The sequence below is a fragment of the Eschscholzia californica genome, unplaced genomic scaffold, assembly GCF_041429995.1.
Source record: "Eschscholzia californica isolate CP2 unplaced genomic scaffold, dmEscCali1.0.p SCAF_1, whole genome shotgun sequence".
NCBI classification, from domain to species: domain Eukaryota; kingdom Viridiplantae; phylum Streptophyta; class Magnoliopsida; order Ranunculales; family Papaveraceae; genus Eschscholzia; species Eschscholzia californica.
Genome location: NW_028238198.1, coordinates 82,113,458 through 82,240,611, shown reverse-complemented (window position 1 = coordinate 82,240,611; position 127,154 = coordinate 82,113,458). Strand labels below are relative to the sequence as shown.

The 127,154-nt window shown below is 35.4% G+C and overlaps 14 protein-coding genes and 1 long non-coding RNA gene across 27 annotated transcripts; 9 read left to right on the top strand and 6 right to left on the bottom strand.

Moving 5' to 3' along the window:
• The first annotated feature begins 9,349 nt into the window (after nt 1–9,349).
• On the top strand, nt 9,350–11,656 carry LOC147569959 (uncharacterized). Of its 4 annotated transcripts, none has more exons than XM_086656521.1 (5): nt 9,350–9,747; nt 9,846–9,995; nt 10,117–10,174; nt 10,746–11,008; nt 11,108–11,656. In XM_086656521.1, exons 1-5 carry the CDS (start codon nt 9,410–9,412, stop codon nt 11,175–11,177), a joined length of 879 nt encoding a protein of 292 aa, XP_086512647.1. In that variant the 5' UTR covers nt 9,350–9,409; the 3' UTR covers nt 11,178–11,656. The 4 variants fall into 4 exon arrangements, with proteins under 4 accessions (XP_086512647.1, XP_086512645.1, XP_086512648.1 ...); XM_086656519.1 differs by having other exon boundaries at nt 9,828–9,995; XM_086656522.1 differs by having other exon boundaries at nt 9,363–9,747; nt 9,942–9,995.
• A 757-nt stretch (nt 11,657–12,413) lies between these two features.
• Nucleotides 12,414–14,947, top strand: LOC147569958 (serine/threonine-protein kinase-like protein ACR4). 3 transcript variants are annotated; one of them, XM_086656517.1, is made up of 8 exons: nt 12,414–12,807; nt 12,916–13,112; nt 13,207–13,442; nt 13,569–13,695; nt 13,774–13,845; nt 13,928–14,114; nt 14,218–14,350; nt 14,448–14,947. In XM_086656517.1, exons 2-8 carry the CDS (start codon nt 12,962–12,964, stop codon nt 14,697–14,699), a joined length of 1,158 nt encoding a protein of 385 aa, XP_086512643.1. In that variant the 5' UTR covers nt 12,414–12,807; nt 12,916–12,961; the 3' UTR covers nt 14,700–14,947. The 3 variants fall into 3 exon arrangements, with proteins under 3 accessions (XP_086512643.1, XP_086512644.1, XP_086512642.1); XM_086656518.1 differs by having other exon boundaries at nt 12,779–12,824; XM_086656516.1 differs by having other exon boundaries at nt 12,786–13,112.
• A 2,214-nt stretch (nt 14,948–17,161) lies between these two features.
• ALY3 (DNA binding protein) lies at nt 17,162–26,168 on the top strand. 4 transcript variants are annotated; one of them, XM_086656509.1, is made up of 20 exons: nt 17,162–17,443; nt 18,409–18,523; nt 18,725–18,823; nt 19,100–19,162; nt 19,840–19,917; nt 20,006–20,198; nt 20,468–20,709; nt 20,806–21,130; nt 21,387–21,455; nt 22,039–22,325; nt 22,455–22,511; nt 22,704–23,015; nt 23,095–23,273; nt 23,440–23,722; nt 23,823–24,053; nt 24,179–24,340; nt 24,427–24,570; nt 24,650–24,865; nt 25,266–25,568; nt 25,787–26,168. In XM_086656509.1, exons 2-20 carry the CDS (start codon nt 18,419–18,421, stop codon nt 25,949–25,951), a joined length of 3,513 nt encoding a protein of 1,170 aa, XP_086512635.1. In that variant the 5' UTR covers nt 17,162–17,443; nt 18,409–18,418; the 3' UTR covers nt 25,952–26,168. The 4 variants fall into 4 exon arrangements, with proteins under 4 accessions (XP_086512635.1, XP_086512638.1, XP_086512637.1 ...); XM_086656512.1 differs by having other exon boundaries at nt 17,250–17,443; nt 24,427–24,537; XM_086656511.1 differs by having other exon boundaries at nt 17,304–17,443; nt 23,823–24,047.
• A 529-nt stretch (nt 26,169–26,697) lies between these two features.
• Nucleotides 26,698–33,228, bottom strand: LOC147569956 (sucrose nonfermenting 4-like protein). Of its 2 annotated transcripts, XM_086656515.1 has the most exons (15): nt 32,494–32,972; nt 31,905–32,228; nt 31,672–31,783; nt 31,399–31,486; nt 30,394–30,579; nt 30,000–30,134; nt 29,853–29,912; nt 29,366–29,455; nt 29,114–29,248; nt 28,589–28,733; nt 28,328–28,501; nt 27,897–27,960; nt 27,736–27,805; nt 27,477–27,594; nt 26,698–27,103 (listed from the first exon to the last, which is right to left on the bottom strand). In XM_086656515.1, exons 3-15 carry the CDS (start codon nt 31,779–31,781, stop codon nt 27,012–27,014), a joined length of 1,467 nt encoding a protein of 488 aa, XP_086512641.1. In that variant the 5' UTR covers nt 31,782–31,783; nt 31,905–32,228; nt 32,494–32,972; the 3' UTR covers nt 26,698–27,011. The 2 variants fall into 2 exon arrangements, with proteins under 2 accessions (XP_086512641.1, XP_086512640.1); XM_086656514.1 differs by having other exon boundaries at nt 31,672–32,228; nt 32,494–33,228.
• A 4,791-nt stretch (nt 33,229–38,019) lies between these two features.
• On the top strand, nt 38,020–47,214 carry LOC147569955 (cysteine-tryptophan domain-containing zinc finger protein 3-like). 2 transcript variants are annotated; one of them, XM_086656507.1, is made up of 12 exons: nt 38,020–38,607; nt 39,813–39,885; nt 39,982–40,115; nt 40,250–40,618; nt 40,724–42,030; nt 42,365–42,666; nt 42,759–44,728; nt 44,820–44,980; nt 45,226–45,386; nt 45,711–45,862; nt 45,987–46,756; nt 46,851–47,214. In XM_086656507.1, exons 1-11 carry the CDS (start codon nt 38,446–38,448, stop codon nt 46,179–46,181), a joined length of 4,986 nt encoding a protein of 1,661 aa, XP_086512633.1. In that variant the 5' UTR covers nt 38,020–38,445; the 3' UTR covers nt 46,182–46,756; nt 46,851–47,214. The 2 variants fall into 2 exon arrangements, with proteins under 2 accessions (XP_086512633.1, XP_086512634.1); XM_086656508.1 differs by having other exon boundaries at nt 45,226–45,610; nt 45,662–45,862.
• Nucleotides 47,215–59,013: 11,799 nt separating this feature from the next.
• On the top strand, nt 59,014–67,621 carry LOC147569954 (aquaporin NIP3-1-like). Of its 2 annotated transcripts, XM_086656505.1 has the most exons (5): nt 59,014–59,127; nt 62,675–62,946; nt 65,209–65,628; nt 65,828–65,889; nt 67,111–67,621. In XM_086656505.1, the coding sequence occupies exons 2-5, from the start codon at nt 62,728–62,730 to the stop codon at nt 67,304–67,306; spliced, it is 897 nt and encodes a 298-aa protein (XP_086512631.1). In that variant the 5' UTR covers nt 59,014–59,127; nt 62,675–62,727; the 3' UTR covers nt 67,307–67,621. The 2 variants fall into 2 exon arrangements, with proteins under 2 accessions (XP_086512631.1, XP_086512630.1); XM_086656504.1 differs by lacking the exon at nt 59,014–59,127 and having other exon boundaries at nt 62,066–62,946.
• A 595-nt stretch (nt 67,622–68,216) lies between these two features.
• LOC147569953 (putative NAC domain-containing protein 94) lies at nt 68,217–69,166 on the bottom strand. Its single transcript, XM_086663629.1, has 3 exons — nt 69,016–69,166; nt 68,637–68,902; nt 68,217–68,525 (listed from the first exon to the last, which is right to left on the bottom strand). The coding sequence occupies exons 1-3, from the start codon at nt 69,164–69,166 to the stop codon at nt 68,217–68,219; spliced, it is 726 nt and encodes a 241-aa protein (XP_086519755.1).
• A 6,189-nt stretch (nt 69,167–75,355) lies between these two features.
• On the bottom strand, nt 75,356–75,892 carry LOC147569952 (uncharacterized). Its single transcript, XM_086663623.1, has one exon. The coding sequence runs from the start codon at nt 75,890–75,892 to the stop codon at nt 75,356–75,358; it is 537 nt and encodes a 178-aa protein (XP_086519749.1).
• A 483-nt stretch (nt 75,893–76,375) lies between these two features.
• LOC147569951 (uncharacterized) lies at nt 76,376–79,736 on the bottom strand. Its single transcript, XM_086656503.1, has 4 exons — nt 79,224–79,736; nt 78,480–78,582; nt 76,886–77,047; nt 76,376–76,775 (listed from the first exon to the last, which is right to left on the bottom strand). The coding sequence occupies exons 1-4, from the start codon at nt 79,490–79,492 to the stop codon at nt 76,608–76,610; spliced, it is 702 nt and encodes a 233-aa protein (XP_086512629.1). The 5' UTR covers nt 79,493–79,736; the 3' UTR covers nt 76,376–76,607.
• Nucleotides 79,737–81,741: 2,005 nt separating this feature from the next.
• On the top strand, nt 81,742–85,801 carry UCH2 (Peptidase C12, ubiquitin carboxyl-terminal hydrolase 1). The gene is made up of 6 exons (XM_086656502.1): nt 81,742–81,988; nt 82,607–82,656; nt 83,555–83,601; nt 84,461–84,507; nt 84,599–84,701; nt 84,787–85,801. The coding sequence occupies exons 2-6, from the start codon at nt 82,626–82,628 to the stop codon at nt 85,564–85,566; spliced, it is 1,008 nt and encodes a 335-aa protein (XP_086512628.1). The 5' UTR covers nt 81,742–81,988; nt 82,607–82,625; the 3' UTR covers nt 85,567–85,801.
• Nucleotides 85,802–88,557: 2,756 nt separating this feature from the next.
• LOC147569949 (uncharacterized) lies at nt 88,558–89,163 on the bottom strand. The gene has a single exon (XM_086663612.1). The coding sequence runs from the start codon at nt 89,161–89,163 to the stop codon at nt 88,558–88,560; it is 606 nt and encodes a 201-aa protein (XP_086519738.1).
• Nucleotides 89,164–91,548: 2,385 nt separating this feature from the next.
• Nucleotides 91,549–94,087, top strand: LOC147569948 (putative indole-3-acetic acid-amido synthetase GH3.1). Its single transcript, XM_086656501.1, has 3 exons — nt 91,549–91,933; nt 92,227–92,328; nt 92,448–94,087. Exons 1-3 carry the CDS (start codon nt 91,641–91,643, stop codon nt 93,838–93,840), a joined length of 1,788 nt encoding a protein of 595 aa, XP_086512627.1. The 5' UTR covers nt 91,549–91,640; the 3' UTR covers nt 93,841–94,087.
• Nucleotides 94,088–95,634: 1,547 nt separating this feature from the next.
• LOC147569947 (zinc finger (C2H2 type) family protein) lies at nt 95,635–102,031 on the top strand. Of its 2 annotated transcripts, XR_015231368.1 has the most exons (3): nt 95,635–95,861; nt 96,103–98,283; nt 101,515–102,031. XR_015231368.1 is itself a non-coding variant. In XM_086656506.1 (2 exons), exon 2 carries the CDS (start codon nt 96,180–96,182, stop codon nt 96,495–96,497), a length of 318 nt encoding a protein of 105 aa, XP_086512632.1. In that variant the 5' UTR covers nt 95,774–95,861; nt 96,103–96,179; the 3' UTR covers nt 96,498–96,754. The 2 variants fall into 2 exon arrangements, 1 of the variants encoding a protein (XP_086512632.1); XM_086656506.1 differs by lacking the exon at nt 101,515–102,031 and having other exon boundaries at nt 95,774–95,861; nt 96,103–96,754.
• Nucleotides 102,032–105,989: 3,958 nt separating this feature from the next.
• Nucleotides 105,990–108,054, bottom strand: LOC147569946 (uncharacterized). Its single transcript, XR_015238895.1, has 3 exons — nt 107,739–108,054; nt 106,722–106,926; nt 105,990–106,191 (listed from the first exon to the last, which is right to left on the bottom strand). It is a non-coding gene; the product is annotated as an uncharacterized LOC147569946 (long non-coding RNA).
• A 3,701-nt stretch (nt 108,055–111,755) lies between these two features.
• On the top strand, nt 111,756–116,231 carry LOC147569945 (transglutaminase family protein). The gene is made up of 9 exons (XM_086656443.1): nt 111,756–112,656; nt 112,754–112,868; nt 113,492–113,578; nt 113,719–114,082; nt 114,259–114,371; nt 114,484–114,648; nt 114,775–114,914; nt 115,767–115,859; nt 115,966–116,231. Exons 1-9 carry the CDS (start codon nt 112,430–112,432, stop codon nt 116,126–116,128), a joined length of 1,467 nt encoding a protein of 488 aa, XP_086512569.1. The 5' UTR covers nt 111,756–112,429; the 3' UTR covers nt 116,129–116,231.
• The last annotated feature ends 10,923 nt before the right edge of the window (nt 116,232–127,154 follow it).

The following is a 127,154-nucleotide window of genomic DNA, read 5'->3' as shown; positions in this document are numbered from 1 at the left end:
ATTGATTGTATTGATTTCCTGAGCTATTACATAAGTCTTTATAAGGAGTTACATAGGAGATAAGTTTTATCTATTGGGCAATGTGGTACTAAATATTCTAACACTCATATATTCTAACAGTAGTCATGGTTAGTGATGGTTATTTAAATCTAAAATGATGATAAGAAAGAAGATTATACCCGAGAAAAGGTCATACGACAATTGATTAATAGATAGAACACTTGAAAAGTTATTTTGAAAATATAAAACTTCTTCAATTTACCGACAACCACATGATAAACCAATTGTAATTTAGTTACCCCCAATTTAAACTTCTTTTACTAATTAACGCTAAACTTCTATTAATTAACAGTAAAAGTGGTGGCACTGAAAGAAGTATCTATTAAAAATATAAGTATATTTTAGGGTTTTTTGGGCTTACCCCCTCGTCACTAATTGGTAATTGAGTTTACCCTCCTCAATAATGGGTAATTGAACTTACCCCCTTGGACTTACTATTAATGACAAAAACACAAAGGCTATGTTTGGCGTACATGAAATAATTGCCACTAACAAGAACGACTATTCTTCAATATGATTCATATTAGGGATTCTACCTCATTTTATTGTTTGATTTGGTCAGGAATATGATTAGTAAAGATTGATTTTGTTTATATAGTATTTACTTTCTGATTTTATGTTCACATACCAAACATATCCTTAGTAGTTTTGACAAAAAATCTAAATTCAAGGGGGTAAGCTCAATTACCAATTACTGAAGGGGGTAAACTCAATTACCTATTAATTTTGAGGGGGTAAGCTCAAAAAACCCTATATTTTATATCACCACTAGTATTAACTTCGGTCGACATGAGAAAATGGAAAAGTCAATCTTCAAACTGGAGATCAAATATGAACTTGGTTGCAATAGAGTTTTGATTTTCGCTTATTGAGTTGACTTATAAAACATAGTTTGAAATACCAAGTTAACTCTCTTACATCACAATTTATTTGGCTTTAAAATTCTGACAACATTTTTAGTTTTGGATGAATTTAAAAATTTTGAGAGTAGTAAAATGTTTTGTATTTGGTTGGCAAAAATATTCTAGGTAATGTAAAATATCAAAGCTTAACAATTTTTGAAGTTTAGATCCTAAATTAACTGGAAATTTTATTTGAATGAATTATCTTTAAAGACGTCACAACTAATTTATTGTTGTTAAAACTAACTTAACATCGTTAAAGTTACCAACATTGTTTGATTTAAGCTCGTTACCGTAAGTTAAATAACCCACTAAAAAGATTTAGCAGTAGATTGAATAGAGAATTTGTGAAGATTGGGAAAAATATTCGCTCGTTTAATCGAATAGATTATTCAAAGAGAAAAAAGAATTTGCAACCAACCAATGGAGTTAAATGGATTAATTTCACGGTGTTAATTTAACTGCAACCTTGTTAAGTAAGATTTGACGATGTTAAGATAATGCTAACATAGTTCGAAGATAATTCAGTCAAAGAAAGAGAGCAGTTAGTTTGTAACACAAGTGCAAAAATGAATAATGTGCAACTAATTTTCAACACATGGAATGTATTTGTGATCCAAACTCATTTGTAATTATTTGGTTTAGAAATTCATTTTTGAAACAACCTGAGAAGAAAAAATAAAGAGAAATTTGGTCAAAAACTCCTACAATTTTTTTTTTGGTGAAAAAAAAAATACAATTTTTTATAAAAATAAAAGAGAGTATAAGGGTTATCATTTCTCAGAGAGTTGAGATCGAGCATCGGTGAGGTTGGTGAACAAAGATCACCAACCTCTTGTGAGAATAGTCCCACATGAGAGAAGGACTAGCTAGCAACAAAAAATATAATGTCCAAGTCCTCTCCACTCATTGCCAATTGATTTTGAGTAAGATGACTACAAACTTAACACGGTATCAGAACTAGGGACACACGTGATTAAAAGCCACACGTGCTCCACGTCACCCAGAAAAACACGTGTTTCGCTAACCACGCCACACGTGAAGAGGGCGTGTGACAATAGTCTTACATGAGATAAGGACTATCTAACAACCAAGAATATAATGTTTAGGTCATCTCCACTCATTCCCAATTAGTTTTAAGTTAGATGACCACAAACTTAACACCTCTCACTCGAGAGCACCTAGAACTATCATCATAATATATCGTAGTGTCTCATCTCAAAAACATATTGGTTCATCCTAGTTATTTAAGGATTAACACATTGACTAATTATAAGCCTATGCCAACCACGTAGTCAAGCAACATGACGAGGAAGTAGTTTTCTAGCTCAAAGAAGTATTAAGGTCCTTTCTCACCAAATACTATAGCTATTTTTCTTTTCTCAAAGTAGTAATATATTCATGATAAGTCTGCCGACGAGATACAAAATTGCATGTTAAATAATTGAGAAAAATAAAGTTAATATTCTATATTTCTTACTAAGACTTCTAAATTAGCGCTATACAAAACACAGTAAGAAGTGTTTGCTCGAGAAAATCAATTGAGTGGGAAAACATCAGTGCCACGGAATGTACGATTGTTCCTATAATTTTAAAATGTCCACCAAATTGCAAAAGGCTAACACTTAACAAAAAAAACGAAAAAAACGAATGCATAGAGTTGGACTTAGTTTCCAACCCCTAGAATGGGATGATTTGAATAGAAGTCAAATAGTGGAAAACATTTGAAAATAATTTTATTTTTCATGTAACTATAAAATGACAACATCAAATTGGTGGTTCGAAATTCTCAGCCGATCTCTTCTCTGTCAACAACCGACAAACGAATTAAATGTATGTTAGACTTTAATATAGGACATCGAAAACTCACAAACAGTCTCCGTTAAATTGAGGCTTTACCTAAAAAATAATAATACTAGGATACATATAAAATGTGTGGAGATATGGGCATTTTTGTCATAAAACAATGGTGAACTCCAAAATTGGTGGTTCCCGGCCACACCTACCACTTTTGTGGGACTGAAAGAATGAAAAAACCACCGTGCACCACCTCAGCTACCGACACTGCCGACACACATGATGTATTGTGGGTCCCGGTCAACTGCATACGTAGGATTTCTTACCAAGAAAAAGAGCTTTGTTCAGTCAAAAATGACGGCAATACGTTTTTCCATGGGTAAAAAAAGTAGTCAAAGTCAATAGTTGGAGCATCAGTCAAAATTTCCCTATCCACTTGATTTAAAAAAGGGTTATTTTTCAAATGGTGCCCAATTTTGTGACCAGCTTCATGCCTAGCCCTCTACTTTGTCAAAAATATTCATATGACATCTTTTTTTAGTTACAGTTAACCTTCCGTTACTCTCTTTCCGCCATCTCATCTCATCTCCTCTCTCTGCCAAGTCACCTAGCTATCACGCCACATCATCATCATCTCTGGCAGGGATCGCCGGCCAGCTAAATTTCCGTCCGGCGACACACATGATGTATTGTGGGTCCCGGTCAACTGCATACGTAGGATTTCTTACCAAGAAAAAGAGCTTTGTTCAGTCAAAAATGACGGCAATACGTTTTTCCATGGGTAAAAAAAGTAGTCAAAGTCAATAGTTGGAGCATCAGTCAAAATTTCCCTATCCACTTGATTTAAAAAAGGGTTATTTTTCAAATGGTGCCCAATTTTGTGACCAGCTTCATGCCTAGCCCTCTACTTTGTCAAAAATATTCATATGACATCTTTTTTTAGTTACAGTTAACCTTCCGTTACTCTCTTTCCGCCATCTCATCTCATCTCCTCTCTCTGCCAAGTCACCTAGCTATCACGCCACATCATCATCATCTCTGGCAGGGATCGCCGGCCAGCTAAATTTCCGTCCGGCGACATTCAAACTTAATTTTTTTTCTTCTTCTTCCACTCTCTCTCTCTCCCCTGTTTTCTCCCTCTTCTTCTTCTTCCTCTCTCTCTCTCTCTCTCTTCTTCTTCTTCCTCCCCTCTCTTCTCACTCTCTCTGCCCTTCGCCGGTCGTTGGTCTGGGATAACCAGACCGAGATCTGGTCTGGTTATCCCAGACCGACGGCCGACGAAGGGTTCCCCCCTTCGCCGACCATTTTAGAGAAAGAGTGAGAAGAGAGGGGAAGAGAGAGAAAGAGAGAGGAAGAAGAAGAAGAAGAAGAAAGAGATAGGAAGAAGAGAGAAAAAACAAGAGAGAGAGAGAAAGAGGAAGAAGAAGAGAAAAAACAAAAATTTTGATTTGAAGGTCGCCGACCGGAAAATTTGCCGCCTGGCGACCTTTCCCGGTGAAGATGATTAGGTGGCGAGAAGATGAGGTGGCAGAGAGAGGTGATGAGATGGAGGAGAGAGAGATGTTGACTGATTAACGGTGTTATAACGGTAACTGAAAAAGTGGGTCATATGAGTACTTTTGACAAAATAGGGGGCTAGGCAGGACACTGGTCACAAAGTTGGTGGTTATTTGGAAAATAACCCTTTAAAAAATTAAAATGTTGGAAAATTATTTGAAATGTGTGTAATTGTCAATAGAGTTTCATCCAAAAGAATGTTTAGGTGAAACCACTACCCTCCACTGCAGAATATTAAATTATTTGAAAATTATTTAATATTTGCAGTTAAGGCAAATAGAAATCATTTTTCTTTTGTCTACACTTTTTTTTTCTTCAAATCTATTCCAACACCTTTCAAAATGGATATAATAAGTTGAGAGGGCTGGGTATTGCTTGTAGCAGGCGCCTATATCAGTAACTAAGGGAGTTGTGTAGTACTAGATGTTTTGTTCAAAAGATGAAGATGCGTCCCTTCGCTATTTTTGTATAATCTCACAAGCCCAGGCTCGGCCCAGGCCCAGGACTAGGCCCGCCCTGTTCTTGTTCTTTCAGAATTCAGAGGAATCACCAAAGGAGAAAGGAGATACGGTGCAAAAAGGGTTTCCTTCCTGCTATCCAATTTTTTTTTCAGCTTCATCTCAAAATTTTCATATATAATGAATGGTTTAGTCATAGTCAATTGACCAAGTCAAGTGGAGTTGTATGTGGGATTTGTAAAAATGTGTGCTCACACATACCTTTTCAAAGTTATTGTTCTGGCGAGAACGAAAAAAAAGAGTTTAAGCCCCTTTGCCACGTGCCCGCAGTGCTTGAACCGGTTCTTTCTGTCTCGCCAACAATGAAGTAAATAGTAAATCTTATAGTAATTGACTTAGAGAGTTTTTACTAAACACAAAGAGTTAAAAAGGCAAACCACACAAAAATTATTGTATAGAAGGGTAATCAAGTCTATGCCTTCTTTTCTACTTTCTAAATAACTTCTACCTTTTAGCCTAAATACCTCACTAAGAAAAAGCAGTCCGAAATTTTATGTATCTTGTTGTGAACTGATTCGTGCTTACGACGATTCTGAACTACTAAATCATAAATTACGATAAGTCGCATAGGATTTCTATCCGGAGTCTAATTATTTTTATTCTCTAGCATTACTCATCCTAATTACCTCTTAAACTATGACAATTTTTTTACTTTTACATTTCCGCGACCATTACATTGTTTTTGAGCTAGTATACGTACATATCAAAATACATTCACGATTTGATTCCAAATAACAATAATATGTTAAGATAGGTAAATTTAACAAAGCCTAATGGTAGTTTCAACTGTTTCAAATTCGAAGCGGGCTTATCTGCCAAAAAAAAAAACAACATAAACCAGAGGAGAGCGAAGAAATAGACCACAATCCACATAGAGAAGACACGAAGTAAAACATCATCCGCTTTGGCTCACGTGATAGATTCGAAATACCAGGCTTATATTTTAAAGATGTTGACATATATAGGGAAGGGAATTAGTTGTTACATTTTTTCTGACTAATAGATGGTTGTCAACATCTTCAGATAGATGATCTAGGGGAGAGATGAGTCTAACTAAAAGAGAAAAAGTGAAGATTACCACTATTCCATGATATATGTATATCATGGAACCGACCAGGGTACTATATAATGTGATGCCAAGATCATCTTCAATCTTTACGTATCTCAACACCACCTACTATATATAAAGTAAAGCGAATTTCCCCACTCTTTCTTTTTCTTTCTTAGGGACATCCTTATCTTTTACATCATCTTCGTGTTTTTTTGTACTGATTGAATCACACTATCGAGCCATGCTCTTTGAAATAACCAAAGATCTAAATGTACAAATTTTTAGATGGGATGGTACTGTCTACTAACCTATTTACATCTACTACCGTGTTGTTAATTTAACTTATTCCAATAAAGATTTCAAGACGATAAAATGAATAATTTCAATAATCCAGTGGTCAATAACTCTTCAATTTGTGTCACGTGATTCTGAACATGACAATCTTGCCAGTTTGGTCGGTACATATAGTCTCTAAAGATAACGACCATATATTTAGTGAAAACCTAGAGTAGATTAGGTTGATGTTTGATTTCGAGCTCATAAAACGAAAAATATTTATCTTATTTATGGTGTGATGAATTGAGGGTAAACCAAAACAATTTTTGGTGAAGTTATAATTCATCTTTACAAATTGTTAAAGTTCACTAATTTGAACATTTGAAGACTGAAGTGGATTAGTGGACACTTCCTTCTTTAGACACTAACATAATAGTCCAAGTATCTGCAAACAGTCCCAAATATCAATGAAAGCGTACAAAATTGGCCCTTGGTGTTTGATATGGGCCAATTAAATGGAAGTGGCTCCTAACATGCACGTGTCAAGTCTCAAACCCTTTGATGCTATTGGTGATCAACTACAAGTACATGCGTGTATTAAACTCCAGAAAGAAAGAAAAGATGAAATCAATTATTCGAATCCCAATATTCGGATTAGGTCACAACCATTTTGTACCCTAAAGTGGATGGAGATTGTCAGATTGATAAGATCTTCGACTCCCATACAATCTTTTATTTACTCTACTCTTATAAAAGTCTCTCTTTCCTCAATATTCTCTGACTAGTGATATACTTATTTTAGGAGCTAATCAAGATTTTAGCAGAGATAACCTAATGACTTGTTTCAATTGAATGCACATTCTCATCCAAAAACAAAACTTCTCTGCACATAAGTTATCTCTTAAAAATTTGGGTGACCTAGTTGGAATGCGATCGGCTAACTCGTTGGGCCTAATATCATTTTAGTGAAAAAAAGAAACCACCAAATTGGTTGAAAACTTCAAGTTAATTCACAACATCATGCTCAAAAGCTTGTCTCTTAATGTTAGTTTAGCTTAAAATCATAAAAGAAAAAATACTGACAACATAAAAGAACAAAATATATCCTCCACTTCAGTGTAGTGGTCGAGCACCCTCTCTTAAATCTATGAAGACATGAATCAAATTTTGGTGGAACCAATCTACCTCGAGATATTATTCAAAACAAATTATGTACTTGGTATCAGATCTTCATCGTGCCGCCGCAGGAGCTATACAAAGTGTTTTAATATTATAAAACAGTATCAATGTTGATTTGGGAAATCTAGCCAAAATTTTGAAAGGGCTCAATTTCATACCACTTCTTTTTATTTCTTTGTGATATTCCACCAATATCACCAAAGTCTATAAATGCCTCCAAAAGGAATAACTAAAACTCAAACTCACTTCATCCAAACTTTCTCATGTTCTAACAACTACTATACTAAAAAATTTCTTTTCCAATTTCTCATCATATATCTACTTGATCAAATTGTATTTGTATCTGCATTTCCCTCCCGTTTTTGTTGCGAATAATGGAGAGAAATAGTTTTATCCCACCGTCCGATTTTGGTGTTGGAAGGTTAGCGTCACAAAATCCGATTGTAATTTTCAGCAAAAGTACGTGTTGCATGTGCCACGCTATCAAGACACTCTTCGTTCAACTAGGGATCAACCCAACAGTTTACGAGCTCGACAGAGATCCACGAGGAAAAGAAATGGAAAAGGTTCTTCTCCGATTAGGGTGTAACCCGGCTATACCTGCCGTTTTTATTGGTGGTCGCTTAATAGGTGGAGCTAGTGAAGTCATGACCCGTCATCTTAATGGGTCTCTATTAATTCGTTTTTAATCTAATGAGTCGATAAAACGAATATACTATGTTATAGTTAGTTCTGATATGATATGAGGAAATAACAAAATTTTTACGATCAAATGCATAGTCGTCAATGTATGAGATATAATAAAGAACATGATGATACAAGGAAGTAAAAGACCTTATCGTTCAACTTGATTCATAACATGAATATATCTATATCATAACCAGTTTTAATACCGTAAAATGAATATACCTGTATTATAACTAGTTTTGATAAGATACACGGAAATAACTAAGTTTTTGTAAGCATATGATTAATTCCATCTTGTATGAAGGAAAGACTTTTTTTTTTTTTTGTAGTTGTAATGAATTAAAATGACGTACAGACTTTGTCGATTGATATTTCCGATCCAAAGTGTCATTTCTTGATCAATGGTTTGGGAATTACAGTAGACCCGTGTATACACTTTCTCTCCTCTCATCTCTTTAGTTTCAACTTATATCTCTCTTCTCTTTCCCAACGACCGTAGAAGAACTCTTTTGGCGATGGCATTCTCTTAATTTGATGCAAAGGGGATAACCCACGTCAAAGACTTCAAAGATAACCTTTGTCGAGTCGAAGGCTTCCCTTGGAAGTTGGAACCCAGAATGAGGGTAAATCATGGAAGGTAAACGTGTTGGCAGAAACTTCAACTGTACTTATACACGATAACTAATTTAGCTTTTCGGTAACAATCTTTAAATAATACTTTACTGGTTAATTGAGAAAGGATCTTTAAACTAGGAGGTCATGCTGGTCATCTGAAATAACCCTTCACAATTCTATCTCAAAAGAAATCCTTTTAGCCCCATATCTCTCAAAGACCCAAGGGAGCTTTAAAATCACCCTTTAACCAATTGGAACTTTGAGACCAATGTTGTAAAGCAATTCCACACTGATGGTGAGACGGGGTGTTGTGCTCCTCTTAAGAGGTTAAGCACCTTTCACTAGTCAGGTTTTCTAAAACCGTGAGGGTCAGGTATGTCAAAACAGACAATATCACTAGCAGCCAAGACTTGCCCGCACCATCCTATAACACGTTATCAACATGATTCGTTCTACTGTGATGAGGTCCTAGGAAGGTGTGTTGTAAAGCAATCCCACATCAGTGGTGAGACGAAGTGTGGTACTCCTCTTAAGAGGTTAAGCACCCTCCCCTAATGACGCCTTTTAAAATCGTGAGGTCCATGTGTGTCAAAGCGAACGGTATCACTAGCCGCCCAAAAGGCTGGTCCTCGTTAGCCTACAACAACCAACCCATTTTCCCTTTTTTTCTACAAAAGGCGCCCCCTGAGTTCCTCACTGCCGACATCTTGGTCCCCCAATTTAGCTTGTGGGAACTTGGAATTTACCGCCTCTTTTTTATTGTGGAAATGAGAAGAACAACTTCATCAAAATCTAGGGTTTCAACACGAATTGCATTATCAATTCGAGATAAATCATGCCCAATTTGTCTCAGATTCATCTATGATCATCACAAACTAGCTGTTCTATCAGATTGTATGCACTCTTATTGCATCGATTGTATTAGAAAATGGAGTAAATTGAAACGAACTTGCCCTCTCTGTAAAACGGAGTTTCATTCATGGTTCTTCAAATTTAGATTTTCAACTGGTAATTTCGAAGAAGAAAGATTACCAAAGCTTACTGAAGCTCAAAATAATCATACCGGAGTTTATAGAAGTGATCGTGTTCATGTTCCAGTTCAAAGGTGAGACCTTTTTAACTTTCTAGGGTTTTTTTTTTCAATCAAACAATTCAAAGTCTAATTCGAATATGCACTTAAATAAGGGTTTTGAATAGAATCAGAAACAACGCTCGTAATAGTAGTAGTAGTAGGCGATCGAGACCATTGCCTTTACGTCGATCATTTGGAGATGCAAGATTTGATTCGTATGATGACAGGCGGAGATATCAGGTGGAAGTTATTGAACGAAGTGTTCATCAGTGGCGAGCTAGGTATACCAGTTCTTCTTTTTCAAATTTGATTAATTGGGGGTTTTACAATTATTTTGTGATATTTTTTACAATTTGATCTTCATTGGTTTCATTGATTTGATTCAAATTTCTATATTTGTAGTATTTATGACCAAAGGTTGCAGGCAATTCCTCTTCCTCCTACGAGTACGCGGGAGCAGGTAACCCTAATTTTTCCATTTTACTACACTCTTCAAGTACATTAGAAGTAGGAAATTGTGCTATTTTTTTTCTCAATTGTCCGAATCTGAATCGTCTGACTCAAATGGACCCAAATAGAGCCCAAATCAGTAATGCAGACACTCGAGTCACAAATTGGACAAAAGACAAACATTCTGAAATTTGACTCGAGTCACATTTCAGAATTCAGATCTGACTTAGAAAAACACAAACGCTACCTACTTATATCAGCTCAAAGTTTAGCACTTCTTCGAGATTTAAGATTTAAATTGTTTTCATCTGTTTTTGTTGATTGAGTTTTGATCATGGAATCTCAATTATTTAAATCTCTTGAAATGTAGTTTGATGCACTGTGTTTTCTTCGTATTTATACATTGTGGAAACCGCTTGCAACGTCATTATTGAGATTGTTTTCTTTATATATAGAAGTACAAGTTTGGCGAAAAATGGAAGTGTTTTTTTACTTACAAGTATTTGTGTTTCCGGAGAACCTAAAGCTTCGTTACTTCCAGATGTGAACCTTCGTCATATTTTTGTTTTTTCTTGGTGCAGATAAAATTAGGAAACAATGATATCAAGGAAAGAAAACAACGACTACTAGAACCATGGATTCGAAGGGAACTTCAAGCTATTCTAGGGGATTCAGATCCATCAGTCATTGTTCATCTAGCTATGTCTCTCTATATTTCAAGCCTTGAACAAAAGATCAAAAACCCTTCTGAGAGACTTGCATCTGCAGAAGAAGAAGATATGCTTCTTCAGCCATTGAGACCATTCCTGCACGACCGAACCAAGATGTTCTGGCATGAACTCAGGTACCATATTTTTTGTTTCATCAGTCCCACTTTCATGATCGTCGACTTGAACATGATTTATTTACATTCTGCTTGATTTTTGTAATGAATCGGTTGCAGGTGCTATGATCAAAGTTCATTGCGAATGGAAGTTTACGACACTGTTGTTGAATATAGAACATCGGATTAACTAAAATAATGAAGATATAATATTAAGGACAGGTGAAGAAGAGAAGAAACCGACCAGGAGCCTGCCACTCTTTCGGACGAATACTGGAAAGTATAGATATTGAGGGGTAGGGAAGGTTGATGATTCCGTTGGCTACTATCCAACAAGAGATGGATAGCGGAAACAGAAACGAGCTTAGGGGCCTCCTACCTTTGCGCATCAAAACCTCTACTGGATATATTGATCAAGGAATGTGTTCTTGCCCAAATTTTGTAATAGATTTTGGGCAATGTTGATCTTTGGTATATTTCTTTCGACCTGAAGACTGATAAATTCTTCAATAACGGACTTCGGATTGTTCGTTATCCTCTTTAAGTAATGAGAGTTAACTTTGAGAACATGGAAGTTACGAATTTAACTGAGGAAGAATTGGTGTTTTGCACTTTGTAAAGATGCAGGTTTTTTATGTTTTTATTAAAGCATTGATACTCTCTTCATAATTACTTTTCCAATTTCAATATATTAATCTTGTCTTTCTTCAAGAAAATGATGTCATGGAGCATCGAAAAGCTTCTACAACTCGGAGTTGTCCAACCGAGCATAATAAAATGACGACCCAACCTTGCTATATCTGTGGTGGGTCAACCAAGGTTGATCCGTACACTGTCCGTGCTGATGCCGTGTGCGCAGGCTGTGACCCTTGCATAAAGAGACAGGCCATAATGGGCCAGCGCTCTAACCTGCAATGGGTGGTCATCGCTACGGCAAGAGACGAACCATATGGGCTAGTCGGTCTAACCTTGCAACGGGTGGTTACGACATGCCCCTTGGGAAACTCTATCCAAGAGAAAGCAACCAAACAAACATAATGTTGGTTTGAATTTCAGAGTGAAAGAAAATACAAGTAATAGTTTAGGAAAGACATCAAAGCAACAGACAATGAATATATCCAAACAAAGTCCTCCCATTTTGGGAAAAACCACATTTTCCAAGGATGAAAAATAGCTGACCTAGTTTTTTCTGATTTCTCTGCAACAACAACATGACAACTTTTCCCTCAACCAATCTCCTTTAGCTTTCAACCCTCTACAACAAAACTACAGACAGACTTCCAAAAAACCAAAAAGAGGGAGAAAAGAAAAAGAAAAAGATTGTTAACTCAATAGAATTTGCTACTCAATTTAACCCCCTCATAAACAGATAAAAGAGCAGTGACAACTTTAATACCCATTTTGTCACAACAGATGAACTGGATTTATTCAGTAAAAGCAAGAAATTATAACCAATAGAGTATCTGTTGAGTTCTGTCATTTTGGCTGTCAAGACCCCCCCATAAAAGGATATACAGACAGAGAAAGAGAGAGAGACTATTCAGAAAGAAAGAAAAAATGAGAACCCACATCTTTCTTTTAAGATCTAATGACAGAGAAGGGCACCAGGGAAAATAATTTTGTTGGGAGGAAAATGTTTTCAGAGACAGATTGGTACTTTTTATATTGATTAGCCTCAATTATAATGTTTCAAATTGGCAAGAAAACATAATCCAAATTACAGTTGGTAACAACTAACACAACTCACATGGGTTTGGGACTATTTGTATGGATAAAGAGAATCTCTATAGAAAGAGAGAAGAAAAAGAGTGTATCATAAGGTTAGAAGACTCTTCTTGTATGTGTGAATATTGAAACCTAAAGACTAGTTTATCTTGAGAGTTTCAGTTCTTGATTCTTTAACAAGTTTTTTTTTTTTTTAAGCATAGGTTCAATGTGTAAGTTGGCTAAAAAAGACATAGAGTTTGTAAGGAGATGGGCGGGTCGTTCGCCTCCATAGTTGGAGGTGCTTCTGGTGGAGTTCTACTCGTGATGATAGCCACTGGATTAATCTGGTTTTATTTACGTCGTAAGATGTTTTCGAATAAGAACTTGGAAACAGCTTCTTCAGACCCATCTACTCAAGGTAAAGTCTATTAATTTAAAACCCATGAGATTTCGAGCTGAAATTTGTACTAGAAGGTGATTTTTTCTCTGTTTTTGTTACTCGAAATTCACAGTTGAGTGGAACATGGGAGACGGATCAACTTCAGTTGCAGGTAACAGAATATCAGGAGTGCCGAGAGCAAGGCAATTCACATTAGAAGAGTTAGAGCAAGCAACAAATCAATTCAATGAAAGCAATCTTATAGGAAGCGGAAGTTTCGGTTTGGTTTATAAAGGTTTACTTCGAGATGGGACTTTCGTAGCGCTTAAGAGGCGTTTAGGTAGTCCTCGACAAGAGTTCGTCCAAGAGGTAAGTGTTTCCTACTATGTAGCTATGATTCTTTATTTAGTTTCGAGAATAATCCAATTTCGGTGTTAGCTAAATGTGTTCAGAATGAATTACGATTTCATATGACACTTTCACGTGGCGAAACAGGTGTGTTACTTATCGGAGATTCAGCATCGGAACATAGTTTCTCTTCTCGGTTATTGTCAAGAAAATGGAAATCAAATGTTAGTGTTTGAATATTTACTGAATAAAAGTGTATGTGGTCATTTATACGGTAAGTGATTAACATTCATATTAGTTGAAAAAATAAAGTATCAAAAGATAAATATTGCAGCTTATTATTTCTTGACAGATAACGGACAAGATCCGACAACAAAACTCGAGTTCAAGCAAAGACTTTCGATTGCTCTGGGAGCAGCTAAAGGTAAAATCGTGTACAAATTACTCAATATGGGATCGACCTTAAGACAAGAAGAGGTGAACTCATGGAAGTATATTACTTGCAGGTTTATGCCATTTGCATTCTATGATACCACCTGCCGTACACAAAAACTTCAAAACGGCTAACGTTTTAGTCGATGAAAATTTCATTCCTAAAGTTTCAGATGCGGGGATTCTTAGACTACTCGAAAGAATTGAAGATGCCGGCCCTTCATCAAGAACTACCTCTGACAATGTTTTCCGAGACCCAGAGTATATTCGATCTTCTACTCTTTGCTTAATGCTCGTACGACTACAGAATAAGTTAGAAACATCTTTCATGTTCGTTAACTAATAGCGTAAGTACTTGTTTTAGGGTGGGAGGATCGAAAGTTATCTCTGAAGCCAACGACATCTATAGCTTTGGTGTATTTCTATTGGAGCTATTGAGTGGACAGGATATTTCAAGGATTAGCTTACTGGAACCTGGCAAGAAATTAACACAATGGGTACTAGTAAAAAAATGCAAACAATGGTGCTTTTCGTATTATGAATCAAGCTACCTAGTCAAACTCTAATTTTTCATATACTTTTGTCTCTGTGAAGGTTGAATCAAGATTGCGGTCGAACGAACTTGTAGATAGTCGGTTAACCAGCAGCTTCACCTATGAGGGAATGAAAGATCTGATTAGACTGACACTTGAATGTCTAAATATAACTGGAAAAGGAAGACTGAAGATGGACATAGTGGTTTCAGCACTAGACAGGATTCGTGAGAAGGAGATGGCTCAGACAACAGCCATGGGTGCAAGCTCTGCTATATTTACTCCTGGGAGTGAATTGTTTACTTCACTCTGAACGATCGTTCGTTTACTCAAAGGATGGTATAAGACTAATGTGGTATAAATCCCAATGGTTGGGATAAGCTTCAAAGGTGATGATCAAAGTAGGATTCATGGAGAAAGGAAAAACTTTTTGGTTTTGATTAATTTAGGGTCAGTTGTGTTCATTCCACAACTTAGAAGCTAGATTTAGTTTCCTTTCTCTTTCAAGAATGAAAACTCTAACTACAAAAAAACAATAATGGAAGTAAACATTCGTACAAACACAACAGATTTACGTGGTTCATTTAGGGAGACATACTGTACAGTAAACAATGGCGCGATGATTTCACTACGGACTACAGATATTTCTCAAGGGTTTTAGTAGTTGTAGCTCACTGAAACCCCAACACTCCTCTAACTCTCACACTCAAAATTATAAATAGTATGTCACCTTTTACATTTATAATAACCCATTATAAGATTAGAACTTAGCAAATTTTGGGAAACAGTTTTTCGAATCACAAAACGGATTAAACATCGAGTCATATCACAAATAGTCGTAGAACAAAATACAGATGGATCATAGAGGCCACAAGGAAAAGGTAAAGGGGACAAATAAAAGTTCAGAAAAAGTAAAGAAACAAGAAGTTGGTCCAGTTAAGGAAGTTTTCCTAGAGCAAATTACTTAAACAAGAGGAACTATATATATTATTATCGACCAATCATATCAACTTATAAGCTCAAATTATGAACACTCAGTGAGGAAATTGAACCTTTATTTAGGGAAACAAGAAAAATTTCCAAAGTACATCTACTCCCCAACGCGGAAGTTCCAGGTCCGATCCCATACAAGTGCAAACCGAGGAGTATTGAATTTGAGTGTAAATAAAATAGTTTATGTGGGCTTTAAGGCAATTTAATTCCGTCGGTTTTAGGCCACTTAATTTCGTTGGGCTTTAGGCCAGTAGTAATTCGACAGTTATCGTGCTTATCACATCGTATCAATGTATTAATGCCTTTGTAATGACATTTGTAATCAATATTCAAATCAAAAAATAATTAGACTTGTAAAAAAAGTTAGTTTGGTAACGTAAAAGTTTTCGACTTCACTTAAGTTAAAATTTGACTTTTCTTCAACATATGCACAGAATTATATTTTACCAAAAAATTTCTTTGTTTATTTCCGCTCCACCACCACAACTAAACTTCCACCACGTTTGTACCACCTCCACCACCATACACCTCCACCACTACCGTACCTCCTCCATTACCGTACCTCCACCACTATTCTACCTCCACCACCACCATACCTTTACCACCATCGTACCTTTACCACCACATCTCAACCACCACCACACCTCAACCACCACCACTGTATCTCAACCACCACCACAACCATTTGTATCTCAACCACCACCATCATCACCATCATTATACATTCATACCTCCACCTTATCTCCGCCACCACCATCATTATACATTCACACCTCCACCTTATCTCCGCCACCACCATCATACCTCCACCAACACCATCATACCTCCACCAACACCATCGTATCCCTACCACCACCATCATACCTCCACGGCTCCACCGCCATCACCACACCTCAATCATCAACCACCACCGCTTTCATCATCATACCTCAAAGGCTCCACCACCACCACCACCACCACTGCCACCACAACTACCACCAATATCCCCACGACCAGTCCACTACCACCTATATCATCACCACCTCTTCTAAAAGAATAATCATGAAAATCATAAAATTTTTTAATTGAAATCAAGTATCTTTACGAGAAAAAGAAAATTACATTACCAAACTAACATTTTGACTGTTTTACTTATAACTGACATTTTTCTCATAATATACTTATGATAATTTTTTACTTTTTTGAAGCAAAAGAACTTCTACTACAAGCAAAAGTACTTATACTTTTGGTTGCCAAACGACACCTTCTTCCTTATTTCTTCTAATCTCCAGCCACCATCTCCGACCATCACCAACCATCACCGACCACCACTACCTTCGACCATCACCATCATTTTTCTGACCTCCTTCCTACCTCTCTCTCTCCCCCTCGCTCTCTCTATTTGTTTCGACGAAGAAAAATATCCTTTCACGAAAACTCCTGGTTTGAGGGACTCCCTCAAATACGCGTAGAACAAAAAGAGAGGGGGGGAGAAAAGAAAGAGGAGAAGGAAGGAGGAGGACGAATAAATGGTGGTGGAAAGAGATCTAGGAGGAAGAAATGGCGGCAGTCGGTTTCGAGAATAAAAAAAATAAAAAGTCGCCGACAATAGCAATTTGCCGGCGTTTATCGACGTGGAAAAAAAGGGAAGTGGAGGGCTTGGGAGAACAAAGAGGAAAACAAAAACCTTTGGCCAAAATTTTGTTAATTGGGAGACCAAATTTAAACTTGATCAAATCATTAGGGCCAAAAGAGTAAGTTGGTCATGCTTTGGGTTCAAATAGAGTTTTTTTTTTGAATTGCAGTTGAAATAGAAATTTACCCATTAAATAGACACATTTTGAGGAATCAATGGTCAGAATTTTTATTACAAAGACACGTGTATTAAGATGGAAGCAGAATCACAAGGGGGGCGTATTTTGACTTCGAAGGTTATTTTCTAGCAATATAAAAGAACTCAATTTCTCCTCTTTAGCCTCATTTATTCAATTTTCTCAAATTTTCGCGGTAATACCCTTCGAAGCCAACTCTTATCCCTCTCTCTCTCTCTCTAAAACGATCGAACATTCAACAACTCTCTAATCGGTAAGTCCATCTTAACCTACTTTGATCTGTGAATTAGGGTTTCGATTTTCATCATATTTGCTATCGATTTCACTACTCTTTGTTTGATTTTTCAGATCTCCGTTACGATGTTTAACACTCTAAAACCCTCATAATTCTTTCTTCAGATTTAAATTTTACCTCGAGTTTTCTCAAAAATTGAATTAATTTCTCTCTGATGTTTGATTTTTCTTGTCATGGTTAGGATTTGATTTCATTTTCTGCATATTGGGGTTTGAATTTGAATAAACGAAGAATCTTTTGTTTTCTCTCAAAAATAATAATCTGAAAGGCTTATTCTTATTCTGTTTTTGGGGGGATTATTGGGTTGTTTGAGGTTCAAAAGGTTATGAAATTCTTATTTCCTATTTGTTCTTTTTCTTTTTCATTTGGTCTGTGGTGTTTTTTTTGTTATAGATTTCAAAATCAGATAATCTTATCTGATTTTGAATCTTGATCCGGATTTAAGTTTAAAATTTTCATTTTATTTCTTCTTTTTAGTTGATGGGTTCGATGATGGTGATAAATTTGCTTGTATTTGTTTGATGCTTAGTTTAGATCATCTGATTTGTTAAATTACACTAGTTATTCAGTTTTTTGAGGTTTCAAATTTCAGCCCATAGGATTTGAATCAGATTTTGTAGAGTTTGGAGGTCTGGGTTGCTGTGATCTAGGATAGTTTTGCTTGCTCCATCTTGATGACTGAAGATTTCAAGTTTTATATACTTAATTAGAAGAAAGATTGAATTTTTTTTTAAATTTTGCTCAAGAACTTAAGTTTTCAGAGATTTCTGCTTTTAAAGTTACTAGGTATTATATTAATGAAGGAAGATCTTTGAGGAAAGTTATGGAATGTTTATGATCTTTGAGGAAACTAATTAACTAAAAACTAAGGAACATGATTTTCTAATTTCTTTAACTACAATTTTTCCTCTTTGTGGTTTCAGATAGTTCTACATGTCATCAACAAGAAAATCTAGAAGTGTGAATAAGCGGTTTCTCAAAGTTAATGAGGAGTCTCCTGATAAAGATGGAGGCACTGGCAACAAAAGTAGGAATCGGGTGAGTTTAGTTTCCGTCTAGAAAATTTAATCACCAGATGCTTCTTGGTCGGCTAAATTTGTATTTTGTACCTTATACCCTCAAGGTTCCAAAAAAAGGATAAGCAAGAGAAAGTTGACTTGTTAAATGGTTTTGATTTATGTGGATCAGATAACATATTTACTATTGTTTATTGTTTACGGGTGGTCGTTGAATGTGCAGAAGAGAAAGTTGTCTGACATGTTAGGGTCTCAATGGAGCAAGGAAGAGCTTGAGCGCTTCTACGAAGCGTACAGGAAATATGGTAAAGACTGGAAAAAGGTTTGTGTACCGACACTTTTTCTTCTTCTTGTGTGCTCGGTAGGTGCATTAGATTTCTGTACAACTAGTAACATTTGTATATGAGGACTTCTGCTAGTCAGTTATAGTCGCTAAATTGTTACTAGAATCATTGGAAAGCTTTCTCTGATGTGATTCCTGTGTCTATTGTCTTGCTAATAATTTTGTTTATTCCATAAGGTACACCATATGCATTGTTTAATTAATACATTGTTCCTGCTTTTATTGTACTGATTTTTTGTTCCTTTGAACTTCTAGGTAGCTGGTGTTGTCCGTCACAGAACTACAGAGATGGTTGAGGCCCTTTACAATATGAACAGGGTAAGTATGATCCTTTACCATTAGCTTAAATAAGAAAACAGGATCCCTTAAATGATTGTATTGAGTTCTAATTATCGGATTTCATCGGTTTCTAGTATCATCACATGACCGTGATTGCCTTATGTTATGTTTGTATTTCGTAGATAGTGTTTTTCTTGTTTATTGCTAAATCAGCTAGTATTTTGAGGCCATTACAGAAGTTATTATTTGTGTATTTACTTTTGTCTCTCTACTTTATCTTGAACTCTTTTTTTTTTTAAGTGTGCCCTTCTCATTTGGTTTGTTAAGACAACTTCATTGTTGTGTCAATTTTTTTCTTTCTGTTAGGATCTTTTTGTTGGTGTTGAGAATTACTGATGCAATTTTCGTGTGGGCTGTGCATTGTGTGATCTTTGTTTACTTCTAATTTTGTTTCACTATTGTTATCTTTGTGATGTTACCCATCGAATTCTACGTTTTCAATAGAATTTTAAAACTTTGAACAAATGAGGTATATACATAGCTTAACCACAAAGAATTTCAGGTAGTAATCTAACTCTTTTTCTTGTTAGGGTTTATAGCAGGATGATGAGTAAATGTTCTTACTAGCTACTGGGCTACTGCTTTGTGTAGGCAGCGGTTTTCCTTATCTGGTTTCTGAGTAATAAAATACTACATTTGTGCTTTCCATCTTTCAGGCATACTTATCTCTTCCGGAGGGTACAGCGTCTGTGGTTGGTTTAATTGCCATGATGACTGACCACTACAATATACTTGTAAGATAGATTTAGCTATTAAAATTGTCTTCAATTCACTTTTAGTTATCGTACTGTTGATCTGAACTCGATGTATTGTAAATGGTAGGAAGGGACTGAGAGTGATCATGAAAGCAATGACGCACCAGGAGTTTCCCGGAAGCCACAAAAGCGTGCTCGAGGAAAGGGTCAAGTTAACAGTTCAAGAGGAATGCATACGATTGTTCCAGATTTGTTGAATTTTCCATCATTATCACCAAACCATGGGTGCTCATCACTATTAAAGAAGAAACGCTCTGGTGGTAAATTCTCATACTTTTTGTTATCGCTTGATGAGGCCTTGGACTATTTATTTTTGTTTTCAAAAATTATTTTTAAATTCCTGTTTGCTCATTTTTTATTAAAATCGAAACAAATTTTGGAAAATTAACTAGGATATCATTTGTATCATCTTACTATTCATTGTGTTGACTTTATTGAAGCCATATAGTTCTCATTAGCATATTTCAGCTAATAACTATAAAGTGAAGAAGCTTAACCTACATGAAAACTTCTTCATGATCTTGCGTAGGTAGTCGACCTCGTGCTGTGGGTAAAAGGACACCTCGATTTCCCGTTTATACGTATGATAAACATGACATGCAACAATTTGTTTCGCCCAATAAACGAGATTCAAAATCAGATTTAGATGCTCATGATGATGAAGTTGCGCATGGAGCAGTTTTAGTATTGGCAGAGGCTTTACAAAGAGGAGGCTCTCCGCAATCTCGTGTTCCCAAAAGAAGCGCAGAGCTCAGAAACAATGACAGGAGGGTAATATTTTAAGCGCTGTTCCTTATTCCCCATTCCAAAACTTGTGATCCTAAATGCTGAATAAATATTTATTGTGTTGTCCTTGCAACTTAGCAGACTGGGTCAGAGATGGAAGGTAGTTTAGAGAGTAGGGAAGCTGAAAATGGAGATTTCGCCAGAGATTCAAGTTATATGATGGACACTGAAGGTTTCGGTACTGTGGAAGTTAAAAAGAAGGGGAAGAAGTTTTACGGCAAGAAACCCAAAATCCAAGATGTTGAGAACAACCATGTTGATGATGTTAGGGAAGCCTGTAGTGCCACTGAAGGCCTAAATCTGAGTTCTGCCAGAGAAAAAGTTGAAGATGAGGTTATGGATTCAAAATTTGGCCGGTCCTCCCCCCGTGGACCAAGGAAGAGAAGCAGGCAACTTTTATTTGAAGGTACGTTTGTTATCAGGTCTCGACAATGTCGACATGGTATTGCTAGTTTAGTTATTGTTATTTAAGAATTTCTCCTCCATTATCCTGTAAGTAATTATTATTCATCACTCATTACCAATATTCATCAATTGACTTTTCCTTTTGTTCTGATAACATGTAATAACGATTTAATTGAATGGAGTAAAACTTCTCACAACCTCAAAGACTTACGTTGTCATTCTGATCTTTTGTCATTTTATTATTCTCTTATCTGCAGATGAAAGCGCTGCTTTAGATGCCCTGTATACTTTGGCAGATGTATCTCTAAGATCTACAGTTGATTCTGGTAAGGAAGTTTTGTTATTATTTCAGATTTGCTTTTAGAATAAAAAATTGCAATCTTTAATAGCTCGAGCTACAAACATGGTCTAGTTCTGTTTATCTTATCTCACTTTTCCTTTCTGATTGAAGTATGCATGTTAGACATTTAAGCAGTTGAACACAACAACAAAACTTAGGGAGTAAGTTATCACAATTCACCCCACTTGCTTACGAACTCCTTTGGAAAAAGAACGAGTGGGGGAGGTAAATATTATCAGGAATGATTACAAGATATGGTATTTACCTTAAATTGAAGATCACCCAGTGGGTTGTGCCCCTTTATACGTGTAAATGAGACGAGAATCAACTCAACAGATAATTTAGCCAGGCTAGTAGTAATAGCTGCTACGTTTTTATTTGAACTGGGCGGTAACAATGCCCTGATTTTCGACTGCAGCGAGTGGGAATACGTTTTGAGTGTGATCTTTCCTCTTGTAGGGATTATGGTTTAGTTGTATGTTAACTTCAGATTCCACGTATTTTTGGAAGTTGTAATACTAGTTCTAGTGGCCATTTCTTTAATCCATATTTGCTCTTCTTTTGTTTAGAGTCATCGGTGCAGTTCAAGGACAGGGAGGGAAAGAGAACTTTTGATGTCGCTGACAAATCTAGTGTACCTGAAACTTCACCTGCGAGTTTTCAAAGGAACAAGCCTAAAATGTCGGGTGTTAAAGAGCAGGCACAATATTCTCTGACTGGACTCGACATGCCTGCTCTTAAAAACCCTAAACTAGGAAAAAGTCTTGACTTTACTTCCCAATCTGAAGCTAGGAAAGTACCTTCTCAGACTATTACAAAAGTTCGAAAACAGAAGCAGAAACCTTTAGCATCAAAAGTAAGAAATTAATGGTAGAAAATTTATCCTTAGTTTTCTTTAATTATTGTTTCCTCATAAGATCATGATACTTCATTGCTTTGAGCAAGTAGTTCATTATGATCTCTAATTTTTGTTTACCTATTGCAGAGTCCAAGAAAGGAAGAACATGCCGAGTCTGTTCCCCGGGAACCTCTGAAGACTGAGGTATCTGGAGTTAATAATGTTCTCTTGGAATTTGATTTATCATTCTAGACTTAATTAGGAATATCATGTTCAATGAAATTTCATGATATAAACAATTAAAAGTCCAAAAATTGGTAATGGTTATGCCACCTTTGTTCTTTTCCTTTATTTATCTATGTTAAATCTGTAACTCCTTTTCAATTCTTCTTTTAGGTCTTTGCAGAAGATGGGAAGAAATCGATGGTTAAAGCTAGACGAGTTGGTTCAGTTGCTTCGCTTCCTAAACAAGGAAGATCATTGAGACCTCCTGAACTGTCATCTTCAAGTACCGATACACTAAGACCAGGGGCTGATGTGGCTTCATCAGCTGTACAAATTCCCTTGATTAACCAGGTCAATTTGCCAACTAAACTTAGAAGTAGACGTAAGATGGATCTACCTAAAGCATTAGTCCACAGGGAATCAAATTCTCCCGAGAATATTAGTAAAACTTCTTCTCTTCATGACAAGACACTTGATGTTAAGGTAAGTCTGGCACATCATCTTGAATTGCAGGAGCTTAATCTTATGAAAATTAACTATATTCGCTTATCTCTATTTATAGGAAAAGCTTTCTCGTTGCCTATCATCTCAAATGTTTCGGAGATGGTGTGCTTATGAGTGGTTCTATAGTGCTATTGACTACCCATGGTTTGCTAAAAAGGAATTTGTTGAGTACTTAAATCATGTGGGTTTGGGCCATGTTCCAAGGTTAACTCGCGTTGAGTGGGGAGTGATAAGGAGGTATACATTATTTTTAAACATCTAATTTTAAGTTGTCTGCCTCTAAAAGTGAAACAAGTGTATCGCGGTGCATCTAATTCTCCAATCATATAAAGTTGCAGTTTTTAAGCGTTCGTTCTCATTTATATGTTCATATTCCTGATTTCGCACTTGCGTACTGATGCAGTTCACTTGGCAAACCACGGAGGTTATCTGAACAATTCCTACGTGAAGAAAAAGAGAAACTCGAGCAATATCGTGAATCAGTTAGAACACATTATACTGAATTACGTGCAGGTACTAGGGAAGGACTTCCAACAGATCTGGCCCGACCTTTATCAGTCGGACAACGTGTTATTGCGTGCCATCCCAGGACAAGGGAATTTCATGATGGAAGCGTATTAACAGTTGATCGTAACAGGTGCAGGATTCAGTTTGACCGGCCTGAATTAGGGGTCGAATTTGTGATGGTAACTTGATCTTGAACTTCTTGACCTGCTCTTTCGTGCATCATATGTTCATAGCATTTAATTGGGTGGCGTTCTGGATTTTATGGTCTTTCTCTCACAGGATATTGACTGCATGCCTCAAAATCCATCGGATAATATGCCTGAAGCCTTGAGAATACAAAATATCACTTCAAATAGATCATGTGAGAATGTTAATGATCCCGAATCGCAGACGCAAGATTTGAAAGCTGGACGACTCATAACTCTAGCCGAGAATCCGGACACTGCAAATAACGCATCCCAGATTTCATTGCCCGTTTATCCTTTGAACACTTCGTTAAAGCAGGTAAAGGTAAGTAGTGTCCATCATTTCTTAGATGCACGTGATTTCTATCTTATTGATGTAATCTCATTACTTCGGACGATGTGTAGTGAATATGTGAAGTGTTTATTAAATGTCTGGAATCTTTTGAATAGGGCGATACTAGCAATGCTGTTTCACAAGCTAGAGCTGCAGGAAATGAGAATTTTAATTCACAAAAAGCGCCATATACTCAACCATGTACTCTTGCACAGATACAAGCAAGGGAAGATGACATACGAGCTCTTTCGGATTTGACTCGTGCTTTGGAAAAAAAGGTATTATATTGTATGACTACTTGAATTTTTTTTGTTTATTCTTCATTGACTAAAACCTGTATATGCTTAACTAATTACGTTTCTAGGAAGCTTTGGTTCTAGAGTTGAAGCACATGAATGATGAAGTATATGAAAATCAAAAGGATGGAGATAACTCTCTTAAGGATTATGACCCTTTTAAAAAGCAATACGCCACGGTACTCATCCAGCTCAAGGAAGCCAATGACCAGGCATGTGGCTTCCCTGTTGTTAATCTTCCCATTACTCTTTTCACTAGGTAACATGTGTATTAACTGTCGTGGATTTCAGGTTTCCTCTGCTTTGTTATATTTGAGGCAACGGAATACTTACCAGGGAAATTCACCACCACCTTGGTCGAAACCTAGGGGCAGTTCAGTTGCTCCCGTTGGGCCGAACTCTATTGACCAATCACTTTTTCACCTACAAGAATTGGGGTCACATGTAGATCAAATCCTTGAAGGCTCAAGATTGAAATCACATACAATGGTAGATGCAGCCGTGCAGGTAACAACTTACCTTGTTCTTCATCTGTCATTGTCATTGATCAAATCCCGTACTAGTTGATTCAAATGTCAAAAAACTGGCGCTTAGTTTGGATTACAATTTTTCCACTGTTCACTATGCTTGTTAAAGATAAATTTTTTATCATATTTGGTTAGACCTTGTCATGGGTTGGAGAATAGATGGTTGAACTGACACTTCACATTTTCACATCATACCGTGGATCTTGTTCATTCATAAACTGTTCAAAATGAAATTGACAGGTTCTCCAAACATAGTTTCTTTGGCTGGGATTACTGTGATTCTTCTTACGAGTTTTAAGTGGACGATCTTTAATGCTATCCAGATGAATATATTCCTCATTTATTGTTTCAACTTTCAACTATTTGAACTTTGTTATCAGGCACTATCTACTTTGAAGGAAGGAGAAGATGCTTTTGTGAGGATCGGTGAGGCTATAGATTCTGCAATGAATTGTCAAAATGGAACTGATTCTGTCATAACAACTGTGAGACCGTTTCCATCTTCAGACCAAGTTAATGGCAATTTGCCCTATCAAGAAGCTGCAAATTACTACACATCCGAACTAACAAAGGCAGTGAGAGCAAATGGCACGAAGCATACAAATACTACCTCTGACAAAACCGAAATCCAAGTCCCAAAAGAACTGATTTCCTCATGTATTGCTACTTTTATCATGATTCAGGTAAACTTATTCTTCCCTTAAGTTCATAAACCGAGATTAGTCATGCTTTATCAACTTTGTACTTGACCGCCACTTTACCCTTTCTCTTGATCCCACCTAAAATCAATTTTCATTTCATGCAGATTCGAGTTTACACTATTTTAATGTTATATAGCATTTTTTTCGGATAATAATAACTAGTATGTAACTTTGGGTGTTTATTTTCTTGAAATATACAGACGTGTACAGAAAGACAGTATCCACCGGCAGAGGTAGCTCAGATTCTAGACTCGGCTGTTACGAGTTTGCAACCTTGCTCCTCTCAAAACCTTCCTATTTACAGAGAGATACAGATGTGCATGGGTCTACTCAAGAACCAAATTTTGGCGCTTATACCAACATGAAGATTTTTGTTTGACCTAATTCAGGCGGATCTTATCTGTTGTTCTGTAAATACCCAATACTACCAGTAAGTCAACTGAATCCTATTTTTGGTTCTTAATGTTTTCATCACTTCTCATCTTTGTCATTTGTTTTTACCTTGTTGTTTATCCTAAGCCCATTGTTTGGCAGGGATGTGAGAAAACGTGTATTACCGATAATTAATAACATATTCCAAAATTACCATCTGCATTTACTTTTTAGGTTTTCGATATTCAAATTTATTTCAGTTCCCCCTCGTGGTTGAGAGAACGTGCTGCAGTCTTTATTTCAGCATGTTATGGTGAATAAAAGACATTAAGATTGAAATCATTTATGGCCTGCTTTTTCTTCTTGAGATTGTACCAAACACATCATGAATTCTTCTCACTCATGTTTGCGGTTCTAGTGGTTCGTGTTGTCTCCGCATGAGACAGACAAGAGCTGTGGTGGGTTGGCAGATGGCCGTTCAGTAACCAAGGCGTGTACATATAACTATATAAGAGCTGGTGGGCTGGCAGATGGCCGGTCACTGACTGACGTCGAAAGTGTAGCCATTGAAGGATCAAAAACAATGTTGTGCTCATTTGCACGCGTGACCCAGCCCTACTTTCATGTTACTATATGCCAGGGAATTATTCATATAAACCATCTCAACAAATCAAAATGATTGTATTTAGGGTTATAATAGCTTAGGGAAAAGGTCAGAGAAGACTGAAGAGTAAAAGTAAAAAAGAACAAAAAATTGAATAATCTCTCAATTTACAGACCTCCTCATTTCTTTGACCCTTTCTGATCTTAAAGAGAGTAGTAGGATCTTGAAGTTTGAGGTTCATCATCCAATCAATAACTCAAAAAAAACAACATATGAGATCATTCAATAACCATAAAATGCAGAGTGAGATATGTGAAAGTGGAACAGAACGGGCATCGGGCGGGGCAGACGATCTTAGTGCACCCAAAACTCTGTGGGGTTGTTGGATTCCTCCACGGGCTACCACGGAAGCCTTGTTCCAACAAATTGTTATCTAAAATTTTTCCAAGCTACCCGAGCAAGAACCTGACGACATCTGTTAAAGAAACAATTCCTTCAACGCGTTTACTTCCAGCCTCTACAATGACGAGACGCCTCACCCCTACAAATGGAAAATAGAAGGGAATTTGTTAATTTCAAGTAGAATTCACTCTTAAAACAATATTTTAACGAAATATGGTTCCGTAACGGCCATGAATACTATCAATGTGGCAAAAAAACGATCTTTATAATTGTTTTTCATAAAAATAATGTATTCCAAAGAATGTTGGAGAAGGGAAAAATATTGGGCTTCATAACGAGGATCCGCTTCATAAGTTCAGTTATTACTTTTCTAACGGTTAGACACTTTTCTTCAGTTATATGCTTATAAAGAAAATGGGTATAAGCTTACCTGGATTAGGTTATTACTTTTGTAACGGTTAAGACACTTTTCTTCAGTTATATGCTAATAAAGAAAACAGGTAAAAGCTTACCTGGATTAGCTAACCGTTCCATCACTTTGAGCAGCGAATCTGTGCGCAAACACATGTGACATCTCTGTCCATCAAAGAAGGCAGCAGGAGGATTTGCATCTTGCCCCAATTGCAACGCCTGCAAAAGAGAAAACTAAGATTGAGTTTCCGAAAATGATGGTAAACTCAAGAAAGTATAAATTTTTATATCGATATCGTCACAAGAATTCTAAAGATAAAGGTCAATATTATAGTGGGGTGAGTTTTGTATTGTGATTACCCTTTGAATACTCATTTCATCCAGACGTATCTGAGCATAAACTCTGTCTTTAGCTAAAGCTGTGATATCGCTGTCAAACAGAGCAAGAAAATAACACCCATCATTCAACATGGGAAGTAATAGATGACTGGTTTCAAAAATGTTGGAAAGAAGAAAGATACCTCCGCGAGTATATATCCAGTAATGAGTCATTATCATCCACAATTGGTATTGAACTAACTTGAGCTGTGAAAAACAAAGTAAATTGTTATGTTGCACAAAACGCAAATTTGTTAGAGAAATTCCGCTTAGTGGTCGATAATAGGTACTAGTAGAATGGCACAAGCTAGTCAACATATGTTAACTTTAGACAAAAAGAAGCTGACTTCATCACTTCTATTAGCAGTATTATGCTAAACAAATCAACTTCAGTGCCCATAGTTGTTCAAAAATCTCACATCACTGGTTACAGTAAGAACGATAATTAGGAATTTGAAGGATAGATTTGATTTTACAAAAATGTTAGGATCAAATTATGTTCGTAAAATATCATATTTCAACTCTGATAAATTTAACAAGTTAAGCCTGTAGTACATGGAAACATGAAATATACCTTGAAGTAACAAAGATAAAGCAGAACTAAGGGATGCATTTGGTCTCAACATTGCTAATGGTCGTCCATTTGGTTCCCCTATTTGCGGAAGCCATGTACCCAAAGGAATTGAACAAATTGGTTGTTGCAGAATGGGCAAGAGATTAGGAGAATGTCTAAAATGCCTGCAAATACCTGAAATTTACAAGTGGATTTTCCAGTCAGAAACTGTGCTCCTAAATCTTAATTCTTATATTACTAGATAAAGAAGAGAAAACTCACACTGCAATATTCCTGACAGAGAAGCAAGATGTAGCAGCTGTTGAAAAGAACCATCCTGTGTCGAAGAATGGATAATTGGTATTGTAGTCACCTTGCTTCGCAAAAGCTTTAAAGCAACCTCTTTTAGAGAATCATATGGTCCAGCCTACAGATAATAGCCACTAGGTAAAAAAGAAAAACTTCCAAAGCATACACCTTTGGAAAGGTTTAATTCAGTCCTTGACTATTACAAAGTTAAATCTGCATATGCATACATGAGACACCTGCTATGTGCTCGCCCCTTGTCAGAGTTAGAACCTATTATCCTAATTATAGGCATTGTATTTCTTGGCATATTATTTCTAATAATAAGATTATTTCGAGAAAATTACATGCTCTATAAAAAAAACAAGCTTAGTATTGAGTTCCTCTTATTTGAGTATTAGTTTCTTAGTTACGCTCAAATACTAAGGTATTGACAACGTAATTTTGGTTACTGTAGTTGCATGAGATGAGTAGTTGAGAGGCCTCATACGAAACACATACATGGATTAACTGCATTGGTGTAGTTCTTCCACGTCCATCAATTTGCATGCTAGGATGCAATTTTGCCTCTTTCCAAGCAGATATGGTGTGTGTTTCGAGCTCTTCCTCTGTCAGATTTGAGCCATGAGTTCCTAGCTGCAATTAGAAGGGTTAGAGAGCGTTCAGTCAGTTCTGTTCTTAGCTGATGAAAGAATATAACTTCAATCAATAGACATGTTTAACATATGCTATTAGTAACTCTTTGCCACTTGCCTCTCTCAAAATTAAGATGAAGTCTGTCGCACTAAGGACTCCAACGAACTGGCCCTTGCAGAAGTCCCACAGAGGAGCCACTGCAATTCCCTGAAAAAAGTGTGGTTCAGATGTATCCATGTAATCTAAGAACTTGAAATTATACTGATTTAATATTTTATTCTATCTTTGCTAAATAAATAATTGAAGAAACCTGCGTCCCGAGTAATAATATTGAAGCCATGCTTACTTCAAGAACATAAAAAATTCTCCAAATCATCTTGCAAGCATTTCTTATGTATATTAAATAATATTTTAGGTGAAATATGATAAGTATAGTGTGTCACCGTCATCATTCATTCATTTGTTTTGTAGTCCTCTTTGTTTCAAAGTTTCTTTATGTATGTGGCAAGGCAATCCCAGAGACAGCAATTACTATTTAACGTCCAAAATATGAATTTAGCAGAATTTGTAGTCTTACCATTTCAAAAGAATTTACGAAAAATACCTGTTCATAGAGAATATGAAATGCTTGCTTCACAGGTAAATTGACATCCAGTGCGAGAACCTGCAGTAAGTATATAGGAGTAAGAATTTGGACTTGCCTATGGAAGTGATTAAATTTGAAAGGACGATGAGGGTCAAGTATCCAAACCTTGCCTGACTCAGGAAGCAACTCATAAGCGGTATGTGTAGACAAGAATACCGAAATTCGGTGATGAGAGACGTTTAAATCATCTTCTGAAATCCTTGGCACAGTCTCCAGCAGAGTACCAGAAGACACACTTACCTGTTTCAGAACCAGAAATGAGTATTCGGCGTCCATCCTATACCTCACTAAACATAGACTTCATAGATGAATACCATATAACGAACAAATGAACAATGTTAAGCTATAGACTTAAGTCGTTAACTACTTTTTCCATTTTTGTACATCAAATGTTAATCATAGAAATGTTAAGGAGTCCTCGTACAGGAAGTATCACGCAATCAAGAGTAGTAAAGAAATGGAGCAACAAAATCGTGTTTAGAATCGAAGCGAGACTTACCACACGCTGAAACGCAACATTATCAACTTCCATGTTCGATCTAGATCCAGGTGTCTGTGGACTCAAAATTGCAGGAACTGGATCAGGTCCCCTGGCTAACAAGACAGTGTTAACAACACCGTAGGTTCCGGTAACAAAAGGTTGAGATTCATCATACTTCCAATCTCCATCGACGTAAAATTTGTACTGCATTAAAAGTTGCAAGTAGATCAGCGGCATATTCCTCTACATATGCATATTATATAATTATTATATATGTATACAGTGGCAGACCCATGTATAGACCAGCCTGGGCCATGGCCTATTCAGGAAATGACCATGGCCCCAGGCTGGAATTTAGAGATTAGTAAGAAGGGATGGAAACTTATTCAGGAAACGAGCTTGGCCCAGCTGGTTTAGAATCTAGTTTGCGCGTGCGAGGTACCAAGTTCAAAACTTCCCTCGCGCATAAACCAGCCTTTTTATTTTAACTTTCGCAACTGAGCTTCCAAATAAGTTTAAGAAACCTCAACATGGTACATGACATTACCTGTTGTTGAGTTGGTCATAATTTAGTTTTTTTTTTAATTGGTCATACTTTAGTTGAGCACACATGAGGTTAGTAGTTCAAATCACATCCTCAGCTTCCTATGTTTTTGAATTTTGAATTTTTCTTTTCTTTTTGATCCAAACAAGACTATAACACTAGCTGTTTTGTTTCCGTTTTTCTCAATTTAGCCAAGAGAATTACTAATGATACGATTTTCTATGTTCCAAACAAGACTCTCAATACACCCAAAATAACTATGAACCTTAAAAACTAGTCCTTTTCAAACAACTAGCTCCATGAATCCAACTTTCATTTCCTAAAGTTTTAACTTTAGGTTGGCCGTGTCTGATAAAAAGTCTTGGTTCCGCCCCTGAATATATATACATATCCATACATGTACAGATTGTAGTATTCGTAGTGGGTTTCTAATCTACTGCAAACAAAGCTCAACAGAAGATAAAATCTCAGATATTAACCTGATGATATCCGGGTGTTAAGCTGCAAATTGCCTGAAATACCGTTGGGCAACCCTCTACCGGGGACATTGGCAAATGCTCCGACCACCTATAAAGCACCCATATAGCATACCCATCTTAGAATATGAAAATGGCTACTAATAACTGAACAAAAGGAACTCCAGTTATGAAGGGAACTAATCGATAGATTCAAACAAGTCTTAAGTTTAAACCAAGAATATAAAACCCTCATTCCGAGTAAGTAACAAGTTAAAGCGATTATTGATGTCTCACCTTGTGAAAGAACCAGTAAGAAAAACCCTTCTACCTCCATAAGGCCAAACAAAGCGTGTCGGAACAAGAACTGGACCTGCAACTCCACTAGTTTCTGGCGCAGAATCCATACCTGAAGAGAACATTTTCTCCAATACTTTCACTAAATCCTTAAAACCCAAACTTTGATTAATCCTTCTTTCTTCTATTTATACATCGAACAATCACTCCGCTCAAATTATGAAAATAGTCACCTCTTCCATCAAATTGTTAAATCAAGGAAAACAATTCTGGTCAACTGCATTAATTCCTTCATAATCTCATGAACAACGGCAGTAAGCTTTCCGCTTCCTCCGAAAGGGATCCTCCACATAGCAGTAGAGGACCCCTCAGTAGTTACACATTGCCAACCAGAAGATCAAAACCACCATTCACAAACCCTAATCTCTTAGAGTCTTAAACAACTTCAAATAGACCTAATTATCCTGAAAATGTCAAGCCCTTAGAAACCCAAACTCCAGTTTTCTCAACAATTGTATTTATATCACCTTCATCTCAACCCATTTTAGCTCAAACTCCTGCAAATCCAATAAATCCAAGAGAAAGAAACAAAACAAGTTAAAATAACTCAAAATAATTAATAACCCAGTTTGATTTAAACGATGATAACTCTCAAACAATCAAAATAATCTCTCAACCCCAATAAATGAAATCAAATTTAAACCACTAAAGAAAAATAAGATCTTGATTAACTGCAAACCCAAAAAAAATGAACCCTAATCCTAGATAGGGAGAGGGAGAGAGATGGGTAGATTAGAGAGAGGGAAGGGAAAGAGATCTTACCGGATATTGAACATCTTCGGATCTAGCAAGAGCTTAGACAGCAAAAATATTTCAACCCAAAAGAGAATAAACAGAAGGGGGAAGTCGGAACTGAAATCGAATCGAAATTGAAGAAAAAGGAGAAAAAATGGGTAAAGGGGAAACTAGATGAAAATAATCCCAAGTAAAAAAATGATTGAGAGAGAGAGAGAGAGAGGGGGAGAAAGAGACAGCGGCCGGCCAAGGTTTAAGCCCTATTATCCACATTGGTGTACCCAATAGTGGATAGATAGGTCAAGTGATTCAACCCAATTGGTTCACACTATGTTCTCTTGTGAAAATATGTATATTACACCATGAGCCTCCATTGAACGTGAAGCCGCACAAGACAGGGTATCTGGCTCAGAAACACCCGTTTTGAGATTAGAAACTTTTACCTACCAGTAGAACCCCTACTGGATTTTGAGCAACAACAGGAAAGAGATTAGACTTGTTCGTTTGTTTGAATAAATACCTAAGATAGAGGGATATTAAGAAAAAAATTGTGATGCAAGGCATCCTGATGGTCCCCGGCCTACTACATGTTTGAAAAACAAGTAAACTCCCAAGAGGGAAAAATAGAGGATGGGATGCTTGGGATGCTTCTAAGCCGATGCATACGGTCTCGCTTTCTCCTTCTCGTTGATTGACGTAGTACATGCATGGACCTGTGGTGCGCGCTTGCTTCATGGCAGGTTCATTCTAATGAAGGGGTACCTAATTTGGAAGTGCCAACTAACAGTGTAAATTTATAAAATTCATTATTGTTACAAGAAATTAATATAGAATGGATCTACAAAATCTCACGATCGCACGAGAAATTAGTTGAAGTATAAGTTATAGTTCGAAGATAGTCATTTCCCAAGGGGTGAGTCGGTGAGATAGTCATTCTAGGTAACGGCAGGAAACAATTTTGAAGGATCTAAGCACAATTTCAAAGACTTTCTTACCATTAGTAACAATTTCAAAGACTTTTTGTCCCTTTTATTTTTACCCATTTCCTCCTTCCACCCCTCAAAAGAACCCCTATTATGCATTAGACAAAGTGGGGCCATGTTTTGTTACGTACTTTTTGTTGTTATGGGATAATCCAATCAACTTAACACACCCAAAAATAGAATATAGCACTTTTTATGGAAGTGGGACCTGCGCTTTTTAGACCAATTGAACCAATTGTGGATTTATACAATTTTGTTACAACATTTATCTTAACATTTGAATGTGTTGTCAAAATACTTTCACCACAAAGCTTTGGGGGAATTCTCCACCACATTTGTGTACTACTCAGACATCCATCTTTTAAGTTCATGAAGTTTAGGGGTCAAAATTTGGCGAAAGTAGTTTGTCTCCCAATTCATTTCATGTAATAAAGGTATACATAAATTCAAGTAAAAACATAGTATGATCTTATGAGTCGTTCCACAGTTTTTAAGATCTACGATGTCTTAAACGATGACGGTTATTGTACTTATTTTATTCATGGTGTGTCCTCGTATTATATATTCATGATGTAATCATGTCATATAATGTATTGATTATATAATTGAAGTTCAATGTAAAAAACAAAATTTTGGAGGAATCTTTTTTAATATAGAATTTACCGTACGAAACATAAAATACAACAACTAAACATGAAAGACGATGTAATTGAAATATGCAGGTGATTATAACTATTAGACAATTGTTTCATGGATTAATTAGTACGTTATTTAAATCTTTTATCACATGCGTTTTCTTTTTCAAAACAAATGCATATTTCTCAAAAGAAAATATCAATCAGATACATCATAAACAACAACGGTGACTCAATAACCCAATTCTTTTTCCTAAAAATATTTTGAATTTTGATGATGTCGAAAGTGGTTTTCTCTTTCTTGACAATCGGGATGAACAATAAGAGATTGAATTTCCCTCGTCTGATTGATGAGCGAAACCTGCAAATAACAACAAAAACACTCTGATGCTTAAGTCAGAGAGGTATTTTTTGTAGTTTTAAGAACTACATTCAAATTCTGAATTTAGAAGTAGACATCTCTTTTTTTTAGTGCAAACCTGATATGCTTATACAGGTTGGATGATATGTAATGATGTTCGTCTGAGATGATATATTGGTAAGGCACGGGTCTCGATGATAGCCACGTGAAGATTGCATATCTTTTGACACTTACAAATCTTCGAACATTTAACGTTTTGTGTGTGAAAAGTGGGTCGTTAATGCTTTCTTGCCTTCAGCATCACATTGTTTTGTTCAGGTTGTTTAGGGTTTAAAGGGACCGAGCTCTTTCTAATTGGTTTCTCTGTTTTGGGCTTTTGAAAGTTGAGTAGATCTCATCTCAGATCCACCTTGCTACTCGCCTCGAGGCCCCCCTCGAGGCAGTACCGGGCTCAAGGCATCGAGTTGATTTTCTCATATCTTCCTCACTGTTCCAAGACCAAAACGAAGTTCTTACCATAACTGACTCGATTTCTTCTTCTGACACGTCTCCATGCCAGAGCGGAGTTCAAGGTCGCTAGGAGATTCATGTCGACATCCATGTCATCATGACTCAGGTGGCAGGACTCCCTCGGGGTCCACCTCTCATATGACTTTAAAGAGGGTTGTCCCATGTGCATTTCGATTCATCCATTGACTTCAACCAATATTTGGCTCATACGAGTCCCCTTCTCCCTTAGTTGAAGAGTTCGTTGTCTCTTACCAGTCAGAGTCAACAATAAAAATTTCATAACAACCGTGTTTTAAGGTTTGAACACATACCTGAGTCAGAGCAATCATCTGAGCACTGCTTTTCCTTTGGTTGTGAAATCCTCATGCGGCGCGGTAAATGAACACTATTCAGGCTTAGACATCGATTCCCCTGCTAACATCGGGTCTACTTGATCGAAGCTCTTGCACTAAATTTATCTCTTTTTGTCAGATCCGTACTCTTGTCTTTTATTTTGAATCTGACTTAGTCATATATTCGTAGTGATATCCCCTATTGACATATGTGATTGACTCCTTTTTGATGTGATGTTTGGCAGAGTCCCTCTTCTGTCAGATTTAGTGTCTTTCGTCTATGCTCATAAATTTTTTATATTTGTCTTGTGGTTTTCTCGTGGATGAACTTCTTTGCATCTCAAAATCTCTAAGTTTCTTCGTATTTTATGTTTATGATGTTTTCTTTTCTGTTATCACCATTGATGGTCTACAACTTCTACTAAAGGAAAACATGTTACAATGGAGAGCCACTTGAGCAAACTATGCTAACCGACATTGTTCCCCCTGATTCCAATGATGATGTAGGTCATGGAACGAAGTAAATCAACTTTGACTGAATATTTGATAATGAAGGTCTTCCTTATCATCCACCTCTTGCTGGAAGTCAAGGAGGGTTGTTGTTCTAGCTGCAACGTTTTTTCCCTTCTTTTTTCCATTTTCGATGGGTGTGCGCTCTTAGCTCTTGCAGTTTCTTCTGTTATAGATTTTGGATGTGAGCTTTGAGTTTGGTATCCTTCTTGTAATTGATTTCTTCTTGTATTAAGTATTTTAATATTGAATAAAGAAGTCTCGATCCTTTCCTTTTTGTTTTCTTTACAGTGCGACCCTGATACAAAAATCCTATAAATTGTCAGTATTGCCCTTTAGATAGGGCCCTGCTCTGATTTCCTTTGAATGGGAAGACCTCTTTGAATTTTCGGTCAGGGTTGCATTTTAGCTATCGAAGAGTGAAGTCCTTCTACGTTATTTGACTCAGGACATTTGCCTCTTTATCTTATCTTGGCGAAATTCATAAATTTTCTTTTCGAAATTCCATGACGTAGTTTAATGGGTGTGCTTCTCAAAATTAAATTAATGCTTTGTTGGTTAATTCATTCACATAAATAACCTTCGCCTGTAGGAATTTGTTTCATGCTCTTTTTGAAATTTCTTATGCACTGTTTACTGCTCTGGTTCTTCTATTTTCTATGGGCCATGACCCTGTTACGCTTGTATTCCGTCTTCGAGTTCATCCCAATCTCTTCATCCGTCGTTTGGGAGCCTCAGTTGTTGGAGTTTCAAGAGATTTCGTAATCCAAATCTAAAATTTACTCTAACTGTCTTATCTGTTAAATCTCAGTCATAATTATCTTTTATAGGTGCAAAATAAAGATCTTTTCTCCCGTGCAGATCTATGAAGTTATTTTATTTGGTTATGTGACATGATTGGTTTGGTAGATAAATAATTAGTTATTTTGTTGATTGAAGAATACACGATTTCTTTCGGTTTAAATTCAAATATTAATGATGGCGACACTTAGTGAAAATCCTTCAAAGGATACTCTAATATACTAATGATTATTACAATCAGAAATCCTTTTGAGGACAATCTCAAATATTAATGAGTATAAGAAAGAGATTTTCTCAAAGATCCAAAACAACCAACTTTGTGAAATCACGAATTGCTTCTACTAGAGTTTGGTGCTGGAGATGGAATTTTAGATATTGAGTTTCCTACTAGAAATACGCTAAACCGGGTTGGTGGTAGTAGGTCTCAAGTCGATCATAAATCACATATTTACCCACACGGGCGTGCAATAAAACTATAAGTAGGCTTTAATTTGACCTTTCCAAATAGGTGACTATAATGAAACAATTACGTTTATGTTGCCCATAGTTATTGGGAGATATGGATGAAATGAGCTCACAAACCGATCACTCGAAAACTAACCATATACAAGGACCATCACACTTCTCACTCTCGTGATCTTGTAGACCAACTAGTATTCATGTTGTCAGCTCTATGACTTCAAAATACTACACTAACACACAGATTTCTATTCTCTTATAACCGACACCAAACTTTTACGTCACATTTCGAGGCTGTGTTTATTTTCTTTTCACCAAGTCAAATTTGAATCTAACTCGTAGTTTACATTAACTCGCGTCAAATATCATATGATTAGGTTTTGTGTGACTTGTATGTCTAACTCGTCCGAGTGACAAATTCAAATTAATTTCTAGATGCATTTAATCCACAAGATTTAGACGTAGACAACTCAAATAAAAAACAAATACCACCTTGCTACAACATCTCCTATACCTTTTTGACCAGGAACCGTTATATTTAGAACCAATCATATGGAACCATTATTTTGGTGAATGTTAAATTTCAGTTGGAATTTTAGGGAACCAAATTTTACCTAGTTTAACAAAAATTGGAAACTCTAAAGAAGTGATTTGGAACCAAAAAGTCGGATATTGTCAATTAGGAAATAATTATGGGTTCAACTCCAATAGATTATAGATTCCAAAATTGAACCCTCGAATATCTCTCTGTCTTAATCTTTTTGATCTTCTACATAATTAAATTACTGAAAGGGTATTTTAGTCATTTCTCTATAAAAAACTGATTTTCCTTTCCTTTTTAGTGAAAAAACAAAATCTTTTTGGGTTCAAATTCTTTGTAAAAGTTCATTGAAAATAAATAAACTGGAAAATTCTGTAATATTTTTTGGTTTATAATGACTAAAATACCCTCAACTGAAAGAAGGTCAGAATGGTAATAAACAAAGGGAAAAACAGCTGCCATCAAAACCAGAGTTTCTTTCTCTCTCTCTCTCTCTCTAAAAATCCAATCGAGCTCGCGAGAGAGCATTCGAGACAATCCCAAAAACGCAAAAGGTGTGTTTTTTTCTTCTTTAGGATCAGACTTGGGTGTGACCGATTTGGAATATATGATCTTTTAGAGAGAGAAAAAGAGAGGTTTTTTATAGTAATCTATTAAGTATAGATTTGCTAAGGGTTTGTGATTGAGCTTGATCATGATTATTTAAGATAGATTTCACTGATGAATTTATCTGAATTTGTGATTTGTGAGTTGGGTTTTTGGAATTTTATTGTTTTGAGGGTTGTGAGATTTTAGAAGTGGTAGATTTTGGTCAAAATTTGAGGGTATTCTTTTGGTTTTGTTTTTGATGATTCCTGTGGGGAGTAGGGATGAGAGAAAAGAATTAGGTTTAGGGTTAGGGTCTGGTGGTAAAAGGAAAATGGAAGAGAATGAACTTGAAGAAGGAGAGGCTTGTTTGAATCAGGGAAATGATGCTATTATCGATCCAGATGTTGCCTACTCTTATCTAGTAAGGCTTAATCTTGCTTGAATCAGATAAATTTCTGTTTTTTCTTGTTATATTTGAATCATGGATTTAATATTTTGGTATATTTTGTTGGCCATTTTGTTCCCAATTGGTTGTGATTTCATGTATTTTCAATGTATTATTAGCAAACACTTTAGAGTCATTAATCAATATCTAGGTTTGTATTAGGGAATTTTATCAATCAAAGGAAAATTGAAGGAAGTATCAAATTTCATAGTTTAATCTCGTAAATTACTCACTTGACTAGGGTTTGTATGATTTTGAACTACATAAATGTTGGTGAGAATGATAGTTTCTACTTTTGGGTCCTGGATTGTTTTGATTAAGCAAACAACATAAACTGATTCTATTTTCGATTGATATGTTAATGTGTCATTTGATGTTTTGTTTAGTCGTGTTCAACTAAGATTTGTTGGAATTTGGAAGTAAATGAGCTGCGGAGTAGAGTTTCAGAGCCATTGAGTGCTATCTTACCCATAACCTGCTGTATATGTACTTATATTATGTAAACCTTGATCGTGCCCTATTGAAGTTAATGCAGCAAGAAGTTTAAACTATTCGTTAACATTGTGTAATGTGGCCATTTTTGCGAGCTTGTAGATTGATTATGAGTTACAGCGGTATTGAAAACATGCAGATAAAGCTAAATGTTTCCTTAGTTTGAAGATTTTGGCGAGCATATATGAATGTAATTACTACGGTTTCCAAATGGAATTCTCATTCTAGCTCGTACGACATTAATTACAAACTTTTATGTACACTTGCACAATATTCACCGTGACGTACAAGTTCAATTACTTATCGTAATCTTCATTAATAGAATAATTACTTCAATTTGATATATGTAATATAAGCTAGAACTCACTTCCTATAAGTTTTGGGGTTTACTGATTTTTACGCTCATGACGCTTCTTAGGATGATAACTTAGCTCATGGGTGTCCAATATATATTAGGGTATATTTGAGAGAAGCAAATATATTGCTCCAAAATGATATACTGAAGCACTCAGACTAAATATACAATGTAAGCGTTGCTTATAAGTGCCAGTTTTGAATTATGCGCATCTTAAATTGTTTTCGTAGTTAATTATCTGGTGTGGGCATCAAGTCTTTTAATCTGGCCTTCTTTCATTATATATTTTTTCAATGCACAATGGTAAAGAGCTTGCTTTCTTTTTTTCTCGAAGGATGATAGGATTGAAGATGCCTTGGGTCATTGCCAGAAAGATTTTGAAGGTGGGGTTTCTGCGGATAAATTAGGTAAGCGAAGACAAGTAATCCTGCATATCTTGAATGAAGTCTAACGAGTCTTTTTTTATACCCGAATGATGACGGCTTGGAGTTATATTTATTCAGGGGCAAAATTTGGTGGCTACGGTTCATTCTTACCCACTCATGAGCGTTCTCCATCTATTTTGTCTCATCCAAGGACTCCACAGAAAGTTCAGAACTATGACAGACCGACCTCACCAAAAAATTTGCCTGTGGAGGTACAGATCCTTACATTTGGGAAACAATGTTTTTTATTACTTATTCCATTACAGGGGAGGTAAGATCTTGGCAAAACTTATCTCCCAGCTACAGAAACTGTATTTTGTTGAACATTGAAGGTTTATGTTATTAGGGTTCTGGCCGAACAGTCTTATCAAGTGCAACCCCCTCCGCAAAGGTTGGACCGGCTTCTTCAAGGGTTCCAGTCATGCCTGTCTCGAGGGCCCAATCTGTTGAGAACTCATCCAAGAGAGATGCTTCTTTGTCTTCTGCAGGCTTTAGGGAAATCACACCCAAACAAGAACCTATCAACAAATTGATAAATTCAACTAATCATAAACCATTAAAAGTCCGAATTAAAGTAGGTCATGATAATATGGCTAAAACAAATGCTGCGATCTATAGCGGCCTTGGCCTTGATATTTCTCCATCTTCTTCCCCTGAGGAAAGCCCTAGTGAAAGTGGAGGATTATCTCCTGAATCTCCATACAGCATACTTCAGGTAAACCTCAAACCAGAACCATATATCTTATCTTTCATGGTTTTCTTTGCCTCCTGGTTTAAGGACTCCATTCATTTAATATATTATCTTTTCTCTATATACCAGGTTATGACATCTTTCCCCGTCGTGGGTGACTTCCCAATATCACCACTTTCTGATAGTCTACTGCAATTTATGGAAAAGGGAAAGCTTCTTGAGGATAGTAGACTAGACCTTGTCCGGAACTCTAACCAAGAGAGTTCTGTGAGGCTTGTAAACGAGCCTCAGAAATTGAAGCGGGTAGATAAAGTCTTCGAAGAAGAGAAAATGAAGCCAGCTAACAGAAATGGGAAGTCAATGAAAATGAAGAATAGGAACAATAAGGATGCTTTGAAGAAGGAAGTAGACATTGAGACCCCAGGATGCAAGGATGGTGTGTCTAATTCCTCAAAGCTGCCAACCCTTTCTAATTCAAAAGGTATTGGCGAGATAGCAGCAGGGACCAGGAAGGCACATGATGAAATGGGGGAAACTAATAAAAGCATTCTGAAAGATAAGTTATTTTCCTTCGATTTTATGAAGGAGGACGGGCTAGATTCAATGGTTAGACAGGATGTAAGCAATCTCATGAATTGTGAGGCAGATAAGTCGATAGACAAAGTCAGGGAAGAGAAAAAATCAAGTTCTCTGAAGGATGCTCAACTTGTTTCGAAGAAAGAGGCAAGGAAGAAATTCCAGAAAAGTAACGATTTTCAAGCTCAATTTGATGGCTCCAAGGGAGAGATTGATGGTGGACCCACTGATCGTGTAATGGAGAAGGTTAATGACAAAACCAAATCCTTTGAACAAGATACAACTAAAATGAATAGCAAAAAGGAGGAAATATCTTCGAGGGGGAAAAAGAAGGTGAAGGTTAGCCTAAGTAATGGAGCACCATGTTCTTCATCAACTTCAAGGGATAGAAAGAAGGCTGATGGTGATTATCTGTCAGAAACTAAACTGGATGATAATAGATTACAAAAGGATAATGGTCAGACCAGAGAAGCTCGTAGAGTTTCATCTGCAGATATAATACTGGAACATGGAGAGAACATGGCGGAAACTCCCTTAAGAGATAGACCAAGAGAAGCTAGGTTTGAGTTAACTAGTGAAAAAACATCCTTCATCGCCGACAAATTGGACGAGAGATCAAGTGGTAAGAAGGTTGATAAGCCACTAGTCTCTCAGGCCTATCCAAATGGGAATGCAGTTCTTGGTTCTCATTCAACAGCACATGTTCCTGCTTCTGATTCAGTTCCTCCTGCAGCGGCATCTCAGGTTATAGATGAAGACTGGGTCTGCTGTGACAGGTGTCAGAAGTGGCGTCTCCTACCATATGGTACAAATCCAGACCAACTACCCAGTGACTGGTTATGTAGCATGCTTAGCTGGCTGTAAGTTTCTCACTTTTAGATCAATGATTCAGATATGGAATGCATATACATCTCTAGTTTCAAGAATGATGAGTTTATACTTTTATAGTAACAATTGGGTACGGGGTTATTAGTGTATTTAAACGGGTTAGATCCTTTAATGTTTTTCCTTGTACTTTAAATGACTAAGTAATTTATGGTAAAGATAAATTTGATAGGATTGGAAATAGTAGAGGTGTTAATGAGTTATATATATATATATATATATATATATATATATATGTATATAGTATAGCTACATCGTTACTAATAAATTTTCACTTTAACTGACTAGTTTGCTTGAACTGTTTTTTAGGCCTGGATTGAACAAATGCTCAGTCAGTGAGGAGGAGACGACAAAAGCTCTACGTGCGCTGTATCAAATTCCCTATTCTGAGGGTCAACACAATAAGCTTAGTCAGCCTTCTATAGTGTCTTCAGGAGCAACTTTGGTAGAACCACATAAGATTGACCAAACTCATCAAGATCACAGTCTCCATCTTACAGGGAACGTGAGAAACGTAGCTGGTGTTGATCACTTAAATAAACCAGGCAACTCAGGTGGTGAAAAACAAAGGCAGAGACTGAAGGAGAAGAATCCCGTGTTACAGGATGGAGGTATTCTTTTAAGTTTGAGAATACAATTTCTTTTCTTCCTCATATTCTTTTATTTACAGTATGTAAACTTTCTTCCTTTGGTTTTGGTACAGGTGATTCCAACTCCAAGTACTCAAAAACTAAAAGCAAGAGGGAAACAGAAGCAGATGGAAATAAATCTTCTAAGAAAATAAAGACCGATGGCTTGTCTTGTTCTTACGAAAATATGGAATCTGATCATAGTGGGATTATAAGGGGGATTGGTTCCAACTCTAATAATGGTTTATCAGCTCAGCTTATTGGAAAGAATGAGCAGAAACATGACAAATACTCATTTTCTAAGAAGTTAATGAATGATGTGAAGGACAAAATTCTCGTTTCTGTAAAGAAAGCAAAAGACCTGGTACAGGATTCTCTGGACGGAGGGGCTATAGATGTGACAAAATCTGGTAAAGCAGATATTTCTGGGAAGAAAAGGAAAATGAAGGAGTGGCAGGCAAATCAGATTTATCCTTCAGATATGCTAGTAATCACTGGGAACAATCTTCAAGACTGCAAAGCACTTGCAAAAGAGGCAACGAGTGAGAGTGAACACAGAAAGGAAAAGAAGGCTAGGCTGCATAAGTCTGACGGTAAGGAATCTAAAACTAGCAATGATGGTGATAGAACAGAGGCTAAGAAAACCCAGGTCCACATTTCCGGCAGCAGAGGTCCAGAAGGTGGTGGAAGGGAAGAGGAATGCAGAGGTATCACAGGCCAGCAACTCGACTATCAAGATGGAAAATCAGTTTCTCAACGGACCCTGGATCGTCTAGGTTCATTTAAAAGGGATTCGGGATATGTGCAGCCTTCTGCTACTGCTACTTCAAGCTCTTCCAAGGTTTCAGGATCCCATAAACATAGAGGCAACTTCCAAGATGTGAAAGGATCACCAGTAGGGTCAGTTTCTTCTTCTCCTTTGAGAATTTCAAACCCCGACAGGGTGACATCTGCGAGAAGGACTCTTATAGAAAAAGAGGATGCAGCAAATGTCAAATGGTTGGGGGCATCGAGAAAGGAGAAAGAGCCATCTGTTGTACATTGTGACCTTCCAGAGGTTCTTGATTATCAGGACAGGAATGGCGACCACATGACTGTTGGGAAAGCAAAAGGACATACTCAACCGTCTCTTCATGAACTTGACAACCGCTTAAATGGTGGTACACATACCAAAGACCAACAAAACAGATATCCAGGTGAACCTCAAGCGAAAGATAACGTTCATGTTGAGGAGAGAGTGAATAACAACCATTCGCATTCTTATGGGTCTCTTCCAAAGAATTCCACAAAGGTTTCCTCTTCAAGGTCCAAAGAGAAGCAAAAAGGCTTGCAATCTCGTCCTGATAAAGGTAAAGACAAGGTCTCGAGCTCATTCAACGAGCAGGAGTTGCATCCAGGAAACAACATAAGGGACGAGGGTATAGAATTACAGGAACATACTCCTTATCTTGGAGGATCGAGAGATGAAAAATCTAACCTTCAGGACAAGTGTGGTGTGAAATCTGGTAAGTATGAGATTTCTGATAAGAACTCTCAACCTAGGTCACGTGAAGGTAGAAAAGATATCCAGTCAAAATTAGGAGATCGCGGCGGTTCAGACGGAAAATCTGGTGCTACTCGCTTGAAGGATGGGAGATCAAACCGGCCTCAAAACCTACCGGAGGATCATGAAGCTGGGAAATCATCTAACAGGTTTCTATCTGAAAAAACAGAGCAAAAGGAAACTGCATTAGGAAGAGGGGAGTCTCAATTGTTACCAAACTCTGGTGATATACAGGAAACAGTGGCACAAGGCCGCCAACAATTGCCGGGAACCTCCACTGCTGCTGAAGATGGTGGCGAGGCATCAAAGATTACAAAACAACCTAGGAGACCTGATAATCAGAATCATATTAGTCATAATAAATTGAGGAATTCCACAAATTCCGGACTCGTAACCGGTCTTGATGCACCTAGTCCAGCTAGGAAGGATTCCTTCGCCCAGTCTGCTGCTATTGCCTTGAAAGAAGCTAAGGGCCTTAAGCACTCTGCTGACCGTCTTAAGGTATTTCTCTTTATATTTCTCATAATGCCTTTGACCAAGGGTACTAGGTTTATTCTTGATTCTGACAGCCTTCTTGCATAACCTTTTGTAGAATTGTGGGTCAGTTCTTGAAACTACTGGTCTATACTTTCGGGCTGCTTTAAAGTTTCTCCACGGGGCTTCACTTTTAGAAGCTTGTAGCAATGAGAGTACCAGACATGGTGAAATGGCGCAATCAATGGAGGTGTACAGCAGTACTGCAAAACTCTGCGAGTAAGTTACTACTATCCAAAGGAGGGTAAAGGTTTTCTCATTCCCTCTTTGAATTTTGCTCTTTGAGCCCAGACAATTTTTGGTTTTGAATTATTTGTCTGTTTAATAAGCGTATGTAATGCTCAAAACTTTCAAGTCCCGAAGTTAAGAAAATAGACTGACGGGATAGTATTTCTGGATGCTTGTGTTTCCCGATTATCTGCAACTCCTGCTTTCTTGACAAATATATTCTTTCCAATCCTTAGGTTTGTTGCCTATGAATACGAAAGATGCAAAGAAATGGCTGCTGCTGCTTTAGCATACAAATGCGTGGAGGTGGCTTATATGAGAGTTGTTTATTTCAAGCATTCTAGTGCAAGCAAAGATCGACATGAGTTGCAAACTGCTCTGAAAATGGCTCCTCCAGGTAACTGATAACTGTTCAGTAATTTCAAGCTTACATTAATATTGTTACTGCATCTCTTGGGAGTCTTCCAGGGACCTCATTGACTTGTTAATTTATTTTGTTGACGGGTTCATAATTCATGTACTTGGAAAAGTTACTAGATGAATTCTCAGATTGATCTCTTAGAGGCGCAACAACTGTCCATCAAAGCTTGACTCCATCTTTACTTGCCACTTCCCTTTTCTGTTATTGAAAGTTAATTTTTTTTTTATTCCGACACAACAATAGTTGGAAAGGCTTCGGTTGACTATAGCTGACGTGACTATATCTGTTTGTTGGTTTTAGGTGAATCTCCATCATCATCTGCCTCGGATATTGATAACTTAAACCAAAACTCACTGGATAAGCCTGCTTTGGCAGCAAACACTCTTCCTGTAGCTGGAAAACATGTCATTGCTGCTAAAAACCGCCCCAATTTTTTGCGATTGCTTAACTTTGTAAGTTTATTCAGTATCTTATTTGCTACACGGTTTTGTTAGGTAGATATCCATTTGCTGTACAAGCTGATATTGATATGTTTTGTGGATTATAAGTTAGTGAATTATGTGATTGTGTCTTCAGGCGGAGGATGTAAATTTTGCGATGGAGGCCTCGAGAAAGTCTCAGAATGCTTTTGCAGCTGCCAATGTTAGCATGGGAGATGCAAAAAATGAGGAGGGTATATGTTCCATTAAGAAGGCCCTCGATTTCAGCTTTTCTGACGTACAGGTGCTATTACGTCTTGTACGACTAGCAATGGAAGCTATCAGCCGTTAAAATCGATGTCGTAGCAGAAATCATGTCAAGACCAATGAACAGGTCCCACCTCTGCTTTTATTTCTATAAGCAGAGACGAAGAAAGAAAGAAAGAGGAATCAAGATAGATTTTATCTACACCACAAAGTACTTCCAAAATGGAAGACTATCAGCAGCAAAATTGGTAGATGTACATTCTGAATAAATGAGATGTGATTGCAGTTTTTCGATATATTCTTTGTGGGCCTTTGGGTGATTTTATGGATAACAATGTCTTTGAATCAAAACCTGAAAGCTTCAAACAATAAGAGAAATGGGTAACTTGGAGCTTGAGTCCTCTGCTGCTGCTGAGGTTGAAGAGATGCAGAAAACTGCAGTTTTCCGACTTAAGGTTAAAGCAAAATATACAAGGGAAAAAAAGGGAGAGATATAGTGCCAAACTAATTAGTTCTAGTGATGCCATGTTTTTGGCTTTGTTCTTGTTTATACATTTGTTTAATCATCAGAAAGGAAAGGGAAAGAAAGTAAAGAAAGATAATTCATACTGGTTTGTTGTGGTCTTGTGGATTAAGGGCAGGAAGAAATTGCAATATCAGGTATGGAAATGAGATTCATTTTATCACATTGTCTCATTTTATGACATCGTCTGTTTTCGTCTGCTAAACTGTTTTTGTTACTATGTTGCTGTAGGTTGTATTATATGTAATGGCAAGTCTCCTCTTGTCGATGAACGAGACGAAAAATGGAAGTAGGTGGAGATATGCACATACCAATAGGAAAGGGTTGCTTCATGGAAGATCATAATTTTTAGGGGAACCCCAGTTATCTCTGTACCAAGAAAGGTTACCCCTAATTTACTGAAAGAATTTTAACGTTCTTGATCAAGTGTTAACTACAACAAATTCGATTAATCATGTCAAATTGTATTTTTAAGTACTTTCCATTAGGGCCAATGTTGCTTCGCCACCCGCTTTGCTGTCATGTATTTGTTTTTCCTTTCGGTGATAACTATATCTCTGCCCTATAAGTCATATATACATCGACATTTCTTTAACATCACATTTTGGTATTTCAGTGTCATTTTGTTCATTCACAACTTAGATTATGGGTAGGCAACAAAATCCGAATAGTACCATTGGCTAGTGATAGTTAACAACCACCGGCCTAATCTATGAATAATTTGCCCCGAAGACTAGGGTTGATTAGTGTCCATTATTGACATTACGTCTTACCAGGCGAAGCAGTCTGGTTCTACAGACGAGGGATCTAGCAAGAGACCCCCCCTCCCTTCGTCACAACTATAGAGGAGAGGAGAAAGAAGGAAAGGCCGAGAGGAGAGAAGAGCAAAGAGAGAGAGATGACAGAGTCATTGTCGCCGGTTTAATAATAGTCCAAGTTGATGGTGGTGGGAAAAAAGATGGAGGAAGAAGAAATAAAAATATCACGAGTGGTTGGGCACCCTCTTAAGCCGATGAGGTCGTGGGATCGATTCTCGGTAAAAGCAATTCACCATTAAATTTTATCTCATGTAATTTATTCTATAAATAAAAGTAAATAATGTAATAATTTGTCGGGGTTTAGCCTCTTTCATGTTGTCAGCTTTAGACCTCTTTCATGTTGTTGGGTTTTAGGTCTCTTTTGTTCATGGTTTAATTTAAGCGGTTATCGTGCTTCTCACATCTTCACGATGTATCAATGTCTTGTAACGACTAACGTAGATCATAGTCGAATACTCAAAAAAAAAAAAAAATCAGAGTAGGTAACCTTTGGAGAATCAAAACAAATTATTTTCACCCATAACTTTCTTTTCCACAAATTTTCTTATCTCTCTAGATCATGGACCATTTTTATATTTGAAGAATAAAACCAAAAGAGAATATTGATTAAAAAGAAATGTGAAGGGCAAAAGAATGATTGAAATGACCAGTAATCCTAGGTGAGGATGCCAATCTGCAATTTATTTTTATATAATATGTTATTTTATTTGTATAAATAACATATACAATAATAAATGTTGTTTTTGTGGAAAGCAAAATAGAAAATTTATCCACTTGCTCAGAAAGTCCAAGAACTGATTCTAACAAGCTGGGGGTTGTTTCAACAAAAAGAAACAAGCTGGGGGTCAAAAATCTAAAAAACTATACTTGCAAAAAAGTAAAGAAATTACTAGTGGCAGTTACCCGTTTTAATGCAAATTGCCAATTGAGCAATCTGTAGACTTTAATATAAAAAATGTCTAATTGGTAGATCAAGTGATTTATAATGTTAACATAAACTCTAAAATCAGGTTCTAAGTTGTTTGGATGTACTCCATCATTAATGAAATTAAAGTTTCTTTGTCAAAAAAAAAAAAAAAAAAAAAAAAATCAGGTTCTAAGTTTGATAAGTGAATTTCATGCTTTATCGAATTTAGGTTATTAAAGTATAAATAATTTGGTTGGACTTTAGGTTATAGTTTAGTAGGGTTTTAAGCCCACTTTTGCAAAAATTTAAAGTAGGTGATTATCGATTAGAGACCAGCTAATCAAGTAATAAAGTATCAACATTGATGTACCTATTGACTTAACAAAGGAGAAATATATAACATTCTGATCAGATTGTCATTTTATGGTGCATCCATTATTGATTACTAATGTTGGTTATTTTTTTTTCATTTAAACCGAATGAGGACCAAATAAAGCCTAGCTCTACCATCAAATAATGTTGACTCTAATTTGTAAATTAGAGTCTTCTTTTCTTTTCTTTTCTTTTGGGACTATTTGTAACTTTATTTGGTTTATAGACTTTTGGTTCTCAAAAAAAAAAAAAAAAAAATTGTTGACTCTAATTTAATGAGTTGTAAATCAAACATCACATTTCGAGCCCAAGCTTACTAATTTGTCTTCCGGGTTTACTTTAGAGAGCTTCCTGGGCTATTCTCATTCAAAATATATTACAGTTACGTGTGACTTATATCTCAAGTTTATGTATGGAGTCTAATTCTCTAAAATATTTCTCAACAAAAAAAAAAAAAAATTTCTCTAAATTATTTTCCTGTTTGGAGTTTTCCAAATAATGTAGCTAATTTAAAATTCTCCAATAATTTCGATAGTCATATATATGATTGAAGGACTTTTTTTTTTATGAGGATGATTGAAGGACTTGATTTAATATTTGTATTCTATGTACTTTGGATTATAAATGCACGTGTCCTCGTCATGGCCGTGGGGGTGTCAACGGGTTGGTTCCGGTTCAGATATCTCACTATCCAGAACCGGATCCTATTAAAAATTATACTAGTTTCGGTTCTTAGTAGTTTCAGGTCCGGTTCCATAATTTAAGGATCCAGAACCGGAACCTATAAAAAATGCGGGCACCCGTCGAGTATCAAATATTTATCGGGTTTTTTTAGAACTTCTTATTTAATCGTTTTTAACAGTAATTATGAAGGTTATACTTCATTCAAAAACCCAAATATTTTTAGTAGAATCTATTAAATAAAAGATACATGAATGACTTATTAAAATTTACGACAATTCTGATTATTATATATACTAGGTTTCCTCTCCGTCCGTAGCCCGTCCTACGGACGGAGAAGATCCTTCTTGGCTAACGCCTTTGAGGAACAGAAAAATAAATTTAAATTACATTAACTTCTCTTAATTTGTAAATCATATTTCCAAATCAATAGAGGAGAGATGACCATGTGTTTAAAGAGGAGAGAGGGGGAAAACTGTATTTATGGAAGAAATATCCTTAACACAAAAGATTTGATAAAAAAAATTGGGAGATTTAATTTCAATTTTAAGTGAAATAATTAGGAGAGAAATTAGGAAGATATGGGATAGGGTTAGTTATTTAGATCTCTCACACGATTTTCGTTGGGAGAAAAAATTAGGGAGAGAAATATGTGGTTAGTTATTCTAACCAATTTTGGCTGATTTACATAGATATCCTTCTTTTTTTAGTGTATTTACATAAAAAGATTTTATATTATCCGTCGGATGTGTTCCCAACTAAATCTCTAAAATAAAATGGACGGCAGACTTATCCCCTGCAGTGTATTTACATAAAAAGATGTTATATTATCCGTCGGATGTGTTCCCAACTAAATCTCTAAAATAAAATGGACGGCAAACTTATCCCCTGCATAACCGACTGATCTATTTTAATATAATAGATATTAAGTTGTTATAAAATTTGTTATTAAGTATAGCTTGATTACTGATTAAGAATGTTATGTGAAGTGATAGACTCAATATGACATGATTAGACATAATTAACATAAAATAAGTAAGTAGGACCTTAAAATTTATGAAAGAATCGACTAACTACGCATTAAACTCGGGTACCCATTGGGAACCCATCGGTTATACCCAATAAGTATTGTAATCTTATCGGTTCTAATCATGTAATACCCGTCGGGTATTAAATTCTTATCAGGTATGAAAATGAGGACTCAGAACCAGCTTAAACAGTTTCGGTTTCAGTTCGGTTCTGGGTAGACGGGTACCCATGGGCACCCTAGTCATGGGTTATTTCCCGTTATGTGTTCCTCCAAAGAGTTTGATATGAATATATTCAAATTATACATCAAAAATACACATAGATTGGTTAGATTTCAGATTCAGATTTCAGAAAAACAAACCACACCTAAATATGAATATGTGAAAAAATTAAACCATTCCCCTATCTCGATAACCTTCACACACCGGGCATAAAAAGTTAACTCTACGTAATTTTGAGATAAAAGTGATAACAAAAAAAGTACTCACATTCATTTAGGAGACGAACATTATAAGAATGTCATCAAAGTCTAATTGTGTTGGAAAATAAACAAAACATCACCAATAATTTGCCTTACTTCTTAAGATATGTAGTTTAATCAGAAAATATGCACATCATAATTCATAAATAGAGCGGCCATTATAGATTGTTAATCATTAATGGATGGCCTAGAGAAGCTTGATGAAAAAATGACATAGTATTGATATGACTAAAGTGGGGTGAAGGGGCTGGCCAGATCAAGAGAATCAGTAAAGGATTTGATGGAGAAACTTGCAGAGACCACCACTATATCTCTGTTGTTGATTATGCTTATTGATACCAGTTTCATGATTTAGGTGGGACGTGTCTTTGGCTCATATTTGAAAATGCATGAGTAGGGTCACAATGAAGGATCACCACCACTTACACTTTTATTTTGGGTTATTTCTCAAATGACCCCCAACTTTGTGACCAGCGTCCTGCCTAGTCTCCTAGATTAGCAAAAATACTCATGACCTTTTTTTTTTTTTTCAGATTTCATTATAACACCGTCAACTAGTCATATTTTCTCTCTCTTCCATCTCATCTGTTCTCTCTGCCACTTCATCTTCTCGACACCTCATCGTCTTCTCGCCACCTCATCATCTTCTCCGTCGAAGGTCGCCGACCGGCGACCTTCAAACATAAAAAAAATAAAAATAAAATTTCTCTCTCCTCTCTCTCTCTCTAATTTTTTTTTTCTTTCCCTCTCTCTCTAGAACAGATCTAGAGAGAGAGAGGTTTCACGAACATATCTGGTCTGTTCTCCTCTCTAGATCTGTTCTAGAGAGAGAGGAAAGAAAAAAATTAGAAAGAGAGAAAAAAATTTTAATTTTAATTCTTTTTTTATGTTTGAAGGTCGTCGGCCGGAAAATTGGCCGGCCGGCGACCTTCGCCGGAGAAGATGATGAGGTGGCGAGAAGATGAAGTGGCAGAGAGAACAGATGAGATGGAGGAGAGAAAAAATATGACTAGTTGACGGTGTTATAACGGAATCTGAAAAAAGGGGTTATATGGGTATTTTTGCTAATCTAGGGGGCTAGGCAGGAAGCTGGTCACAAAATTGGGGGTCATATGGAAAATAACCCTTTTTTTTAATTTCTTTTGTTAAAACCACCACTTGACTCAATTGCTACTAGTTTTCTTTCTTAAAAAGAAAAAGGGGTATCTTGATCTCTTCCTCTCAGTAATTGTCTAATTTAAGAGAGAGGAAAAGTGGTTCTTAGGAGTATCTTCCACTGAGGACAGACAATACTAAATCTAAATATGAAGCTTCCATCCAACCATTAATATTCTTTTTGTTGAGAGATAAAGGAGGAGAATGTGCATTTGTTTAGGTTTATGTGGTGGTCAAACTCCATAATGCTACCACTACCCACATGCAATGGCTTCTCAACTCACTACTTAGAGAGAGAGAGAGATCTAGCTAGTAAAAGAAACTAGCTACCAATGCATTTTCTTTTTGAGGTAAACTACCAATGCATGCATTGTGATTGAGATGCCAAAGTTATTTATCTATTGAGACAATTTCAATGGAAGAATAGTGTAAATTAAAGTTACATGCTTCTTCAAAATCAATAATTAATTGGTCGGCTTACTAGTTTTGAGTTGAAAGATCACAAATTTAATATGATATAAGTTGGAACTCCACGTCTAATGACTTTGTGATCCTGGAGCGAGACCTAGTGGCCGACAAGTGTCCAACTACAAATGACAATGGAATAAGGAAACAAATAAATGATCACATTATAATTGAAAAATAATAGTATATGTTAAACACATGTACATAAATATATGTTATAAATCTCTCCACTCATTGCCAACCAAACTTGAGTTGTTAAGCAAACAAATAAATGATCACATTATTCTTGAATATAAATAAATATTTTCATGAGATTATGAAGTAGTTGGATGGGCAAAAAGGTAAAGGCCTAGTGAACATCGTCAGTTCTTGGTTCATCATTTCCACTTTGTTGATCCATGGCTAAAGCACCGGTAAATCCATCGAAAAGGTTAATGTACCTTTGCTCAATAATTATTCAAAGAAAATAAAAATAGGAAAAACGGGACTAAATCCAGGTCTTGGGTAAACTTTATAAATATATGTAACACCAAGAGGATGCCATGTTATGAACTAAAAACCACGAGATAGAAGGAAACGTTACTCGTATGTACACGAAATGTCTACATACGGGTCACAATCGACTTGATTCTCACCGACTAAACATGTGAAGCTGTGTCACCTTTCCAAAAAGCAAGCTAGTGATTGTTTGTTATATAAGATCTAAATTACATATGCCTACATGCAACCTCCTATAGCTCTAAATGTGGGTCTAATCCGGAATGTTCATAGGCAGTATCAAAATCATAATAGAAGAATAAAGCCTTCAAAAAGATGTGTATAGATAGTATAGGTAGGTAAGAGATAAAAGAAATGCTAAAAAGAAGTGAACATCAATTTGGTTTAATGTAGTGGTGGAGAAAGAAAGAGAAGAGTGAAAATCAGTTTATAAAAAGATTGTGATATGATGGGGAAGAGTAGACTTCCCCATTCCCATCCCCATTATTATGACTAAATATGAAGATGGAAGTGAAATGAAGGTCTTTTGGAGATAAAGGTTTCTTCCACCAAATTTTGTCTTGGACTTAAAAACTAAGGCAACAACACATCATTGATGCCCCTATTTCATGTTCCATTGACTTTCTCTTTGCCTTTTTAGAAGAAAAATTAACTAGCACCCTTCTTTTATTTTGTGGTCATGATTTGATTTTTCATTTTTTTTTTCTTACTTACTTTTAAGCTTTTTCCCTACTCTAATCTCAATATATCTCCACCCATGGGTACTCTATAGTGGAACGAATCAAAACAAACCGACCTTAGATTCCTCATCATCTCAATTCAAACATGATTCAGTCTCATAATAAGTAATCTTCTAGTTTGTTTAGTTTGGTGTTATATTTTCAACGAGAGAATTGATTCTGGAGTGCGGTGACAAACTTTTGTACTACACTTATGGCAAACAAAATTTGCACATTTTATTTCTGAGTAATATCTCTAATTAGATTTTGTCAAATGTAAATAGGCAAAATTTATATATTGCAAGATACTTTTTTGGGTCCGTGGGTATATATACCAAAATAATATTCAGAAAAGGTTTATGATCCAATCTTCTCAAAACATGGATATTTAGTCCTTTTACATTATGGACATAATAACTCATTTTTTATGAGATAACTACCGTCCATGTCTCTCCTACAAAAATCACGGGATTTTTAATTTTCCAGGGTGAATTTGGAATGTTTCTAATGTGGGCGTGATTTAGGGGATTTATAGTAGCTAAAGTAAATCTGAAATTGATTTTTCTCTATCTTCTAACCGTTTTGGAAAGCAAATCTATTTCCAAATCGATTCATACAAAAATCGTAACCAAATCAATTTTGGGAGATTTTATAGGGCCCCTCATTTTTGTTAAAAGACCCCCCCTCGATGATAATTTACCAAGTAAAATGGTTCATGGGGAGGCCTTTTAACAAAATTGGGGAGGCCTTATAAAATTTCCCATCATTTTTTTCTCTATTTACAGATTTGGAAACCAAATCAATTTTCTCTCTCTTACTATGTAAATTTTTTTCGATTCAAATCAATTTTCTCTCACTTAACTTTCAGATTTGGAAATATTATATTTTCTGGGATCAATTTAGCGTGATTTGGGGATTAATATACAAAACATATATATATTACTTTCTCTCACTTAACTTTTAGATTTGGAAATAATATATTTTTCTATGAACATTAAAGCAACATTTGTTTTCGTTTTTACTCATACATAAATACACATCGAATACAAATTATGAAACAAATACGTAGATTATGTATTATTTATGACGAGGTAACCAATTTGTCAAGTATACAACATAATTTATCAAATGTATGTAGGTCTTGTTCAATAAATTACACATAATTTCTTTTACATTACACATCTTTTACATTCTGTTACAAAAAAAAAGTACAAAATCTTCTCTGGTTCAAAAATGATGCCCATCCATGTACTCTCCATTAGTTTCGTTGACTCACTTTGATTTGATGATTCTATTTGAAATTTCATCTGGTATATCAAATCTACACACATAAATACACATACATTAAAGAAAAAAAAAATCATATATTGTATTATAAACTACATGTACAGTTTCGTAAATTATGTATAATGTTTGTCAAATTTTGACAACATTTGAAGGTTTTGAGTAGTTTGGTAAACTTAACAAGGTTACTGTTTTGGGTGAAAAGTACACGTAATAGTAAATAAATAATACAGAATTTATGTGCACTTATACGTAAATTATATACATAATGGTAAGCACATGAAGATATACGTAAATTATATATACTTTATTGCAAAGTACACGAGATTTGATAGTAAAACGAAGTATTTCTACTAATGAAATGAGTACTGTTTTGGTGTTAAAGCACGGCAATGTTCTGTAAATTACCCATAATTTACTATAAGTTATGGTAATTTACGATAAAGTACATGTACTGTAAATTCTGTTATGAGTAACTGTAACACCCCTATTTTCTTGATATACCAAATTGGGTGGAAATAATAAAAGTCTAGGTCAGTTTTGTTTAGATAAAAACTAGTGGGTTTAAAAACCCTATTTCTCTTCACTTTTGAGGAAACCCTATAGAAAAGAAAGAGGGTGCAGCCGCTCCTTAGTGAAGGAAGGAGGAATAAAGAAGAAAAGTGATGGAAATAGAGTTCTCTAGTGAGAGAACAAGCCATGGTTGTGGTCTTAAAGTCATCTAAGGCGAAAAGAGGTAGATTTCCTATCTCCTAATTTTTTTGTAGGCTCTTTCAATTTATTCCATGATAGGTATAGTATTGTTAATCACATGAAATAACGATTAAATGGCTTACAGATTAGTTTTATCTAGAATTTCATAAAACATATAGACAGGACAGTATTTCGGTCTAAATTCAACTTACATCTGGTGATGATATATGAAGAATCTCGGTGTGATTCTTATATTTTTGGAAAGTTCTGTTTGTCTACTTTCTATTAGTTCAAACGGTTCGTTAATCCGAGTTCCGAGTGAAGAGTTACGATAGTTTTCGCACAAGGTGTCAGAACAGTGTCTACTGCACGTCGGTTTACATTAAAATTGAATCTGGTGCAGATATATAACGAATCTAAGTGTGATTTTTATATGGTTGGAAATTTATCTTTGTCTACTTTCTAGTAGTTCAAACGGTTTGTTAATACGAGTTCCGAGTGAAGAGTTACGATAGTTTTCGTACAAGGTGTCAGAACAGTGTCTACTGCACGTCGGTTTATATTAAAATTGAATCTGGTGTAGATATATAATGAATCTAAGTGTGATTCTTATATGGTTGTAAAGGTATGTTTGTCTACTTTTTAGTAGTTCAAACGGTTCGTTAATCCGAGTTCCGAGTGAAGAGTTACAATTGTTTTCGTACAAGGTGTCAGAACAGTCTCCGATGGACGAATTTATTGAGATAATTCACATGGTTTCTGTTCTTTAGGCAATGTATCTCCTAGGTAGATACCTTCTAGTGGTGAGTCTATGTTTGTTAATTATTATTTTTATTTGCTTGTTTGAGATTGCGATGCACGTGAGGATCTACTATGAGCATCATCGCTTCTGACTTGTCATGTGTTGTTGACTTGAATTGTTTGGTGAGCTTGTTTGTAATTCTTGATAAGAGTCAATGTTTGTTGTTTATTGGTCTGAGATACCTGAACGAGAGTTTGATGATTGTGTCTTTCGACATAATGTGTTTGTCGACGTACATGTCAAGTTTGTGGCTATAAAGGTTTACCTTAGTTAAAGGCATGATATTTTCTATCTGCTGAAAAAAAAAAGATCGTTGTATTATCAGGGTTAGTATTAGATTAAAATACGAGAACCGGAAAACCTAATAATTAATCAAATGACATAAATTATTAGTTTCGAGGGGGATTGGATAAATCTGATATATTATGTTAGTATTCACCGTTAAATTTCAGATAATGCCAATAATGAATATGAATGCAATGCTTCCTTGATTGGGGATTGAGCTTGCCTACCCGAGACTTAGGTTTGAGGAAATCTACTGCGGTTGGGTTTTAACCCAGCTATTTTGTTTTTCAGGTATTGATTGTGCACTCATGATAGGTGTTGCTCGTGGATCCAGTTTGAAGGTCTCAAATCTTCGATTTCAAGGCGGTTAGCTTGAGATTTGGGATTTGGAGCGCTACAGTAACCGTACGAAAGAACAAATGTTTCACAAATCCGTACGGATTGAAAACCGGATCTGAAGAAAAAAAATGAGAATATCATTAAGCTTAAACTACAAATCTAAAAATATCTGCTATGATGATTGATTGCAATAATGACAAAGTCGAGTTGAAGGATTAAACATCAAGATCAAAAACATAAATGAAATTTTAAGAGAGAGAAAGAAAATAAACATCAAACATTCGATTGTTTCTATGAATTATTACAAAAAATCTTCGAAACTTATACTCAAAATCATATATGATCAGCTTTAGAGAGAGAATCTGTTATAATAAACTGAAACATAATGTAAAATCGTATAAAACAGAAAGTGTTTTACCTCATTAACGATGAAGAAAATGATTTCAGCAGATCTAATGAAGATAAACAATGGAGGTTTTTACTCCTGCTGTAATGAAGATGAAACAATGGAGGTTTGTACAGCTGTTGGTGAGTTTAATGGAGGTTTATTGGAGCTTTCGTTTTTAGAGAGAGAGAAAAAGTTTCCAGATTTCAGTTACGGAATATATTGAAGATGGAATTTACTTTGAATTTAAACGTGATTGGAGAGAGAATGTGGAGATAAAAATGAAAAAAAGATATTTTGGGTTTTAAAATGTAAATCAGATTTTATATATAAAGAAGGTTAGTATAGGTATCATAAATTAATATGTAATCTAGGGATTTGTGTTTTCTCTCTAGATGAGACTAAATGGACTAGATATCCATTTATATTATTTTTTTTGTTTTGAAACCCTTTATAGGATTAGAGAGGACAGTATCTTCTATTAGGACCCGTTTTTTGGACTATAAGCCCAAAAATTTGAAAGTTTTTAGCTTGAATGGATCATAAACAAAGGAAAAGTGTGGTCTTTTTATAAAAAAAAAAAAATTATTGATAGAAATTTCTCCTTTTATATAGATCTACTACTACAAAACAACTAGTCTAATGTAAAATCCAAATAGTTCAATCCAAAAGAAAAAACATCCTAATAGTTAACACTTCGTTTACATCATAGTGATCAATTAAATTAAGATTGTGAAATATTAAAACTATATAGGTATAACACGCGTCTTACCGTCGCAGACAATGTCGTATAACACGTAAGGCGGTTAATCGGTTTTTGTAATTTTGACTTGTGGAGAAAATGAGCACATGTTGTGGCTTCCCTTTCTTGTATCTTAGTGATGATGAAAAATATAGTCAGTGAACAACAACTAGTAGTACTATATATGATGAAAATAAAATTCTAAGGCCGGATATACCTTCTTTACTAGCTAGCTAAATGCAGCCTCATGACATATACCAGATCAATGTGATGGTTGGGGCACGACTCATTGTTCACAACCTGTGAATGCCTCGAAAATTGAATTTTCAAAGACGCGACTATAACATTTGTTAATGAAATGATAGAAATAAAAAATTTCCAATAATACTAGGATTCTTGGTGGTGTATGACAATTGACAAAGTCTAAACAACGAATTATTTATTTCTTCTAAAACTTATGTACCTCATCTGCACAAAGATAATTCATGTAATAAAGTGACTGTCTACGCATAAATTAACTACTGGATCATTCCATGAATATATTATAGTATTAACTTATTGCAAGTAAAATGAAATATGGTTAAAATCAAGAAAGGTATCGTATAAAAATCAAAATTAAATATTATTGGGATTCCGAGGATATTTGTTTTTTTAAGGGCAAACGGGTTAGGTTCAAGCCCCTTCAATGCCATTGCCCTGGTCCCTAAATGTATAAATAACATGAAGTTTTATAGCTCACAAATCATCCAGGCCAGATTGGTTGGATACTCAGTTAGGGCGATCCATTGTCGATAACAAATTATCCAAGTCAATCCGAATTCGTTGAGCCTTCTAAAAACATCTCATACCACAGGTACCATTTTTTCAGACTTATGCCCTCTTTGTTTGCTTGAAAATTAAGCTCTTTATTATCAATAGGTCGAGGGGTTATACATTTTTTAATTTGAGAAACACAATGATAGATATAGTACTAATTTCTAAAGAGTCAAACTTAGAAATAAGTATAGTATATAGCTTTATATTATATTTAAAAGGGATAAAACCATTGACCTTATCTAATTATTAAATGTGTGTATATGGTCATCAAGTTCATCCCCTCAAACAATTTCTTGTATTTATATGTCTCCCAACGGTTTGACACTAATTTCTGAATCGTGTGAGTTTCCACTTGACATCCGTTGACTCCAAATAATTTCATCCGAGAATTTTTTTTTTTCTCGACTATATTTAAATTTGTATGTTTCAATGAAACTAAAAAAATACACTAAATTTATGGGGAAGGAAGTTAATGGCTTTGCCATTGCCTACTTGCTTGTTTAATAAGAAAAAGAAAAAGGCCAAGGTAATCAAGAACAAGTTCAAGTTGAGGTTGTTTATTAATTAGACTATATGTCTTTATGAATGACTGACCCAAAGGTACCTCTTTCTCTTCCATTCTTTAACTATGGAGAGTTGTTTGTTTATTTGTTTTATGATGTTAAGGTATCCCTTTGTACTTTCTAGTCGAACAATTCTCATTAATTAAAGGGTTGATTCGTTGGTTGGTGGATATAGGTAATTAGGTTATAAGATCACAACTGGTACATGTAAAGACGGGTATATAGACATCAGTCATATTTCTCTACTTATAGGTGAATGGGTGGATTATTAAAAGTGTAGGTAATTTACATTGAAAGGAAGTTTTATAGACGTTCCAACTTCCATGTACGTTTTAAAAGCGCCTTCTTCACTTGCAAATTCTTCCTCAAATTTGCCTTATGAGGCGGCTTTAACATTTATAGGAAGCCCATTGCAAATTAAGTATTATTTATACAAATTTTCACTTAGAAACCTTTCATATCAACCAATAAATTGTTTTTATGTGAGTTTTTCTTCACTTTATCTTAATAATGTTTTCAACGTAATAAATGCAAGTGATTGCTTTTATGTAAGAGGAAACTATAAAATAAAAAGAAGAGAGACATAGACCCACGTATGACGACAAAAAATTGTTATGTCGACGTATTCTATAAATAAAATAAGATATCCTTTTAATTTCATCAAATTATCAATTTCAAACTTTTAATGCTATGAAGCTTGAAAGTCTTGGTATATATATTAAACTATAAATTCTAATTATTTGTGTGGATTTATTCCAACAAAACTATCTCTTTAATTTCTTGACTATTATTAATTCAAGTTAATTATTTTGATAACAACAAAATAATTTAGCTTAATGAAAATTACCCGCCTACTGATCTAGGTTTTCTTTTCTATTGAGTTATTTATTACCCTCGTCCCTAGAGGCATGTAAAACGAATCTAGGAAATAAACCGATTAACCACTAATCATAATTGGATTTAAGTTAAGAATAGGATTCCGACACATAGAATTAATATAGAATTAGTAAAAATTCGTGTGTATTAACTATTAGGTTTTAATGCACATGCCACATGCAAGTTAGCTAAAGAGAAGAGAAGTCTTTAGTTGTCTAGGAGAAATAATATGATGTTCTATGACAATGTTTTATCAATATTGTCCATCTGTTCAAGGTAAGAATATATTATGTAGGGAAATTAGAGGACATAAATCTCTTATGGAAATGATTTGTTTCTCTAAAGTAATTAGTAGATATCTATCACTTAAATCTAATGAAAGTATAATCTTATTAATGGAGCTTGTAGCAATTGAACCAAAGAGTTAAACTAAAGAGCTATTTAAACTATAGAAAAAAGTTTTCTTTTCAAAAACATTTGGTGAGGCAAAAATTGGCTTTTGCTATACGAAACTTAGATTGAAACTCATTTGACAAAAAATCTGGTAGAGACTCACATCTCAACAAACTCCCTTTCAGAAATTTCACAAAAATCCACATACTAAAAAAACTTTGTGGAATTTAGGGGGTTTATTGGAATTTTTACGAACCAAAGATATTTTTGTTGTACGTTAATTATATCTATATAAAAAATCTCAACTTGATATTATAATATAATTATAATCTCTTTTCGTTATAGGATACGAACTACCCAATACAAATTGTTTAGTAATATAATGGTAGTATCCTTCCATTAGATGGGAGTTGTATGGTAGTTATTAGTATCATTCCTGTAGATGGGAAGGTTGTGACCTCAAATAAAGTGGTTCCATACATAATGTAGTTGTTATGAAAATTATAATACTCCTATCACATATGCACATGAATACAAGAAAGGGAAACCATAAATGAATACATATATAATGAATAAAATAAAATAAAATAAAATATATAGTAATTTGAAAAAATAGAGAGTAGGAGTAAAATGTTAAGATTGGGTAGTTTAATTGCTTATTAAATGGTATTATTGGGAACTTGTAGACCTAGGTGGTGAATGGTTTCTCTACTTTCTCTTTCAATTGTTTATTTGGGTTAGGTCCCTAATTTTATGACTAGATTTTGTGCTTAGACTCCTATTTTACCCCCATTAGAGTTTGACCTTTTTTATATTAGTTGTGAAAACCTCCTTGAAGTAGTTAGAGATATCATTTCCATTCTAAGTAATTGTACTCTCTTTTAACAAAAAAAGAAGTAATTGTACCCTCACATTTATTTGCCCCCCTCTTTTTGAGCTTCATTATTCCTCTAACTTCATCTTCATTTTGGATTGGAAGAGAGACAACACCTCTGTTTTATAAGCAACGTGATCTTTGAGAAGGGGCAAACCTAAATTTGCACTTCGTGAAAGATAAATGGCCAAAAGAGACAATGGTCTTAAACTAGGGGTCACATTGGAAATAAGCCCTTATTATTTTTTTCTCATTTTTCTTTTCTATTTGAGTTTGATGGTAAGGCATTGACCTCATCTTTTGTCCTCTACTCTTTCTCTACTCTTTAATTCTCTCTCTAAGAACTCTCCCCCCATATATAAACACATAACCATATGCAAGATCAAGTCCTCCATCTCTCTCTCTCTCTCTCTCATCTACTTAAGTGTGCTCTCATTGTTCAACTAGCTTTGTCTTCTTCACCAATCATCTTCCATGTTTCTTATTCTCCTCTGAAACTCCCATTTTTCTCTCTTAATCAATCTTCTTAACTCACTCTTTCCACTTTAGATTTTCCAACCACCCACCAAACCCATTACCCAAATCCCAATCCTATAATCAAAACTGGATCAATCCCTCTTTTCAAAACCTTAAATTTACCTTCAAAAAAACTTTTTAAGTATGTAAATTTCTTCATTTCCTAATCAATTCAAATCCTCCCCAAAAAAAATCAAAAAAAAATCTCTCTAGTCTCAAACTATCAAGTCTAATTAGTTAAAAAAAAAACTGGCTTTTTTTCTTTTCTCTATAATTCCTTAATCAAATCTTTATAAAAATCTACCCAATATGTAAAATTTTCTCCTACCCATTTCAAATTAATTCTTTATTTTTCAATTTAGATCAAGAAAAAAAAACAAAAAAAAAAGGATTGTAATTGTTGAGGTAGTGGTGGATGATGGCGACGGAACCAGAGCATGGGGGGAATATATCAGCACCGGCGACGCCGGGGACACCGACACCATTGATGACGTCGTCATTTAGGGTGGATTCGTTATCGTACGATAGAAAGTCAATGCCGAGGTGTAAGTGTTTCCCGGTGGATACGTGGCCGACATCTACTCCGACTTGTCTCACCGACTTTGCCACCCCTGACGTATCTATTGCTCGGAAGGTACTTTACTTTTACTAGTATTTTTTTTTTGTTGAATTTTTTTTACTAGTATCATTTATGATTCATTAATATTTACTATTTTATATCCTAAAGATTTTTGTTATAAAAAATGTTATTTGACCCGATATTTTTGCCCTATCATGGCCTTGGGTAATGTGATATAATACGAATTTGAAAATGAGCATGTTACCTTATAAGTAAGGTTAATGATAGGACAAAATGCTCATGTCAACTAATAGGGTGCGGCAAAAGCCTCCGACCAACTTGTTGTAGGCCTCCCAATTAAACACAAATTGTGAGATATCCCATGTAATCTGGGGGCCTACGGTACTTTGGCGGGGCCTTTATCCCCTCCCCAAATAATATAATTGTTCAATTGTATTCTAAAATTTTTGCACAGGGTAAAGAGTTTGTAGTCTCTTTAATGAAGTGACATATGTATCACTAACCATTACGATTTATTTGGTTGATTTGTCTTTTTTTTTCGTGAGTATCTCAATGGGGGTAATAATATACTGACACATAATCCTTTTAGACTAAAATTTGAACTCAATTAGATACAAAATTCTAGTGGAGTATGTTTTCGCAATACTAAATTGTTATGAGAAACTAAGTCTTGTATTTTTACAAATAGATATATTCCTCTCTCTGATAAAACTATAGTAATCTTATATTAGAAACTAACCCTAGTTTATAGACTTCTAATAAAATGAGAGATTGTCAAATTTGTATTCATACCGGCGATATTGTCTTTTATTATATTTTTCCTCTCATTTATTTATTTATTTAATTTTTGTCAGAGACAATTATCTTTCTGATAAAATGAGAGTAATCGAATAGTATTCTTTCTCAACCGTCCACTATATATGTATATATACGAGTAAAGGTATGAGGGAATAAGATTCCTTCTTGGAGAATGAATAAAAAGACTTTTAACCATGGACCTAGAATCTATCTTTTTAATTAATTTCATTAACTTTCTTGATTTTTTACTTTATGTTTAAATTCTAAAGTAAAAGAGTAATTTCCCTACTTTAAAGGGAGATATCATGTGCAAAAAAAAAAATGAACAAGATTTTCCTTTCTTTCTTTCTTCCTCCAAAAAAACAAGTTTTTCTAGTTTGACTTATTTATGCCAACTAATTTTCATCACTTGTTTTTGGCCGGTGATTAATTATATTAATACTTTATTTTTAACCAATAATGCTATATTAAATGCCTATTGTTTGGTACATCCTCTTCTTAATTATTTTTAAAATTTTGACTTGTTCTTCCCAACTTCTTACACCTAATTCTATATACACTATAAACTAACAAAATATCGAAATGTGTCTCTCTGCCACTGCGTAGATCGTTGATTCATTATTTAATTATACGAAAATAGAACAACACTAATGATCAACAACTCACATATTGAAACAAAATAAATTTACCATTTTCAACAAAAAAAAATTGCCATTAGTTGTTTCTGTAGACAATTCTATTGTGTCTGAGTCCTATGTTCAACTTGGACCGAACACTGGGTTGTTTAGCAACCGAAAAGTTCATATTCTTACATCTGAAAATTATAGTAACTCGAAAAAAGTCCTCTGGGTCGGGTCAATACTCAAACCTAGATTTGTCACAGGATTCAGATAACATAAAATGGCATTTGTTGTGCAGCTGTTGTTAGTTTGTTGTACGAAATTTTTTACTTTTATCTTGTGCAGAGCCGTGTTTGAGGGGGGGCAGGCAGGGCGTCCGCCCTGGGCCCCCACCTCAAAAGGACCCATTTTCTATGAAATGACCCAGAGCTAAGGTTATATACCTTACAATACCAACTTAAGCATCTATCCACTACTAGCTCTGTGGAAAGGGAACTGGTTATCCATGTAGTTGACGCGGGTTCGAGTCCTGAGGGCCACATTTTGAAAAAAATATTGTTGAGAATACAATTGCTAAGTCTATCTATATTTTTGCTTCACTACACTTTCTCTTAACCATTTTGTTATTTTAGGCGTATTTCGTTAATTTTGAAGTATTTTTTTAAGAAATAGAAAGTTAGGTGTTTTTTCCACAAAAAAAGCTAATAATACATAAATACACATGTGAATCATTAATGATTTTCATCATCTTACATTTTGTTCAATTTTGTGCTCGTAATTTATTTATGTACGAAAGGGCCGCAACCAAGTTTCGCCCAGGGCCCTCAAATTCCCAGCCACGGCTCTGATCTTGTGTATTTGACTTTCCCTTCTTAAATACGGATATTGATGGGTGCAGTTGGGAGCAGAGTTTGTTGGAACATTCATATTGATGTTCGCAGCCACGGCAGGGCCCATAGTAAACCAGAAGTATAATGGCGCAGAAACTCTAATAGGCAACGCAGCTTGTGCGGGTCTAGCCGTGATGGTCGTTATCCTCTCAACCGGGCACATCTCAGGGGCACACCTCAACCCATCTCTCACCATTGCGTTCGCTGCATTTCGTCACTTTCCTTGGTTTCAAGTGCCCGCGTATATCGTTGCTCAAGTGTCCGGATCAATTTGTGCAGGCTTTGCTCTTAAGGGTGTTTATCATCCGTTTTTAGCCGGTGGTGTCACTGTTCCAGCTGTTAGTACCGGTCAAGCTTTTGCTACCGAGTTTATTATCACCTTCAACCTCTTATTTGTTGTCACTGCCGTTGCCACTGACACTCGTGCGGTAATTATCAATTTTCTCAACCAGTTGGTTACTCTGAATTTTACTAAGATTTTCATTTTGATGCTCTATTTTACTGGTTGATGTGTTTCAGAATACGTAAAAAACAGTCAATTAGATTGAATTGTTTCGATTATTTTGTGGTATCAATAGAAATGTTGTGGTCATCCTCTTGTTTTACTGATATGTTATGATTGATTAGGTTGGAGAATTGGCGGGTATAGCAGTTGGAGCTGTTGTTATGCTTAACATTCTGATATCCGGGTATGTGGGTCAATAATTTATAATTTTTTTGTACCCGAAATAGCATTTACCATAACCAATATAACGGTTGGACTTTTTTTCGATTCTCCCACTATTTAGAAAATTATGTTTTGCCACGTAACTGATATAACTGTCACTCGAATTTTTTTTACCGATAAATTATTACTCTATGATTAAAATATGATACTTAGAGGTCCTTCCACGAGACATATTTCACAATTTTATTTGTTCTTAATCGTTCAAGTCTTTGTCGAGTTTCTATTTGCATTTCAATGGTATGTCAGAAAAGAAACATGAATAAGTGAATTTAATAGTGGCATAAGTCCCATCTAGTGCCAAAGTCCATGATCAACTCTAAAAATCTTGCCTATATAGTTGAATTATTGAGGCTAGCATACTAGCATGTAAAGGGAATCGTTTGACGAAAAGAAAGAAAAATGACACGAGTGGACAGAGTTGATTGTGATAGTAGTCAAAGTGGTGAAGATAAACGTCGGGTCCAATACCATAGCATAAGTAGAAAAATCCCAAAATCTACATCATTTTTCTTGTTTTCTGTATTTCTTCATTTTTCTATATTTCCCTACTCATAAAGTAAAACCTATTGTTTCACTGAGACCGATATGTTTGTCTTCACCACTAACACCACGCTTGTTGGCATTCTATCAATTCACTAGAGATGCTACGTGTACCATTGAAACTGCGCACAGAGCTTTCAACGAGTTAAATAAATTAAAATTCATGTATTTTCTCATGAATCGACCATCCCAGATATGTCATTTTTTTCGGTTAAAGTTAATAATTTCAAGCGTAAGAAACCCACTTTTCTCGGATAGTAACATGTATGTCTCAATTATGAGGAGACCAGAGTTTTGAGTTCTCTCATTTTAAAAACATATAAATTTTCAGGGGTCTTTAAGAGGTGACCTAGAAAGGCTAAACTGCAGTGGTAAGTGTACAAAAGTCAGAATGCCTCCTTGCATTATATAAAAATTCAGAAATTTTCTATTGGTACAAAAACTAGTCCAAGCTCGAGCCGCCCAACCTAAAAGAAGAATATTAAGTCTAGACCGGAGCCATTTGTGGTCATATAAAGGAAAAGAAAGAGGTTTTCTTCATTTAAAAACATCAACAAGAAAAAACTGTTCTGGTAGAAAAATAAAAATTATAAATGTTGTTATCTATACTACTGATATTGTATGTTAATTGATGTATGGGCAGGCCAACAAGCGGAGGATCGATGAATCCAGTGAGGACACTAGGTCCTGCAGTTGCAGCAGGTAACTACAAACAACTCTGGGTATATTTGTTGGCTCCAACTCTTGGTGCTCTTGCCGGAGCTGGTGTTTACACCCTTGTCAAGCTCAGGGATCCCGACGGAGAGACTCCACGCCCTGTTCGGAGCTTCCGTCGCTAGTCCACCTCTACAACTTCATTTTCGTCGTATATGGTTTCGCTTTCTAGTGTGGTTGTGTTATTGTTGGTGTGTTATTACTGTGGTATGAATCTCTTATACTTATAGTGTGCTAATTATCTTTGTGTTTTACGATGGAGACGTATTTGGAGGAAGTTCGTGATCGTACAATCAAGGACTTTCTCAATAATAATATCGTCATTTCCATATGCCATCTCGTACAAAAAAAAGGAAAAAAAAGAGTGATTTGTGACAATAAAAGTTGTATGTATTTGGAAACTTTATTTGTAACTAATGTTGTATGTTGAAGTTGGTTTATGAATATATATATATATATATATATATATATATATATATATATATATATATATATATATATATATGTATTGTTCTCTTTGTTTTGTTGGAGTTGGATTTGTTGTTTTCAGGTTATTTGAGACAATAATTTCTTGAAATTTTATGTCTGGTTCAAATTGACCACATAAGTTCTAAACAATCACCTGAAAGAACTTGAAACTCATGCCACAAACAACTTCAAACACTTAACCAGTCCCTTAATTGAGACCAAAATTAGAATACAATGATAACACTATTGAATTAATTGTTCTCAATGGGTTGTCGAAACAACAATGTAAAACCTATTTATCATCTTTACAGTCAGATAACACCTATCCCCATTCTTTCTGTAACAAAGTTTTTTTTGTTTATTAGCACTGGACCCAGGTAACTTTAGGGCTGCCTACATACCAATGAGGGGTCGGACTAAACCGACTTCAACTGGATCAAGTGCAATGTAGTTCTCCTATATACATTAACTACTTCAAACCCTACTTACTATATCAGTCTTTTGTTAATCAAGTTTTACATAATAATTCTTCTATTGACTACCAAATCAAAAGGACTAATTTTATATCTAGACTTGATTTAGAAATTCGTCCAGCTCCTCCCACAAATCAGGTTCCATGTCCATCCACGTATCAGCATCATTTGCTTCTGCTTCTTCCTTAGACATATCACCATCGATTGTTTCTTTCTCCATTATTAATGCAGGTTCATCGATAATTTGATCAAGCTCTGTAAAGGAAGTACTTTCTTGATGGTTTATCAGCATTGTTTCATTTGTGTACGGTAATGCTTCATTGTTGTTGACCTCAAGCCTCATTGAGGTCTTTGATGAATTATGGTTGTTATGGTGAATTCTACGTACAACCCATTCATGGAACTGCAATATATATTAAAAAACAAAAGTTAATTAATTAAAACACAAGTAAAAGTAAAACAAATGGAAAAAATAACATTATGACGATGTTGCTAGTTATTTTTAGGTACGTACCTTGGAGGTGGTGGTAGTTAATATATATTCATGCATGATAAAATTTGTTTTAGTAGATTCCATGGAGTTTCCTTTGAAGTAAACCAATGTGTTCTTTTTTCCGATTTCCCTTTTAGATTCTCTACTTTTGATAGGCTGACTTGTTGTTGTTGCTCTCCAAAACCCGCCCGGGGTGCAACGGCTAGGCCGTGTTGCGTTTTCAGACATAGGGGTTCTTTTAGTGAAAAGAAACCAATTTCCGTTCTCTTCCGATGCCTTGTAACAATCTACAACATATAATTAATCGTAAAATCAGTAATGCATATATATATATCTAGTATTACATAAACATGAAATCAAGAAAGGTAAATTTAAACAAAGTGAAGTAAGGAGTAATTACCAGAGAGAAGATCGGCATGAATATCGTAGAGCCTAATTGTCTTGATGTTGGAACAAAGAGGTTTACCATTAAGTTCGCCTTCGAGCATCGAAAGCAATTCTTCGTCGGTGGGTTTGAACTTAAACCCAGGAATTAAATATAATGAATCCATTTGAGTGAAGAATTGATAGAAGAGAGAGTTTATGGGAAGGGATTGTATGAAAGAAAAGAGTAATGAAGGTAATGAGAGAGAACGAAGTATGAGAATGGTATGGTATGCAAGAAAAAGAGAGAGAGAGAGAGAGAATGGTCTGAAATTTGTTGGAATGAAAGAAGACTAAATATTCCACTTGAATTATGGCAATTGCCCTTATAATGATATCTGATCAACTCAAACCCCGGTTTAATTGGGATTAGTGGCGGTGTGAAATTCTGTTTATTAATGAGGGGTTGGGCCATTGGTCCAAAAAGGGGGCCAAAATGAAAATTTCACACAAAGTTGCCTAAAAATGAAAGGGAGGTCCAATGTGTCAGTTTGGGGGTCAAAATTACGTAAAGGACCCTTAGAAAATAAATTATTTACCGTTCATGCCATCGAAAATTACAAAATTGCCATCGAAAATTCTCGGGAAACGATTTTTTTTCTGAAAAATAATCTGACAACCCGTCCATCATAATGTGTATTGTTCAGAAAATTACGGAACAGCCACCGAAAAATTCCCGGGAAACGCAATTTTTTTCGGAAAATTTTTTTATTTACTGGAAATTTTTTTCTGTACTAGACATTTTTTACTGGGCGGGAATTTGAAATTTCGTACAAAAATTTGAAAATTTGGGCGGGAATTTGAAATTTCGTTTGAAAATTTCAAAACTTCGAAAAAAAAAAATTTGTGACCGGGAAATTATTTTATTTACTGGAAATTTTTTTCTGTACTAGACACTTTTGCTGGGGGGAATTTAAAATTTTCAAAAAAATTTCAAAATTTGCCCGGGAATTTAAATTTTCAAAAAGATTTGAAAATTTGGCCGGGAATTTGAAATTTCATTTGAAAATTTCAAAATTTCGAAAAAAAGATTTCGTTTGAAAATTGGAATTTTTTGTATACGGGAAATTATTTTATTTACCGGGAAGAGATGGTTTGCTGGGCGGGAATTTGAAATTTCGTTTGAAAATTTCAAATTTTCAAAAAATTTTGAAACTTTGAATTTTTCGTGTACTGGTAAATTATTTTATTTACCTGACATTTTTTTTTCAGGAAAACGTCAGCATGTCCCGTCCAAGGGCAAGAGGGGAATAAAAAAAAAAAACTGACATTTGGACCTGCAACTAATTTTTGGGCAAGAGTGGATTTTTTTTTGGTTTACCCCGAGATTTTGGACTGTTGACTCAAAAATCCTTTTTTGAGGGGTTTATTACAAGAATATGCTATTCTCTACTCTATTTTCTCTTACACTCTTAAGTCTTAACTTGGGACGTTAATCAAATATTGGAACATAAATTTTTATCGACAACCGTATTTCAAAAGAAAAAGAAATGTAATTTTAAGATGCTATAAATTTATCTCGGTTAAGTCCTATACAAAAATGGCCTCCATAATCGAGATAAATCTCTTGCCCCTCAACTTATCGAGGAATCATAACCACCATGGAGCACAACCATTACCTCTTTACCAACTCTTGACGAGAGCTAGATCGTTATGAAATACCACGCTAAGATAATGATACATATATTATCATTCAGAAAGTACTTTCTTGATAAACCATCAAGAAAGTACTTCCTTTACAGAGCTTGATAAAATGATCGATGAACCTGCATTAATACTGGACCCAGGTAACTTTAGGGTTGCCTACATACCAATGAGGGGTCGGACTAAACCGACTTCAACTGGATCAAGTGCAATGTAGTTCTCCTATATACATTAACTACTTCAAACCCTACTTACCATATCAGTCTTTTGTTAATCAAGTTTTACATAATAATTCTTCTATTGACTACCAAATCAAAAGGACTAATTTTATATCTAGACTTGATTTAGAAATTCGTCCAGCTCCTCCCACAAATCAGGATCCATGTCCATCCACGTATCAGCATCATTTGCTTCTGCTTCTTCTTTTTCCTTAGCTTCTTCCTTAGACATATCACCATCGATTGTTTCTTTCTCCATTATTAATGCAGGTTCATCGATAATTTGATCAAGCTCTGTAAAGGAAGTACTTTCTTGATGGTTTATCAGCATTGTTTCATTTGTGTACGGTAATGCTTCATTGTTGTTGACCTCAAGCCTCATTGAGGTCTTTGATGAATTATGGTTGTTATGGTGAATTCTACGTACAACCCATTCATCGAACTGCAATATATATTAAAAAACCAAAGTTAATCAATCAATAAGTTAATTAATTAAAACACAAGTAAAAGTAAAACAAATGGAAAAAATAAAAATATGGCGATGTTGCTAGTTATTTTTAGGTACGTACCTTGGAGGTGGTGGTAGTTAATATATATTCATGCATGATAAAATTTGTTTTAGTAGATTCCATGGAGTTTCCTATGAAGTAAACCAATGTGTTCTTTTTTCCGATTTCCCTTTTAGATTCTCTACTTTTGATAGGCTGACTTGTTGTTGTTGCTCTCCAAAACCCGCCCGGGGTGCAACGGCTAGGCCGGGTTGCGTTTTCAGACATAGGGGTTCTTTTAGTGAAAAGAAACCAATTTCCGTCCTCTTCGGATGCCTTGTAACAATCTACAACATATAATTAATCGTAAAATCAGTAATGCATATATATATATTTAATAGTATTATATATATACATGAAATCAAGAAAGGTAAATTTAAACAAAGTGAAGTAAGGAGTAATTACTAGAGAGAAGATCGGCATGAATATCGTAGAGCCTAATTGTCTTGATGTTGGAACAAAGAGGTTTACCATTAAGTTCGCCTTCGAGCATCGAAAGCAATTCTTCGTCTGTGGGTTTGAACTTAAACCCAGGAATTAAATATAATGAATCCATTTGACAAAATAAGTAGTGAAGAAGAATTGAAGTAAGATATTTGAGAGAGACAGAGAGAGAAGGAATTTATAGGAATTGTATGAAAGAGAGTGAGAAATGGACGATTTATAAAATCACTTAGAATTTGTTGTAAAATAATGGCAATTGCCTTCCTTTCTTATAGGATGAAAACCCGGGAAAATTGGGGGGATAATGGTCGGTTTGTTAATCTCTACTCCACAAGTCTCTTCTTAACTAGGTTGGGGGTACCGTATGCTTATGTGGTAAGTGAATACGACTCCTTCACAAGGAATAGCATTTCTCTTTAACATATATGCATGTGATTTTTGATATAATATTCGTATGCACCCAGCACCATTACAACAATCATCTGGATGCATGGTTTTAAGATGATGTGCTACAAGCGGTTAAATTATAGAGAATTATAGAGAATGACTCCATAAAAGTCGTTAAGGGTTCTTTGGTGGTAATGAGAGGTACTCGTTACGGAAACTTATACAAACATTTAGGGACAACAATTACAGGAGATGTACAGTAGGAATCGGTGAAAGGGATCCAACGGCTTGTACGAGGCTTTAGCATATGCGCCTTGGGCATATGTCGGAAAAGGATCTATCTTTGATGTGCGGGAAAGACTTGTTGAAAGACATGAAGAAGCTCAATAATTCTTTTTTTGTTGAACACATAATGGGTTACATCTAGATATATTGATCAGATTTCACTCATACTCACATTCTATATGATTAGACAGGGGTTCTTAATCTCTTTCCTAACCAATAAGAATTTGTTTTAAAAAATAATTATTTTAGGTGGGGTTGGCTTTCAACAAAAAAAAAGGTAGGGTTGGCGTATAATCTGAATACTCGATACCGAACCATTTGATAGAGTCTAGAACATGGGTTGAACTAGGTTTCACGTTGTCTTGGTTTGGAGTGGGGACCAGGTTCCTATAACCATATTTGGGACCCAAGTGTTGAATTCGTGAAACAAAAACTTGTGTCGCATAAGATTTAAATGCTTAATCATAAATTGGTAATGTTGGAAATTCATGAAAACTGTGTTAATGTGTCAAATCTTTCATCCTCACTATATAATTTTGTAGAAACCCCTCGAAGATGTTAGAAAAATATTTCTCAAGAAACCTTGATGAAGTACTTTAAATATGAGAAAGAATGCACAAATTTTATAAGAGTTTCTTCTTTTTAAGAGAACAAAAAAACTTCTATAAACTATTTTAATCTTCTAAATTTGAATTTTAAAATCATTTCCAAAGGAAATGGTAAGATATTGAAGAAAACTAATTAAAAATATATTATTATGGGGAATTTGGTTAGCTCCAAAATATGGAATTCAAAATAACTCAAGGAAGGAAGTAGTAACAGAAGATCGGCATAAATATCATAGAGAAGGAATTTATGGGAATTGTATGAAAGAGAGTGAGAAATGGACGATTTATAAAATCACTTAGAATTTGTTGTAAAATAATGGCAATTGCCTTCCTTTCTTATAGGATGAAACCCCGGGAAAATTGGGGGGATAATGGTCGGTTTGTTAATCTCTACTCTACAAGACTCTTCTTTACTTGGAGGGTACCGTGTAGGCGTGTATTGAGAAAATGAGAACTTGTTATTTCATTGAGTTTACACTTTATATACATGAATTTGTTAGAGTTAGTTAGTTTGTTATAGAAGTTAGTTAGGAGCTTATGATTCAGTGTGACAAACCACACTGAATATAATACAACACTTCTAACCCTTCTCTAACACCTTTCTAAAGTTAAACTCTAACAGACACCCAGCCCCAACGGCAATATTAATCTCATTCTCTCTCTCTATTTTATCTCTCTCTCTTTTATCTCTCTCTCTATTTCATCTCCTCTCTCTCTATCAATTTCTCCTCCATTAATTTTTTTTTTCAATGGATCCAAATGCCAATTTGCATAATTTAGGCTATATGGAAATGCTGAACTCCGATTTCAATTATGTCGATGAAGTTAATTTATCCAATGATGGGATCGAAGAAAGGGTCGAAGAAAGTCTTGATTGTAATGAAACGCCAATGTCGTCGGTTTCTAGTAAGCGTTATACTAATGATGATGATATTGTGCTCGTTCATGCTTATTTGCATATTGCCACCGATGCGATTATTGGTAATGATCAAAGAGCGGGTACTTTTTGGAGCAAAATTGCCGAACACTTCAACGAACGTACAAATCAAAATCGTGTACCAAAAGGTCTTAAATGTCGTTGGGGCGAAATTAACAAGCAATGCGCGAAGTTTTGTGGGTATTTGGCATTGTTGCAAAGGAACCCAAAAAGCGGAGAAAATGATAATGATCGAGTAATTACTCTTATTACATTTTGACAACATTATGATTTATTTTTGACACATATTTGATATTTTAAAATTTTATTTTTGTAGATAAAATCCGCAATGGCGATGTTTAAACAAAACGGCAACAAAGAATTTAAGTTCGAATATTGTTATAAAATTTTGAAAGACCATCCCAAATGGTCATTAAATTTATCTCAATCTTCGTCACACAAAAGAAAAAATTCTTTTGACCAAGATGAAGGATCTCCCTCAATAACCCAACAAAGACCACTTGGAAGAAAAGCAAGCAAGGAGGCTAGAGATAAATCCAAAGGTAGTGAAATTTCCGCGGTGCTTGAATTTTGGAAAGAGAAAATGGAGAATCAAGATAGTAGAGATAAACTTATCAATGAAAGTATGCTCCTTCAAGAGAAACAAATAGACTACAAACATAAAGAATTAGAGGTGGAAGCAAAAAAATTAGACGTGCAACTAGCTAGATAACAACAAGGTTAAACGGATGAAAATGGGGATAGACTTGGCGGGCAAAGATACTTCAAAAATGGATCCCGAACAACTTGCTATTCATAGGATATTGCTCTCAAATTGGAAAAAGGAAAATCTATGAATTTTAGTTGATTTGATTATGTGTGACTTTTAGTTGTTTTAATTATGTTTGAATTTTAATTGTTTTGATTATGTATGAATTTTAGTTGTTTTGATTATGTTTGAATTTTAGTTGTTTTGATTATGTATGAATTTTAGTTGTTTTTTATTAAACCCGGATTTATGTATTTTCTTTAAATAGCACTTCATTGATTGAAAACCAAATACATAATAACTTCCTACAAACACATAATCGAAATACATAATAACTCCCTACAAACACATAATCGAAATACATAATAACTCTCTACAAACACATAATCGAAATACATAATAACTCCCTACAAACACATAATCGAAATACATAATAACTCCCTACAAACACATAATCGAAATACATAAAAACAAGTAAAATAACGGAAATAGTTCCGTTTAGTCGTTCCGTTTAGGAGACCTTAAGTAACGAGGGCCAAACACATTGACGATCGTTGATACAAATTCTCGTAGTGAATCGATTGTAGTCGTCTTTCCAAGTCGAAGGTATTCGTCAATTGCATCTGCTGGTGTCGCATAAGCAAGCATTCTCAAAGCCGCAGTTATCTTTTGATGTGGCGATAAACCCATTCTGCCGAAGGCGTCTGGCTCTTGTGCAAAATAGTGATTATGAGCAACCAACGTATTTAGGATATGAAGAAATAAATCACGACTCATGCGATATCGATTTCGGAATGTAGCAGCATCATAAAGTGGATTCTCAACAAAATAGTCACGCATCAGTCGTTCATGACCCTCTTTTCTGTTACGATTTATCGTACGATGACCCGGAATAGGACCAACATGACGAGAACGTGGTCGTTGATCCCTTTCTTGTAACTCTTCTAGATACAATCCAAATAAAAATTCATCATCTTCCCTATCTTCTAACTCTTGTTGAATGATCAAATTTGCTAACTTATAACTATCATCCATTGAAGGGAGAGAGAAGATGGAAAGAATGTAGAAAGAAAATGTAGAGAATATAGAAACAAGATGTAGAAAACTTAATGGATAAGTGGTTGTATTTATAGGTGAACAAAAAGTAAAAAAATTCGAAATTCAAATTCCCCCAAAATTTTTGTAAAATTTGAAATTCAAATTCCCCCCTAAATTTTGGTAAAATTTGAAATTCAAATTTCCCCCAAAATTTTGGTAAAATTTGAAATTTCAAATATTAGAGCCAAAATTTAATGGGTGAAAATTAAAACACAAACCTCACACACTTACACCACATATGTACAAAATTTAGATTTGGGAGCCCAACATTGGAGTTGCTCTAAGCCCCGGGGCTCCCAAAATTGCCCCACATTGGGGTTGCCCTAACGAACTGTCAAGACACTTCAAGGTAGTTGAAGTTTATATATGATAATCTAACCTCAATTCTAGTCAACTGTGTGGACAACAGAAAACAAATTGTAATCACTAAACATTGCAGCTCATATTATATTATTATTCATTTAAATTTGCAAGTCACACGTATATTCCAATTTTCACAGGCTGAAATCAAGTACAAGAGAGATTTACCTACTTTTTCTTTTATTATATATATAGGCATATAGCTAAAGCATGCCTAGCATAACTTGCGAGACGATATAGAGACGCGGAATTAGCGTTACTTGCTATCATATGGAATGCCTGAATACCCCCATTAGAAAAAATGAAAGCCTCCTTCGTCCATCCCACGACCTTGTTTGCCAAGCAGTGGATCGATGATGCGTCTCCACCCATTGTAATCTATGGGAGACCCAGCATCTGGCAGAGTAAACCCGTTTACAATGAAAGAAGGTGTTCCAAGAACCCCTCGTGAACATCCATACTGCATGACAAAAATCATAAAACAGATAATGTAATGACAGATGACCGAATGGTTTAAGTCCAATTAAAAAAGCATATAAAAACTGACCCCGTAAATATAAAGTTACTAACCTTAAATGAAACCCTTGTAGTGAGATCGGTTTTCCTATCCTTGAAACCAGATTCCAGGGCAGATAATGCAGAGTTACCAACTGCTTCTTTTAACAACTTCACAACAAGGTCAACAACGGAAGCTCTAGATAGATTATGGGTTGGTTGATTGTAAAATTTCTCCTATTCCAGAAAATCCGAATTCACCAAGCTTAGTCAATAAGTAAAGGCAAAATCGCAAGAAGACCAATTGGTACATTTGCTAATATGTAACAATGATAGTTTTTTTTACCACATTAATGATGTAAATTCAGCGTTACATCAACGCGAATAGCCGAATAATGGAAGTGTTAAGACAATGGACGAAATTCATGTCACTGTTTCCAGAATTAATTACGGAGGCAAAGATCTAGGATGAATACTATATACGCTACCAGACATGGTCCAGAATGGCTTTCTCTGCCGAGTACATAGTTGCAATTGCCCATGAAACTGGTTATACTGCTAGAATATCTATTGTTTGCATCTCTTAAGACCCGAAACCCCAATCTCAGAAAATTTGCCTTCTATGCAATTTTGGTTATTCTCTCATAATTTCTTCAGTCATCCTAAAAAAGGATTTGCTCGTATTTCTCAAGAATGAGATATAAAAGGAAAATTAGAAGATGGATTTCTCAGCGACCAACTAATGTGCCACACAACTGCACAAGCCAAGGCAAACCCAATAGAGCCTCGTAAATCAGCAGACATACCTATATATAATATTGTAATCTATGTAAAATGGGCACCCACTCCAAGTATCTTTTTGCTGTCTCGAAAGTTTCATTCACTTTCGTGGGTATGATATGGAGACTCTGTATGCACTTCTTGTGTGGTCTATAACAAGATTGTGTTACAACCATAAGAACCATTCCTATGTAATGGTAGTATGCTCTGTGCGGCCTTTTTATTGTGTACAACCCTAAGAACCTTTCCTATGTAATGTCAAATAGGTCTCCAGAAACTAAGAGATTACGAGTAAAACCCAACGTACATTCAAACCTGATAAATAAGACAGGAAAATTCCTATGTCCATCCATGGTAGTATGCTTTGTGCGGCCTTTTTATTGGTAACCGGCCTTAATACCCGTATAGGTATTCTTGTCACACCGTTTTAATATTATCTACTATAACTCCAAAATCAATATTATTTGTTCTTTTTAGTATTTCAACTACAAGGTAGGTTCCAATCAATTTAGTCTTAACTGTTTTCAAGGTTGACCCCTCGTCGTGAAGATGAATCTTAATAAAGAAATAGTCAATTTCTGCAAATTATCATAAGCTCTCAATACCAAGTTAACTTAAATTCCACATTTTACAAGCTTAAAAATCCCAAAATGACCTACTTTATTTGTAGTGAGGACCATACCACCCAGACCAACATTTGCAAGAAATCCTAAGCAATTGAATATAAATGTTGCTAATCACATATATCTATATATATATATATATATATATATATATATATAATCTCCTTAGCTTCAACAAAGCACATCAAATTTTAAGCATTCAATGAAAAGGAATACAAGAAAATGAATATTAACTTAGACAACGTAGAAATGGAGAAACTACAAACCTGGTGCTTGAAGAACAGCTCCAATGTGTTGTATGTAGCGGAACTGTTTAATCTATTTACAACATGAAGAGCTCGACAAGCAAGATACGAATTATCATGGTATCTGCATTCACATATATATACAAAATGAAGTTAGTAAGTGTCTAATGCTCTGGAACTAGTAAATAATGCATTATTCTCTTTCAAAAAACTTCTCATATAGTTATTGAAGGAACTTCATTAGCAATAAAAATGAGATAATCTCTTCTTTTACCCAAGGAAAGTTAAACTAGAAAGACAAAATCCTTGAATGAACTATAGCTTATATACCCGATACCCGTTTATCGTTCCCTTATATGCAAAATTATGAAGTAAATCACCAAAATATTGACTTTTACGATGCCAAAGTATCGAATATCCTAAGTTTCTATAAATGGTGCCTGCAAGATGTAATTCCTACTTCAAATGCAAGTGGTCTCATGGACATCACAATCATAAACAATCAAAGTATAACAATTCTGAAATTGGGCAAAATCTCAGTAAGAGTATCAAGGTCATTTCATTAGTAGTATATTACAAGAATTGGGTTCCCAAAATAGTAACAAGATTGATTGATTCAACCTATAAACATGTGAATAAACATAACAAGCATAAAAAGTTTGAGAATTTTGGGAAGTTAATTCAGACTTGAGACGATTGAAATGAATTGAGCTAAAAAAAAAAAAAGAAATGAAAGAAGAAATAGGGGTTTTTAGAATTACATACGGTAAGGGAAAGGGATGAACGATGAGAGAAACGTGAGATGAGTAGTATTGAAGTGCTTGTTTAAGAGGAGGCCATGCGTCTCTACTGTCAGGGCAGATTGGGTCGAAGAAAGCTTCGATCTTGATGGATGATGATTCACTTTCTTTACCATTTTTATAAACGAAACCATCGAATTTGGCCGGCGGAGTAAAACCGGAGATGAGACTCGGTACGGAGAAGAAGAAGAAGATGCATATTAATAATATGAAGAGAAAAGCTGATGATTTCATTATTATCAGTAGAAACTCAAACTGAATCGTTTCTTCTTCTTCTTCTTTCTCTCTCTAGTCTCTGTCACTCTCTTATAAGCATCGATGAGGCCAGTTGTTTAAACGGCTATTGAAACTTAATAAGTCCCGCTTGATACCCGATGGGTTTCAATCCGACGGTGTATTAGTTTTTTCCGTATGTGAGTGAGGCTATGATATACCAACACAATGACGATTGTTTCGTGGAGCCTCTCGGGCTTCACCCGGGAATTATATGAATATTTTGTTAATATATTGTTTGATTTACTAGAGAATCGTATATTTTATAGATCTAAAAAAAGAAAATGTAGTATATTGGTAGTTATATCAGTAACAAATGACTTGGCTTGTTAGGATTATGATGATATGATATGATGCACTGTAGGACCCTTGTAATAATAGTGACATCTTTTTATTTTTTTGTTGAAAATAGTAATAGCTGGATATAGTTTAAGCAAAAGTTAAACACACTCTTGCAAATGCTAAATTCGTGATCTTGTTTCTACAATAAGTGAGAAAATATATTACTTTCTAAATTAAATCGACCAAAATTACATTTTATATTCTAATTGACCATCGGTTTGACCTGTACAATTTGTTTAGGCTAGTTTTTTTGGAAAAATCAAAATAGTTTCTGGGGTGTGAAGGAAAATTTTGTCAAAAACTAGTCAACTTTAGTTGACCAGTATATTTTCTAATAGTTGGGGGAAAACAAATTGGTTGACCATTTCTTCTCCATTTCAACAAGGGTCGTCGGAATCCACCCACCACCATCATCACCAAAATCCGGGAACCACCATCATTTGCATCTCTCTCTCTCTCTCTTTATCGCTCTCACTCGCTCTCCCACTATATCTCGTTCTCTCTCTCATTGTATCTCGACTTCTCCGATCACCAAACCCTAATAATCGGTCACACTCTCATTCTCCCTGAACTCTCTCTCTCTCGCAATTTTCGTGGGCCGACCGACCCAAAAAAACTCGTGGGTCTGTCGACCACGAACCATTTCGTGGCTCGACTGTCCACGAAAAGTTTGTGGTCGGTCGACCACAAAACCCTCGAGGAGGGTTAGGCGAAACCCTCCTCGAGGTCTTGTTCCGGCGAAGGAAAAGTTTTCCTTCGTCGAAACTATGTATGAGAGAGAGAGAATGAGAAAGTGAGGAGAGAAGGAAAAAACGAAAAGAGAAAATGGTGGTGGCCCTATCCTCATCCTTTTATGTCTCGTGTTTTCTTGCTCACGTTGTTTATGCATTTTAGTTCTCGTGCAAAAGCCAAATGTACTGATGGTGTGTTTGGTTGCAGGATTCCTAAGTAGGATTCCAATCAAAAGTGGGATTTGGTAGGAATCATGAATACTTGGTCTGTTTGCATACCAAGAATCATAGGACTCTTGAATCCTAAGGATTCCTAATTCCAAAATTTGTATTGGACCAAAATCCCACCCTACCCCTTAAGATTTGCTAGGATTTTGGATTAATAAATCTAAATTTTAAACTTAAAATCAACGAAAAAATATTCCTCTACAAAATAATTATTTTAAATTTCAAAAATATTTTTGTTTTTCAAAAATTATATATTTTTTTTAAAAAATCATTTTTTTTCCGAAAATTAGTTTTTCCCTCAAAAATTATTTTTTTTTTTCAAAAAATCATTTTTTTTTCCCAAAATCTGATTTTTTTTTTGACAACCATTTTTTCCTCCGAAAATCGATTCTTCCCCAAATAAGTTTTTTTTCGAATATCTATTTTTTTTCCAGAAAACAAATTTTCCCTTAAAAACTATTTTTCTTCCAAATCCATTTTTTTTACCGAAAATTTGTTTTTTTCTCGAAAAATATTTTTCCGAACACTGAAATTTTATAAAAACTTTTTTGCTTTGATAGAGACCGTGTTCTTCCCAAAAGAAAAAATGGTGCTCGAAAAAAAGGTTTCCGGAAAAAAAAAATCGTGAAAAAAATACTTAAATGATAATAAATCATAGAATTCTTATTAGTTGTCAAACAAACCAAAAAATATTATTTGGATTCATGAATCCGTGGAATCATGAATCCCAAGACTCATGAATCTGCGGATTCATGATTCCGTCATGCAAACACACCATGAGTGAAGCTTCCAAATTTTAAATAGCCAATATATGATTTTTTTTTTTTTATGAAAGAAGCCAATATATGATTTTAAAAATTAGATTTTCATGTGAAAACATTTTCTCTTCTGGTGGAAAATATTTCTTTCGGGTAGAAAATAGTGGATTCCTTTCCAAACATTTATCCCTACTTAACAAACGGACCTTAGTCGAGAGGTAAAGTTTTACAAAAACAAAAATCCCCATTACGCTCACTCACCCCACAGTACAGAATCGACAACCCTAATCCTTTTTTTTTATTTGGAAGCAGGCTAGCAGCAGAAGAAGAACATCCGATTTCGTTCCAAAGGGTTAGATTCGGTTCTTGAAGCACTCTCAACTTCTCTACGTCTTTAGGTATATACTCTATTACTTCACATCCTCTTCAAGTTCACTAATCTATCAATAATTAGGTTTTTTTTTTGGAGCAGATTCTTCTGTTTTTACGTGCATAGTTTGTTGTTCTTACACTTTTCTCAGAATCTATTTTCTTAGTTGGGTTATTTTCAGAATTGGTTGATTGTTGGGTGAAGAATGAAGAAGATTAATACTTGAATTTGATTATTTGACTTGACCTAAATTAAACTGCAAATAAGATCTATTTATAGACCAATACTTTAACCCACTAACTATGACATGATAACCTAACTACTCCGAAAATGAATGTTTGACGATTTTCGATTCTAAAAAACAAGAAGGGAAGCGCGAACCAGTACTTCCAGGACATAATTCTTTCTCCATTACAAAATTTGGTTATCTGCCCTCATGTTTATGTTATCTGCCCTCATGTTTATGTTTATCTTTCGAAAAAACACGTTAATCGCTTTCTTATGCTTTTTGAGCAAGTTGCTTTTAGTTTCATTGTGCATTAGAAATTGTATATTCTGTATACTGAAGCTGGTGTATGTCTTATCCTTGTCTTTCTATACTTTGCTGTTATGTATTGAGCACTATTTTCCTTTCAACGTCTTGCAGATTCTAACAAGTTTATACAATGTCGTGGTGCACTATTGAATCTGATCCTGGTAAGCTTTATGATATATTTGATTGCACCTCATGTCTCATATGATGGATATTGGAAACATGTTAGTACATGTTCACGTGTTAAAGTTTTTTTTTTTAAAGAAACATATCGTCTTGGAGTAAGAGTTACTATATGGAGTTATTTAGTGTAATATCCTAAATACATGTGGAGCTTGCGTTGAGGCGTTATAGATAAAATGTTTTTGCTTGAATCCTCATTTATCTATAGTATCAATACGTTCATAACAATGTTTCAAACCATATTTTACGCCTCAAGGCGGGTTTCTCTGACAAGGCAAGGCGGCACATACACTTCGTTGCATAAAAGGCGTAAATTATTTTTTTGTAAGGAAATTTGACAATGTATAAACATAATATTCTTTTTTCTACTTTACTACTATAATATAACATTGTAAGTGTTCACTAAACAAAACTATTGATGTTATTATGTTGTCTAACAACTAAAAAAGTAACAGCTGAGTTCAGAAGCGCACATTTTATTCTTGGGTTCAGATACGTATACCTCGAAGCACAACGTGACCACCTCGCCTTGAGGCGCGCCTTGAATTTTTTTAAAATATTGTGTACCTAATTTTTTTGATAAGAAAGTCTAGAATACATGTTTATCCTGGAAAATTGTTGATTTGTAAGCATGCAATTGAGTAATCAATATATGTCGTGACCGCTCGTCAGCAGTTCCATAAGGTTGCTATATGCTAATATAGTGCGCTTCTTACTGTTACTTGTCTTTTTTGTATGTATAACATGCGTTTTAAGGTTTACTGTATGGGCATTGTGTAGTTTGTCTCCCATTCTCCTATATCTCAGTGTAATAGGAGCTATACTGCTATTATTTTCTTGTTTTTCCTCCTCTCTTATTAACCCTAACTTATGATTTAGGTGTATTTACTGAATTGATACAGCAGATGCAAGTAAAAGGAGTGCAGGTAATCTTCCTATTAATCTTTTTGACATGCTTACATGAGGGTGTTAAGCATGACGGTTCATGTTCATTTGTCTCTATCATATAAGTGTTTGATTAGAAGTTGTAAGGAAGCAAACCATATATTGTTGTCTTCAAGGGAATTTTATTGGATAAACCAGGCCTCTTAGTACCTAACGTGCCACCGCGCAAGGTGAAATTTAAAATCTTACCTAAAATGTGCAAGCTGATTGAGTATTGACCAGAAGTCCAGAACAGTCTCCTTGCCAATGGAATAACCTCTAGTTTTAAAATCTCATTTTGATCATTTCTACTGGCTGTTTCTATTAGCCTGTTATGTTAATTGTGTAGAAAGTTGAAGGTAATTAGACGGAGGCAGGGAAGAGTGACCAAGTTTGGCAGATCTCCACTCCCTCCCTCTGTATGACTTTCTTTTGGAGCAAAAATATTGAAAATTACTGTTTTCCTTTTGGGTCACTGGCATTTTGTTATTCTTTTGAGATGCTCACTCGTGCTTTTCGAGAAGTTCAACATGTTCTTACGTAATATCGAACATTTCAGTATCCTCGTTAGACGATCATTCTTGTTTCTCATGGAGTTCATTATAGTTTTGCATTCTAGCAAGTATTTAAGATGTTACAAAAAGGCGCGCGAGGTTTATCTCAAGGCCAAATGCACGTGTACCACATCTGAATTACGCCTCTCTTTGCAGTGGAGGGGCATGCCCACCTGCAGTAATGAGTCTGTCTCATACATGCGCCTCTTTATGGATGATGATTGATTAGTATCTATTCTGTTCCTCTATTTTTATGGCCTCTTGAGAATACCATTCCCGAGAATTATCTTGACTTTTGTGCTCGCAGGTGGAGGAATTGTATTCCCTGGACACAGATTCCCTTAACAATCTTCGGTCAGTTATCTATGTCAAGCTTTGTTAATCACACTATCTTAAACAAGTTTCTGTTTCTCACCCTGGTTTACTTGTATCTATATACTTATAGGCCCGTATATGGCTTGATATTCCTTTTCAAGTGGCGACCTGGAGAGAAAGATGATCGCCTTGTAGTTAGAGATCCAAACCCAAACTTATTTTTTGCTAGCCAGGTATTAACTAAGAAGCAGTTTGACTCATCTTTCGAAGCATCTATACTTGAATCCTTCTGGTTTGACTCTGTCGCTATCATTTCAGGTCATTAACAATGCATGTGCAACCCAAGCTATCCTCTCCATTCTTATGAACTGTCCCAATGTCGACATTGGTCCAGAACTATCGATGCTAAAAGAATTCACGAAAAACTTCCCTCCCGAACTGAAGGGCTTAGCTATCAACAACAGTGAAGCCATAAGGACAGCTCACAACAGTTTTGCAAGGCCCACGCCTTTTGTGCCCGACGAGCAGAAGGTGGCAGGAAAAGATGATGATGTCTACCACTTCATAAGCTATTTGCCTGTTGACGGGGTATTATATGAGCTTGACGGGCTGAAGGAGGGCCCGATTAGTCTAGGACAATGCCCTGGTGGTCAAGGCGATATGGATTGGCTTCAAATGGTTCAACCAGTGATCCAGGAACGAATCGAAAGGTATTCTGGAAGTGAAATTAGATTCAACTTAATGGCAATTATAAAAAACAGGAAGGAGATGTATACTACGGAACTCAAAGATCTTCAGAGGAGGAGGGAACGGGTTCTGCAGCAACTATCTGCTGCTCAGACGGATAGGCAAGGAAATGCTGGTAGTATCGAGTCACTGAACAAATTGCTTTCGGAAATAAACGCGGGGATCGAAAGTGCTACTGAGAAGATATTAATGGAGGAAGATAAATTCAAGAAATGGAAAACAGAGAATATGAGGAGAAAGCATAACTATATTCCTTTTTTGTTCAACTTTCTGAAGATTCTTGCTGAGAAAAAGCAATTAAAGCCTCTGATTGAAAAAGCAAAGCAGAAGGCATCTACTCCTAGGTCTTGAGTGCAGTTAAAATTTTCATTGTTTTTTTTTGAAGGTTCTTGGGAAGAAACATAAATTAGTGATGCAGGAAGCTCTCTCTCTCTCTCTCTCTCTCCATATATATATATATATATATTATGTGCTCTATTAGCTCTTGTAACAGAGATTATTGTCCCAAATTGCTTTTGTTTATGTTTAATTACCTAATGGATATCCATTTAATCTTATTAGAGATCAGAGATCTCCATTCTAGTGATGTATGAGACTTGAGGCTTTTTTGAGTTTTACCTGCCTCTATGCAGTAATTATTGAGGCATATACCTTATCTCAATAAGAAAAGATCATACTATAATGAGCTTGAGAAAGATAACTTGATTTTGTAAAAAAGAATGAGATTATTTTGATGTTTTCATCTTTGGTAACCATCCGAATTTTAAAAATATCGATATTGTTTTCTTCAACTTAGGAGTTTTGTCTCTATAGTCTAGGTTTCAAATGCTCTCGTGAGAGGAGTAGACCATTCCTAAATTCTGCAAGTCCACCCAAAAGACATGGACATTTGCTAAACTCAAGACCGCATCTATGCCCATGAATATAAAATTAATATTGTTCTCGTGCTTGTTTGACCCACATGAATATAAAATTAATATTGTTCTTGTCAATCAGCTGCTCATGGAAATTGTTTATAGATCTAGAATACTAGATCCTTTGACCTTCAAAATTGGTTGTCCAATGTAGCAGTCAATAGTTGAGCTTATTGTCGGAGTGGTTGGAGTGTTGGGTTTTTATTTTTCCTAAGACGTGCATGGATGGAGAACATATAAAATTGACACTCCACCTTCACCTTGATTGAGTCAATACTTTGACTATGGAGAATAGTTTTTCACTTTTTTCTCACTGTTACGTTAATTAAAGACTGATTGGTTTGTCCGACTAATATCTTGGCTGAATTCAAGCTGAAGTATATAGCAGGACAAGATTTAAAGAGATGTACTTTCTCTCTCTATTTCAATCATGTCAGACCATATATCTCGACTGAAATTCAACATGGCAGAATTTCATTTTTTTTGTTGAATCAATAGCAGAATTTCATTGATCCATATATCATGATATATAGGTAGTTTGAAGTATATTTTGTTACACCTTAAGAATAGGGTCATAACACTAATTATACAACTATACAATTGTAATCCTATCCTTCACCTTTGTATTTGGCCTAAAACTTTCATTCTCTATTATGATCATAAAGGTTAGCATTTTTAAATTGAAGTGGTTGAGAGGGAACAACTAATTAGATAGTGACTCATCAATATGGAAGAAGTTTGTCCAAGTACATATCATAGAGTCTGAAAAAAAAAGAGTATATAGTATCATAGATAGTGACAACAAAAACCTAAAAAATCTACAACCCAATTGTCTTACTCAATGTGGTAACACCTCCCTATAGTAAGCACGAGACAATTTACATAATATACCTAAATCAGATGTTATCAAATATGATACCATGCTAATTGGCGATGTTAAAATGCATTTAGGTGTATCTAGAAATTTTGATGAAAAGTCGAACTTACCAAGTGTTCAAGCTTTTCGATTATGATGTGGGTATTCAGAGTCTTATTTTGTTATTGTCGGAACTTGGGTATCACATACGTAATAAAACGACCCACGTAATTGGTGTATGTCTCAATATCTTAAACAACAAATTTTCATACTAATTATTTTGGTTAATCTATTCAAAATATTAGATTATACAAATCCTATCCTTTAACTAACATTTTGGACTATCTAAATAGGTTGGTCCGACTTCATCAAAAAAAAAAAATAGGTTGGTCCTACATGCAGGCCTAGCTAGCATGGGTCTGTGACAAATATATGGTTGAGGCCTTGAGGGGTGGGTTTGTCTAATCCGTACAAATTTACCTTAATTTATTCCATTTTATATATTTTTCATTTTTAAAATAATTTGTAAGAGATTGAGAGATAGTGTAGACTGTATTCACCTTGGTTAGTCCATAATTTTATATGGCCAGCCCTTTGGAGGAAGCAAAATAATTTTCGGGGTGTAAAGATTTGGTCAATTTTGTTTGACAATTTTATTTAGGGGGAAAGCAAAATAGCTTCTCCACCCCAGCTCTCTCTCTCTCTCCACCTCATCTTCTCTCTCCCCACCACTCTCTCTCTCTTCTCCGGCCGCCGACCATTAAAAAAAAAATATCACTCTCTCTAAAAAACTTTTTTTTTTTCTCCTCTCTCTCTAAAACAAATCTAGAGAGAGAGAAAGAAGAAAGAAAAAAATCGTGTTTCAGAGAGAGAGAATGAGGTGAGGTGGAGTGTTTTTTTTATTTCCCTTTAAAATTTATTTCCCCGAAAAATTTCTAAAATTTTACGTATTCTCTTTAAAATTTCACACCCCGAAAATTATTTAACTTTCCCCAAAGCGCTGACCTATTATATATCTTTCAAGTTTTTATAATAATGATATGGCTAGAGGCTTATTTTGTGTGAAAACATATAGTTGAAATATAGCGAGTCAATTTGGAAAAGCATACAGGCTCATCCAAAATATTGGGTAAGAGAGGATAATCTAGCTTACAACTGCCCGTAAATACATAGTTTGTAGTGCCCATTAACACTTATAGTCCCAAAAGTTTAAATCAACTCTGACTAGTCTAAAATCATTTGGGAGTAAATTTTCACTAGTTAGATATGTGGCTATATGTATTTGTAAATTATATTTTAAAGACTTTTTCGGCATACAATTATTTTATTTTATTTTTTTTTGTTGAAAACCGGCATACAATTATTGTTCATCGATATTTTAATATTAGGTTTTCTACCTTTAACAAGAGTCAGCTCTGCCCCGCCCCAGCTCCACCATTGTTTTTTTTGAATAAAGCTTTCAAATAGATATAACATCCAAAGTAAGTTACAAATTCCAGTTGATGAGAATAAGATAACTAATCTAGGATGATAAAATGAACTGAAAGGACCAGATAACTAAATAAGCTCTAGTCAGGGGTTAAAGCATGATTTCGCCAAGTTATGAGCCTCCATGTTTGAGATTCTGGGACAGAATTGTAAATCGATATCCACCGTTGAAATGTCTCCACGAATCTTCTCTATTTCACTGGATAGGCGCCACGGAGGTTGACAATTAGGGTGTGAGAGCAACTCCACCATCAACTTGCTATCCCCTTCTATTATATAAGCCTGGATCTCCAACTCTTGACCTAGCCGAAACCCTAGCTCGAATGCCTTCATTTCGCTGTGAAGCGGCGAAACCGATGGAAACCTGATCTTCTTTGTCCCCAAAATCTCTCCCAAATGATTTCGAGCTATAGCTCCAGCAGCTCCTTGTGGTGGATTGAAAGCACCATCAACATTTATTTTGATTTTGGAAGAAGGAGGAGGCAACCATTGTGTTTCCTGTTCATCAATCAGATCCGAAGAGATATTAGTCAAAGGGGTTAGTATTTGTACCTCTTTCTTGGCTAACCACCAGCAACGAATCGGATCTGGCATTGTAGATCGGAATATCCATGCATTCCTCTCCTTCCACCAACACCATAAAAGATAAGTAAATATTCTCCATTCTGCTTCACCGTTCTTACCATTCATTAGTAGATCTCTCATATTCTGAATGGGATCCTGGCTCAAGCTTATTAGACTATTATTATTATTAATATGAATTAATTCTCTAAACTTAGGACAGGACCCAAAAAGGTGATCGATTGTCTCGATATCACTTGTATCACATAACTTACAACTTGGTTGGACTGTGGGAATATATTTAGCTAAATTATCGAATGTTGCCAGTCCATCATGAAGAATTTTCCATATAAATAGTTGAACCTTAGGGTTAATAGAGGTATACTTCCACATTTTTTTCCAAGGAAAATCGTGTACCCTTTGGTTTAAGATAGGTCTAACCCTGATCTCCTGGTAATAAGATTTGGAAGAAAACGAACCTGTTTCAGAAGGTTTCCAAATAAGTTTATCAGACTCAGTTGAGGGGTTGATAATAATCGAATTAATGGCTTCTACTGTTCCTTGATCAAAATACTTGCTTATTATCTCTTGATCCCAACTTTTGTTATCTTGCTTCATGAGATCTGCTACAAACTTAATGTTAGAAGGAATAGGTTCAATAATAGTAGGTCTACAATTTTGTTGGTCCTCTAACCAAGGATCTGTTAAGATCTGAATATTTTTGCCATCACCCACCTTCCAAAATATTAGATTCAAATGTATTCCTGCTTTTGAGAATAGCTCTCCAAAATGGAGTAGCAGAGGAAGGGGAGTTAATACTCCAAAAATTACCTGACTTTATATATTTTGAATTCAATAGTTTGACCCAAATAGAGTTAGGTTGAGTTAAATACCTCCAGGTCATCTTACCAATGAGAGAGCTGTTGACCTCTGCTAATGCCCTTATACCTAGTCCACCATGTTTTTTAGATGAACAGATGATATCCCAGTTGATGAAATGTATTTTTTTCTCTGAAGTAGAATGGCCCCACCAGAAACATCTCTCTGCTTTTTCCAATTGCTTAATCACTTGCTTGGGTATTTGTTGATAACTGAATGAGTAAGTGCAATAGGCACCTAGAACAGATTGAATTAGCACTGTCCTTCCAGCTTGAGAAGTTAATTTGTTTTTCCAACCTGCTAAAGTTTTATGAAATTTATCTGTTAACCAGGAAAAACTATCAATTCTGTTCCCTGGTTTAAGGAGAAAGGAGCCTAGATATTTTGCTTGACTATTCATTCTTGGAGCTTGAAGGGTATCTGAAAACCGGGCTTGGATGTCTAAAGGCACTCTCTTACCAAAAAATATGGAGGATTTATCGAAATTAACCAGTTGACCAGAAAAGTTAGAGTAAGCTTCAATGATATTAATGATGGCTGTAAGATTTATAATGGTGGCCGACCCGAAGAGGATGAGATCATCCGCAAAGAGAAGGTGAGAGATACTAGGACTAGATGGATTTATTTTATAACCATTGTACAAACCTTTTGATTCATAATGATTAATGAGGAGCGAGAGAGATTGAGAGATTAGTAGGAATAGGTAGGGGGATAGATTCTGTATACTGAAAGTAGAAGTAGTAATACAAGATAATATAAGGTCTAAAATACGACCTGAAAACCCAGTGGCTCCCAGGACCTTAGTTAGAAATTCCCAATTGACCCTATCGTAGGCCTTGGCCATATCGATTTTAAGAGAAAATCCTCCCTTTCTGGATTTAGACTTGGTCATGGAGTGAATGATTTCTTGTGTTATAATTATATTATCCATGATTTGACGCGAAGGGACAAAGGCACTTTGAGTCCACATAATACATTGATCCAAGTAAGGTCGAATTCGATTCGCCACTATTTTAGTGATGAATTTATAAATTGAGGTGCATAGTGATATTGGCCTGAAATCAGAGGCCATACTCGGAGTAGAACTGAAAGTTGTAAAATTTATAAATTGAGGTGCATTGTTAATACTATTTCTTTTGTAACAAAAGACGTCCAACTAGTAATAACTATTTCAAATTAGGTCAGAAACTTCGTCACAGTAGAACTGAAAGTTGTAAAATTTGTCACTTTATCTACTAGTCTTTCTTATTGGTATTAGGTAGAGAGAGAGAGAGAGAGAGAGAGGGGAAGAGAATAAATACTTTGACAAGTAGAAAAAACCAAAGAAAGCATATTTCTCACGTGGAAGATTGTTACCAAATATTAACATGAGGACGAAGTCGCCGGCCGCCTATCATTTTCTTGGACCAACATCATTACCCTAAAACCTGACCACCTGGCATTTCTGTCTCCTCTTATGCTGCATGATGGTCCAACCTGTCTGCTCAAACAGATATCCATGTCATCTTGTGGGCCGTCCTTGTTTCCCTTTTAGGTGACCACGTCACTCTCTATGTCCCTTTTCATGCAAGTCCTATGAGAAGACTTTCCTGACTTGGAATTTCTTATAAATAGACTTAATTCTCACTTTTATCTCTACCAAAACCAACTCACACTCCCTCCAATTATCTCCTCTCTAGTTCTTTCTCCCTCTCTCTCTTTCTCTAGCCTAGGTCTTCTTATCAACAATGGCAGATTCCAGTGAGTTAAAGAAACACTCAAAGGCACTTGAATTCATTGAGGAGATGACAAAGAACGTTTATTCAGTTCAAGAGAATGTATTATCTGAAATCTTGAGTCGTAACGGTGACACTGAGTACTTAAAACGTTACGAACTCGGAGGAGCAACAGATCGTGACACGTTCAAGTCGAAAATACCAGTTATTACTTATGAAGATCTTCAGCCTGAAATTCAACGTATTGCTAATGGTGATCGATCTCCCATCTTATCTGCTCACCCCATCTCCGAATTTCTCACTAGGTATGGCCTGTTTTTTTTTTTATTGTAATATTAGTCTTGTTTCTGGGGAAGACTCCACGACCTACCTAATACGAAGTTTGACTTTAGATCTCTAGGTCAATCTCATAATTACTTGTCCCAACCGATTACGAACTTTCCTAGTCTGATATCAGCAGTTATTGATATTGTCCAACACTTCTGATACCGAAGTCCAATGAATTTAGATTTTGTTTATGGATAGGCCTCCACGAGCCCATCGAAGTAGTACTACCCCTTACTAAATATGAATTTGATTCAATGTTTGTTACATATAGCTCGGGAACTTCGGCGGGAGAGAGAAAATTGATGCCTACAATACAAGAAGAATTGGATCGTCGTCAGTTACTCTATAGCCTTCTTATGCCCGTCATGAACCTGTAAGTTTATGCACATAAATCAAATATTCACATACATTTATATATAAAATAAACATCTTTAGGAGTTTGAATTTTTCAGAGAAATAAATTATTAACTTTTTTTATTGGAACAATTTCAGGTATGTGCCCGATTTAAACAAAGGAAAAGGACTTTACTTCTTGTTTGTGAAATCGGAAACAAAGACACCAGGAGGTTTATTGGCTCGACCGGTGCTAACAAGTTACTACAAGAGTGAACATTTCAAGACTAGGCCACACGATCCGTATAACGTCTACACTAGCCCAAACGAGGCTATTCTCTGTCCTGACTCTTTTCAGAGCATGTATACTCAAATGCTTTGTGGTCTCTACCAGCGTGAAGAAGTCCTTCGAGTCGGTGCAGTGTTTGCCTCTGGACTTCTTCGTGCCATTCGCTTTCTTCAGCTCCACTGGAAACTACTTGCCCACGACATCGGTACGGGAACTCTGAACCCTAACGTTACTGATCTATCAATCAGACAATGTCTACTCCAGAAGCTCGATTTTCTTAAACCGAACCCAAAGCTAGCTGAGCTTATAACTAGAGAGTGCAAAGAGGAGAACTGGGAAGGTATCATTACTAGGATATGGCCTAATACCAAATACCTCGATGTCATTGTTACTGGTGCCATGGCTCAGTACATCCCCACTCTCGACTATTACAGCGGTGGTTTGCCCCTGACGTGCACCATGTACGCGTCATCTGAGTGTTATTTCGGCCTTAATCTCAAGCCTTTGTGCAAGCCGTCTGAAGTCTCTTACACCATCATGCCTAACATGGCATACTTCGAGTTTCTTCCCAATGAACCCTCCTCGTCATGCATCTCAGTAGCTTCATCACCAACACCTCGCCTGGTTGATTTAGGCGACCTTGAAATTGGTAAGGAATATGAACTTGTCATCACAACCTACTCCGGTCTGTGCCGCTACCGTGTTGGTGATATACTCCGAGTCACTGGGTTTTACAACTCCGCCCCACAATTTGCCTTCGTAAGAAGGAAAAACGTGCTTCTGAGCATCGATTCTGACAAGACAGACGAGGCAGAGTTGCAGTTAGCCGTAGAAAATGCATCAAAACTCCTTCGAGATTCTAATACCAGTGTAGTTGAATACACAAGCTACGCAGACACCAAAACGATACCGGGCCATTACGTTATATATTGGGAGTTGTTGATGAAGGACCCCTCTAACGGGCCGAGTGAGGAGGTGCTGAATCAGTGTTGCTTAGCCATGGAAGAGAGTCTAAATTCAGTTTACAGGCAAGGGAGAGTGGAGTGCAACTCAATAGGAGCACTAGAGATAAGGGTAGTGAAGAATGGAACATTTGAAGAGCTAATGGATTATGCCATATCAAGGGGTGCATCTATTAACCAGTACAAGGTGCCAAGATGTGTTAACTTCACACCCATCATGGAACTGCTTGACTCTAGAGTTATCTCGGCCCATTTCAGCCCATATCTCCCACGATGGGCCCCCAAACGCCGAATCGACTAAGGGTAGAATTTGAACCCTTTTGGGCTTTGGCTAATGAGGGACCATGTTGTTTTTTCTCTCTCTTTATTTCTTCCTCTTTGAAAGTCTAGTTGCTAATTAGTGTGTTTCAAGTCTCTTTCATATATCTATTTTGTAGTCTTTTGGTATTGTTTTGTGATTTTGTATATCTTGGTTTGAGGAGTATAGTAGGTATGTTGATTAATGGATGACTATATGTTTGTAATGTAATAAGGATGCTCTCTAGGTATACAATATGTTCTTACAAACCCCACCCACTAACATTCTTGACTTGGTCCATTCACTCGAACTAAGTCGATTGTTAAATACACACAAGATACGACCGATCACTACGACCACCTTCACAAACCACTACTATATTCATCTCCATTCGTTAACCAACCACCACCACGACCACTGTCTCTATGTTCAACTCTCTCTCATCCTCACCACCACCATCATCACAGTCACAAATTTAGGCTGTATGGGCTGTAGCTAGAATAGAGGTGTCTATAGAACTCTCCTACCCCAAAGTTGTTAACCCAACCCCCATAATAAGTCTTTAGGGCTTACAAAGTTGCCGATAAACTTTATGGACCTATGGGGCACATGCGGTTTCACCATGCCCACCCAAGTCACACTTGTGCCCTGATCAGTTGACTGTACCAAACTACCAACTCAATTTTTAGCTCACATACATTGAAAACGTACAGGAGAAATGTTATATACACTTACCATTTCTACCTGCCACAATCACATATCCTTTGACCTCAACAACCTTATATGTGAGTGTATGCAACAAAAAATGGTGGGCGCATTTAAAATTTCCCAACATATCATAAGCATATTTATATTTACCTTTATCAACACCACCACAATCTTTGGCATTTTAACATTTTTTTTTTTTGAGAAATCTACTACGATTTACGTTAGTCGTTACAAGGCATTGATACATCATGAAAATGTGATGAGCACGATAACCGCCTAATTTAAACCAGAATGAAAGAGACCTTTTAACAAAATCCATGGTGATAGAAAGGAAAAAACACCAAAATTGACATGTTTTAGTAAGTGGGACTCTGTCAAAAAGATTCCACCATCCATGTGTATTTCACCATCTTTCTGTTATGGTTCCAAGAATATTTTTTTGGTGTTCTTTTGTTTAAGATATTCTCTTCTAGTTCATATCAGTGGAGGTTTTATATTTGAGCAAAAGTCATTATGTTTAGTTACGTGGATGTATATATTGATTTTATCGGAAATGATAACTTTTAGCAGTATACCCCGAATTTTTGGATTATATGCATCTTGGCGACTTATTTCCTTGTTATCAAACATAATCTCGTACGATGGTTAGTCTATAAGCACCCCTTCTTTTAACCTTGGGCCTCCATCCCTCGTAGAGCTTCGCGGATTGGGGGTAGTCCTAAGGCACTTTCATTGGGCCAAATACATGCTGAGGAACACATCAAATTCAGGCCAGTGACCTAGTCCGAGGTCCACGGAGATGGTGATGAAAATGGTGGGGTTAAAACAAAAGGATCGGCCGACTTTAGAGTCACCCCTCAAACAAAAGTACGGAACTTTTTTGGCAATGTGGAAAGTTAGTAGTCAACACTTGCCTGCCCAAATGGTTGAAAGTATTGACATAAACTTCAAAACCCTAGAGGTCCTAAGTTCGCCCAAAAGAAGTGAAATAAATTTGTCAGGCTCTAGACCTCTTTTATTAATGGTTTAACTTAGGCGGTTATCGTGCTTATCACATCATATATAATGCCTTGTAACGACTAAGATCGTAGTCGACTTCTCAAGAAAAAAAAAAAAAAGAAAAAAGAAAGAAAGTTAGTAGCTGGATCGGGTCAAAATTCTAAACCGGGTCGTGGACATCATCATAGCCCACTTCCCTCTTGTATATAAGGCCAATAATCTACTACGATAGAATTTTGCAGAAAAAGGAGACTACGGTGGAACGAGGGTTTGAAGATTAAAGCATCGGTGGTTCACGGCATCGGCGGCGGCGGAGAGTAAGATCCTCTTTTTATTTACCTGAAGTTTTCCCCTTCCTATTTTTCCTCGATTCATGTATTATTACTATTCTTAGTATGTAAAAGCTTTAAGATGGATCAATCGATTCTATCTTGGATAAGATTAGGTTTAGGTTAAATTTTCTGATGTTGATTCTTGTTTGTAGGTTATTTGATTTCAATTCTATTCATCTTTAGGTATAATATAATACTCACTTGATTTTGTTCTGATTGGGGTTAGGGTTTCGTAAAGCTCTTTGAGAGAGAAAGAACTTTACAAAGAAGGGTATTTATTTGAGGAGGTAAGAAGGAGCAGCCATGACTGGGAAAGCGAAGCCAAAGAAGCACACAGCAAAAGAGATTCAGGCAAAGATGGATGCTGCCCTAACTAACAGAGGTGGTGGTAAAGCAGGAATGGCGGATCGAACCGGAATCGAAAAAGGTGGTCATGCTAAGTATGAATGCCCTCTCTGTAAAGTTACAGCTCCAGATGTTAAAACTATGCAGATACATCATGAATCTAAGCACCCAAAGATTCCTTACGAAGAAGATAAGATCATCAACTTGCATGCTGTTAAGGCTCCCGAGACTTCTTCTAAACCTAAACCAGGTGTTCGTGGAAGTCTCAAGAAATAATCGCCAAGGCGACTAAGAAGAAGAGGAAGAAGTACTCTCACTCTGGTATCTAGTACTAGTACCCTTTTTTTTTTCGCTTTTAATGATTTGATGGATGTTATGTTAGAACCATTACTTGTTGCTTCTTCTTCATATACTTCTACTAGGAGTGAGATATGTTGAATCTTGTGTGCTATTACTACTCTTATTTGCTACCGAAAGCTTGCTATCTATAAGGAGGGTTTTTAAAGAATAATTATGATCCTCGTTTCATGGTATATGTAAGTGTGTTAAAAAACTTTCAAGGCGTACGCCTCAAGGCTCGCATCGAGGCGAAGCAGTAACCTGATGCCTCGAGGCGTACGTATTTGAACTCGAGAATAAAAACGTGTGCATCCAAAGTCACCTGTTACTTTGAGTTGCTGGGCAACACAAAAATATTAGTAATTTTGTTTTTATAGATTCCAATGCCAATATCGCTCAATAACTTGCGTCTCCTTACCTTATGCTGTATAACATTAGCTTTGTATATTACATGTGTTGGAATTAGGTCCGACAGGGGAATTATCAAGAAAGCTATTTATTAACAAGGGAATGTCTTGGAACGGGCACACGAGGTAGGAAGGTTGAGGGACTTTAAGGCGTTATGAGAACTTAGTTAACATGTTCGGCTATAGAAGCTTACCCTTTTTTAGGAACGAAAGTGTATGACATTTCTTCTGTAGGCAATGAGTGGGTTAGTTTTCGTGTGTTTTGACTATGCATTTAGATCATAGATATTGATATCCAACCCCAATATTGCAGGGAACTTGTAGTTAACCTTTTGTTCTTTTTTTTGCTCTCGCTGCATCATATAATAGCTTGGACATGCTGCATGCTTGACTATAAATGTCTATGTTTTAAATCGAAGATTGATTTCTAGCATGTTTCCTTTTACCGCAGCAGCTCGTTAATAATCCTGTATTGTTGTTTCTAATTCTTATTGCACTAGAAATTGATTCATTCTTAGTGTTGTTATTATGTATCTTTCGGTTATTTACCATTAGGGTATAATAGAACAGACATGGCAGCATGATTTCCCCATAATATCTCGGAAGATTACATGTTTCATACGTCCGTCATCTTCTTTTAGCTTTTGTTCTTTTGTTATTGTGTTCCTTGGACGTACTAGTAAACGAGAAATGGAAGAAGCCATCTATTGTTTCGTTTCTACTAAATTTAAAATTGTAGTTACACAAGTTCTCATCAATGTCTGGTATGAAACTTAGAAGTTCGACAACATGTATTCATTAGGCATATATTTGTCTGTGCGGGTTTGTTATTGTTCTGTTTTTTATGTAGAGTCACTCCATTACCACAGGCCATGGTTGAAAGTATCTATTTATATATATTTTTGTAAGTGACTGTTTCTCGTCTGCCGTTGTTTCTAGTAATACCAATTACCAAATTTTGAGTGAGTTTACGAATCGAACTTCTAAGGGGATCGATTACAAATTTACAATCGCATTTTATGAAGTTATTTGTCTTTGTTATTGTTCGACTGCGTTTTGCTTTCTGCTATTGTTAAACATCGTAGTAGTTAGATGTAGAAGAAGGTATTACAAGTCAGATATATCACTGATATTTTGGCATGATATATGGCAAGTATTTGTATACTTGACAAGTTTTACCCTAGTAAGTAGTACATTGTATCCTATCAAAACCCATTCCCCAACGTTAGATACATGGGGTTTCGACTTGTATTTATTTTTTTTGGTGAAAGGAGGTTAATACCTCAATTTTATTAGCTATTAGAGCTTGAATTCATGTTGGACAAATCTTTCTCCAAACTGACTTACAAGATAATTCGGAATCTGATAGATTTTCGTAGTCCGATTTAGATCGCTATTATAAGCACTTTTAGCAAGAGTATGAGCCACATTATTAGCTTTGCGATTACAGAAAAAAAGAAGTCATTATTTTGTAGCCTTGAAGTTTTTTGTGTAATTTCCATGATAAGTGGTCTGATTCTCCAAAGGATGTTGTCCTTCTCCTTCGAACAAGCCTTTATAATAGTCATGACATCCCCCTCTAGTAGACAACCATATTCCGACAAATTAAGCGCTAGTTGGACTGCCAATCGAGCTGCAATAGCCTCGGCCTCCATTGTCGACCATGCATTTGTTCTACTTGATAAAGCCATTATAAAGGTTCCTTTTACTTTTTTACACACTGCAGCTGCTCCCGCTTTGTTATTGTAATACGTCCCATCGAATTTGATTTTTAATAAACCTCTTGGAGACGGTGGAGTTATTGTAATACGTCCCATCGAATTTGATTTTTAATAAACCTCTTGGAGACGGTTCCAACAATCCACTTCTTTCACCACCAATTGATCCGTATGATGTTCCATGTTGGTGTTTCCATTCGAGAATTCAGTTTGCATATCTTGAGCTGCTTTAATAATTTTATACCCGTTGAGAAGTATACCTTCGAAAACACAAACATTTCTAGCTTTCCACATAAACCACATCACATAAATCCGAAGTTCAATTACCCCTTCTTCTTCCTCATTACTTCCTAGCCAACGACATGACAATTGTTTGAAATTTTCTTCACCTTCCTTGCAAATACTACAAAGTTTTGAAACTTAGTATTATATTTAAGAGCTCTTGATTTAGTAGGGAGAGCCTCATTTAGCACCCTCTATAGAAAAAGTTTAATTCTTGGAGTTAATGTGAATTTCTTCCTTACAACATTCCAACTTACGTCATTAAAGAGTTCTACTCTTCTTGAAGAAGATGGTTCGAGGTATATAATGATTTTGTAGTGAACTCTCCTTTCAAAGTATCTACCAAAATCAACCTATCGGTGTTATTACTTCTGGATAACGGTATTTCATCAATTGCTTTCGTCGACACTTCATCAAATAAATCATCTATATCCACCTTCTTCCACTGTCCATGCATATCTATAAGGTCTTTTGCCAAGAACACATTTGGACCCTCCATATCAACTTCGTTCTTACTCGGTCTAAAACCTCTTATATTAGGTACCCATGGGTCTTCCCATATACGAGTACTATTTCCATCTCCAATAGAATAACACGCGCCTTCTTTCATGAACTTTCTCATCTCGAGTATACGTCTCCAAATGAATGTGGTACCCGGTTTTGCTAAATGGTCCCAAAAAGTTTTCGTTCTTGAGATATTTGGCCTTCAATAGTTTAACCCACAACGCTTCCGGTCCTGAAAGGTATCTCGAAGTTAAATTTTCGACTAAGAGTGACTAACAACACCCATATCTCTAATGCCCAATCTTTCTGACTAGCTTGCATTTTATCCCAACTCAAATAATGCATCTTTGCCTTCTCATCGCTATGCCCCTGCAAAAATTCCTTTGGATTTGCTCAATTTTTTCCACCACTGCTTTTGGAATAATATTTGTTGAAAGAAAATAAATAGGAATTGACGCAAGCTCGCTTTTTAATAATATCGTCCACCCCGCATGTGAAAGAGTTTCTTTTCCATCCCATTAATTTATTTTCAATCTTCTTCAAAACAAATCATAAGAGGCAATTTTGTGTTTAGGTTTCAATAAATAATTCCCCAGATGAATGTCGTCTTTCTTCATCTCCTTCTCTCCCAATAATTTCAAAATTCTACTTCTTCTGTCGGAACTGCAATTTGCACTAAATTGTATTTAGGATTTCTGATAGTTGATTAGTTGCCTCGAACACCCTGCATATGTTTCTAAAATACTCATCAATTGCTCCACATTATAATCTGATGCCTTCCCAAAGAAAAATAGGTCATCTGCAAACATGAGATGACTAATACTTGGCGCGTACCTATTTACCTTAAGTCCATTGTAAAGTCCACATCTTTATGCCTGGACCACTAATTTAGTGAGAGTTTCAAAACAAAGTATAAATAAATATGGACTTAAGGAGCATCCTTGTCTAAGCTCTCTCTTACTAAAGAAAAAACCTTCAGGCCTTCCATTCAATAATAACGAAATGGAAGGTGTAGATACACAGTTCATAATAAGTTTATATGTGTTCGCTATAATCCCATACTTCTTCAGAACTGCACTCAAGAAATCCTATTCTATTCTATCATAAGCCTTTGTCATATCAACCTTTAGCGTAAAGGCTTCTTCTTTCGCCGTCGTAAGTGAAATAGAATGAAATATTTCTTGAGCAATTATAATATTATTTGTGATCTGTCTCCCTGGAACAAAAATATTTTGCACTTCGGAAATAATATTTCTTAGCAATGGTCGAAGACGATTACTGATAATTTTTGCTACTATACGATAAAGTACATTGCACAACGAAATAGGTCTGAAGTCGACCGGAGATTCTAGTGCCTGCACTTTAGGAATAAGAGCAATAAAGGTATGATTAAGCTTACCTGGTAATATGCCTGAATCGAACATATTTTTAATTTGACGAGTAACTACCTCTTTGATAACTGTCCAACTCTTCTTATAGAAAATTGTCGACTACCCACCAGGTCCTGGAGATTTACAAGCTTTAATTCCATTAATAACTTGTCATATTTCCTCCATTGAAGGTGCCTTACTGATTAATAAATTCCCTGTAGCTAAAATTGGTCTCTCTGTTAATTCTAAACCACTTGGGAAGCTTGATACATTCTCCGGCCTTGAAGCTTTATAAAAGTGGTTTACAAAGGTGGTTGTGATTACTGACGACTCCGATGACCGACAATGGTTTGGCAGTTTGACCGATAGTATACTATTCTTTCGTCTTCTATTTAATACGGATAGGTGAAAATTTTTTTGTATTTCGATCATTCTCCTCAATCCAAAATTTCTTTGCCCTTTGTCTCCAAAATACTTCCTCTAGGTCAACATCTCCATCTTCTTTACTACCTGTTTTTCCTCTTCAAGATTCTCAATAGATGGAACTCGAGCTTGCACTTCTAATACCAACTTCTCGGTTTCTTTAATTTGTTCAAACAACTGCCCCACTGATTTCTTGCTAATTGAGTAAGTTGTGTGTAAATGATCCCCTCAATAGAGCCTAACTTGGAAGAAAAGATCACCACTTAAAAATATTTTCAACTTCATGTATCCTATCAAATATTTTCCTGATTTTGAAAAAGACCACCACTTAAAATTTTATGATATACCAAACAGAGCCTAACTTGGAAGAAAAGAAACTTAAGTTTTTTTATTTTTTGCACCCTGAATAGAGGATAATTTAAAAATCCAAAATTGGGTGGATAATAAAAAATTAGGCCTAAATCTGAATAATGTTTGGAAAAAAATCATTTCGATAAAGTATAACTTCACCCTTATGAAGTTATGAAGTTTTTCGTCCAAATCAACGTGAAAAATATTTTTAGGCGAATCTTATTAGTTTGCTGTCAATAATTTTTTAAATTTCTGAACATTTTTGATAAAAATTGTTTTGTAAAAATATTTTACTTATTTTGCATTTGACAAACACATTAAAACATTTATACTAATGAATTTTTAATTTGTATTTTGTGAAAATTAAAATGTTATGTATATAATCTTTTGTATTTGACAGATCTATTAAGGAAAAAGTCTGTTTATAACGAAATAATTATATGTGTTGTCAATACATAAGGGTAAAAAGGGGATTGTGGGAAATTGTTAATATATGTTGTCAACAGTTTAAAACACGTTCACAAAATGAGTTTTTTACAATAAGTTTTGTAAGCGAGATTCTTTTCTTATTTGGGCTTAAATTTTAGATTTTTCATGCATTGTTTCATAATAAATACCACCCTTTTGGGAACGAAGAAAATTTTCTATAGAAAATTTTTTGTTTTTATTTTATTTTGTTCATTCAACCGCTATTTCTTTTCCGCACCAGTAATGTATTGTCTAGCTACCATTCTCAACTAACTCTAATTTTTCATTCTAGGTATTCTCTTTCCCCCACCATCAAAACTCCTGGTCACTACCACTGTTTCTTTTTTTACTTGGCTCGATGCATTCGTTTTGTCTTCTATTTCTATCTATTTTACTGAAGGAGATGGTCTCCTCCGTTGCAACACCAACCTAGTTTGGGGATATTTTTCGTACGAACTCGAATTGGTTATGAAGGACTTCATTCCAAATCAGTTGAAATAGTCAGAACAAATAGAGAAAAAAGAGACGAAGGAGAGCAAGAGAGGGAAGAGAAAGGAGATGGTGGTAGGAGTAGGAGGCGATAGACAGAGTAGTTGTTCGGTGCTGAAAGAGACAATTGTTGCTTCGGAAATTTTAACAAAATCTATAATTCCTTTTTTAAGTTTTGTACTTCGAAATTTAAGTCTTAGGCTATTTGTTTTTGTTAAAAAGGTCGTGTTTCGCTTTGCATAATGGGGTTACTCAAGTCAACAGTTAGTCATTTTTAAGTTATTTGTTTTTGTTAAAAAGTGTCTGAGTTTTGGACTTTTAAAAGATAAATGTGGTTACTAAAAACAACTACTATCTCTTAATGCAAGTTGTGTTATTAATTTTGGTCAAAAGTAGGGTTGATAGACATTAATTTTATCCCTAGACTATTAGAATAGTCTTTCATTTCATTATAAAATCAAACATTAATAATTTTGATAAATATAATAAATCTAAAGAAACAAATTTAATTATCACTAATTAAAATGATGAAACTCAATTACCTATTAGTTGTGATGGGTTAGGCAAAAAAGAAAGGGCCGGTAATTATAAGGCCCAATATATGGGAGGTTAATATGTATGACGCTCACTCTCAAATAATAATGAGAAAAGAACCCATCTGATGAAAGTACCACATTACCCTCGTTTACATAAATAAGAGACAATACTGTCCTGGCCCACATTAACCCTCCTCAAAATAACAAAATCAAAACATATCCCGCCCACAATTTCTAGACACTTTTGAAAGTCAGACTTGGGGTTATAACCCAAAACATTTCTCTCTCTTCCATCATTACATCTTTTGCTTCCCACTAAAAAACCAAAAACCATCTTATCTCTCTCTACAAAATCGTTTTTGAGCTTTAATCTCCATCATCTCGATCAAAAATTCGACGAAATCCAGAGAAACTAAGGGTATTTAAAATCTTTTGTTAGGGTTCCGGTTTGATAAGGCTTTTTTCATCGGTTCGATCTTGGTTTTGTTACTCGATTTTTAGGGTTTTTGTTTTGTTACTCGATTTTTCATCGGTTCGATCTTGAAAAAACTAGGGTATGTAAAATCTTTTGTTAGGATTTTGGTTTTGTTACTCGATTTTTCATCGGTTCGATCTTGAAAAAACTAGGGTATCTAAAATCTTTTGTTAGGGTTTTGGTTTTGTTACTCGATTTTTAGGAGAAAAAGAAAGATTTATTGTTAAATACACAACAATTTTATGTGGGTGTTTCTTAAGATCTTCATCATGTTCAACAAAATCAAAGATTTTGATGTGTTTTTTTGTCTTAAGATCTTCATCATGGTTTGACGTGTTTTTATAAATATAGATTTTGTTCTTCAGAAATATTTAATATTTAGAAACATTTTGGTCTTCCCAGAACACATTTGATATGTTTTAACAAATTTTGTTCATTTTGGATGGTTTGTTCTTCAAATCTACATATAAAAGATCCTGGTTTTTAAACATTTCTGGTTTTTTGTGTTACTTTATGTTAGATTTATTCATATTCTTTGTTTTCAAAACTTGAGGGTTTGTTTTTCAAAACCACAATACATTTGTAAACAAGTTTACATGTTGAAGATATTTTGGGTTTTGTTTCAAACATTTTTTGTTTTGTTCATTTCGGGTTTGTTTTCAAACATTCGGGGGAATGTTGATAATTAATGAGTGTTTTACTTGGTAAAAAAGTTTTTCTTCTTCGTTTAGCATTTTGTGGGATCTTGGAAACATTTCAGTTATTTTAAAGACATTTTGGGTTTTGTTTCAAATATTCATGGTTTTTTGTTGTAGTTATCTTGGGTATTGTCCCAGACATTCAGGGGTTTGTTGGTGAATTTTGGGTTCTGTCCAAGACATTCAGGGGTTTGTTGGTAAATTTTGGGTGTTTTAGTGGGTAAAAAAAATTTGTTCTTCGTTTAGCATTTGAGAGGGTTTTTGGAAACAGTTAAAATTATGTTGAAGATATTTTGGGCTCTGTTTCAAACATTTATGGTTTTGTTAACGACATTTTGGGTTTGTTTTTTAGACATTCGAGGGAATGTGAAGATTTTTTAGGGTTTTACTTAGTAAAAAAACTTTTTTTTTCGTTTAGCATTTGTGGGGGTTTTAGAAACATTTACAGTTATGTTAAAGACGTTTTAGGGTTATGTTTCAAACTTTTACGGTTTTTTTGTTGTTATTTTGGGTTCTGTCCAAGACATTCAGGGGTTTGTTGAGGAATTTTGGACTTTTACTGTGTAAAAAAACGTTTCTTCTTCGTTTAGCATTTTGGGGTTGTGGGAAACATTTAAAAATATGTTAAAGACATTTTGGGTTTGTTTCAGACATTCAGGGGAATGTTGATGATTTTTGAGTATTTTACTTGGTAAAAAAAAAAATCTTCTTCTTTTAGCATTTTGGGGGGTTTTTGGAAACACTTACAGTTATGTTAAAGACATTTTGGGTTCTGAAACATATATAAATATGTTTGTGGTTGAAAGATATGTGTTTTTGACATACAAAATTGGATGTTTGCATATAGTAACATTCTTATTGTTTGTGGTTGAAACATATAGAACATTCTTATTGTCTGAAACATATCTAGATATGTTTGTGGTTGGAAGATATGTGTTCTTGACATACAAAATTGGATGTTTGCATATAGTTACCTCCAAAATGTGATGAGTAAACTTTTTATATTGATATGAGAATAAACTTTTAGGAGCAAATCAGGTAACTAAAACAAACATAGTTATATTTTTTCTGAGCATATACTCATGTGCTCTAAGACTAAACATACTAAAATATGTTTTACTCGTAAAAATTTAGTGTACATATTAAATTATGTTTATCTGATGAGTAAACTTTAACTTCGAAAACATATAATTTTTCTAAAAAACATAATTTCATTTGTTCTAAACATATCAACATGTGTTGTGTCCATACTTTGATGTGTTTATATATCTACCGGAATGCTACGAAAGAGGTAAGAGAAGTCTTGGTTGATAAAACCTGTTATTATTCGAAACATTAGTAAATATGTTTGTAGTTGAAGAAATATGTTTTCAGCAGTCAAAATGAGTTGTTTGCATATAGTTAAATATTCATAACTTGTATGTTACTATATGTTTAATGTTTTTTTATGTAGACAATTGGTTATTTGTCTGCTGCAAGGACAAACATGTTGTCGTGCGAGGGAGAAAAAAGATCGACATTAAAGAGAAAGTCATCGTTGAAGTTGATAAGAAAAAATATCGACATTAAAGAGAAAGTCATTGTTCAGAAATTTACAAACTTGTTGAGACAAACTAAGATTTGTTCAGAAATTTACCAAATAGATGAGACAAACTAAGATTTGTTCAGGAATTCAAAAATAAAATTTCAAATATCTTAACATTATAAAGAAACCAAATAGATTGTATTCATAACAAAAAGAGATTGTTTCCACTAGATTTGTTCACGACATTGTATATCTTCAAAGAGAATCTCGAAAGCTTTTCACTCCATCCTGAAATATTTGACCAATATGAGTAAACACAGGGCCCCAAGCTTTCGATATTAGTGGTGCCTGATATGTTGCTCGGTCAACCTCCATATGCAAAATGCTGGAAACAAAATGCCTTTAAATTAATAAATATTATGAGAACATAAAAGTTTATGCTTCAGAAATTGTTCTTTATGCAAAGAATCGAAGTAAGTAAGTGACATATTTCTATTTTATGCATAATGCTTCAAAAACAATGTTATTAAAAGAAGAATTTTTTAGTGAAAAATCCACAATTTTTTTTATTGTTTTTAACACAACGATATATGTTAAGAACAGTTAAAAAGCATCTAAACAAACATGTTTGTGTTCGGATATGTGAATACATGTTTCATGACATTTATGCAAAACAAAAAAGTAACTTTCTGTGTTGCTTCAAATTATAAAGAAAAGTAAAGTGTTTAAACGTGAAACTCACAACATATTTTAAAATGCTTAACACCAGTCAATTTGTTTGTTAAAAATCAAAATATGCTAAAAATGTAATTTCTAGAGAGAAACTGAAAACATATACAAAATGTCTATGGATTTATGAATTTCGATAACAAACTGTTATATGCACAAGGCAGAAAGAAAATGCACTTAACTTACGTCTTATTGTTCGTTTTTTATATATTTGAATGAAGGTGTTTTTAGTAGCTATTGTATATCTTCCAAGAGAATCTCAAAAGGCTTTCACTCCTCCATCAAATATTTGACAAATATGACTAAACACATGGCCCCAAGATTTAGATACTAGTGGTTTGTCCATCAATGGTGCCTGATCTATGTGTAGGTCAACCTCCATATGCAAATGCTGTAAAAAAAATGTCTTCAAATTAATATATATTCTGAGAACACAAAACTTTATGTTTCTGAAAATGCAGTGGTGCAAAAACAAATCTGAACAAAAAGATTTGTGTTAGTGGAAGTGGAAATATGTTCATGGAATAATATATGAAAACAGATAACATGAAATCACAACAAGGTGAAAACATGAGTATATACTTCCGAAAACAGAAAATACTCTAAACAAAGGAATTTGTGTTTGTGGAAGTGAAAATATATTTCATGAAATTTATGAAAACAGAAAACATGAAAATTATGAAAACAAAAAACATATTGGGTTTTTCTTAGGACATTACTTGTTGTGTCAGAAAATATGAGTGTAAAAACCAAACGAAATTTCAGATAGACAAAGTTTAAAGAAAAAAAAATGGAAAACAAAATGAAGATGAAGAACAAAGAAGGTTCAATGAACAAAACATGGTTGAACAAAACATGGTGTTGATGGTGATGATGAAGATGAACACAAACTCTCTAATAACTAAAGAATGTTCATGGAACAAATCATGGTGTTGATGATAAAGATCATGAAGATGAAAAAAAATACAAGAAGAAAGAAAGTTTTATGAAACGAAAAAATAAAGAAGAAGAAAGTTTTATGATGTTTTAAGAAAACGAAAATTTACAGACGAAAAAGAAGATGAGTGTTTATGATGTTTTAAGCAAAGTGCAAAGAAAATGAAGATGAAGATGAGGGTTTATGTTGTTTTAAGCAAAATGCAAAGAAGATGAAGATGAGGGTTTATGATGAAGATGAAGGGATGAAGATAAGAAACCTCTAACCTGTAAATCTTTCCGGATCCGGTGTAGCTTAGTAGTTGTTAAGGAGATAGAGAGGAGAGAGAAAAATGGAAAGAAAGATTTCTTTCTCTTATGGAGGAGAGAACAGATATAGGAGAGAGAAAATTGATGGAAAGTTTTGAGGAGGGAAAGAGAAAGTTTTGAGGAGGGAAAGAGAAACTAAGAATATAAATGGAAGGAAAAAAACCCAGACATCTTCTCTTATATATATATATATAGGGTATAATAGGGATTAATTAAAATATGGGCTTCCTAGAGATGGAGAAAGTGACCTAGGGATCCGAAATTGGGTTGGATTAGGATTATTTTTGAAAAAATAGATTTTGTAAGTTTCTTATAATAATCTATGGTGGGCCAAATCTTAGTTATAGGGTCATTTTTTGGACTTTTGAGTAAAAATTTCAAAAAGAAAAAGAACCCACAAAGTTTTGAGCCGTTTGTTTAAGAGCAAATAAAGGTTTCTAGCTTCTAGTGCTACGGTTGTGAGTTTTTTTTTCAAAAGTTGTCCACTTTAATTTGTTTGGCTTGTTGTGATGGTGCACCACTTTTTGTCTTTTCACAGAAAACTTGTCCAAGATTGCTTGGCAGCTGTCACCATACGTTTGCAATTATTGGATTGGTTGAGCTTTCTCTTATCCATTCCTCTTTAAATGGCCTAAATATTAGGCCAATTCATTTTTTTAATTAGATAGTTTGGGGCAATCCATATTTTAACTTCATAATTTAGAACGAGTTTCTCGTTTAGTCCTTTTGTCTTGATATAATGGAGTATCTATTTTGTCAGGCTAGAGGGTCGTCGAATATAGAGATCACATGAGAGAAATACTGAAAATACTTAGTGTTTGGATCATGGAATCATGAATTCGCGTATTCATGGATCTAACCAATATTTTTTAGTTTGTTTGGCAACTAATAAGAATCCTATGATTTATTATTATAGTATTTGAGTAATTTTAAACATTTGTTTAAAAAAAACATTTTTCCTAAATATCGTTTCATAGGAGAACCCTCTGTTTTCTTCATAATTTTTTTTTCGAGAACCGTTTTCCAATTTTTTTTTTCAAAATATTTTTCTTCTCCAAAGCCGTTTTTCCTTAAAAAAAACCCTTCAACAAATCGTAGTATACACTAGGCCTTCTAATTCTTTAAAGCTTATCCAAAAGATTCGCGATACAACTAGGAATACGTTTTAATACCACACATGAGTCACTAAACATGCCAGTGATGTATCCCATTTGATATCGTCGTATCCGAGAATCAATAAACTCGACCCCGCATTGTTCACAAAATTTCGGGTTGTCTTCTTTTTCATCTCCGATTACTCGATAGTTTCCACAAGCACAAATTCCACTTTTTATTGACCCAAAATTCTTTCACAATACAATCCATCTTGTCCTGGTCTATTGGTTTTGTAATGAAAAGTATATGGTTTTATCACCTTTCCAACTATCTCTCCATTAGGTAGGATTTTATTGGCCCAAACAATTATTTGTTCAGGAGAAACTACGATCTTTGGTTCTGGAATTGAATCATTTCCTTGTATCTGAGAAAAACTTCTAGATTAATAGGCAGGAAGCTTTGTCGGAATGAATCAAAATTTTTCTCGAAAAAACGGTTTTCGAAAAAAACACTTTTTGGAAACAAAAATGATTTTTGAAAAAAAAATATTTTTAAAATAATTATTTTGTAGGAGAAGATATTTTTTTTTTGTTGATTTCAAGTTTGATGAGTTTATTAATCCAAAATCGTAGCAAATCTTAGGGGGCAGGGTGAGATTTTGTTCCAATACAAATTCTGGAATTAGAAATCCTTAAGATTCAAGAGTCTTAGGATTCTTGGTAGCCAAATAGACAAAGGATCTTCGAAACCTACCAAATCCTACTCAGAAATCCTGCAACCAAACACACCATAAAGGTAAATTGAAATGCGAACCACCCAGAAAATGTGAATAAAAAGAAAAGAAAAAAAAAGATCCAAAGACAATGTCTTGATAATATCCGAGAATTAATCTTAACAATAACCGAAAGGACATACAAGTCACCTTCCAATTCAAAGGGGTTAGATTTCGTATGCCTTTAATATTTGACTAGTTTACAAGTTTACTAAGGAACATTGAGCGATAAATGTTTTGATCCCCAAATAGAGCAAGTTTGGTTAGTTACTAATTTGTTATAATTCAGCTGTTATTTTTCTCCGTGACCTTTTATAATGTATTCTTCATGTGATATTTAAGACTTCTAATCGATTTTTTTGTGTTTCTTCATGGAGACTATTGTTTTTCTTTACTTTCTATCGAAGTCTCAAACTCAAATTGTAGAGAACATAAACCTACCGGACGAAGCAAAAACTATTATGATCTTGAGGTTATATTAAGATAATACAACATTTCTTTTATCAGTTGAAGTACACGTAAATTGTTTCTTTGTTTCTAACTACTCATTCAAAAGAACAAAATAAATAAATTGTAATGTCCTTTTTTATTATTTATGTTCTCTAATGAGTAAAGCAACAAGATAATGCAACATTGCAATCTATCCAAAGGATGGATTTGACCAATACAACTGGATAGATAAGAGACCTAACAAAAAGTAATGACAAGTATAGAACCTACAAGGAGCAAATTGAAAAGAAATTAGAAAATAAAAATAGATAAAATAAGAAATAATAGGAAAAAAATCTCATGAGTCATGACATTGACAACAGGACCCAAACTGAGAAAGAGTCTAACTTTTTGGAACTAATAGGTTTAAACATGTATAATGTGTATACTTAATTTTTTTTGTTGAAATATATACTTATTTATTTGAACCTCAAATTTATAACAAAATTTGGGATTGTTTTTACTTATTTTATGTTGAAATTGTTTTTACTTCTTTAATTTGTATGTTTTGGTATAATATATATTTATCTTAGATAAATTCGGATTTAGCCATTTAGGTTAAAAATAAACGCAAGTCATATTATTGTGGGAAAGTTGGCTTGGAAATTGTCATTATGAAGACTCCATAATTAACTTCATTCTTTTACTTGGTGGCAATATAATATTCATGCTAACCAAAATTATTTCTAATCGTGAAAATTATGTATACTTGTGTACTTGTAGTGGATGTCAATAAACGTTGGTTGCATAGAGTAAATTTATCAACTATGGTTACACACCTAGGTCAAGACATCCCTTAGACAAAGACGACTCATTAGGTTATGTCGAATTAGTTTAATAGTTTATATGTTATTCTAAAGTTTCTCTAGACTAAGAGGGGAATATCCACAATTTCATACTCCATTGATTATAGTTTATAAAAGGATAATGCTAAACAATTTACTAATAAACAAACAACTCGGCTACCACCCTAAAATAGTCTATTGTTTTTTATTTGTTGCAAAATAGAGTATTGTTCATATACGGTAAATGTCATTGTGGGCAAATAAAATCCACTCAAAAATAATTAATCTGGCAATGTATTTAACTCAGAATTGTTACCCTACGTGTCTACCGATATATAGTAGCGTCTTCATATATAAATAGAAACGTGAAACAAAATTTTCGTGGAATCTGACTAGACGGTTTGATTTTGGCCTATACTTTTTCCATCATTGTTAGGCTAAATCAGACCGTCTACATCAAATTTAGGTCAGATCTCACCCAGGCTTCTCGGATGTTCAATCGTCTATACTTTATAAAATCACACTACGTACTTAGACAATATCTTATGTCTCCAAACTCATTTATCTAATTGCGAACCCTACACGTTAGGATATCCAATTCGATATCTGTAATAATGTAAATTTTAAACTGTTAGATCAGAATATAACAATGAGGCACTAAAATGATCATAACTCTTATCAAGATATCTAATCCCATATCTACAAAAATCAACATTTCAAACTGTTAGATCAGACAATGGAAAATGGGATTCTAAAAATATCAAAACTCATGTAGTACCATAGTAGTGAAAGATTTGTTCTCCCACTAAATATCAACATTTTGCCCAATTTCCCTAATATTTAATCAAATTGGGTCCACTTGAGCAAGATGTAGAAGTGAAAGATTTGTTCTCCCACTAAATTAGTCCTTAAAAATTGAAGTAGGGCATAGATAAAAAGAAAGAGTTGTAGATATTAGTGGGGGATGATGAGGCCAGTCTGGATCATCTTCCTTCCCTCCCTCCTGGAAGTCACCATTTGCTGACATCTAAATCTAAATCCAACCTTATTAGGAAGAAGAAGAAGAAGAGAGAAGAGGGCCCTAATGGTTGCAGTCACCATCTCCAGTGGCTCTGGTTTTAATAATATTATTAGATTAGCCATGGTGGAAGGTGCCTTCGTCATCATCTTCTTCAATTACTGTATTAATACCAAGTCTTCTTCTTCTTTATCTTCTTCAATCACCATCATTAGCACCAGTTCAGTCCCCAAATTGTTCAAGAAAACCAAATTTGTAGTTCTATCTACTACTTGCATGAACATGGATTTTTGTTTCTTCCTACCCACAACCCATGATCTCTTATTTTCCTTTGATGAAGCTTCAATTTGATTTAAAAAAAACCCTTTTTTCCCCAAATTTTATCGTACCCTCTTCTGTGGTTTCATCCTTGTTTTGATTTTTCTCCCAATTTGGCACATTTAATCGAAATTAATTGATACCCTTTTCAGTATTTATAAGATTGATCACCATGATGATGACTTCTTCATCCTTCTTCTCTTCCACCATTACCAATTTGATCATGAACCCTTCTTCCTCTTCCCCTTATCTTCTTAAAAAAGCATCATCATCATCATCATCATCAGCAGCAGCAGCTAGTTCAATGGCGATGATGACAGGAGCAGCTCCTTCACTACTAATGAATAGTACCCATTACTCAACTCACTGTGCTTTTGATGCTACAGTTGGACTTCTCAGGTAAAATCAATTCTTTTGCTCTCATCTTCATTTTCTTTTAGTAGTTCAGATTTATGTGGAGATTTTGGGCTAATTGGGTAAGGAAGAAAATGCATAGGTGGAGAAGGAGGAAGGGGAGGAGCAGCATCACCTCTCCTGCCATGGGTTCTTCCCTAATGTGCAGCAGCAGCAGCACTGATCAATTTCCTTCTTCGGATTTCCATCTCCCCGAGGTTCGATGGAGTCATCCTTCCCTCTGAGTAAAATTACTTACACACCATAGAAACCACTTTCACCACTTTCCTCTAATCAATTTTGATCAAAACTATACTAGTTTGTGAGAATAGTCCTACATAGACCAAAGAAAGTTTCATGAGAAAGTATGTGAAGGCAGATACACTATAACCAATTTGTTTTGAGTTGAGTTGGATGCATGACAAACTTAACGCATTTCACATAATCGCTTCATGAGTAGCTATCGTGTACGAAGGTGATATTGCCATATATATATCATTGATTTATCATTGATGATATGCATTCAAATCACCTCCAATACAGACAAACAGACGTACATACATATATATATATATATATATATATATATATATATATATATATATATATATATATATATATATATATATATATATTATCGTTGGTGATATTCAAATAGATAACCCCTTTGTGTTATAAGCATTTGAATTCAATATCGACTACTTAAATCAGTGGGCATCCTATCCATTGTTACTATCTATTAGACTACTATTTTGTTACTTGTTCAATTCTCCTATTACTAACTTCGAATACTTGTTTGATGATGTCTCTCTCGATTGCTTAAACCATGGACAATAAGCAGGTTCAGAAAGCCGCGAGGGAAAAGTTCACCGAGGAGGTCTCCTTCTGGTCGTCATCCAATGACGATGCTAACCTTTCTCTGGCTAAGGTACCTCTTCAATTTCATTCTGCATAGTTCTCACATGTGCTGATTATTTTAGCTGAGATTCAAGTTTTAATATATCCCTATCGTTTTGGATCTTTATTCGCTCTAAGAATCTATTTCTTTTATGTACCACTTTGTTGCAGGCATTGCTGTACATTGCAGCCGAAGATGAAGCGTTCATGGCTATTGACCGAGAGATGGATTCTCGTTCTCTCCTGAATGAAGGAAGAAATTCTTCAATCTCGTTTATACCCAAAGATTACTCTTGCTTGGAGGCAATGCCATTAGCTGGCAAGAGTATATCTGCGTGGTTGAGTGAATTGGACATTATTGCCAAAGAAGTGGAAGCAGAATTAGTCTCAAGAGACATAGGTTGCCATTTGATGGAAGTTATGGAGGCAGTGAATTTTGTTCTTTTCGAACTAAGAGGATTTAAAAGGCTTCCCGTACTTTTGGACTCAAAGCTCTCATATTTGCATACAGTGTTAAGCTCCGGAAGTGGAAGTGGTAAACCTCCCGCCCCGGGTTCTCAATTTACTTTAAATAGCAAGTTTACTTATTCGTACAATTCTTTCTTACTCTGTTACTTTGCCTATATACTCTTTCCTTGTTCTATATCACAATTTCTTTTCAACCCTTTGACACTTCATTATATCTTATACTATCATTTACCATTGTTTCAGCTATATTGCTCAGCATTATTTATATAGAAGTTTGTCGGAGAATTGGCGTGACAATTGTTGGATCTCGAGTTGGGGAAGATTTTTTAATTTGGCCTCAAACAGGGAATCCCGAGGTACGCCAATATGTGGAACTTTCTTTTTTTCCTTTTTCGTCGTGTACGATATTGAAGGTGAATCCTTTTATCCTTAAATAGCTAATTTGCATTGTTTTGTTATTTTCTGCAGGAGCTGTTCAAGGTGTCATCAGGCCATAGTTTATTTTTCACAGTTAATGGAAGATGTGTAGAGGATCCTAGTTCAAAAGCTTCGGACTTGAGAAGTAAATCACTTTCAGGGCTTGAAATTGCAACTAACAAAGATATCATTGGGATAGCATTGGCTAATTTGATTGTAAGCTATACTATCTCGCCCAATAATTTCCTTATAGTCTTACCACCTCATATCTTTTCTTTTCCTACTTCTATAAGTTGCTTGATTGTTGGCCTTCTTTTCCGCTCCTTTTTTCCTTGTCTGCAGAGACTTCATTGGAAACGTGCGTCAAGGATGAACCACGGATTGATGTTGACTTCTCCACTCAGACCTGTTGACGAAACAAATGAAAAATTTAGAAAAGTTGATGACTCAAAGCTTCCTTTATTGCGACCTCTAGAGTTAAGGTAGCTTCATTATGAACTTTACCATCTGAATTTTTTCTACGCCTCCATATAGCAACTTATGCTTTTAGAGAAATTCGTTGTTAGTATGGCATCATAGCTAGAAGTCTTTGTGTCCGATAAACTTAAGTTGATCCAAGGCAGATCTAGTTCGGCGAATCAAGAACAGAAGAGTCTAGGCTTGTGTTTCCAAAGACAGTTTCTTTTTTGCGCATTTTGGTCCATAAGGACTTAAACATAGTCTTTGTAGTTGATTGATATATAAATCGAAGAGACACCAGTTCCTCTCTGTAATATGTTAACAATAAGGTACTTGAGTGGGTTACCTAGTTCCTTGTTGTGGTTCTATGAATGATAACCATACAAGGATTGACATTTGTGTTATCTTTAACGGTATTCGCTCTAGAAACATTAGATGCGATGAATGCAGTTCATTATATGAAAGTATCTCCGATGTATGGTATACATTTTTGGACGTTGTTACTTCGGTGTTTTTTTCCTAGTACTTTTTTGTCATGTCGGGTAGTCGGATACTCGTAACCACTTCTATTGGTATAATATGAGATCTTCTGTATGCACATATCATATCACACCATCACACAATTTCATTCCGTACTGGTGTCAAATACAGATTCCCGTATTAGTGTCAATTTTATATATTTGGAGTTACAATATACCCTAATTGGCTGATACGTAAACAGCATATCATCCAAACTATAAACACAGATGCGTCATTTTCTTCTATTGGTGTTCGACCTGCATACTGCTATCAGGATTTTCCTAATTCAAATCAACGATATTGGCAGAGCGATAGTTTCCATGGTTTTGTAGACTAAAACCTTTTCTTTGTTTTAGGTTGGCTATAATGGCATCAGAAAGATTGTTGATTCTGCAACCACATAATTGGTCATTAAGGAGAGATCATGGTATGCTTTTGTTCTATAGCAGGTACATTTTCTCACTCTTTGCTAATGTATCTCTTTCATTCCGTGAAAGCGGAAGTGTGATATACATAAGCTTTTCTACATTTCCTCTATGGCCGTCGTTGATGCAGGAAGTATGCAGAAGCTGTCCAAGAGCTTAGCATTTGCATGGCTTTTGCACCAATGGAGGAGGCAGAAGTTCTTGAACCATTTGTTGAGAAGTTGCACTTGTTACGGGTTGAATCGTCTTGGAAGTCCATGGAACATGATAATGGTCGGCTAACAGTTCCGTAGGTTTCAGTTTATTTTGGTGATCTGTTTCTGTTTTTTGTACAGTTTTTGTTGTTTAACAGGCACAAACATCACCATGACAGTTCAATGTACTTAGTTTCGAGCATATCTTTCTTTCGTACCTAAGGCTCGTTCTCTTGGAGACGCTTGAAGTCTTATATATCTTGGTTGGGCATGAATGTTTTATCTTACATATCGATACTTCCATGGTAGAGAATCACGTACCGATACCTGTACGAGGACTATCTGCTTTGTGATTCCCACCAAGTTAAATAGAACATTGTTTTCATTGTAAAGAAAGCTATAAAACTGACAAGTACATTGACCTAATGCAGAATGACTTGGGGTTTTAGGGTTTCTTTGAGTTCAGGTTTCAGATGCTACATTTAGTTTAAGCTGTCTGAACCTATACCATAAGTCTATATGGATGGTATGGCTGCAGTTTGCAAGTATAATCTTTAGTGGTCGGAAATGGTCTGACCTGTGTGGTTGTGGATCTTTACCAGGCAGGCTCAGGTAGGTCACCGACAATAGCCGTTTGTCAGCCATCATTACCTGAGTGGAGAAAGAATATTGGTGACTTGAGCTGGGGGGAAACAAAAAAAATAAACTAAAAGAATTCCAATCAAAATTTTATACTTCACATTTTCTTGTTTCCCTAACATATGTATAATAATCAGAATTGAAAAAATAATTTTTGGGCTTAGGGTCCAAAAATCTACCCTTAAACACACTTTTAATCTTCTCCAATCCTAAAATGGGTTTATAAATCAAAATATTAAAAAAATGGAACTCTAGTCCATTTGTATCCATCTCTAAATCCCTAGATTTCTTATTAAATCATAATACCTAAACTAACCTTTTATATGAACAAAAACTCTTTTTCCATCAAAAACCCCAAATATCCGTTTTCCATTTTTATCTCACACCTTCTCTCTCCAATCACGATCCTATTAACAGAAATCATTATCTTCTTTATTCTTCAAAACGGAAACCATTACTTTTCTCTCTCTAACACCGAAAACTCTACTCAATCTGGATTTGAAGAAGCTCGAAATCTCCTTCCAATCTATTACACCAGCTGAAACCTCCAGCGATTATTTCGATTTCCATCATCAAAGATTCAGTTTGTTTTACTTTTAAGATCAACAGTTGCTTCTGAGGTTAAAGTAACAAGTTTAATCTTTCTATGTAATGTTTTTATCATCATCTGTAAAGATATTTATGCTTTTCATTATAATCGGTTTCATCTCTGTATCATCTTTTCAAATATTCATCATTATTCATGATTTTCTCTCTCTAAGATCTTCATAACCGATTTATGATGTTAATGTTAAATCCTTATTTACTAATTCATTATCTTCGATTATGTTATGTTTGTATCCATGTATTATTTTATTTTTCATTAGATTTAGGTTACAGATCTTGATGTTTAGAACATTTCTTGATATCAGATCCCGGTAACCGTATTATTTCTGAATCAGAGAAGATTCCATACGTTTTTTTGTAACAGAATGTAAACGATGTAATAATTTAAAAGAAATTATGTATAATTTATTGAACATGACACATTTGAACAAGAGAAGATTCCGTACAATGTTATTGTAACAGAATGTAAGCAATGTGTATTGTTCAAACAATTATATGTACTTTATTCCGCTTTAGACATTTGAACCAATGAAGATTCCGTACAATTTTATTGTATTAGAAGGTAAACAGTGTGTAATGTCCCAAAAATTATATGTAATTTATTGCACTTTACATATATTATTTTCACATAAAAGTATCCTTGTCGTTCAAACTAAAGTTTTGTTGTCTCCAACACATGATGAAATTTATTTAACAGTATATATACTTTATAACATTTTTTATTGTAGTTTTTTTATAAATGATACGTATTGTTGACAATTATTTACATTTTTGTTTTGTAGTTTAGCTGTTACTAATGGAAATTCTTACAGAATCATCGAACGTAGGGAAGAAGATAAAACTAAAGCATTTCGATTCGCCCTTCAACGGTATAGTATAAACACAGGACATGATTTCAAGTTTGTCAAGAATGATTTAAAGCGTGTAACTGTTGTTTGTTGAATGACTCAGATAGTTGAGACGATACTACAATGCACGTGTAGAAGATATTTAGTTCTGGTGTAAATAATGTGAACCATTGGATAAATTACGTTGTATACATGACAAATGATGTTTTTCGGTCATAAATAACACATAATTTACGAACTTGTTTCATAATTTTTATTTGATGTGTGGTTATTTATGAGTAAAAACGAAAACAAATGTTGTTGTAATATTCGTAAATAGTACATAATTTATGAACATGTTTCATAATTTGTAAGGAATGTTTGGTTATGTATAAGTAAAAACGAAAATTAAACGAGAGAAAGTGATATACACGTTATGTATATTAACCCCCAAATCATGCTAAATTAATCTTAGAAAATATACTCTTTCCAAATCTGGAAGTTAAGTGAGAGAAAGTGATATATACGTTATGTATATTAACCCTCAAATCACGCTAAATTGATCCCAGAAAAATATACTCTTTCCAGATCTGAAAGTTAAGTGAGAGAAAGTGATATATACGTTATGTATATTAACCCCCAAATCACGCTAAATTGATCCCAGAAAATATACTCTTTCCAAATCTGAAAGTCAAGTGAGAGAAAATGATATATACGTTTTGTATATTAATCCCCAAATCACGCTAAATTGATCCCAGAAAAATTCGGTCCTTGGATCTAATTCGGGAAGAGGTTGTTTTGATTTGGTTTCTAAATTTGAAAGGATGAGAGAGAAAATCTGATTTGAAAAATATATGTTATTCCTATTTAGTACCATAAATCACGCTTGAAACATGCCGTTTCAAAATCGGTCCAACCCCAATTAAAAAAGTAGCGGAAAATCTGAACGGGACATGAACGGTATTTTTCTTATATAGTAAGAGTTATTATGTCTCAAGTACAAAAGGACTAAAAACCCATTTTGTGGGATAATCCCTTTTTGATCATTATTTTGGGCCTCATACCCTTGGACCCTTGAGAAAGTACATCACATTCATCTACATCGGATTGTGAATCAGAATCCTTACTAAGCAACTCGAGGTTATGACAGTGGTTTTTGTATTGATTATATTAAGTTGAAATAGGCATACTTAAATAAGATTTGAGACTTGATTTGGAGAAAATTACAGATACCCCCTTAATTTTTTTCAAGGGTCCATGGGTATAAGGCCCAAAACAATATTCAAAAAGGGTTTAGGGTCCAATCTATTAGAGAATCATCTTGGATGAATAATCTCACATTGGATGGGCTAATATTGTGACTCTCTTGTAGAGCCTATATAAATGACCCAAGATGTAATAGCTAAATGAATCTCAATCAACACTATTCTCATATTATTAATCAACACTATTCTCATATTATTAATCTAACATGGTATCAAGAGCATTTATTGTCTGATCCTAGGGTTTCCAATTAACTGGCGGCGGTAGCTCGTCAATAGTTATTGCCCGTCCTAATGTCGCCGGAATGTCACCGAAGTTCTTAATAGCAAGTGTCTTTTACTGTTTTCATCAAATAAACTAGTTAACTTAGCTTTTAAATGTTTTTTTATCTTCTCAATTCTCTATCATCTGCTTCACAATAAAAATCGATGATGAAGATAGAAGAAACCAGATCTTAATTTCATTTTCAACCCAAACCTTCATAAATACACTTTCTTCTCTTCTAGCTACTTAAGGATCTTGTCAAAAGTCATGGCTAACAATGCTCATCTAGCCAGAACTAGTGATTTCTCTTCTCCCTCTTATTATTATACTAAAAACCCTCCTGTTCAAAATCTCTCTCTCTCTCTCTCAAATGGCTACCTTCACTTTCAGTCTCTACTTCACATTTCTTTCTCTACCTTTAAGTTCAAATGAACAAGAATCAGTTTACCATATTCTTAAATCTCTCTTTTTCTATTAAAACTCCTGGTTTCAAAGATATCTCTTATCTTCTTACTTTTTTACCTTATTACAAATGAACAAAAATCAGTTCAAATGGCTTCTTTGTCTACTTCTACTGTCTTTTACTACTCTTTTACATTTCAAAGATCAAGTTCTTCTCTATATCTCTTATCTTCTCTCTAAATATCTTGTTTTCTGTTTACTTTCCTTACCTAGACCAGAGATTGATGCCATATACTAAGGTTGTCTTGTATTTTGTTTTCTGTTACTTTTCTCTAAATATCGGTTTCTCTATCTATTTCTTTCTCTCTTTGTTGTCTGTTTGATATCTTTAAATCTTTGATTTTCTTTTAAATCTTGGTCGGGTTTGTGAATCTGTGAGGAGAAGAAGAAAATAAATTAGTGGGTTTTTTTGTTAGGATGGAAATAGTGAGATGAAAATAGAGAGTTGTTGACACTATATAAGATGAAGCCATGATTTAGTGAGATTTTAGAGAGAGAAAGTGAGAAGGAAGAAGAAGGTTGTTGTTCTGAAAAAAAAATTAAAATGAGATTTAGGGTTTCAACTTCATTTCAACTTCATTGAAGAAGGTTGAAATTCCAAGAAGAAGGTTGCTGCTTTAGTAAATTGGAGAGTAGGGACATTTTGAAGGATACTCTCTTAGCTCTGGGGTGGCCTGAACGGTTTTTTGTGGTGGTGAAGTAGTTACTGGCGGTTCTCCGCCTCTTTCTTGGTCTTTTAGGACCTTTTGCTTGGTCTTTAGGACCTGTTACTTCCCTTCTTTCTCTCAGCTTGTCTTCTACTTTCCTACTAGGTTTATCTTATGGATCCAGACTCTCTCTTCTTACAACAACTGGCCGAATTATCTACAAATGACCCAATCTTCAAAGTTGTTCAAAGTAATGAGGAGGAAATTGAATCTACTACGTATAAACAGCAATGTATGGTTAAGGTGCTTAGCTACAAACAATTCTCTACAGATCTCCTGTTTCGTAAACTTAAAGGAGTATGGAACTTACCCTTCCCATACTCATTCACTGAGGTTTCTCACAATACTTTTCTGGCTAAACTTGGAACAGCAGGAGAGGTAGAAATTGTTGCTAAACGCTCTCCTTGGAACATAAAGGACGACCTATTTCTGGTAGAGAAATGTGTCCCTGAAAAATCTCCTATCGAATAAGATTTCAACACTGCTTGGTTCTATATACAGTTCCATGGGCTCCCCACCAAATTGCTTACAGCTTCTACAATTAATGTACTGGCTAAAACTATTGGTAACTGTATCCCGGCTACAAGCGAAGAGGCGGCAAAATGGTCTGTGTATGGGAGGATTAAGGTGGAGGTTAAAATCTCAGAACCACTGCCAAAAATGGTCCAACTTCAACATAAGAATTCTTCAATTATGGTCAATCTCCGGTTTGAACGTATAGGAAGGTTCTGTCATTATTGTGGCTTCCTTGGGCATCTTATAACCTTTTGTCCCAGTCGTCTTAAGTTCTAGATTTACTTCATGAGAATCTATCTAAAGAAAAACAAGAGATGATTTTAGATAGAGCAAAACCGAAGTATCCTGATGAATTTAAAGTCCTACAATTCTGGGAAAGTAATAATCGAGGTAAAAGTACTAATCCCTCACCCTCTGTAATTGATATTGATTTACAGGAGAAAGATGAACAGGTGGCGCCACCCTTGGGGAACGACGGTGGTCCGGCCACGAAGGAACGAGAGGCAGTTGCAAGCAGTTATAATCAAGTAAGTAGTGGGCCAGATACTGCGGTGGGATTTGGAATCGTAAGTGGTTCAAACTGGGTGGACAGTTTGGGTCCCAGTGAAAATTTCACAAGAGCCAGAAATGTCTTTACAGGCACTCCCTTGGGCTCTAATGGTACAAATCTCAAGATAACTACACCAGCTCTTCAATTAATGACTGTAGGCACCGACATCAACTTGACAGAGGGGGAACAATCTGAGCCTAATTCCCCTAATTTGGGGGCTCTGAGGAAATCGCTAAAAAGAGGTGCAAAGAATCTAGACCCTTCTTCAACTAAAATGCCAAAGAATGTTCCTGCTGATGTGGATGTTAATACTTCACGGGTCGTGGCGGCTGCTCCCAAAGAGCCGCAAGGTCCATGTTAGTCCTCTCTTGGAATTGCCGAGGATTGGGGAACTCCTCAACAATGCACACTTTAAATCAGTTCCTCCGATCGGTGAAGCCAGATGTGCTTTTCCTTTCCGAAACAAGGTTACAACAAACAAATACTGGTCTTAATTTCAACAGGTATAATCTGACCAACTCATGTGTAATACCATCAATAGGTCATAGTGGCGGAATAGCTTTATTTTGGTCTTCAGCTCTTACTCTCAATATTATTTCCTCATCGACGAACTTAATTCATGGCCAAATTTCTGATTCAGATGTTATGTGGGATCTTTTTTGTATATATGGACCCCCTCATATTCGAGATAGGCCTATATTTTGGGAGAATCTCAAACTCACAATTTGTTCTTTGAGCACTCCTTATCTCTGTTTGGGTGACATGAATGCTATGTCCAAAAAAGCAGATAAATGGGGAGGCTCCCCTTCGATCCCTTTTTCTGACCAATTCAATGATTTCATTTCAGCTACGGGTCTTATTGATTTAGGCTTTAATGGACCAGCTTACACATGGTCTAATAACAGGAATCTTTCCAATCTTACTAGAGAAAGACTCGACAGGGTGTTAGCGGACTCAACCTGGTTGGACATATATCAAAATGCTGGAGTATTTCACCTCCCAAGGTACAATAGCGATCATTGTCCGATTTTATTAAAAACAACAATACATAGGTCAGTGGGGCCTAAATTAGATAAGTTTGAATCTTTTTGGATCAAACACAAACACTACCAGCAAACTCTACAGCAGTCTTGGGGACAGAATGATCAAAGGCTACCAGATAAACTAAATAATGTCAAATCAGAATTATCTCGTTGGAGTAATAATACCTTCGGTAAAGTGGATCGTCGGTTAAAAGTGTTAAGGGACCAATTAAAAGTCATACAGGGAGAAACCCCAAACTCGGATAATATGGTTCGGGAATCAATTAAACAAGAAGAGGTACTATTTTTGGAAGAAATGCAAAGAACAAAGTTAGAACAAAGAACCAGACAGTTTTGGGCTCTCAATGGTGATAGAAATACCAAAGCATTCCACACGGCTAATGCTATCAGGCGTAAGAAAAATCACATTCAATATATCATCAAGCCAGATGGAGAAAAAGTGATTAATGAAATCGGGATAGCAAATCATATTGTGGAACACTTTCAGACCCTATTCACTGAAGAACCAGTCCTATCGGTCCCCAGCGAAGTGTTACAAAATTTTAAGCCTCTGTCGGGTGAGAGTCAGCACTCCCTATCGTTGTCTCCAACAGAAGAAGAAATCAAAGAGGCAATATTCAATATGGCCCCCATCAAAAGCCCAGGCCCGGATGGATTCCCACCTATCTTCTTCCAGAATGGTTGGGAGGTTACAGGTACTGAAATCATTACCTATGTGAAACAGGCTTTCTATCAGGGGAGTATTGATCCAGCTATTAACCATACGAATATTGCTTTGATCCCAAAATCCGGGAACCCAACGATGGCAACTGACTTCAGACCGATTGCTTTGTGTAACACAATTTATAAGATCATCACCAAGTTAATTGCTACCCGATTAAAACCATTGCTCGAGGAAAGTATTAGTGGCAATCAAAGTGCCTTTGTCCCCCAAAGACAAATCATCGACAACCTTGTGATTGCTCATGAAAGTCTTCACTCCATGAACTTAACTAAGTCCAAAACAGGTGCATTTGCTTTGAAAATAGACATGGCAAAGGCATATGACAGAGTAAATTGGAATTATCTAAAACAGATCTTGGCAACTATTGGCATTCCAGACAATCTTCTCTCTCTAATTATGTCGTGTGTCTCAACTCCAACTTTTAGTATCCTCATTAATGGGAAACAATATGGGCATTTCAGTTCGTCAAGGGGACTTAGACAAGGATGTCCGTTATCCCCCTTCCTATTCATTATTTCCACTCAAGCTCTGTCAATTCTAATTGAACTATATGAGAGAAAGGCTCTCTTTGAAGGTTATAGGGTAACTAGATCAGCTCCAAGGATTTCTCACCTGCTATTTGCAGACGATCTATTGATTTTGGGGGAAGCCACAGAATTAAACTTAAAAGGAGTCAAGGACATCATTCACCAATATACTGGATTTTCAGGGCAGGCGGTCAATTTCAACAAATCCTCCATGTATTTCAGTCCATGTGTGCCAAATACCACTAAGGTTCGATTTCTCACACAACTAAATACTATTCTCATGAAGGATTCAGATAAGTATCTTGGTACTCTTCTACTTAAGCCTAAACATAAAATTCAATCTCATGAATTCCTGATAGAGAAATTCAAAACAAGATTGGCAGGTTGGAAGAAAAAACTCATGACCCAAGCAGGAAGAACAACACTTATAAAGGCAGCATTAAATCCTATATGTACGTATTTCCTTAGCCTCTCCTTCATACCTCAAGGTATTATCAACAAACTTGAGAGGCTTGAACGCAACTTTTGGTGGGATCAAGAGGAGGAAGAACATAAAATGCATCTTCTCCCTTGGGATACTATTACCAAACCTAAGGAGATAGGGGGTCTGGGAGTCAGGGACTTGGCCAAAGTCAACGAATCTTTGGTGGCTAAACTAGCCTGGAGATTCCTTACGAACCCTAAAGCACTGTGGGTTAGAGTCCTTCAAGCAAAATATTACAAGATGGATGACTATTGGACAGCTCAAAAAAGAAAAAACTCATCCTCAATATGGTCTTCCATGCTCGAAGTCAGGAACACAATCAAACAGAATTGCTGCTGGGAGGTCAACAATGGAGCCTCAATCCGAATCGAAACAGATCCTTGGGTACCTACCATTCAAGGTTATATTCCAAAAATCAGCCATACAATGCATACAGGGAAATATTATGTTTCAGAGCTAATCATCAACAACACATGGAACAGGAGCCTCATAGAAAATTACTTTGAAAAAGATTCAGCAAATGAAATACTCAAAATTTCTTTAGATTCCAACATGGAGGAAGACAAGCTACTATGGACACCTCAACTCAAAGGGATTTTTTCATCCAAATCTTATTACAGAGGCATTATTTCAGACCAGAGAAACAGTAGAGCTCCTATCGACTTTCCATGGATAAAAATTTGGCAACACAAATCTATTGAACCAAAAGTGGCCTTATTTATTTGGAAATTGGTCAGTAATGGCTTACCTGTGAAAAGCAATCTCCTTAGAGGTATCCCGAACTTAGATCCCATGTGTGTGTTCTGTTCTACAGAGATCGAATCTACTAATCACTTGTTCAACAGTTGCTCCAAGTTTCATGAACTTCTACATCTTGCGGCTCAAATCGAACAGCCCCCTCAACATGTAGATGCAATTGATTTTATCAAAGGGTTGATTCAAAATCAAAGAAATGAAAAGAGATTGGTTTTCTTCTATTACCTGTTATGGGGCTTCTGGAAAGGTAGAAACAACTTGATTTTTCGTAACCAGCAACCGAATCTCACCTATATCACTCAACAAGCTCGCCTAAAAGCTCAGACTTTTTCAGATCCGTCGGTGGTAACAGAGGTACTATATTCTTCATGGGTTCCTCCTCCATTAAATAAACTCAAGATCAACTTTGATGGAGCATACACAAGTGAAAAGGCAGCAGTGGGAGTCATCGTGAGAAACGATAGAGGAGAAGTTGTGAGAAGAATGGGGAAAATCATCATAGCTGATTCGGCGATGGAAAGTGAGGTGAGAGCTGCGTTAGCGGCGATGGAAATGGGTGAGATGTTAGGTCGACATCCCATTATATATGAAGGAGATTGTAAACAGATCATTCATTCCATCTTGGACGGTCAAGATCAACCCCCTTGGAGGATTAAGAGACTTATTCTAGAAGCTAGGGCAACTCTTCATAGACAAATGCAAAATGAGTTGGTCTTCTGTCATAGAGAAGCTAATAGTGAAGCCCACGCAATGGCCCAGCGTTACATGGCCCATTAGTGGTTGCTTTTAGTCTTTAGTTGTGCTATTTTAACTTCTTGTATGTCTTTCTCTTTGCTGCTTAGCCAGCCTATCAATGAAGTTGAAATTCCAAAAAAAAAAAAAAAAAAAAAAAAAAACTTCATTTCTTTAGTATGTGGTGCCTTTAAGAATTCGGGTTATGATGTTAAAGTTGCTGGGACGGGCCTTCCATTGGTGTGCTCTTAAAGTTCATGGAATCTATTGTGCCTGGGTTGTTATGATGTTGTGTGGTGGTGTATTCAAAAAAAAAAAAAAAAAAGATGGCTTCTCTTTGCCACGACTGTCCATTTTCTTTCAAGCCCAGGTAGGCTAAGCTATTAAGCTTTTCTTTTTCAAAGTTTCTTTTCTCTTCTCAATCCCAAATGGGCCAAGCTTTTAAGTTTTTTTTTTATTATTTTAAGCCTAAGTGGGTCAAGTTATTAAACTTTTATTTTCTCTCTGAAGCCCAAATGGGTCAAGCTATTAAGCTTTTCTTTTCTCTCTCAAGTCCAAATGGGTCAAGCTATTAAGCTCTTCTCTTTCAATTTTTTTCTCTCTCAAGTCCAAGTGGGCCAAACTCTTAAGCTTTTTTCTTTCAATTATTTTCTCTTTCAAGCCCAAGTGGACCAAACTATTAAGTTTTTCTCTTTTGCATCTTTCTTTCTCATTCGCAAGTTCGCAAGTGGGCCTAGTTATCATGCTTCTTCTTTCTTTTTAAAGCCCAAGTGGGCAACTACCACTATTTTACATCTTATTTCTCTCAAGCACCACAACAAACACACATCAAACAACACCAACATTAGTAAAGAAAATGAAACATCATCAAGGCGAAATCTACTCAAACTCATGGTCTCCCACACTTGCAAGTCCCATTAGTTTGAGGGGAAATATTATGGAGGAAGCCAAGTCACCATTAACCAATGAAGTACAAGAGAAAAACAAAAGTTGTTTTGCTTTGAAGTTATTTTATTTTGTGTTTA

Coding starts and splice junctions, on each gene's coding strand:
- LOC147569954 (XM_086656505.1), top strand. CDS start 62,728: ATGATGGCGACGGAACCAGAGCATGGGGGGAATATATCAGCACCGGCG. Junction 62,947..65,208: donor ACGTATCTATTGCTCGGAAG/GTACTTTACTTT, acceptor TGATGGGTGCAG/TTGGGAGCAGAGTTTGTTGG. Junction 65,890..67,110: donor CTTAACATTCTGATATCCGG/GTATGTGGGTCA, acceptor ATGTATGGGCAG/GCCAACAAGCGGAGGATCGA.
- LOC147569947 (XM_086656506.1), top strand. CDS start 96,180: ATGACTGGGAAAGCGAAGCCAAAGAAGCACACAGCAAAAGAGATTCAG.
- LOC147569951 (XM_086656503.1), bottom strand. CDS start 79,492: ATGAAATCATCAGCTTTTCTCTTCATATTATTAATATGCATCTTCTTC. Junction 77,048..78,479: donor AGCTGTTCTTCAAGCACCAG/GTTTGTAGTTTC, acceptor TTTCTGGAATAG/GAGAAATTTTACAATCAACC. Junction 76,776..76,885: donor CTACAAGGGTTTCATTTAAG/GTTAGTAACTTT, acceptor TTTGTCATGCAG/TATGGATGTTCACGAGGGGT.
- LOC147569949 (XM_086663612.1), bottom strand. CDS start 89,163: ATGAATGGTAAGAACGGTGAAGCAGAATGGAGAATATTTACTTATCTT.
- LOC147569945 (XM_086656443.1), top strand. CDS start 112,430: ATGATGATGACTTCTTCATCCTTCTTCTCTTCCACCATTACCAATTTG. Junction 112,869..113,491: donor CGGATTTCCATCTCCCCGAG/GTTCGATGGAGT, acceptor GACAATAAGCAG/GTTCAGAAAGCCGCGAGGGA. Junction 113,579..113,718: donor CTAACCTTTCTCTGGCTAAG/GTACCTCTTCAA, acceptor ACTTTGTTGCAG/GCATTGCTGTACATTGCAGC.
- LOC147569952 (XM_086663623.1), bottom strand. CDS start 75,892: ATGGATGATAGTTATAAGTTAGCAAATTTGATCATTCAACAAGAGTTA.
- LOC147569959 (XM_086656519.1), top strand. CDS start 9,410: ATGAGAAGAACAACTTCATCAAAATCTAGGGTTTCAACACGAATTGCA. Junction 9,748..9,827: donor GTTCATGTTCCAGTTCAAAG/GTGAGACCTTTT, acceptor CACTTAAATAAG/GGTTTTGAATAGAATCAGAA. Junction 9,996..10,116: donor GTTCATCAGTGGCGAGCTAG/GTATACCAGTTC, acceptor CTATATTTGTAG/TATTTATGACCAAAGGTTGC.
- UCH2 (XM_086656502.1), top strand. CDS start 82,626: ATGTCGTGGTGCACTATTGAATCTGATCCTG. Junction 82,657..83,554: donor CACTATTGAATCTGATCCTG/GTAAGCTTTATG, acceptor CTTATGATTTAG/GTGTATTTACTGAATTGATA. Junction 84,702..84,786: donor ACTTATTTTTTGCTAGCCAG/GTATTAACTAAG, acceptor CTATCATTTCAG/GTCATTAACAATGCATGTGC.
- LOC147569956 (XM_086656514.1), bottom strand. CDS start 31,796: ATGTTCTCTTCAGGTATGGATTCTGCGCCAGAAACTAGTGGAGTTGCA. Junction 31,487..31,671: donor CTTACTGGTTCTTTCACAAG/GTGAGACATCAA, acceptor GGTGCTTTATAG/GTGGTCGGAGCATTTGCCAA. Junction 28,734..29,113: donor CACCAATGCAGTTAATCCAT/GTATGTGTTTCG, acceptor TATTATCTGTAG/GCTGGACCATATGATTCTCT.
- LOC147569955 (XM_086656507.1), top strand. CDS start 38,446: ATGATTCCTGTGGGGAGTAGGGATGAGAGAAAAGAATTAGGTTTAGGG. Junction 42,031..42,364: donor TGTAGCATGCTTAGCTGGCT/GTAAGTTTCTCA, acceptor ACTGTTTTTTAG/GCCTGGATTGAACAAATGCT. Junction 42,667..42,758: donor TCCCGTGTTACAGGATGGAG/GTATTCTTTTAA, acceptor GTTTTGGTACAG/GTGATTCCAACTCCAAGTAC.
- LOC147569953 (XM_086663629.1), bottom strand. CDS start 69,166: ATGGATTCATTATATTTAATTCCTGGGTTTAAGTTCAAACCCACCGAC. Junction 68,903..69,015: donor TCATGCCGATCTTCTCTCTG/GTAATTACTCCT, acceptor TATATGTTGTAG/ATTGTTACAAGGCATCGGAA. Junction 68,526..68,636: donor TAACTACCACCACCTCCAAG/GTACGTACCTAA, acceptor TATATATTGCAG/TTCCATGAATGGGTTGTACG.
- LOC147569958 (XM_086656517.1), top strand. CDS start 12,962: ATGGGCGGGTCGTTCGCCTCCATAGTTGGAGGTGCTTCTGGTGGAGTT. Junction 13,443..13,568: donor GACAAGAGTTCGTCCAAGAG/GTAAGTGTTTCC, acceptor GTGGCGAAACAG/GTGTGTTACTTATCGGAGAT. Junction 13,696..13,773: donor TGTATGTGGTCATTTATACG/GTAAGTGATTAA, acceptor ATTTCTTGACAG/ATAACGGACAAGATCCGACA.
- LOC147569948 (XM_086656501.1), top strand. CDS start 91,641: ATGGCAGATTCCAGTGAGTTAAAGAAACACTCAAAGGCACTTGAATTC. Junction 91,934..92,226: donor ATCTCCGAATTTCTCACTAG/GTATGGCCTGTT, acceptor TGTTACATATAG/CTCGGGAACTTCGGCGGGAG. Junction 92,329..92,447: donor CTTATGCCCGTCATGAACCT/GTAAGTTTATGC, acceptor GAACAATTTCAG/GTATGTGCCCGATTTAAACA.
- ALY3 (XM_086656509.1), top strand. CDS start 18,419: ATGTCATCAACAAGAAAATCTAGAAGTGTGAATAAGCGGTTTCTCAAA. Junction 18,524..18,724: donor GCAACAAAAGTAGGAATCGG/GTGAGTTTAGTT, acceptor TTGAATGTGCAG/AAGAGAAAGTTGTCTGACAT. Junction 21,456..22,038: donor AAGATCTACAGTTGATTCTG/GTAAGGAAGTTT, acceptor TCTTTTGTTTAG/AGTCATCGGTGCAGTTCAAG.